The sequence below is a fragment of the Triturus cristatus genome, chromosome 7 (genome assembly GCF_964204655.1).
Source record: "Triturus cristatus chromosome 7, aTriCri1.1, whole genome shotgun sequence".
NCBI lineage: Eukaryota > Metazoa > Chordata > Amphibia > Caudata > Salamandridae > Triturus > Triturus cristatus.
Window position 1 is genome coordinate 1,726,574,517 of NC_140590.1, and position 144,179 is coordinate 1,726,718,695.

The 144,179-nt window shown below is 43.6% G+C and overlaps 1 protein-coding gene across 1 annotated transcript; it reads right to left on the reverse strand.

Moving 5' to 3' along the window:
* Nucleotides 1–50,016: 50,016 nt before the first annotated feature.
* Nucleotides 50,017–117,883, reverse strand: LOC146812907 (killer cell lectin-like receptor subfamily F member 1). The gene is made up of 4 exons (XM_085615224.1): nt 117,694–117,883; nt 107,988–108,127; nt 93,967–94,079; nt 50,017–58,959 (listed from the first exon to the last, which is right to left on the reverse strand). The coding sequence occupies exons 1-4, from the start codon at nt 117,881–117,883 to the stop codon at nt 58,914–58,916; spliced, it is 489 nt and encodes a 162-aa protein (XP_085471350.1). The 3' UTR covers nt 50,017–58,913.
* Nucleotides 117,884–144,179: the final 26,296 nt, after the last annotated feature.

Genomic DNA, 144,179 nt, shown 5'->3' on the forward strand with positions numbered 1-144,179 from the left:
GCCATTTTCGTTTCTCACTGCTTAGAGGCTATCTTGCCCATAGGACAGAATGGGGGAGGCTGTTTACATGCCTATCTTCCCCTAGAGGCAAGATAGAAAATCCAAGTTTGGTATCTCTGTGTTCAGAATTTAATTATACATCTTTTTAGCAAGATGTTTTTTAAATTCGCTGTGTGAGAATAGCACTTTTTAGAAAGTAGCTATTCTCCTGTTTAACCTTCCTGTGTGCCTATGTGCAGATTGGCTGACTGGTGTCGTGTGATGGGCTAGGTGGCTCCAGGAGTCTGGATGAGTCAGCAGCAGGGTGAATAGGGAGATCTGCCCTAGATGGGTGGGAGGAGTAGCCCCTGGGTTTGAGTAGGACTGCCTCTGCCAGCACAATGCCGGCTCCACCCCCTGCTGGCCAGGCTGAGGACTCTGCCAGCACAAAGAAGGCTCCACTTCCTGCTGAGCGTCTAACAACCCTGCCCCTCACTCTGAAAGGAACCAGGTGGTCCAGGGCAGAGCACACCCAGGAACCGGTTTGAGCAGGGGAATACCCCCACCGAAATAAAGAGAGACAAAGACATGGAGGGGTATAAGAAGAGGACCCCAGACACCTAAACTTTAGATCACTGTGGAACTAAGAAGGAACCTCTGCCAAGGAGAAAGCTGAAAAGGACTGAAGAGGAGAAGACTGCCTGCTTGCTGTTTTGCTTTGCTGCCAAGGAGAGGGGAAGGACTTTGCTGTGTCCCCTTCTTTTGATTCTGATCTCCAAGGGCCTGAGGAGAGCTGGCTTCCTGTTAAGAAGTCCCAGGAACAAAAGGACTTCACCACCAGCTCCCCTGGAACTCTGCTGAAGGAGTTCTGACCTGCCTTGGAGTGCTTGCCTAGTCTTGGGGCCTCAGGAGGTGGTTTTCCTGTGTTTGGGAGCTGGGAAATAGATGCGTGAACAAGCGTAACTGGTACCCATCGCATCATCCGTTTGAGGGTCGCATCATCCGATTGCGAGTCGCAGAGCCGAGAGTGCGAGGAGAATTTCATCGCGGCGTCATCGCAGCACCCGGAGTCCCCGCATCGCCAAGTGCGTCGAGCATCGTCCCGGTGCGTGAAGATTCCTGACTGCGAGGGTCATCGCGGAACCAGTTGAGGGCCGCACCACTGCCGGTGCGGGAAAGTATCCAGTCGCTGCGTGTGTCGACGCATCGAGGGTTGCGGCGCCCGAAGTCAATTCTGCGCCACGTACCGCTACGCATCGTGGGTTGCGGCGCCAGAAGTCAACGCCGCACCGAAGATCGTCGCATCGTACCTGTGTGTGAAGCTTCCCCCTAAGAAACCTACGCAACGAAAGCCAAACTCATCGCATCCTCCCCCTACAGATCGGAGCCGGTGCATCCACCTCTGCTGCGTGAAGCAGGGCTGCTGCAAAGCCTCCCCAAGGTCTCAGGAGTATCGCATCGCCTTTGCCATCTTCCTTGTTATAGCTTTTGGGAACCTTATCGCAACTACAGGTACTGTTGGGCACAAGAGTGTCGCATTTTGTGCATTGAGAGTCGCATTGTGCAGGACACTGATTTTTACATCCTGGAGTACTTTCTACAAACTCTTGAACTATCTTTAAAGTAACCTTTTTGATTGTATGTTGGTTTTTCTGTAGTATTTGGTCTTGTGAAGTTTTTAGTAAAGATACATTATTTTTCTAAAACTGGTGTGGAGTAAATCTGTGGTGTTTTCACTGTGTTACTGTGAGTGTTGGTACAAATACTTCACACATTGCCTTTGATAGCCTAGACTGCTCAGGCCAAGCTACCTAGAGGGTGAGCAGGGGTTATCTTAACAGTGTATCCCCCTTTCCCTGACTAGAAGCAAGGGTCCCTACTTGGACAGTGGTACCTACCCTGCCAACTAGAGACCCCCAGATCTAACAGAGACAAACCTCACTTGAGAGTCACAGCATGCTCTTGGCTGAGCCCAATGCTGTGTTACACCCACCAGTGCCCGCTGAGTGCCACACACCTCTGTGTTGTATTCCACCAGCTAGTGCGTATGCTATGACACTCTCTATACCATTTGCACTGTAACACCACCCCGTGAATGTGTCATGCCACACTTGCCTTCGCACGGGTTATATTGCCCCATCTAACATGCTTTCCTCGATGCCTATGTTATAACGCACAGCGCTATGCCATACATATTACAATCTGGGATCCATATCTTTGTCACAGTGCATATGCAACGTTACACTCCCCAGCACATATTTTATATTACAACTTTAGAGACTAGTTAGGTTACACAACACTGCCCTGTGCATATTACACTCCAAGGCGCATATCACATAGCAAGCGCTAGTGCCTGTGCTATCTCGTGCTCTCCAATGAATCTGTCATTGCGCACAATGTATTGCGTATTATATTTCACGCCCCGGTTCATCTTATATCACACTTTTTGGTGCATAGTTTATACCATATACTATATCTAGTTTTCATTTTCAATCGTGCTCCCAGGACTATGTTCTATATAACACTGCGTCCACCTACCCTTTTCACGGACATTACATTTTGCGATGGGGGGGTGGAGGGTCAGGGGTGTTTCTGCCAAGTGAGCCCGAAGTCACAGTCACAAACGTCCTCTTCTTCCTGAATAAAAGTGAGATTATACTGCATACATGTTCATATTTTAAGTAGTTCGCACAGACACACATTTTAAAAACAATAAAGTTCCTAATACCCACCTTCTCTGAACAGTTAGCTTGCTGCCCCATCCACCTCCTCCCTATCCTCTGTTGTCTGAATCCATGGACTAGCCTCCTCCCTCCTGCCATGCATGGTCTAATGTGCTGCCACTGCCCTCCATTTAGCATGATGTACCAGTTCACTCCTCCTGCCCTCCATTTCCCAATTCTATGGCCCATCAATGACCTCCTGCTTAGCCTCTGTGCTTAGCTTGCTGCCCCTATTCTCCTTCCCCCTGCCCTCCGATGTCTTTGTACATGCCTCTGCTCCATCATTTTTGCCCTACATGTTCCATGGACCTGCCACTCCTATCTACTCTGAGTGTTCTGTTGAACTGCCACTCCCCTCCCACCTGCCTAGCATTGTCAGATGTCTGTAACCTGTCCCTCTCCACCTCCACCCTGCCTGTCCACATGCCATACCCCTATCCCCTTCTTCCTGTTCTCCATGGTCCATTTTACTGCCACACCCTTCTGCCCTCCCTGGTCTGTTGTGCTGCAACTGCTCCTCCTGCCTGCCCCGAGCGGTCTGTTGTGAGGCCCCTTCCCCTGAACTCTCTTGTCTGTGCCCAGGTCCTGACCCTCCCTTCTATCCTCCATGGTCCTTTGTGCATGCACCTGCACCCTCCTTCTTGCTCATCATAGCCATTGTGCTGCCACTAACCCTCCCGCTTGCCATGCATGGTCCTCTGTCCTGCCATGGCGCCTCCCACCTTGCCTGTGTGGTCAGCTAGCTGCCCCTGACCCCCTCCCACCTTCCCTCCATGGTCTGTGTGTATGGCATCATAGTCATAGGAGGACTATGCTCAGGGTCGCATTTATACCTTTGCTAGAAAGTTCGATAATGGTAAAAGAAATAAATTTGCACAACAGGCACAACAGATAAAATCAACGAAGCCAGTTAACAATGCAGCAGCTTCAGCTGCTATGTTACCGAATGCAGAAAATAGCACCAATCAGGAAACAAGTGACATTGAATCACTGACAAGTGGGCCTTCGTCGGATGAGGAAGGATGTAGCACGTGGGACCCCAATACTATTGTTCTTGATTTGGGAGAAGAGGTTGATTTTTTAGTATCGGACAGGCTCCAAACACTACGGCCTCGGACCAAACCACCACAGAAAGTTCAACAGCAAAAAGAGCAAGATGTAACAATAGGAGGGGTGAACGTCGGAAAAAACACAAAATCGCCCAAAAAACAAAAAAAGCAATTTTGGCGAAAAAAGTATTAACAAGTAATGAAATTATAAATCTATCCACAATCACCCTAAGCGAAGCCGAGAAACAACTTTTAAGCCTTGGGCTGACATATTGTCCGGTTTCGGATTTCAACTATACAAAAACGAGAGTTGACATTTATTTGTACATCAGGAAACTGAAATTAAAAAAGTTTTTTTGTGTTAAGGATGGCCAAAATGAACATGAGAAGCATTCATCGATTAACACTGCTGCTGCTACAAGCCTTTTGAACTTACAAGCTAAAGACACTAAAACTTTATTGGCAATGCATCAACTGGCAACAAATGACACGATTGATCTTGACATGACATCCACACAGGAGGAATTGAGAATGGCCTCGGTTGAGCAGCTGGGAGCAAACCTAAGCCCATTCAAACCAAAATCAAAATTTATTCCTACAATGCCTAGGGATTCAATTGATGTTTTCCAAGACGTTGTTGTGGATGATCTTAAAAAACTTTATCACATGATAAAACATAAAAAAAGATACAAGAGTCAACATGAGAAGGACTATTTGTTGTTGACTAAAAAATTGGGTGATGATCATAGGATTATTGTGGCCACCGCGGATAAAGGAGGTAACGTGGTTATCTGGTCACAAGAAGCCTATATAAAGGAAGCAATGAATCAACTCAACAATCAATTATGCTATGCAAAGAGTACCATCAAAGAGTTTAATCATGCCAAAGAAACACTAAAAAAGCTACTCTGGAAATGGAAGAGAGAAGGCATGATCTCTAAACAGGAATTTGATTTTTTGCATGTTGAACATCCCCTATTACCCAAATTGTATCTTTTACCCAAGGTCCACAAGCAAGTTGTTCCAGTGCCTGGGAGACCAATTATTTCCGCCATTGCAGGAGTAGCGGTGCATGTGACTGAATATATTGACTACTTCCTGCAGGATTTGGTGAAAGATCTTCCCACTTACATTAGAGACACTGGGGATTTTATTGGTAAGATCAAAAATGCTGGATGGAGAGACGATATGCTATTTATCACCTTAGATATCGAGTCGCTTTATACAAGTATTGACCATGCATCTGGGCTCAGAGCTTTGAAATCTTTCCTGGGAAAAAGGCCCATTAATTGTTATAATCATAACAAATTATTGATTGAACTTACCAGTTGGTGTCTCAACAACAACTATTTTTTGTTTGGTAATGACATCTATATCCAACAACGTGGTGTTGTGATGGGGGCATGCTTCTCTCCTAGCTATGCATGTTTACATGTAGGCTGGTTGGAGGAGCATGTCCTCAGGCAAACACACTATGATATTTACAACAAACATGTGGCACTTTGGTTGCGTTTTATAGATGATGTTTTCATTTTATGGCGTGGAGGTCTTGCCAGTGCAACTGAATTTGTTACTTCCATCAATATCAATCAGGAGAATCTCAAGTTCACTTCATCTATTAGTGAGTGTGAAACTGAATTTTTAGATGTAAAAGTGTTTATACACCACAATCACTTGGCCACTAAACTCTTTCGGAAAAGCACTGCTGGAAATAATATTCTTCATGCCAGCAGTGCGCATCCTAGACACATCATTGACAATATTCCATTTGGGGAATTATTGAGACTCAAACGGATTTGTAGTGAAGCGAGTGATTTCGAAATTTGTACAAAGGAGGCATTGGAAAGGTTCCGACAGAGGGGGTATAGGGAATCAGTCTTGAGGGAAGCAGTTCTTAAAACAAACGCTAGAACTCGTGAATCACTATTTTCACCTACATCTAATATATCTTTAGATAGTGAGTCCACTAACACTAGCCAATCCCCCAGGCTCATTACAACCTATAGTAAACAGGCAAGACAAATCAGATCTATTATTCAAGAACGTTGGCCAATCTTGAAAACTGATTTAGTCTTAAAACCCAGATTACCGGATGAGCCAACGATAACTTACCGGAAGGGGCCCTCTTTAAGAACACATGTCTGTCATGATTTTCCTGAGCTTCAAAAACAAGAGGAGTGGTTGAAATCCCGGCCGGGATTCAAGCGCTGTACCACATGCAGAGCGTGCAAATATGGAAAAAACACCACCCAATATTGCACACCATTTAGCCCTGATCCGCTTAACATACATGGATCTTTTAATTGTAAAACTGAATTTGCTGTCTATATATTAATGTGTACTTGTGATCTCAGATATGTAGGGAGTACCCGGCAACCAGTACATGTTAGAATTCTTCAGCACTTACGTGTCATTGTAAACAATGATGCGTCTTATCCGGTGGCGAGGCATTTTAAAGTTTGCCATAACAATAATTTGCAATGCCTCAGTTATTTTGTTATCGCCTCGGTTCCAAAAACCAAGAGAGGGGGTGACCGTGATAAAATGCTAAGAAGATTAGAGTCTGAATTCATTTTAAAATTAGACAGCAGATTTCCCAATGGGCTAAACGCAACGGAGGATCTGCATGTGTTCCTTTAAGATATGTAAATTTTGGGTCAGATCTTTTTAGAGTGTATTGCCATGACTGCTTTCGCGTAAAAATCAATATATTATGAAAAAATCATATTATGAATTTGCATTTGTTCCTCTTTTTCTTTTATTTCATATTTTATTTTTCCCTATGTGTGCTTAATTGCACAAATTAGGGATACACAAACATTTTTTCACTTTACTTATTTGACATAGATTCAGTAATGTGTCTGTCCAGTTTTCCGATACCAACATTAAATTCAATTACAGTGTTTGCGTTTATAAGATTTTAAACTTCAAACAATTTAAGTGCTACATATATTAACATTTATGTTCATATTAGACAAAATTTAATTATAACATTTATGGTTAGACATAAAATTAGCATAATTTGCACAAGTTTTTTCCTGTGTTTACATATTTGCGTAACTTGCACATTTTGATATGATGAATTTTAATCTGACTTATTTGCACTTTATTGCGTTATTTGCACAGTCAATTGAACATTGATACCATCATGTTATAGATTTTTGGATTAATTGCATTATATGCAAAATAATTATGTTTTACACCAATTGAGCACTTGATAAATGTTTTGTGGTTTTTGGATTTAAACCCGTTATTTAATACATTTAAGTTCTAAATGTATATGTTTGGAAAACAGACTAATGTAATTCTGAATAGTGTGTCTTCACTTTTTAAAAGTCACATGGTGTAAAAAAATGGTGAAAAAAATGTAACCAATGGAATATCTTATAGTATTTAAGGGGCACATTTTATCCAACTGACTATCTGTGAGCAAGGGCGGATGCCCGAAACGCGTCAGATTGGTGAAACTCGGCTGATAATAAATTAAGAACAATTGTGCCTTACCTGGATTTGCGTGGTTTCCATTCTTCGTTACTACGGATTCTTTGGAGATTACAAGTGTGTGATATATATACACATATATATATATATTATCTACTTACTGGCGGTCGCCAGTAGATAGCTATAGTTAGGACCTAGTTTCCATAGGAAATGCGTTTTTTGTTTTCCCAATAACTTTGGCACCGGATGACGAATCTTCAAGACATTTTTAAAACTAGTGGGGCGCTCCGGTCAGCTCTTGTCTTGAAAGTTTCAGGGTGATTTGCCTAGCGGGGGCCAAGAAAAAAGGGGGGTCCCAAAACGTGTTTTCTCCATGTTATTTTCTATAGGAAACTTTAGACATGTTTACAGCTGGACCTGCTGAACGGAATTACACTAAATTTGCCAAAAAGGTAGTCCTTGGTTCAGAAAGAGACCTTTTTAGGTCTCGCCTGACCCAGCGCATGCGCTGGTCTGGCGAGACTTATTGAGAGGGCTCCAAAAAGTGCTACCAGGCCAGCCTAGGGCTACAGTGCATGTGCGCGGGCGCGCGCACTGCGTTTTACCGCGATTACTTTCACTTTCGCGGCCACAAGGCCGCTTTGCATAGCCAATAGGTCTCGCTTTTGGGACCTTATAAGTATTTAGTTATGCAACTGTTGCATGGCTAAACACTTATAAGGTCCCAAAGACGAGACCTATTGGCTATGCCAATGCTTGTTGTTAAATGGTGTAAATCCGTTCTGTAGTTCCTGAGAAATTGAAAAAAGAAAAGGTTTCGATATCTGGGCGGAGCCTAACCACACAAGCTTGCCTCTGATTGGCGGCCAACACTTCAAACCAGGAAGTGTTGGCAACCATCTTGTGCCTTGGGAGAGAAAAATAAAAAGGTGAGATAGATTAAAAAAAAACAAGAAAAAGGGGCAGGATAAAAACACCCTGACCCCCTAAACAAACATTACTTTTAAAAACAATTCAGGTGGGCTCACACCGGTATGTGAATCCATCAGAAGATCTTAGAAAACGATAGATGTGTGTATGTGCTCCAAAGGCCCACGCGTCTTGCGAGATTCCTCGCCCCGTATAATTTACATGTACTAGGCTCTGCTGCACATGCAGTTGTCAAGTTTTACAGGGCAGTCTTCAGGCTGCTGCTGTAATTGAGAATACTCCCGTATTTCACCGAGGCCCGCGCGTCTTCCACGCGTGTGTAATTATGCACGTCAGTCTCTGCACTTGCAGGCATGAACATACGCGAGCGTGTCTGCCTTTCTGCCAGTGTGTCTGTGCACACTCGTGTGTGCTATTTTCTGTGTCTGTTGCTCCGCATTTGTGCATGGGTGTGCGTGTATATGTCTATGTGTGCGCTGTGCTGTGAATACATACTGGGAACCTATTATTAATGCCGTCCGTCCATCCGATGCGAGAGAAGCGGCCTCCGACAATATCACAGCGGTCATTGTTCACCGCTCATATTCCGTGATACATTGAGACATTCTGTAAGTTTCACAGAGCCTGATTTTGCAAGGTCAAATCGCACAGACTTTTAAACCACCCTAGATTTCTACGGCATTTCATAAATATTTCGAGAGATTAGTTTAACATGCAATTCTTGTGTACATTAAGGCTGCATACGCCCCTCCATAAGGGATACAGACAGGCTGCAGAAGATATTAAACTCAGCATGAAGGTGAGGACAGTAGCTGTAAAGTTCTCCCACCAAAGGTCATCTCCAAGGTGACACCGCCGCAACCCCCTTCCAGAACACACATCGCGAGAAGGTGCAACGCTGAGATCCGCATGGTATGTCTATAAACACATGAATTTATGTGCTTCAATCTTTTGAGGTTTTGTCTTGTTTTCAAGTGCAGAAGCTTGCAGCTGCACGGGTGTAATGACTGCAGTATTCTATGAACAATAATCCCCAGAGAACTGTCACACATGTAAATCGCAGGCCGTCATTCATGGATATGACATCAATCCGTAGTTATACAACCAACTTGGAAGCTACACAATTGTTGCGTGAAATGTTAAAACTCTGCTAACAATCGTTCTAGGATCCTTTAATGCTGGGTAGGAAACATGAGCAGAAGAAACTATGGCACGTGCTGCAAATATGTGATACATTTTGTATTTTGAGGGACAGCTTAGCAAAACAGCCACAGAATTCCAGTGACAGAATGAGTGTGAGAGCCTCGGAATATGCTTCTTAGCACTAGATAGATTTGACAGAATGGTGAGCATTTTCAGAAGGATGCATATCTCGAGGGATTTTGTTATATATGTATCTGATATAGTCCGTAACACAGTGGACCTAATGAGGACCTGTCTAAAACACAGAGTTTGAGTCCTTTATCACACGGTCAGTGGACCTAATGAGGACCTGTCTAAAACACCGAGTTTGAGTCTTTTATCACACAGTCAGAAAATAATTCTGTCAACCGAGCACCTCTTTTCATAATGTAACTGCAAAGAGAGGCAGAAATGAAGGATGGGCAGAAAGGCGGATAGCTCCAATGTGCTGGTCGATGGGCAAACACAGGGCGAGAGGCAAACAAAGGGACAGACGAGCAAAGAAAGGAAAGGATATATATATATATATATATATATATATATATATATATATATATATATATATATATATATATATATATATATATATATATATATATATATATATATAATGTGCCTCTCAGGGAAATCTGCAAGGTGTCTGCTCGGTGGCATTATTTTAGATCCTAGATTAGTATAGTATTCCCTGTAGAGACTGAATGCGGTCCTCTGGGATAAAAAGAAGAGAAAATCTGAAAATATAAAAGATGATTCTTGGTATTGGGTGTGAAGGAGAATAATTGGGACAGGCACAAAATATTGTGAAAAGTGTGAAAAAGAGTTTTTTATTGTCAGTCAATGGCACACAAATAAATCAATTACTTTTTAAGATGAGTCATGGGTTTAAAAACTAGCCAAACTGGCAAAAAGAAACAGAACATGTGGATGAATATGTGTCAATCCATTGATGCTCTCTCCCTTGGCTAATCATAACTTTGGTTTGACCTTTAATTTGACTGATCATTTCTATGGTCTGATAGGTACTTCTAGTGGGCAAATGTGTTTGTCTAACTCGAGGCCGGGATGCAAAGGGGTCTATTAGGATGGTGATCAGAAAACCACCCCGACCGCCATGGTAGCGCAAATCAACCGTCCTCTGGTACCGTGGCAAAACTGGCAGTCCGATTAAGATCAACCGCCCAAAAATCCCAACCGCTGCGGAACGACGCCACGAAAGACCGCTGGTAGTGGGCGATGCAGGTAAAAACCCATCCGCGGCGGAAACACACTTAACTGCTGCCAGGCCAGAAGGCTGACCGCACGTAAAATTAGGATTTCCCCGATGTGACAGTGAGACGTTTGGCTGTTTCCGACCGTCGCAAACAGTTATGAAGGGGAGAGCCGGCTGAAGGGCTGTAGCATAGCCACCGCTGCAGACGCTCCGGGCCCGATTCACAGAATTAACTTAAGACAAAATCCTAAACTTACTACTTTTGGTATTCACAGAAGTTAGGATTTTGTCTTAAGTTTGTCTTAAGACAAACTTAAGACAGACTTAAGACAGTCTTAAGACAGACTTAAGACAGTCTTAAGACAGACTTAAGACAAACTTAAGACAGACTTAAGACAGACTTAAGACAGACTTAAGTTAGGATTTTGTCTTAAGTTTGTCTTACGTCTGTCTTAAGTCTGTCTTAACTCTGTCTTAAGTTTGTCTTAAGTTTGTCTTAAGACTGTCTTAAGTCTGTCTTAAGACTGTCTTAAGTCTGACTTAAGTTTGTCTTAAGACAAACCTAAGACAAAATCCTAACTTCTGTGAATACCAAAAGTAGTAAGTTTATGATTTTGTCTTAAGTTAGTTCTGTGAATCGGCCCCTCCGTGACAAATATGGTGGTCGACAAAAAAACACACAACAAGGCCACCAAACTAGCTCTGCCCCCCAAAACACCAATCACATCACAATGACACACCCCCATGTCAACTATAAAAATACAAATCCCAGGACAACCCACACAACACACCTGACAGCAATACCCCGTTTGGACACACCCACATACCTGAGTATAAAACCAACCCCTTCCCTGACCAGAATCCTTTGCACTACTCCACCACTGAAGGAACTAAACCCTGCAGCACATTGGATAGGCAAAACACCACACATTTCACCAGCACAACAACACACATACACATCCCCACACCACCCCCACCATCCTCACAACTACACCTCAAAACATTAGCACATCACACACCATGGCACCACAGAAAATGTCCAAATTCACAGAGAGTGAGTTGCAAGTCATGGTAGATGAGATAATCAGAGTAGAACCTCAATTGTTTGGTACCCTGGTCCAATAGACAAGAGTAGCCACCAGAGCTCAAACGTGGACAAGGATCGTCGACAAGGTCAATGCAGTAGGGACCACCCCGCGCTCCAAGCAGGAAATCATGAAGCGTGGCATGACCTGAAGAGGGTTGTGAAACAGAAGAACAAGAACCGTGGGATGGCCCAGAGGACTGGCGGTGGCCCTCCCATTCCACCAAGAACATTCACTGCATGGGAGGAGAAGGTGCTTGCCATACTGTATCCAGAGAGTCTCACAGGAATAGCAGGGGGAGTGCAGGCTGGTAAGGACAAACCAATGTATACCATTACACTGCTATGTACTGTCTCAAAGGTAGCCTGCAACATTCCCAGGGTTGCATGTGTACAGGCACCCAGCACTACAACTCCCACCAGGCAGCCCTGTCCCACCCCTGAGCAGGATGTAGCACTCCTCCCACCCACAAGCATGTGTCTGCCATTGCATTGTTCACCTTCACCCAACAGGTAGGTAGCCATCTTTCCAGGGAGGGCTGTTTGGGGTGGGATGCCTGCAACACAGCTCCCACCAGGCCCCCTGTCCTACCCCTGAGCAGGATGTAGTAGTCCTCCCTCTAAGCATGTGGCAGCCTATGTATTACAACAACCAAGCTTACAGAAAGGTAGCCATCTTCACAGTAAGGTGTGTTTGGTGGTGGGAGGCCTGCACTACAACTCCCAGCAGCCCCCGCTCACCCCTGAGCATTATGTAGCACTCCACCCCACCCACAAGCATGTGTCAGTCATTGCATTGTTCACCTTCTTCTAACAGGTATGTAGCCATCTTCCCAGGGAGAGCTGTTTGGGGGTGGGATGCCTGCACCACAACTCCCACCAGGCCCCCTTCCCCACCCCTGAGCAGTATGTAGCACTCCCCCCAAACATGTGACAGACATTGTTTTACAACAACCAAGCTTACAGGTAGGTAGCCATCTTCACAGTGAGGTGTGTTTGGTGGTGGGAGGCCTGCACTACAACTCCCACCAGGCACCCCTGTCCCAGCCCTGAGCAGGATGGGGCACTCCATCCCACCAACAAGCATGTGGCAGCCATTTTATTACAACGGCCAAGCTTACAGGTAGGTAGCCATCTTCACAATGAGGTGGTTTGGTGGTGGGAGGTCTGCACTACAACTCCCACCAGGACCCTTGTTCCACAGCTCAGCACGATGGAGCACTCCACCCCCAGCCAGAAGGATGTGTTAACCATTGCATTGTTCACCTTCAACCAACAGGTAGGTAGCCATCTTCCCAGTGAGGACTGTTTGGGGGTGGGAGGCCTGCACCACAACTCCTACCAGGCAGCCCTGTCCCACCCCTGAGCAGGATGGAGCACTCAAACACACACCCAGAGAGATATGCCATAAATTTAACCCCAATGTGACAACAGAGCATGTAGGTATACAGTGCATGCACCTCACCATTCCTCCTGAAAAGCATGGAGCTATATGCCAACACCAGCACTCACATCCCAAGAAAATGACACCGAAGTGTGACTCACAAAATCACAAGTTGAAGAACTTCAGGGCACAAACAGGCACAGCACTGAATGCTATCTGTAAGTTCCAGGGGGGCAGAGCATCAAGAGCCAAATGATAGAATAACAAGCATGGTCTGTGGAACAAATAAAGCAAAGCACAGGACATTACAAAGGTGTGCATGAGATGACAATGGCTAGTTCATGCGTATATGTACGCCTGCCAGGAAGAGCAATCAGTAAAAATGCTTCACATTAAGTCATAGTGCTGCTAGTCGTTATATGACAACATGTCCTCGTAATCACAAAATGTGCGCGTGGGGCATGGTATCCATTGACATGTCACACTATGGACAAGTAATGTATGTATCTCCACATCATGTCATGATACACATTACTGAGCAGTAATACAATGTGAGAACGAATAAACTGTGTGGTACATAACCTGCAAATTAGATACCTCGAACAACAAGCTTGAGTGGTGCACGTCAATGACCATTTCCCCTCTGTCCCACAGGTAACCAAGAACTGACTGCAGAGGATGACAACACCAACCTGCAGAGCCAGTCTCTACCCTCTGAACTTGGACTCTCTGATGCTGACTCCCTGGATTTCGAGGATATGGAGCCTCAAGCCGGCCCATCTGGCATGCCAGGGTGCAACAGGTCCCAGGACCCCACTGTCCCCCCACCACCACATCAGCAACAACAACAACTCCGCTGTAACTACCTATGCGGCCTCCACCACCACCATCAGTGCTGCCTGCTACACTCTCCCTGCCCCAGAGGACGACCGCCCCACCCCACCAACTGAGGAGGGCAGGGAGAGTAGGCAGGTGCATACAGTGGTGAGGCCACAGGTCGGTGACAGCAGGGCAGGTGGGAGGGCAAGGGGGAGTCAAAGTCAACCGGACAGTGGGACCGGAGCCCTGGCCAACATCACCAGAGTCCTTGGGGCCTATGAACGGGCCCAGGGACAAATGGGCGAGGCTCATGTAGATACCCGTGAGCTCTGTGTGCTGCTGAAGTCCATGAACACCTGCATGGGCCAAATTGTGGACCTCTTGGGCCAGCTAGTGGCGGTTCAGAGGGACAGGCCTGCGGCACAAACAACAACTCCACTTCCCTCTGGTGGACCGCAGGATGACAGTTCTACATCCTCCCCTGCGGCCACAGAGAGGAGGGACTCCTCAGACCCCACTGGTCCCGCAGCAGAGGGCTCCCCTGCCAAACGACCAAGGGGCCGTTCTAAGAAATCCAATGGAGGATCTCGTGGCAAGCACCTGCCAAACGCCAGTCAAGGAGCCAGTCATGAGGGCACCCCTCTTCACCATTGCATTGACTTTGTTGACTGTCCTTCCCCACACTGCCATGTGAATGGCATCCATCTGTTGGACTGGGACACCACATCAATGTGGTGACTGCTCTATTATCACATCTACCATCACTGACAACTTATTGATTCACTTTTCACCTTTTTGTAAATATTCACTTCCCTGTCACATGTACCCATTGTAAATAAACACTCATTACACACCTATGTAGTTGTGTCTGCTCCATGTTTATCACTGGATGCACAATTTTCACCATTATCACAATATACCAGGAACATGGATTGTTTGCAGGTAAGGAGAGGCTAAAGGGACCTAGGGAAACACAACAGAACAATATTCAGTAGTCAGGGGGTGGCATCACAGCCATCACACACCACTTGTCATCAAGGTAATCCAATCTGCACACATTGCAGTAAGCAACAGTACTGACATAGACCTCCTGTATCTGTGCAAAACTAAATCACTATAAGTACTTCCATGATGGTTCAACCAATAATAGCAGCATACTGCTAGTTCAAACGATGGTATGCCCTATCCGAAGTTTTAGACACCACCTAAGTGTGGGGAAGGAAGCAAGTCCTTTTGTTTTTATTTTCCCTCACACACCCTAGTGGTGTCATGCTTCATCATCGGGACACCCCGACGCCTAAAAGTCAGGGTGGGCTCAACCAGTATTTCAGGGAGCACTTGATGAGATGTTATTTGGCCAGGGGGTTTTAAAGATTAAAAATCGGTGTCAAACCCCAGTTTCCCTTTATTCTTGGGTTTGGCACTGATAATAAAAACAACATAAGTGGGTATCCAGAGATATTATGGTCCTAGGACCCTATTGCCAACATGTTTCTGTCCTCATAGCCCCATAAAGGGTGTGCGGACATTCTTCAGGGCGTGTGCCCCCTGTTTAAAATAGAAAGGGAACTTCCCTATACTAATACACAATGTAAGGGCAGGTAGCTGCTCCTTATTATAAATGTGTCGTTCTGTTAATAAATTCACTCCATCTGTGAAAAACAAACAAGAAAGACAAACAACAAATACAGCGCGTCAATTCCATTTTGTAACTCATCTTTTCAACATGAATAATGTGATTGTCTCTGTATTCTCCACATCATCATGCGTGAAAACTAAAAATAGAATGTGTGCATGATTGTAGCATAACCACTCGTGTAAGTGACACTCAACAATTATAGGTGTGTGTATTTGGTGGCGGTAATTTTCCGCATTCTATTCATACACATTCTTGTGACGTGTAACTGTTCAGGTAGCGGTATATATCCGCTTCCCATTTCCACACATTCATTTGCGTGTGATTATAGGACATCGGTCTTCACAGTCAGTCTTCCAATACGAGGCGTCGGGGTGTCCCGATGATGAAGCATGACACCACTAGGGTGTGTGAGGGAAAATAAAAACAAAAGGACTTGCTTCCTTCCCCACACTTAGGTGGTGTCTAAAACTTCGGATAGGGCATACCATCGTTTGAACTAGCAGTATACTGCTATTATTGGTTGAACCATCGTGGGAGTACTTATAGTGATTTAGTGTTACTCACGGGAGGGTGTACTCCCTCATTGAATTCCTCTCTGCCCCTTGCCTGACTAGGGAACCTCCCTACTATAGGTTTGTGTATTATGTTATGAGCAGCGGACAGCTGTGGGGTTTTCCCTGAATATTTAGGTAGCACATACAGAAAGAAACCCGTGGGTAATTCCTTTCGGGCTCACTACGTATAGGAGTGCACCTATAGTCCACGGTCTTTCATCACACCTTTTTCCCTGTATCTCACATTGAGAACTACAAATTTATCCTGTTCTTTCCTGTCACACCGACAACCTCTATTTATCTCATTACTATTAACATTTAAAGAAATATGGATTTGCCAGATCAGTTTCCCATGTCAGAAGCCTTGGGGTTAGGATACTCTGATGACATGGCAGCCTCAATTTTGGCGGGACCATCTCTATTACCAGACACGAACATAAATCAAAGTCTGACCCAAGCCCAAAACTGGGATGAACTGAAAGAACTTAAAAGAGCACAGATGAAGATCCTCCTGCATGGAGCAATCCTTACTGAATATCTGAGAGGCAATGCAGCACCCAGAGGACTTCTGGTAACTAATGCCCCTAGAATCTTTCTTGATGACCAACTATACAAGAAGGAGTGGTCTCTAATCGCGTGGCGGTGTACCCGCGATTGGCTTATACTAATCATCAGCACCGTGAAACGACTATCAGATGCCATCCTTGTTAAAATAAAAACAAGCGAGGATGCATTAATGACAGAAATAAAAATCACCCTTTATCGGAAAAAACTGGAAGAAGTCAACAAAGAAATTAATGAACACAAAGATTGCCTGATGCAGAGTGAGATCAGTAAATTACAGAAAGATCTAAAAAAATTTGCACACGAAAAACTATATCCCTATATTAGAGACGACTATGTACCCCAGGAGAAAACAGACTCCGGATCATCTTACCAAGGCGATTCGAGCCGTTCAGATACAGAACAAGATAGCTGGTCCAGTGACGGATCGGATAAGAGCTGGAGAGGGAAACCAAGAAGACCAAGAAGAGGGAACTTCAACCAAAACTTCCAACACCCACAGATGTATCCCTGGCCAGGACCCTCTGGACCGATGCCTTTTCACGGACCACCACCCCCATTTCTAGGACAACAACCGTTTCAACCCGGACCCTTCTTCCAGCCGAACTTTAACCAAAATCGTTTTTTAGGACAGGACGGAAGAAGAGGGAGACGAGGCAGGAGAAACAACACAATCAAACAAGTCCAATGGGAGGACAGCAATACACCAATCAACACTCGGAGTACGTCGAAGGGCCCCAATGCAGGGACAAGCAACCAACGGGACTAGTAGTCAATCTTACAGATATATCTTTGACAAAGGAGGAAATAGAAGTTCTCAACAAGGGCCTTGGATTTGTACCCACGACACATCTGGACAAGTTCCAGATAAGGTGCGAACTAAGTGAGTTCTTTCGGAAGATACGCGTAAAAACATTTTTCTTGGACAAAAAGGAACCTGATGAAGATCACGCGTATACACCACTCAGATTGAAATCAAATTTCTTCCCCCCAGCGTCACTTATGCCACCTGAAGTATTGGCCTTCTAGGAGAGTGTCACAATGGAGATTGAGGAGCTCCCCATCAGAAGAAACACATACAACAATCTGAGTAGGATGGAGAGAGAAGCAGTGAAGAGTCTGAGTCTGAGGAATGACATCATAATAAAACCAGCTGACAAAGGCGGGGCAACGGTTATCCAGAGCATTACAGCATACCGTAAGACATGTTTAAACCTCTTGGCAGACACCACATTTTATCAACCTCTCTCTAGAGATCCCACCACACAACTTGAAAAAACCATAAGCTCAATAACCACTGAAGCACTCAATGAAGGATGGATTAACAAGAAAGAACACTCTTTTCTAAACTGTGAGGACCCAAGGATACCTATTTTCTACACCATACCTAAGATACATAAGGACAAATTCCCTCCCCCGGGTAGACCGATTGTGTCGGGTATTGGGTCACTTTTGGAACCCCTCTCAAAATACACTGACTGGTTTCTCCGACCACTAGTCACACGCATCAGATCTTATATACAAGATACCAAACATCTCCTTAACACTCTCCAAGATGTACCATACAACCCCGAGAAGAACATACTGGTGTGCTTAGATGTTGAAGCACTTTACACAAGCATCCCTCAAGAGGAAAGTATTGAGGTGATTCAAACGATCTTGAACAAGGAGGACTGGACCTGGGAGGCCCCGGTGACCTGGATCATCACCCTATTGCGTCTGGCACTGAAAGAGAACTTCTTCAGATTTGATGACCAACTATATCTACAAATCCACGGAACTTCCATGGGGATACATTCGCGCCGAGCATAGCATGTCTGTACGTGGGACAGTTCGAAGATGAGTGTATATGGACCCCCAATCCATTCTCAAACAACATAAAAAAATGGTGGCGGTATATTGATGACGTCCTTGTTGTATGGGAAGGGGACATAACAACACTAGGACATTTCCATTCTTGGTTGAACAATCAGAACCCACATTTGAAATTCACAATGACTCACAATCAAGACCGTATATCCTTTCTTGATGTCACCATCAGTGCAAAAGACGATGGCATTGTTAGCTCTCTATATACCAAACCTACAGACAAAAATAGCCTGTTACATTTCAACAGTGCCCATCCACGTGCACTAAGAGAGAACCTACCAGTGGGGCAATTCCTACGGATACGGAGAAACTGTGCAGAGCTGACCGAATACAAGAATGAGGCAAAAATCCTGACTAGAAAACTGGAAGAAAGATCCTACCCTAGAAGAGTCATTGAGAAGGCACAAAAACGATCGCGCAACACCCCACGGGAAGTCCTCCTTGAAACTCACCAAAAGGCGGAAGTAAACACCCTCATCTGTGTCACTACGTTTAATGCATCCTCCAATGAATTTAAAAAAATCATCAACAAGAAATGGCCAATATTAACATCGAACAAGTTGGACTTTGAGAAACCCATGTTTTCCTTTAGAAGGAATAAGAGTTTGAGAGATACATTGATCCATACAGATTCACAAAAAACTAAAACGACACATCAGAGCACCCTTTGGAATCAACCACAAGTTATGGGCCACTATCCTTGTGGATCCTGTGTGGCATGTGCATTTACGGAACACACTAAAGAAATTGATCTGGGTATGCACCACAAGTGGGAACAAAGGTCCCACACCAATTGTAACTCAGAAAAGGTTACGTTTGTAATTAAATGCCCAAGCCAGCTGATGTACATAGGGATGACAGGAAGAAAAATTAAAGTACGGATTAATGAGCATAGGAGCACGATCAGGAGATCCATATCGGCAACCAGACTCACTGCCCATTACCTAGAAAAGAAACATTCGGACAGCGACTTATGGTGGTCCGTAATTGAGAGAGTTAAAGGGGATGGCAATACATCAAAAATACTGTTGGAACGAGAACAAAGATGGGTTTACAGATTGAAAACCCACGTGACTGGCCTAAATGACCACATTCCTTGGAACCAATTAAACAGGAATAAGTAGATAATGTAATAACCCACTCCTGAGGGAAACATATGAGGATATGAATTTCAACTTGTTTATATAAACCACATATTTTCAATTATGTATACCCTAGCATTACATCCAACTAGGTCCTTTTTCTTTCTTTTTTAAGCAAAACAGTTAATTCAAAAAGAATCCATCCATACCATATACTATGACCTTATGCTATGTATACTTCCTAATGGGATTGGGCCGTGCCATCGTTATTGAAGTATTAGGACTCCTTCACTAGTAACCACAATTTGTTATATGTGTCATATATATAAATAGAAGCCCGTAATAGCTGAGATTTATATGTACATTTAAATTTGGTTACCTTCCTTACATCGTGACACGAATAGAGTAGTAAACAACTCATTGATCGTCATTAAATAGATCAGGAGTCCTTTATTCATAACGATATCTGTGCATAACACTGTGAAATATGTATACATATATAGGTATTTGGTCAGCTTCCATATATTGTGACACCATTAGAAGTAAAACAACTCGTAGACGGTAATTTCACTACTTGGGAACTACCCATATTGTGCTAAAAAACTTCACCTCCCAGGATCCCCTAAGCGGGACATGCGCACAACGCACTTCCGGAAAGGGGCGGAGACTCGGAACTCCGGAAGTTGACGGGATCGTCCCTCGAGGTTCAAGTGGAAGCTTAAAACCATGGCCATGAGGACACGAGTGAGTCCGGATCGTGGGAACCCATACCGATTAGGTGTATATACGGGACAGGACTCTTGGTGACGTGAGTAACCTGGATGAGTGACCTGAGTGGATGAAACAACCATTTGAGACACAGAATGTTTGTTAGCAAGCATGAACACGTTTCATTTAAGTTTATTTGTTTCTTCATTTTCATATGTCGATAACCTGACATGGTTCTGGATTTCCTGATTGTGATCTGTTTTTTCAAATATCGCGATCGCTGGATCGGGAATGTACCGATCTGCACTATTGTCACATTACCAATCCACAGTGTGTGACTACAGGGCTACCCCACGTATAGAGGTCCCACATGATGCTTATCCTCTCCTAAATTGGGGTAAGCTGTACATTACGACATATGTGAGAATGACAACACGCATTTATTGTAGAGGAATAGAATAGGAGTGGATTTGTTTTTAAACTCGTGCTGATGTATTGGAAGGCTGACTGTGAAGACCGATGTCCTATAATCACACGCAAACGAATGTGTGGAAATGGGAAGCGGATATATACCGCTACCTGAACAGTTACACGTCACAAGAATGTGTATGAATAGAATGCGGAAAATTACCGCCACCAAATATACACACCTATAATTGTTGAGTGTCACTTACACGAGTGGTTATGCTACAACCACGCGCACATTCTATTTTTAGTTTTCACGCATGATGATGTGGAGAATACAGAGACAATCACATTATTCATGTTGAAAAGATGAGTTACAAAATGGAATTGACGCGCTGTATTTGTTGTTTGTCTTTCTTGTTTGTTTTTCACAGATGGAGTGAATTTATTAACAGAACGACACATTTATAATAAGGAGCAGCTACCTGCCCTTACATTGTGTATTAGTATAGGGAAGTTCCCTTTCTATTCTAAACAGGGGGCACACGCCCTGAAGAATGTCCGCGCACCCTTTATGGGGCTATGAGGACAGAAACATGTTGGCAATAGGGTCCTAGGACCATAATATCCCTGGATACCCACTTATGTTGTTTTTATTATCAGTGCCAAACCCAAGAATAAAGGGAAACTGGGGTTTGACACCGATTTTTAATCTTTAAAACCCCCTGGCCAAATAACATCTCATCAAGTGCTCCCTGAAATACTGGTTGAGCCCACTCTGACTTTTAGGCGTCGGGGTGTCCCGATGATGAAGCATGACACCACTAGGGTGTGTGAGGGAAAATAAAAACAAAAGGACGTGCTTCCTTCCCCACACTTAGGTGGTGTCTAAAACTTCGGATAGGGCATACCATCGTTTGAACTAGCAGTATACTGCTATTATTGGTTGAACCATCGTGGGAGTACTTATAGTGATTTAGTGTTACTCACGGGAGGGCATACTCCCTCATTGAATTCCTCTGTGCCCCTTGCCTGACTAGGGAACCTCCCTACTATAGGTTTGTGTATTATGTCTGTGCAAAACTACCCTGACCCAGAAACATTGGCATCCAGCACTGAGTCAACAGCAGGCTGCAGTCACAAAGCTCACATAGACCTTTTCACCAACAACAACATCAGCAGACAATGGCCCCATTGTACATTGTCACTCACCTTCAAGTGAAGTAGCGTTTGATGAGCTGTTGACGCAAGTCAACACCTTCCTCTTCTCCACTATCCTCGTAACTGGACATGGGTTGGATTGCAGGCAGGGGCCTCAGCTGCTCATCAGCGTCCAGGAGCAGGGGAATCTCCTTGCATAAGGCCAGGTTGTGGAGCATGCAGCATGCTACTACAATCTGACACACCTTTTTGGGCAAGTACATCAGTGCAACTCCGGTCTTGTCTAGGCAGCGAAACCGTGACTTCAGGAGACCAAAATGTATGCTTCACCACACAATGTGTCCTTCCATGGGCATCATTGTGGCGGACTTCAGCCGGGGACCTGGGATTCTGCAGTGGGCTCAGCAACCAAGGACGGTTGGGATATGCAGAGTCACCTAGGTGTGAGATACACAGAGCAACTTTGTAATCTAACTGTGGCAGAGGACAGCATGTCACACACACAGCAGGCTACTTGACTCTGTGTACTCACCTACAATCCATGCACGCTCCGGAAGCAGATTATCCATCAACTGTGGCACAATGCTGTTACGCATGATGTACGAGTCATGGGCCGAGCCAGGAAATTCAGCACAGATGTGTGAGATTATCATATCCGCCTGGCACACAACTTGCACATTGATGGAATGGAAATCTTTCCTGCCTGTGGTGGAACCAGGCCAACATGTGTGCAGTCAATGGCACCAACAACATTAGGGATATGACCAAGGGCATAAAAATCACCCTTCACATCCGCCAATTCATCCATTCTGGGGATATGGATATATCTGTCCTTGTAGGTCATCATAGCGCATAGGACATCACGTAGCACCATGCTGAACATAGGTTGCGACATCCCACCTGCGCTGGACACCAAGTATTGGAAAGATCCAGCAGCAAAAAAATGCAGTATCACCTTTGACATTGCTGTGAAAGCTGTGGGATATGTCCTGCGAGGCGGCAGGTGGGGCTCCAACATAGCACATAGGTTTTGTAGGGTGGGTTGATCCAGACGGAATTTCCGTATGAACTCCTCATCCTCCATGTCTGCCAGCACTGTGAAGGAACAATGCACATTTGGTCACCTCCTAGGTGAGATGAAAGGGGACACATGTCAATGCAATCCACCATGAGATGTGTCCAACATCTTACATTTTGACTGACACAATGCCAACAATGACTGTCATGACAGTGCAGCTTACTGCCCAACTTACATGTAGGGACACCTTCAGCTACACTAGTCGTACACTTGTTCACTTTTCACACAGCACATACCTCCAAAACAATATCTAACTATGTGAATGCCCAAAGGGTTATAGCCTCATCTTGCAAGAGTAGCCCTGAGAGTAGCTCAAATAGCTTATGTGTGAAACAGCAACTGTCTCCTACCTAGCAGCTCTACCTGCCACACCTACTAGCGTATTTCGAACAGGGCACACAACAACACAATGAGCAAAGTCTGTGCGCAAACAACAAGCATGTGCATGAGCCAAGCAAAGTAGATAGTGAAATATGGACATTGTGTAGTCAGACATTCATCACTGTGAGTAGCTCAGCCCTTTCACACATTGACATGTGTACCCATTGGAGAGTCCATCACAACACTGTGTACATGCCCAGCAATATCACAAGTTATATGCGAGGGAGTACATGCCAATGTGTTCAAACATATACACCAACATGGCATGTGTAGTCAGCAGTGGAGTACATTTTACATTGGCATTATGTGCACCATCTCGTGCCATGAATCATGTGTCTACTGTGCACTGTAGAGAAATGGCCATTGGCCATAGGCACAGCATAATGTGTCTATAGGTGCTGCCAAAGTGCTCCGCCACCCAAATCACGGTCCCTGGCTCCAATGTATGGCAGCCATGTCATGGTAGCGACTGCCTGGCCCCTGCGGTGTGTCACCACCAATGCCAAAGCCACACTCGCGGTAGGGATACATATATGTTGATAGTGCAATGGTGGTTGGCATGTCCCGCCACCCAAATCACAGTCACTGGCTCCAATGAATGGCAGCCATATCACGGTAGCGACTGCCTGGCCCCTGCAGTGTGTCACCACCAATCCCCAAGCCCTTGCAGCTAATGGGAACCGCAATCGCGGTAGCTTAATGCAATTTTGAAAATTGCGGTAAGCATGCTCCGCCACCACAGGGCCGGTCATTGGATGCAATTGAAAGATGAATGACCGTGGTAGTGACCGCCTGGCCCCTGCGGCGTGTCAACATCAATGCCCAAGCCCTTAACGCCAATGGGAACAGCAATCGCGGTAGCCTAATGCAATTTTGAAAATCGCGCTAGGTGTGCTCCGCCTCCGAGGGGCCGGTCATTGGATGCATTTGAAAAAAACAGACCTGAAACACCAATTGCAGCAGCTCAGAACCACTGCAACTACCCCAGTGGGCTATATATTTTTGGGAGAGAGCCTCACATTTCCACTGCTTTCAGACAGTGCTTCCTGACACCCCTTACCACCAACTTCTGCTGCTCCTGTCTCCATACACTGCTGCCTGACACCCCTCACCACCAACTGCTGCCGCTCCTGTCTCTAGACACTGCTGCCTGACATCCCTCACCACCAACTGCTGTTGCTCCTGTCTCCTGGACCCAATGATGGCTAGGACTGAGAAGATCAGGACCCGTCCCTTCACCAATGAGGAGCTGGAGGTCCTGGTGGATTAGGTGCTCATACAGTATCGGAGGCTATATGGTGCTCCAGATGTCATGGTAAGTGTTTCAGAGTGGAAGTGAGAGTGCAGGGAGTGCACACATGAAGTTGATCAGCTGCAGTATGTGCCTGAGAGTGTGGGGTTGTGTCATGCACTGCCTAGCATGCTGACTCCAGGGTAAATGGGTGTGTCGCCTATTTCACATGTTTCCCTGGCTGCACATCAGAATGAGAGCGACATGTATTGTTTTTTCAGCCATACAGTAACTCAGCAAGTAGGTTAAGCAGGAGTCAGGACAGAAATTGCCTGTGTGAATGGATGTGTGGGTTCATGATGTTCTTCACAGGCTCATCTGTGACATTACCAAGGGTTAACAACCAGAGGGTACTGATGAAAGTGTGTCTGACTCAAAATTGCTCATCATGTTTAGGTCAGCACTATGCTCAGGACTGAAATGCCAGAGGGTGTCACTCTTGGTTGTAATTCACCTATGACACAGCAGATTGTTGTACTCTTGTACAGAGCCCGTTCCATTTCCACCAGCATGTGTACTGACTCACATGTGTAGGCACTATTTACGCTCTCATATGGTCCCTTTGTGTAGCATTTGTGATGCCCCACATTGGACCTCAGTGTGAGCCCACCTGGCCTGCACAGTCACTGCCCAAACTGACAAGGACACATCACTGAATGTACAGAGTGAAACATATGGGTTGTCTGCCAGACTATCCATCAAAGAGCGATCGCAGGCCTGTAGATTGCACACAACAGACCTTGTGAGAAGGATGTGAGATTGTAAGATCATGTCGCTAAATATGACCTCCATGACAAGGTGAGCCATTCACAGGCCAAGGGCATTGAGGGCTGTGCAGTGTTGGACACAGTGAGTCTGCCCTGAAACATAATTTCCAATGCAATGTATGTCTTGCTCACCCACAAACTGGATAGCAGATGTGGGCCCCCTACACATAGCTTTCTGTGCTGGCATCTGGCATGTGTATGAGATGGGCAGGTACTGTGTCCAACCTCATACCTGTATGCACTGTTTGTAGGATTCTCCCATGCTAATGTACTATGTGAGATGCTGTTTTGTCTCTGCTAGACATATCTGTGAAGTGGTGCTGTGTTAGTATCATGCTCCTGCACTGAGAGATAGTGGGACATAACCATGTGTCACTGATTTTTCACCCTCTTGTCTCCCATGCCTGCAGCTCAAAGTCCACCAGCGTAAGGCCGTGTGGAGGGCCATTGCACACAAGATGCCGTCTCTGGGTGTCTCCAACCGACAGCTCACACACTGTCGCAAGAGGTCAGATGACATCTGCCGGATGAGCAAAAACGTGGCAGAGATGATGCTGGGGCTGCTCTGTCGGTCTGGAAGGTTGGCGCGCAGGAGCATGACACCGCTAACGGCCCGCATCTTAGCAGTGACACCGCCTGAGCAGGATGCACGTTTGAAGGACCATCAGCAGCAAGCTGGGAGTGAGTATTCTGGGGAGGGTGACTTTGGATGTGAGTGGCTGCATGTGTTCCAATCCTGGGCCAGTACTGAGCTCTGTGATGTTGCTAGTGTGATGCAATGGTTTGTAAGTGGTCTCTGTGTTGGGTGCAGCTGTTATGCATTTTCCCTACCTGTACTTTCTCATGTAATTGAAGTAATGGCCCTTGACATTGCATTCTGAGCTGTGGCCTTCTGGCATTGTCTGGATTGGGGAAGTCAGGGACATCCCATGGAAGGGAACGGCAGTGTGCCTCATCTGAGTGTGCTTTCATCAATGTGTGCATTGCCTGACGTCAGTATTGTGAGGACTACACAACAGACACCAATGTGCAACTGTAGTTGTGCCCCAAAGTACGACATGGTGGATGGCATGAGCTCATGGCCATTGTGGACTGATATGTTGGAGTCTGTATCTGTGTTGACCCCTTCTGCTACCTCCATATGTGACTGTGGCAACATGTTGGGAGGTACATCTTTTCCCCCCTCAGGGCCCTAGGTATGCTCAGAGGGATCTGTATGTCTGGTTACATGGAGCCATAGGCAGGCTATTTGGCTCTGTGGTCATCACATGGGTCACTTATGCCAAGTTTTCATGATGACATGCAAAATTTGAGTTTTGAATTGAGGTTGCACAAAGTTACTGCACAGGATGGTGTGCAACATGGGGATATCATCATCTTGTTTAGTGCTTTGCTTGCATATGATGTTTTTGTTAATGCCACTGAACTGACCCTACATCTCTGTCTCTTGCAGCATCCACCGTGGTCACAGAAGGACAGGGGACAGACACCAGTGGTGAGGCATTAAGCATGACTGCTACACACGAGCCCAGTGACACTGATGTGACCAGCGCCTTGGAGAGGGACAGGAGTCTGCTTGAGGAATCACAGCCAGAGACACCAACCTTAACGTCATCTGACGCCAGTGGTGACACATCTATGTTGGCAGGCACAGGGAGCGGGAACTCTGCCTCCTCTTCCATCACACAGCATCAAGTGCCCATCCTCCCACCTACTTCCACCAGTGCTGCACGTGCACGTGCTCGCATCAGTAAGAAGGGAAGAGTGTCCTTCACCGAAGGCACCGCTGCCCCTGCCCCTGTCTCCCCTGCTGCCCTCAGTGTTGAGTCTGTTGACCTTTCGTGCCAGCTGTGTGTGGGTCAGACATCTCTCTTCAATGCCTTCCTAGACCACCACAAAAAGTTGACACAGGTAGTTGCCTTCATGGAGGGCATTCATTCAGACGTGGGTGGGCTACACCGGACTGTCCAGTCTTTGTCCTCCACAGTGACAGCAGCCATTCAGTTGTCGCAGTCTCAGAGTCCAGGTCCAGTCCCTTTGGCCACCTCCCTGCCAGTGGCTGCTTCTGATGATAGTGACCACACACCGCAGACCTCAGGCTCAAGATACAGCACACAACAGCAGCAGCCCAAGCGGGCCAGAGGGCAGACACCATCCCCACAAAAAGCAAAGCCACCCCGGAGCGCAAAGGGAAAAGCCCTTCAGGCGACACTCAGGGGCATAAAGCCAAGAAGCAGGCCTCAGGCTCATATGCCTCAGAGGCATCCCCAGCCAAGGACTCTCCTGTCCCAAAAGCATCTCGCAAAGAAAACTAGTCAGTTTTTGTTCCTGCTGTGAATCTGGTGCCTGCTAAGGGTCCACAGAAGAAGCATGCTAAGACAGATTCACCCATAACCTCAACTCCCATCCAGACCCCTGTGGAGCAGGTGAAGGAGGTCAGTGTAGGGGGTTCACCTGGTCAACAGGTGATGGAGGAGAAAAGGCAAGGACAAGCCAAGAGTACCTACGGATCCAGCAGGTCCCCAGAGGGTGATCCATCGGCTGCACCTGGTGCAGCTTTGGTGGAGAGTGTGCCTGTTGTGGCCCCCTCACCTACCACTCCTCCCAAGACCAAACTTCCATTTCAACTCCCCAAGAAGTGGAAAGGCACCCCTCCACATTCTCCCTCACACACTGTGTCTCATGGCAGCATGACATCACCTCCACGTGCCACCACACCACCCGGTCCAAGCAGCCCTCCGGCTGCCAAAGCCGCTGATGCCTCTACCTCAGCTGGTCCTCTCTCTCCCGGGTCCAGTACTCCAACTGGCCCCAACACTCAGCCACCTCCCAGTCCGACTGACAGCCAAGTCTGAAGCAAAGTCCCCCTCCCACACCTGTCTCTCCCACAGTGGTGCCTGAACTGCCCATTGTTATCCCCCTGACTGTGTTGCTGGCCATGGCAGTCTACAGTCTCACCCATTCCCTGTGTAGCCTCTCATGCACACGTGTGCCTGCTCTGCACTGTGGACTGGCCACTGGCCTTGCTGTTCATTGCTGTGTTTGCCCCTTTCCTGTGCAGGATCTCATTTACCTAATCTGCACTTTGGACTGGCCACTGGCCTTCCTATTCATTGCTGTGTTTGCCCCTTCCCTGTGCAGGATCTCATGTACCTGCTCTGTAATTTGAACTGGCCACTGGCCTTGCTGTTCATTGCTGTGTTTGCCCCTTCCCCGTGAAGGATCTCATGTACCTACTCTGCACTTTGGACTGGCCACTGGTCTTGCGCTTATCCTATGGCCATGTTAGCTACATTGTATACATGTCATGTTTGGATGCACTGCCAGCACAGAGTGGGATTCTATCCACAGGATTGCAGGCAGGCTGGCCAGGGACCCACATGTCTGTGTGATCTTTCTTGATGTGTGCCCAGCAGTGTTGGTGTATGGCTATCTTGTGATGGCCAGTCATCCTAGTCACATGGGTAAATTTCAGTGTGTGCACTTGGGTGGTCATGAAGTGTGCAGTGTGGAGGGGGTGACTTTATCAGTAGTGTTGATGTGTGTGTGCCCCTGCAATGGCAACTGCAACTGCTCTGCTGTAATCAGGTGTCAAATCATACCTTGGAGGCACACAGCTCCCTAGGTGGGAACCCAATGATGAAGCATACCACCAACTAGGTTGGTGGGTGATGGTTCTTTTAAAAACCTAATGGTGTTTCTGTAAGGGAGACTACTTCTCTGACCAAGGATAAATTGGTCGTTCAAGACCACCATTAGCTCGTTCATACTGTTTACTCATTAACTTTTGGGGAGACAAACAAGCCCCTTTATTCCTTCCTCTCTATCTCTCACCCTTGTTTGATAGAAGTAATGGACACGTCATGGTAAAGGTGTTTGAAGATGTTGTGAGCTAAAAACATCAGAATCTTAAGGTCTTGATGGACTCCCTTTTTAGCTTGTCCCGTCCACACCATGGTAGATGTACACTTACAGCTTGTGTTTAGGGAACCACTGACTGAATGTCCTATGGCCTCAGTGGAAGTGCACAATCACTGAGAATGAAGGACTCCATATACAGGTCTCAAATAAGTTTGGTTATCTGTGGTGTTTAACACTCTAAAACAGCAGGGTCACAAAAAATCCTCTCCCCTGAATGACAGCTGAAAAAAACCTAGTCAAATAAAGACAAATAGTTGGGGAATTTACCAACTGCAAGAAACAAAAGGCAGGCCTCACTTGTGTAAAGTTCATAGGTAGGAGGAGTGAGCGAATACATCTATGCCTACGATGGGTAAAAATTGGACAAACCATGGTGAAATGAAATGTATCAGGAATGGAGATATCATCACAAATACAGGCCGAGAGGTCTGAAATTTTACACCAAGATCCTTTGGGCTGCAGGAGCTGATGAAAAAGATTAAATCTAAAAAAAATTAATAATCTGCAATGAAAGTTAGACATCTCCAATCCCAGATAAGGTTCCCCACCAGGAACTGATTTTAGCATTACAAAATGACAAACAAAATGCTTTAAGAGAGCCCTAGCCTCTCGGTCTGCAACAACCATGTCATGAAAAACCTGTTTAAGCCACTGTATGTCCCTCCTAAGTATAGTTTTCAGCTGCGTAAACATCTCAGGGTGACCAAAGGACGTAAAGATCCGCCTAATACAAACAAACCAGGGGATGCTAAACCTGCCATCCAGGGCCCAGCAGTCTCGTATAATGATCGTATTCAGAGATAGGCCCCTTGTGAGCCAAATAGACAGCCAAAGTACCACTTCCTCATGCAGAATCTCAAAAGCAGTGCCAGCTGGTATTTTGAGCAAGTTTCGCAAAAATGAATTTTCAACCACCTGAAGCTGGGATGAGGGAACATGGCCCCACATTTCGCAACCAGAACATGCCAGCGGCACACACTTGGCCCTAAAGACTTTAATCATACTCTCCATGTTAGTGTGGTCCAAATGTTTAGCCAAGAGAACAACCCAACTGACCGCTGCTTTAAATCGGAAAGAAATTTTATTTAAAGGATGTTACCAGGAAAGTTCGGGAAGCACAATGTATCCCGATATCGTGTGACTTGGCATAGGCAGTCGTGAGATCAAAGCCATCCTTCTACGTAATAAAATGATAAATGAATAGGCAGATGACGCCAATCCAAAATTGGCTCGTCAGCCCCAAATCCAACATGTCCAAATCCAAATCGTTACAAATGAAAGAGGAATAGGGTCAGAATGCATCCCTGACGCACCCCTCTCTTCACCTCCAGGGGAAGGTTACATTCCCCTTCTGACCCATATCTAATGGAGGCAGATAATTCATCATGGATAAAAACCAAGAAGGAAAGCAGTGTTGGATTGACCCCCATGGACCCAAGCACAGCCCTCTTGTACCATGGTGCAAGGGTGCCTCTAGGCAGCACACAGAATTTCTGTTCTGTCTCTTTCATGCAACTCAGTGCAGCAGATTGCCTTGCTGTGTTGTATTGGTTAAAAGAAAAGGAAATTTGACCCACAATGTCAGTGTAATATTTGTCAGCAAGTAAAACATCACTATTGCAGCCCACTGAAGGAAAATGAATTGAGACATCATAAAGAGCATCTCTCTCAATTGAAGCCAATCACCAATTATCTGTTGTAAAAGTTCACTGAACATAATGTGTGATAGGAGAATTTAGCAACAGAAATTATAATGCATGGCAATGTTCGGGTCAACTGTAATATGTTCACTGAAACTCTCTCTACTTTTAGGTTCAGGAGGTAGCCATTTCTTTGATCACTTTTCTTCATTTTGAATAAAATATCAATGTACTTTTAAGGAGATTTTATTTTCTGTGTGTGCCTATGTTTTCTAGAGCTCTCTCTGTTACTTGCTTTGTTTCACAATATTGCATTCAGGAATATTGACTAACAGAAATATTGAGTCTGAATTATTTCTTACAAAATTATTGTCCTATTGGATGGTGATATTCTTTTTGGTGCAGAGACAGAATATAGAGTACAAAATATTGAGTTGCACAAATATCAAGTCATTAATATCGTAGGTCAGAAATATCGACAGCAAGAATATCATGGTCAAGAATATCGATTTAAGGTAAGTAATATTGATTTTAAAAATATTGAAGCATTTAATATCGTTTGTAAAAATATAGTTATTAAAAATATAGTTTTTAATTATTGTTATGTATTTTAGTGTATATTTTATATGTATGTGATGTATGTTTTTTTGTATAAGAATTGTTTGTATTTTTAATATATGTGTTACATTTTTAGTAGTTATAAAAAAAATTATTCGAATTTTGCGTGTTTAGTTCTGTAGCGGTTTGTGGGTTTACAGGGGAATAGGATGGGAAGTAATTTAATTATATTAAGGGGTCGATTCCGATCCGGTTCGGACAGCTCTCCGAGAGCTGTTTGTAGCCTTACCTTTCGACCGACTCGTACCCGGAGCCGGTCCGTCCGGGCGATGAAGTACGATGCGCATAACTGACACAAATCCGACCGACACGTAGGCTGCGATTCAAGCTTCATTTTCCGTATGAGCCGTACCTCCGAATGCCGAACCAAGTCGCCCGGAAGCAGTACCCACAGCAGTTTCCGGCCGGACAAGTACTATGCGCAAATCATACGCACGGGACGGGTCGCCACGTACAGCACGTCACAGCATCCGGAAAAGAAGCATATCATACCCGCCAAATATCACACACACCCAGGAAATCCATATCCTGTCCACTAGCAACAGGCCACCATAGGGGTTGCATGGCCATCACCAGCCACACTCATAGGGGACCTGTTGCCCATCACTCCTGCCACCCCCACCCATAGGGGACCTGTTGCCTATCACTACTGCCACCCCCACCCATAGGGCTTATGCTGCCCATCACTCCTGACACCCCCAGCCATAGGGGACTTGTTGCCCATCACTACTGCCACCACCACCCATAGGGCTTATATTGCCCATCACTACTGCCACCCCCACCCATAGGGACTACGTTGCCCATCACTACTGCCACCCCCACTCATAGGGGACCTGCTGCCCATCACTACTGCCACCCCCACCCATAGGGCTTATATTGCATATTACTCCTGCCACCCCCACCCATAGGGGACCTGTTGCCCATCACTACTGCCACCCCCACCCATAGGGACTATGTTGCCCATCGCTACTGTCACCCCCACCCATAGGGCTTATGTTGCCCATCACTCCTGCCACCCCCACCCATAGGGACTATGTTGCACATCACTACCGCCACCCCCACTCATAGGGGACCTGTTGCCCATCACTACTGCCACCCCCACCCATAGGGCTTATGTTGCCCATCACTCCTGCCACCCCCACCCATAGGGACTATGTTGCCCATCACTACTGCCACCCCCACTCTTAGGAGACCTGTTGCCCATCACTACTGCCACCCCCACCCATAGGGCTTATGTTGCCCATCACTCCTGCCACCCCCACCCATAGGGGACCTTTTGCCCATCACTACTGCCACCCCCACCCACAGGGCTTATGTTGCCCATCACTCCTGCCACCCCCACCCATATGGACTATGTTGCCCATCACTACTGCCTCCCCCACTCATAGAGGACCTGTTGCCCATCACTACTGCCACCCCCACCCCTAGGGCTTATGTGGCCCATCACTTCTGCCACCCCCACCCATAGGAGACATGTTGTCCATCACTCATGCCACCCCCACCCATAGGGACTATGTTGCCCATCACTACTGCCACCCCCACTCATAGGGGACCTGTTGCCCATCACTACTGCCACCCCCACCGATAGGGCTTATGTTGCCCATCACTCCTGCCACCCCCACCCATAGGATGGGTGATGCGCCACACATCCATCATACACCAACATTAGGTATGTCAGCAAAATACATCCCCCTAACATCATGCCAACAGTGTGTAGTCTGTGACAAATGCCCACAACAGTGAATATGACTTCGAACATACAATGTAACTACCATCACATGTGTGGCCTACACAAGGCAAGCATCACAATAGCACTGTGTCAATGTGCACTAACACCCCATCACTGTGTAGAGCAGAAGTTAAGTGTGGGGTTCCAAACTGCAGCAAATGTTGAGCATTGTGGTGATGTGGTCTAAAACCCCCCTCATCACAGTGACCAAAAGGTAAGTGTCATCATGCTAAAAGCTGCAAATGCCAAACAGCATGTATGATTCCTGGTCCCAACACATGAAACACTTTTGTGGCAATGTAGTGGTTGTGTCCCATACCCACAGAGATGTGGTGAGGCTAACAGTGCTGTGAAAACCTAACATACTCTCCGCCATGTGAAGACAAGCACCACCCCTGGGGGCTAACATTGCATACAGTGTACAATGACACAAAAGCAGAAGTGACAATCACAAAGCATACACACATCTCAAAAATAGACACACAAATCAAAACGTCCTGTGTAGACTGTAGGTGACAGGTCACAAACTACCATTCCATGGCATCAATGGGACCTAACAACCAGGATGAATGTGCAGAATGATGTGATATGACTCACTGGGACAGCAGGGAAAATCACAAAAACAACATCCAGACAATGGCCCACAACAACAATACCTATGCACTGGTGCAGATGCACAAACACAAACACAAACAGACAACCTCACACTGCACATCTGATACAACATGTGTGTGTGTGTCTCAGTATCCCCAGGCAACTACACAACACATGAGGGGGACTGAACCACAGTGAGACAGATGTGGACACAGTGCCATACAAAAGTAACCCATTATTGGGTCCCCCTTAGTGGGCAATCAGGCATTGTGAGATGAGAGGGAGGACAACAGACACATGTGACACAAGCTGGAATGAACAGCAACTAACACAGCAAGAGACTGACACACAACATCACTACCCCCAGGGACCAGACATTGGGGTGACACAAGCATGCATGATACGTCCACTGTGATGACAAAGGTAGATGTCGTACAAACTGTGAAACCCAGACATGTGTCCTGTGCCACAAACGTACATCACACCTACACAAACACAAATCACTCAGCATGGCCTGTCATCTATGGACAAACGGGAGTTAGGGGCCCATCCATGCAAACATTCCCATCTGTCCACCCTCAACACAACACACCCTGAACTGCACCAATATGCATCTGTGAAGCCAACATGGACATGTGACATTGCACATGCACCCATGACAAACACAGTAATGTTGGGAGGAACTAAGGTGCACAGACTCATCACACAAGGACAGTCTACAACCCTGGTGAATGACAGACATACTGCATAGTATGTGGTACATGGCCATGACGTCAAAGCTCCTGTAACCTTCAGAATACCTGCCACAGTACCAGGACAATGCAGAAGCCAAGGAGAACCACAAGGAACACATGCTGACACCTGCCAACATTGCAACCCTGATCCTGACGAGTGGGAGCAGTCACACACACATACACATGTCTCAATCACCGAAAGGTACCACCTACGGACAACTGCATGATATTGCATACAAACAGGTGCCTTGGGGACCCCTGACTGTGTCCCATCTGCGCCTGACCACATCATCACCACTCAGAACTGACAAATCCCAATGATGAAACACCAATAAACAGTAGTGTGTCATGCACCCACACATCTGGTATCCCAGTACAAAGATGTGGGATGAACACAGTACAACTCAGCAAGCATCAACAACAGGAACATATCAAGGGAACAATGCCTGTGTATAAAATGGGATGGGGACACACACACACATGCTCACACAACACATACCATGGGCCCAGGCAATGTCATGGAACAACACACTTACTTGAGGGGACTCAACTCCTGTGGAAGCTCAGTTGTGTCAAACATAGTCCCAGCAGGTCTCAGTTATGTCAGCAGAACACTTGGTCAGTCAGCCATCAGTTACCACCCAATGAAGGCTCTGGTCACAACAGCCTGGGTATGGGAGTGTCCCTTAACTCATCTCCACATACTCAATACATATGTCCAGCAAGTCGCACAGAGGACCCAGTTGCTACTACACCAATGATGCCCACACCTGTAGGTCCAGTGGAGATGCACCCACAGTCAGGGAAATAGACAAATTGGACAATGGGAAGCACATCATATGTGCATGTGTGCAAGTCACAGATGTGACCATGCAAATGAAATGTTTACAGAGATGTGCAAAAATTGTTAATCATGACACACCCAGTTAGCTGCAAAGGATGACATGGATACTGACCAGAATAGGATACATATCTCATGGACCACATGGAGTACATCGCATCAACACCTCAGTATTCAAAATTGGAAATCCAGCATTATAACTGCAAGGTCATGGTAAACATCATCAACATAATGTACAGCTAAATCAAATGCACAAGGATAAATACAAATGATTTATTCAGCAAAATTGAAATGCAAATGCAAAGTCCTTTCAAAACAAAGGCCAATGGCCAGTCAATATCCAAATGTCAACAATGTGATTTGAGTGACCGCTGTCACACGTTACTTACCTGCACTGGGAAGGACAGGGGACATCCACTCGGAGGGGCATACATGGGGGCAGGCCAGGCACCGCAGGGACAGTATCAGGGCTCAGCAGAAGGAGGCAGTGAAGGGGTGGTGTATGCAGGAGAGTCACTGGCAACTGCAGTGGAGGTGTCTGACATAGTGGGTGCAGTCACAACTGTGAGGCTCAAGTCAGATGGCACAACTGCAGTGGGTAGGTCAGATGGAGTGGACTGGGTCCCCACTGCAGCGCCCAAGTCAGACGGGCTGGTCATGAACTCCACGGCAGTGCCCAACTCCATGGGAGCGGAATGGGGTTCAGGTGAGTTCAGCAGGACAGAGGGGGGGGCATGGTCCCCACACCAGTGGCGCAAACAGCCTGACCGGGGGGGTGGGGGTGGAAGAGCAGGTGGTAGGGGGGATGGTGTATCTGTGGGTGGGACAACCCCGGGGCAGGGTGTGGTGTGGGAACCTCTGGAGTGGTGGCCTGAGGGATGGAGGACGGAGACTGTGTCGTGCAGTTGCGGGGCGGGGTTGGGGTCTTGCTCTTCCAGCTCCGGGGGGACTTGCGGGTGGGGGCCTCAGCCTGACTGCACCTGGGGGAGGGTGTCTGGGTGTGAGGGGCACTCCCTTCTGTGTGTGGGGACTTCCTCTTCCCCTTGTAAGCTGGATCTGCTGGATCGGTGGGGAAGAGGCCAAGGTCACAGAGGAAGAGCTTCTTGGGAGATGGGGTTGCAGGTGAGGCAAGGGAAGGGGTCTTGGAGGGAGAGGTATCGGAGGACTGCAGAGTGGTTGTAGATGCCTGTGTGTGTGTTTGCAAACCATCCCCTGTGAGTGTGGTATCAGTCCCCTGAGGTTGCTTGTGTGCACGTCTAGACCTTGGTTTGGGTGATTGTGTGCTGCCCGTGTCTGTGGGTTTGGGTGAATGTGCTGGTGTGTGTGTGCTTGGGACAGGTAGGGTGCTAGGAATCGTGGATGGGGCAGAGGTAGGAGGGATGAGGGACTGTTGGAGGAGGTACACTGCTGCCGTCAGGGAGGAGGCCACGGACTGATTGGTCCTCTGTAGGGTAGACATGCCCGATGAAATGCCCTCCATAAACAACACCAGTTGTGTCAACAGACTGGTGTGTGCATGGAGGACACTCAGCATTGATGGATCTGTCAAAGCAAGTCCACAGACTCCACACTCAGGGCAGCAGGGGACAGAGGGGCAGGGGGTGCGGTGCCTGGCACAAAGGAGACATGCTCCCGAACACGACAGCATCCACGGACCTCTGGGTTGGGAGCCGATGGGAGGTGGTGATGGTGGCGGTGGCAGGGACAACCTCACTAGCTGGGGTTTGGTGGTTGCTGACACCCATCTCCACAAGGGAGTCATCCTCCGAGCTGCTGTGGCCCTCAGCTGGGGTTGATGGTGCTGAGGACTCCTCAGTGTGGCTCCACTCACCCTCCGTGCCACTGGCTCCCTCCAACTCCTCGCCTTCTGTCCCAGTCAGGCTCTGTGGCTCCACCTGGTCTGTGGAGCTGTCCCCTCCTGCGGCCGTGGATGTATCTGGATAGAATTAGGAAAAAAAGAACAACATCAGTCACCTGCACTGATCACACACACTACAGTGAGTACAGCACATCACAGGGCAAGCCCTGGCATCATCAGCTGAACACTGCTCAAAGTGCTCACACTGTTTAGAATAAACCAATTGTCAGTCTCACCATCAACCATGGCACTCATATCCCTCCTGGACTTGCACCCACATGTCTGTTGCATGTTGGATGCTAATATCCCAATGTGCAGACATGCACCACATACACATTTGTTGGACATGCAAGTGAACATGTAGGAGCATGTCACTATACACACATCACATCTCTTGCCACTGACTCAGTACAGGTGTCAGGAAGAAGGGATGGGCAGAGTCTCATTTCACTTGCTTGTGATGCATAGCAGCAACACACACTAAGATGTTCTCATGTCCTGATAGTCAATGCCACAATGGGGTGCATGGAGCACATTTGACCCCAATGCAGGATCACTCATAGCAAGTTAAATGCCATGGCACAGGCATGCCTGGGAAGTCAGTCATCACTGTCTCCTGTCACAGGGGCAGGGCAACCAGACAGCAACAGTCTGCACTGAGTCACAATCATAGGTCATGGGTAAACCAAACTCTGCAGCTGACAAGTGCACTTCTCCATCCCCTGCAAACAACATATCCCGGACCCAGATGACCTCACATCATACAAAACAGACATATAAGTCTCTGCGAACACAACTCCCTGTACATGAGCACATCACAGTCTGCTGTGCATGAAACACAGCTGCCTGAAGTTCACAGTTGCATACACCATTGTGCACTGTCAAGTGATCACACAGCTATATGTCACACAGGTCTTGTCTCTTCTAGTCACATCTCAGATGTCCTGCTGACCCTCAAACTCATGAACACCCCAGTTGTCCTGAAAAGGAAGCCACACCACAATGACACAAAGGCAGACACCTGAAGGCATTTGTCACTAAGCACAACCTGTAAGTTGATACACAGGAGTGGGATTACAGAGTGTTTCTAAATGCCCTTAAGTAGGCATGACTGCCCAGGTCTACGTGAAACAGTGTATAGCCCTGGACAAAAGTCAGGTGGCTAAGCAAGTGTGACACACTTGATATACATACTCCTGAGGCCCACAATTTGGAGTCCCCTGCTGCATGGGTGTGTTTGAAATACCCCAGGCACATGTGGCGAGTCAGACCAGCAATTGGAACACATATCAAGGGCACATACAGATCACACGTCAGATCTCAGGCATTGTGTAAACAATTGACCCACCCATGAACCACACAACAGAGTCACGGTAACAGATGCTGTCCGGAACCTGAAGCATAGCTGACTGCAGGGACACAGTGCCCTAGTGACACAAGCCACAGACTGTAGGGTCCACACCTGTGGATCAGATGAGGAGGGTGCATCACACAATTGAGGGACATGAGTCCTGGACTACAAGACCTACGTAATGTGGAAGTGTGACCAGGTCAAAAGACTGCAAAGAGCTTGTCAGACATAGTACATAGATTAGGCATGAACTTACCCCCTCCTTGCTGCTGTCTGGCCTTCAGCTGCCCATCCAGGTCCGGGAAGACCACCACCAGAATCCTGAGCATGTGGGGGGGTCAGGGTCCGGTGTCCGCCCCTCCTGCGAGGAGGCGACAGCTACAGCTGGACCCTTGCGATCCTCCGGGTCCAGCCCCGAAGGTCCTGCCACCTCTTCTGGCAGTTGCGGATCCGGTGCTTGTAGACCCCCACTGATCGAACTGCGTGGGTGATGGTCAGCCATATCTCCTGCTTCTGGTGGGCATCAACCTGTGAGGATGACAAAGTTAAAAGTCCATTAACACACATGCCCCATATTTGTGCTGCACACAGTTGGATATACATGTTGTCATCACAAAGGAAAATGAGTTACACAGGTAGTGCACCCATGGAAATGGACAAATGCCCTGCCTGTCTGACATGTTAACATTGCCTGGGAAGTTGAAGCTTGCACAAATGCACTTTTGCTGCAGAACTCCTGTTCAATACATGTACCTACACACTTTGGGAGATGAAAGTACTCAGTGAGTACGCTTGCCACTGGTGTATACACTGCTAGTCAGACAACATGCACAATTAGGAAGGCAGTGGACTGCACACTCACCTGCTCCCCTGGTTTCCCATACAGCTTGCTGTACTGTGGAAGGAGCCTGTCCAGCAGGGCCTGGTTCTCATTCTCAGTGAAGGCTGGAGCCCTCTCCAGAGTACGTGCCATAGCAGTAGCCAGAGGATGCAGAGACAGCAGCAGTGGTAGCATAGATGTGGTCCAGTAGCATGTAGTGCAGGCAAGTGAGCTCCCTGGGGGCCAGCCAGCCTTATATCTGTGCTGCAGAGGCAGAATCTGTGCCATGTGTCCCAAGTGATTGGTACAACACGGTTGCATTCTATGAATCTGGCCAATCCATGGAATTGTACGACTCATACACGTCTTCCGCATCGTTCAAATCTTTACCTTCATAAAACCCTAGAAATTGCAACATTGTTATAGGCATCCAACTGAATTTCCAGCGCACAACTCGTACAAGTTTTGAATCCTCATCCGTCTCCATGACAGTCCAGAGCCAATGGGTGCGCACGGCTCGGTCAACTGATTGTACAACAAGTAGTTTGAAAACACGGCTCGGTCAACTGACTGTACAACGAGTAGTTTGAAAATCCACATGCACTCGTCTCCATACGATTCAATGGCCAAGGCGTGCGCAGGGCTCGGTCCATGCCTGCACGACACGTATGCATGATAGTCACTCGCATCGGTTGTCATTGCAGTCAATGGCTAAACGTACGCACGGCTCGGTCCAGAACTGTGCAATGCATTCGCATGGTAGTCACCCGCATCGGTGCTCATTGCAGTCAATGGCTAAGCGTACGCACAGCTCGGTCCTGAACTGTGCAATGCGTATGCATGACAGTCACCCGCATCGGTTCTCATTGCAGTCAATGGCTAAGCATACGCACGGCTCAGTCCTGAACTGTGAAATGCGTACGCATGATAGTCACCTGCATCGGTTCTCATTGCAGTCAATGGCTAAGCGTATGCATGGCCCTGTCCTGAACTGTGCAATGCATATGCATGATAGTCACCCGTATCGGTTCTCATTGCAGTCAATGGCTAAGGGTACACACGGCTCGGTCCTGAACTGTGCAATGCGTCTCTGTAGAAGTCAGCCGCGTCGGTTTGACATTGGTGTGACTTTTTGATGGCTTCCACACACAATTACTTGCCAGGGACTCAGGTGCACATCTACCACACTACAGCATGTGCCACACTGTGTCCCATGGCATGTAAGGCTGCATGACCTGTGTGTTTTGAGGGGCAACATTTGGTTTGTTGTGTGGCACTTTTGTGCAGCCACTCCCAGGCTGTACACGTGTTCATCGGGACAGAATCCTAAGTGTGTTGTGCACATTACCACTGTGATGTGCAACTGTACAGTTATGGGCATGAGTCATGGACTCAGTTGCAGATTGGATATGTTTAGGACATGTCACATACACCCTGAGTCCTGGGTGTGATGGTATGTACATCACAGTGAGACCTATAGCCACAATTCTGATGTACACCCACAGTCTGTGTGCATGTTGTGTCTCAGATGTTTCTGATCAAGTGTGCCCAATAGGAGACAATCTCCACATCAATGTGGTTTGTGCATCAACATTGATGTTGTGTGTGTGTCTACGAGGCGTCCATGTAGGGCCTGCAGAGACAACAGTGGCCACTACCTGTGGGAATCACAGTTGTTTTGTTGTGTGTACATGATACGCCATGTCATGTCAGTGTTCATGTGGCAATACAGGGGCCCTGGGTATCTGCATGTCAAAGAGCCGTGATGCCTGGGAGACATCAGGCCTCACTTGTCACTGTGGTGTGTGTTTGTAACGTGACAACAGTACATAGGTACTGTGACACAGCCCAATGATTGGCCATTTCACTGCATGGAACTTATGTAGACATGTGGACTTGAGATGTGAGGTGATGGGCATGTAGGTGACATATGTGTCCATACCCAACAGCACACACTTCAGTACATTGTGTATTGTCATGATGTATCATGTGATATTTTGCTTGGTCATAGGCACATGGGTGGATGAATCGCCAATCTTCCTTTGTTCATCTTTGTACTGCAGGGCACCAGCTCTCCATAGACCGTTCCCAGACCTTGAAGCCATGCAGGAACGCGACTGCATCCAACGGTACCGCTTCACCAGGCTAGTGATTGAAGAGTTGGCGGAGCAGTTGGCGCCACATCTGCTACCTGGCCGGACATACCCTACAGCACTGACCCCAGAGGTGAAGGTGATGACAGCCCTGCACTTCTTTGCTACTGGTACCTTCCAGTACACTGTGGCTACTACTGGTGGTATGTCGCAAACTATGTTCAGTTGTGTGCTACGCGATGTCTTGGAGGGTATGTTGCATTTCCTTGACCTGTACATCAAGTTTCCTAGCCCAGGTCAACTCACTGACATAAAGGATGCTTTTTATACACTGGGGAGGATGCCGAACATCATTGGATCTGTTGATGGTACACATGTGGCCCTGGTACTACCACGGGCACATGAGCAGGCATACCGGAACAGGAAACATTTCCACTCCATCAATGCTCTGGTGTCTTGCAGACATGTGTATCACACATTTGTGTGCACATTTCCCCGGTTCTGCGCATGATGCCTACATCATGAGGAATAGTCGCACTGCAACGCTGATGTCACAGATGCCAAACCAGCATGCCTGGCTTGTCGGCGTGCACTGACTGTTTAGCATTATGTGTGTTTGGCAATGTTGTATTCCACCCTCTTTGTTAAATTGTTTGTATGTAGGTGACTCCGGATACCCCAACATGCCGTGGTTGCTGACACCCCTCAGGAACCCTGTGACACCAGCCGAGATGCGCTACAATGAGGCACATTGTCAGACCAGGAGGGTGATTGGGCGGACCTTTGGTCTCCTGAAAAGCCGCTTCCGCTGCCTGGACAAGACTGGAGGGGCCCTCCCATATGACCCTGCAAAGGTGTGCAAAATTATCCTTGTATGCTGCATGCTACACAACATGGCAGTGCGGAAGAAGTTACCTCTCATCCAGGATGATGATGACCTACATCCGCCACCTATGGAGGATCCAGGCCTGGGCCACGCTGCCAGTGATAATGATGATGAGGGCGACGTCCGCACACAGCTCATCAACAACTTCTTCACCTGAATGTGAGTTTACAGGGTTGTTATGTCAATGTATTGAGTTAGCCTGAAATGTGTTGGGGCTGCTCTGTTGCTGTTTGAGTGTGTCTGTGTGCTACTTGACTGGATGCGTGCAGTGATGTGTCCTTTCAGGTGATCTGTTCTCCACAATAGTGTTGAACTGCTAAATTGCTTCTGTGTAGGTTTCTTTTGACATGTTTTGTGCATGTGCATTGCATTTCTCTCCTGTTCTGCTGTGCTTGTGACTGTGTCTTTTGTCTGTGCTTCCCAGGGTACTTTGCCTGTTGTTTGGTCAACACTGTCCCCCAACACCCAGAATCCAACCCCAGGGTGGAAGTTGTCAATTCCCATCAAGTGATGTACCACACACCCCTGGACTTCAATTCTCCGTCACTTTGTGACCGTGTGTCCACTGTCACTTAGAATTACTTTGCAACTGTTGTGGAATAAACATGTTGCTGATGTGTAATGACCCAGTGCTACGCTTTGTTATGTGCATTGTCTGTCTTCCCACATCTGACTGACATTTGCTTACCTCACCTGTGGGATTGTTACCACTGACTGTGGATAGGTGTGGTGTATGTGCATTCCAATATATTTCAGGTCAACTTCATTGTGTGAGATGAGTTACATGACCACGGCGAGTATGTGTTTTGGTGCCATAGTGTTGTGTCTCCCTCACATGCGTCACATCACCATGACTCACATAACGGTGATCACATTGCTGTAGTATTTGGCATGCACTGTGTTCTTTAGCAGATCAACATCTCCATGACACATAACAAGTTGGAATCACAACAGAGGCAAGTATAGTGTACTGGTGAGTTTATTTACAAACATGTATGAGGATAGTGCACAGGATGGTGGGTGCTGTACATTGGGTTTTGAATCCAAAGTTCACAGTAGGATTGGAAATGTTGGTAGCTGAAATGTTCAGAGTAAAGTCCACAGTCATCTGCTACATTGGACCAACATGAACCCTCCATGTTATGTAGGCGAGTTGTGTTAGATACGACAAGGTGAACGGTTTGCGCACAAAGAACATTTTCCAGAACAGGTTTTGAGGCCCTGCGGGATGTGCATGGACATCTGCGTCTCACTTGAGAATAGTCATTTTTGCCCTCCGCTATCCAACACTTTTCCTACTGTTGCTCTCACTGGAGTGGGAATAGTAAATGTTACCCCTCTGCTATCTAACACTTTCCCTAATGTTGCACTCAATGGAGTTGGAATACTAATTTTTACCTTTTAGTTATCCAATCAATCAATCAATCAATCACTGAATTTGTAAAGCGCACTACCTACCCGTGAGGGTCTCAAGGCGCTGAGGGGGGGCCGCTACTGCTCGAAGAGCCAGGTCTTGAGGTGTCTTCTGAAGGTGAGCAGGTCCTGGGTCTGCCGTAGGTGGGTGGGGAGGGTGTTCCAAGTCTTGGCGGCGAGGTAGGAGAATGATCTTACACCGGTGGTCTTTCGTTGGATGTGGGGGACAGCCACGAGGGCGAGGTTTGCTGAGCGGAGCTGGCGTGTGGGGGTGTAGAAGTTGAGTCTGGCGTTCAGGTAGGCTGGTCCGGCGTTGTGGAGTGCTTTGTGTGCGTTGGTGAGGAGTTTGAAGGTGATCCTCTTTTCGACAGGGAGCCAGTGCAGGTCTTTCAAGGGGGGTGTGGTGTGGCTGCGGCGGGGTACGTCGAAGATCAGTCGTGCGGAGGCGTTTTGGATGCGCTGAAGTCGACGCAGGTGCTTGGCTTGGGATGCCTGCGTAGAGTGCGTTGCCGTAGTCCAGCCTGCTGCTGACGAGGGCCTGTGTAACAGTTCTCCTTGTTTCGGGAGGGATCCACTTGTAGATCCTTCGTAGCATGCGGTGGGTGTTGTAGCAGGAGGAGGAGACAGCGTTGATCTGCTTCGACATGGAGAGGGAGGAGTCGAGGACGAATCTGAGGTTGCGTGTGTGGTCGGTGGGGGCGGGTGTCGTTCCCAGCGTTGTCGGCCACCATGAGTCATCCCAGGCCGAGGGGGTGGGTCCGAGGATGAGGACCTCCAGCACTTTCCCTACTGTTGCACTCACTGGAGTGGGAATAGTAATGTTTCCCTCTCCGCTATCCAACACTTATCCTACTGTTGCACTCAGTGGAGTGGGAATATTAATATTTACCCCTTCGCTATCCAACACATTCCCTACTGTTACTCTTACTGGAGTGGGAATAGTAATTTTTATCCCTCCGCTATCCAACACTTTCCCTACTGTTACACTCTTTGGAGTGGTAATAGTATTTTTTACCCCTCTGCTATCCAACACTTTCCCTACTGTTGCACTCACTAGAGTTGAAATAGTATATTTAATTATTTTGCTAACCAACACTTTCCCTACTGCTGCACTTATTGTATCGGACAGTTTAAGTTCAATTTCTTTTTCATAGTTTCATGTTTTAATTTATTCTAGAATGTTTTTATTTATATTTTAAATTATTTAAACATTTATATTTTTTATTTTTATATAATTTTAAAGTTTTAAAATAAATTAAAGGTAATAGTTTTTTAATTATTTGAAAATAAATATATATGTAAGAAATTATTACGTTTGTGTGTTTATTTTAATTAGGTATATTTGCTATATTTTGAAAAAATTTATATTTAATTTAACTTATGTTGATAACATTAATATTAATATTTATCATATTAAATATATATATTATTTTATTTTATATATATATATATTTTTAAATCAATATTTTTTACATCTATATTTTTACATGTATATGTTTTATTCACAAGTTTTGTACTTACCTTTTTAAGTATAGGAGTCAATATTTTGTTGTCTATATTTTTTACATCGATATTTTGTACATTGATGTTATGTCAGTGAACCTTTCTGTTTTGAACTCTAATGTGGCAATATGTTTGTAAATGAGCATAGTCTGGCAGATTTTACCATTTTCTTCTTCTCTCTTTCGTTTATTATAATTTATAATCTGTTGCAGTCTTTAGTTGCAAGTACCTCTTTGATGAGTATTAAAGCTTTTGTGTTTTGTGGTAGTTCCTATTATTTTTGACACAGCTTCTGTTTAGATACAGAAAAAGAAGTGGTACAGACTTTGGGCTTGATTCACAAAGGTAAACTGAGACGAAAGTCTAACTTAAAAACGTTCAGTATTCACAAAGAGCATTTACGAGCAGTAAAGTTAGATTTCTGCCTCAGATTAACTCAAGTTTTGTCTCAGTTAGACTTAAGACCAAAACGTGAGTTAAACTGAGACAAAAGTCTAACTTTACTACTCGTAAATGCCCTTTGTGAATACTGACAGTTGTAAAGTTAGATTTTTGTCTCAATTTACCTTTGTGAATTAGGCCCATGGTTGGTAACAAGAAATCCCTCATGTTGTTATACCTGTGGATTATTACAGTATTGTAGCTGCCAACTGTGCGCCAAGCCACCATCCTGTCATTCAAGCCAACTACTTTTAAATTCCCATGTGTGGGTTGTGGTATGAAACAGCTCAAGAATGGCTCTTTTATAAATGGTACTCTTTCCTGTCCCATTTTGCACCATTATTACTCCTAGAACATGGTACAGCTGTTGTCAGTATGGCCTAAAAGTGGGAATGTGAGTGGCAGGTGCCATCTGTTTCAGGTCTCACCTACAAACACATGTATCTGTCTTTTGTTAAGTCTCAGCCTCAGATAGATTTAACTCTCAGTTGGGGACCTTTAGTTTTTAATATATGTATTAGAGTGGGTTTTAGTGAGCCCCTAGCAAGTGAATGGATGCCTTTGTTATCTATCACACACCCCTGCTGTTGGTTCAAAGGCTTTTATCCCTAGTCAGGCCTTAATTCTCTTTTTTTAGATAATTATAAATCACCCCAAAATTGGCCTTACTGCCCATAAGGCAGGGTGCATGGTATTTAAATTTAGGCAATAGAAAGGAATACTGTTAAACATGTCCTAGTGTGAAAAGTCTATTTTTACTGTATCAGTGTTTGCTGTGTCATAGGAAAGTATTGCAATATAATAATAAATCTAATATGTGCTATCTCATCTTAGGAAACTGCTACAGATTTCATAATTGGACATTTTTAATATTTATTTTAAGCTCAATTCATTAGTAAAGTTGGACTTTGAATACATATTTTAGAACAGGTACTATTAGGAATGTTACCTTTTTACCCACCTAAAACTTCTAAAGTCTGTCAGTGCCTTTCAACTGTCGCCTGACAGCTGAAGTCTCCCCTGTTGTGTGGTGTGAGCTGCTCCCAGCAGTAAACAATAGGCTGACATCGATGGGATGTGATGGCCCGTCTGATCCTGATAGAATCTGCAAGGGAGGTTGGAACGATCCTCTTAAAAAGTTAAGTCCTGCTTGAATGTCCCATTCTGCTTGACAGGGATGCTGAGCTTTTTCCTTACCATAGGCCAATTTTATCTGACACTTGGGCTTGGCCCTTCTATTGTCCTGCCAGCCAGTCAAGTCCCAATCACAGTGATTTTCTCTGTGACATTACAGGGTCGCAACTTGCTTGACAGATCTGCTGGGTTTCTATGTACCATTTTGGATGCACTTCAAAGAAGAGATAGAGAATGAAAAAACACTATGGGGTCCATTAGGATGGCGGGCGGACTCCAGTCTGCTCGCCACCTTAGCGGTGCTGGGTCCGGCCGCCTGTGGTGCGGCGGTCCCACACCTCCAATTAGGATGCGACCGCCACCCTGGCGGTCGCATCCTGTATATTTAACATTGTGGCAGGCGGTGCTGTATTCAGCACCCGCCACAATGTTAAAAGGGCATTTTGTGCATTTGCATGCACAACGTGACAGGCACTGCGTGGTGCCTGCACCCTGGTGTATGCAAATGTCGGGGGGTACCATGGGTACCTCCCAAGTGCAGCCACCCCCCCAACCCCCTGGGGGCCCGCAAGGGCCCTCAAAGGCATTCACAGCATGCCTTTCCATGGTGTAGTCTCCGCCATGGAAAGGCATGAGACATCCATCATCGTAGTATGGATGGCGGTGCCTTCCAGGCACTGCCACCATATTGCAGGGCAGATTGCCTACCGGCAGAAAACTGGCGTATGGTCTTCCCGTCCGCCTGGGTCCCCACCACCATCATAATATGGCGGTGGGGAAATGTTAGGCGGTGGACGGAAATGGCGGGCGGATCACCACCATCATACTGGTGCTGGCGATCCGCCCTCCATCATAATGACCGCCTTTGTGTGTACCACTGTCTGGTTGCTGACTGTCCCTGAGTTTGTTGGTGGTGCACAGATTGCCTAACATTTTTGTGTCAGATGTGGAAGTACACCCTTCCTAAGAGAATAAAAGCAGTACATACTAGCTATCTACATGCTATTTGAATTTTCTTACTACAAGCCCTACCCAACATCTCCACCCATTCACGACAACCCTATTGTGAGAAGGGTAAAAAAGCTTGTCATCAAAAGAGCCCCCTTTTATGAGGGGCCGCTGGGTATTGTAACACTTGCCCAGTGTGGAGCATGGCCCAATGATGAATCATGCCACCTAGGTGGGCGAGGGTCTGTGCACCCTAAAAAGGATACTCTTGGTGATATTTGTCGAACAAGAATAAATATCATTTTTTGTTCTATCTTTTTTATCCTCAATTTAGGGGGCTTCAGAAGTGTACTCCTGTGGTGGATTGGAAAAAAACAAACTAAAGTCAGAACGTAAAATCTTTTGCCCAAGACAGTGCATCTGAGCTGTGCTTCATCGCGGTCAGCGTCAAATTGTGCCAAGGTCCAGATTTACAGTGACGATTGGATATCATTGCCACTTTGTGCTTCTTGCTGCCATTTCTACTTAAGCTTTAAAAATTCATAGTTTCCAATTGCCGTTGTTGGCTTTGTTGTAATTTTGCCTATTTCATTTTACTCTATTTTTCTTATTCATTTTGGGATTGTTATTGTTTTGCATTTCAAGTTTATTACTGTTTTAATACTGCAAAATACTTTATATCATGTCAGGGTGTCATTACACTATTAACAGTAAGCCCTTGTTATACTTTAACAAAACAACCCATTGGGAATAATAGAAATGGCATCAGAAAGTAAAAGCATTCATTAAAAGCATTCGCATTGCCATGTTCAACAGTAGCAGTGACAGTAAAGCCTTATAAATAAAACATTTCAATTCAAATCAATCATAAGCCTTAATGTCAGACGGTTTCTTTACTATCAAGACTATATAATGTAGACATAGAACCAACCCCAAAAAGCCCCTGCACTCTTGAGCCCAATGGCAAAAAGCTCCAGCTCAGAATGCTTTAAAATTAATGATAAACCTCTCCTGGGTCAGGGATCTAATCCCCTGGGAGAGGTATATTAAGTTTTTATAAACATTTCAGAGGAGATACTCTATCCCCTGCAGCCTCTCACATTACTTTTACTGCATGTTGTTCTGGAGCACTACAGAATGCAAAAGAATACTGAAATTAGCCCTCAAAGGGCATTTATGTGTCACTCCAGGCCTAATTATGTGCATATGAGATGAGCGGCTTGCTCCTCTCTTTCTTTTTTTAGTGGCCACCTGCCACATGTTTCTTTTTAGCGATTACTTTTTTGCGTGTGTGATGCCCTGCTTCCACCCGGGGCACTAATGAACACTTTATTAATTGTCAGGGATACAGGGGGAGCCCAAGGCCCCAGCCAGGGCCGGACTGGGAACCACAACTGGCCCTGGCAAAGTGCTCGCCGCCCCCCAGCTATGCTGCAAAAACGGTCCTGTAACAAAAACGGCCCCCAGGGGCCCAAAACCGGCCCCCACCCGTGCGGCGCACCGGGGTATTGCCCGTTGCCCGCATCGGCCAGTCCGGCCATGGCCCCAGCTGATTCCCACTGCATGTGCACACCTCCCTGGCCTGTGCAGGAGCCTGCATTTTTTCATTCTGCTCCTGTGTGTTATATGCAAGTTCTTTTTGTGATCCTGTCTGTGGTAGTAGCACTATGCAAGTGCTGGATGTGTGTGCATCCCCAAGACATGGGCACAGTGGGAGGCAATGCACCGAGCCAAGTAGTCACCGGGTATGAGGTTCTAGGAAGAGTATCTGAAATGTGCTGACCTTTCTCTGACTCATCTTCCTCCGCAATGGGTCCAAGTCGCCAGTTGTACTGGACTGGCCCCTGGGGAGATGAGTGCTCCCAGGGACAGAACTTGCAATTGGAAGGTGGCCAAATACATGCCTCCTCACCAAAGAGTTGATTGAAATGCAGATGCACTGTGGGAAATTGAGATACTGGCTAGATGGGTGAAGCCCTACTCAAGCAGCAACCACAATTCTTGTTGGGCACAAACACAAGCAAACATCAAATTAACCTGTGCTCAACCCTCTTTTAGCTTGGCACAAAAGTAGTCAGACTTAACTTACAGGCAATGTGTAAATTAATTATGCAGCACTTCAAACAGTTGTACAGGACGTACAAACCACCAGATAAATCCCACACCAATTTAGACTAATTGTGTACATTTTAATACATAATTTGACACCAAAATAACAAAATTCCAATCATTAGAACCGGAGATATGCAATTTTGAAGACTTAGGTAAAAACTGTGTTTGGAAGCACAAAGTGCCAATTGTGGACATCTGGTCACACCAGAGCTGGACAAAGTCGCAAGTTCAGGCCGACCACCATAGAGCGCTGGCTGATAGAGAAACCAAGTGAGTTCGACTGAACAATGTACCTTAAGTCCTGGTTGCAGAGCATTGTGCAATACTGCGTTCAAATTGCATCATGCAGCAGCAGTTCAAAGGAGCTGTGGGCCTGATTTGGAAGATTCGGCATTGAGAATGCATCATGCAGTGGTGGTTTCAAGTAGTTGCGGGCCTGCAATGCGACATCGTGCATCACAGATGATTTGCGCAACAGCAATTACGAGGAGCTATGGGGTCCTGCGTCAGGGATGCGCCGTGTAGTGGTGGTTCTGATGGGAGGTTGCAAGGCAATGCAAGGTCAGCTGAACTCAAAATCTTTAGTTCATCCTTGCAGGGCATCGGGTAGCTTCTTCTTCCAGCTGGAAATCTTACTGCCATCATCGCCTCCCATGTCCAGAGTCTTCTGACTATTTTTCCCTTGTAAAGAGTTTTTTAAGAGGTGGTGGAAAGTTCTATATGCCAGGCACTTCTAGCAAATCCTAGGATTCCCAATCAAATATCAACCACTGTCACAACCCTTTTGCACATCATATGGGGACAATCCAACATGGCAACTTTAAGTTTACCCTAGTAAGAGCTCATCTAAGAGCCTCAGCTCCACCCTAGCTGCCTGATCCCTTCCCACAAAAGTTTAATGACACATAAGCGTTCCAGCTACTGAATATTGGTATAAAGTGCCTGTATGGCTATGGTCCCTAGTAGTTGTTTTCAATAGTTGTTTTTCTAATTAGAGACTCTCAACTTGCTCGATAAAATACATGTTGTTGTGTACAAATGAGCATGTGAAAGGGAGAAATGTTTTCCCAAATATATCTACGTATTGACAAAGGAGTTAAAAAATAGAACCACAATCCTATAGTACTGGTCAGCCGGAAGGGCTCATTTAATATTCATGAATTTTAGGACGTGTGTAGACCACTGGTGTTTGTGGATGTTCAGTGTTTAGAAAAGAGGGCCAAAGTGCAGCCATACTGATGCAACAGGAGTGGAAAAGGAATTATCACATGCTCAGTTTGTGGGCTATCAAGTGCTGTGTGGGCATTACTTTCAATTCAGTTTTTTCATTATGCTCTGTCTGGGTGTGTACACCAGCGCAACATGTTTTGTTCATGAGAATATGTTTGTTGTTGTAATCTAGTAGATCAAAAGTCATCATACTGTAAACTCTGCGGAGGACTTTGGGCATGGCGAGGCGAGGCCAGCCAGTTTTTAGGAGAACCTGCGGGGGAGTCTTTCTTGGAGTGAGTAAGGCGAGCTAACGCAGCAACTGTAGCCAGCCCTCACAGAGAGTGTGCCCCGGGGGTCTCTTCGGAAGCCTGTCTGGCTAGTGCTGGATGCAGTTTGCGGGTGCTCCCGGTGTGCCCCGCTCGCACCGGCTAACTGATACGTCCCCCCCTCCCATTTACTTCTGCAATTTGCCCTCTGGATATAAGTGGAGGGAATTGCACCGAAAAAACACACAAATAGTCCCTAATCTATACACAAATTAATATATGGATCATGTGTTGAGAGACAATATGAAAAATACAGTTGGAATGCAGTAGGCATCAATTAAATGCAAAAGGTAAACAAATTCAAATTTATGAAGGCAATATACAGACAGATATGTTAATATAAAAATGTATTAAAATAAAGACAAAATGATTACATATAGGTTTAAAACATCTTATTTTTGAAGAAAAATATTGTTGGTTCTAACAGATACAATTTATACAACGCTAGAAAACTATACAAAGGTCGATGCGGCATTTCGGTGTGATGTAACTTCTTCACCTTCTTCAGGACAGAGTTTTCTAAAAACAATCCAGATTAAAATTTCAAGATAACAAGGCTTCTTATGTCACTCGGAAGAAATGGAAGTAAAAATCTCATCCATGTAGTATACAAAAAGGAATGACGTTTGTAATGGTCAAAAAATCCTTAAAATTTGTGTTCGTTGGAGTCACCGATGGAGATAATGTAAGTGGTGTTAAAAAGGCCAATTAAAACTGGTCAGTGCGTAGCACAACCTGTGCGCCGTGATTTGACTATTTATTTGAGAATCGCCGTGTTCAATAATTGACGATACTGTACTGATCAAATTTCTTGACAGTAGTAGAGCGGTAAGTATAAAATCAGATATAAGTACAGCGGCCTCCCTGTTGAGAAGAGCGGGTGAAGCCGCGAGCCACAAGCCAGCGGGACCCTCCCTTTGGCTGGGGTCTGTTTGCTGGAGGAAAAGTTGGTAGGTAGAGAAGAGGAGAGCTGAGCGCGTTGCTCTTTCTGTGCATCACTCATCTCGTGAGGACAGCTGTTGGTGGAGGAGGTGCTGAGAACGTGAGTCACAGCTGCTGGCTGTGTGTGCCAGCTCTGTTGCGGCCATGGGCCATTTCGATTACTTTCCTTCACCGGCAGTATAAGGAGTAAGGAAAATAATATTGTAAGCAGATTTTGTATTCACGTTTTTTGCGACCTTGAGTCACCCGAGGAAGATCTCAGCATCAATTTGTAAGGAGACATTGCTAGAAAAAGGCAAAGTCCCTATTTTTGTGAAGTCCAGAAAGATTTCACAGTTGGGAATGGCTGCAAGAAAGCTAAGTCGGGCCACCTAATTTAGAGGAAGGCTTGTGCAAAGATAAAATTGAATCATCTCTGAAACAAAGGTGCTCCTGTAACGATGCTGAAAAGAAAGAACCAGATTTTCAGATTGTGGGATTAGGAAAAACCACCACATGAAGGCAATGGCATATGTAGAACCTAATGGGGAGCAAAAAATAACTGCTAAATTGATATTACTGGACCTGGGGTCTCTGATGATAAGGGGGAAGAGCTGCCTACTTTAAAAGTCACTAAACAGTGCGTGAGGATCTATCAGAGTTAACCCCCACTGATGTATCCTCCCGTTTGACCACCTCAGGTCCTTTCATATATGCTTCCGCGACGTAGCTGTGGACCCCCATGCAATCATCCAGAAGAAACCCTGTTCTCCAACTGGCAATTGCACAGGAAGAGGTTTTTACTTTATCAGACTTGGATATAGACTTGTATAGAAGGTATGGCCTGCATAATAATAGCAAGATTGTGGAGTCTGTATGTACTCCCTCCGTGGTGGGCCTCATGGGTCTGAAACTCTTTAGTAGTACTCATTCAAATAATTCCTCTTTGTTGTCCGATTTATCTGTAACCCCTGACCTTGATGTAAGTGGTACTCAATTTTGTCACCCTCCTAATGAAGAGGTAAAAGTATCTGCTTCTGAAGTGTTCTTAGGAAGGTTATTATTCTCTATTCTAAAACTGTTAGAAACATTTGTGGGTGGCTCTGATTAATGTAATAACAGTATTAACAGATTAACAGTATAAATTTGTGGGTGGCTCTGATTGAGTTCAATAACAATATAAAGGAAAAAGATACTGACTATGGATTTCTAGTAGAAAGAGAAGAGGTTTTGATGCCTAACAGGGCGAATGGCCAAATGATGGTTGATTGTCAAATTGATTTTCAGTCTCAGGCTGGAAAACCACAGTGAAAGAAGCTTACTGAAAAGGTTTTACTCCCCGAGTGCCCAGGTAAATCTGAAAAATTTATTTTTTCTAACACAAAGAATTGCGATGGAAATCCTCAGGGTGTTGAACAAGATGTATTTCCAATCTTTAAACCCCAGCCTAAGCAGAAAGTAAATGATGAGATCTTAATTATTTCGATAACAGTGGTAGAAAGGGAGGAAAAGAGAAGGGGAAAGAAAAAGAAACAACCTATCGGTAGATTTTCCAAAAGGAGTAGTAGAAGTTTATGCTTCAGAGAGGTAGTGGATATTGTGTCTAGTGTAGAGGGCCTAACTCGACCCTGACAAGTGTCTCATCAAGTTATGGTCCCGAATAGTGGATCCATAATTGAACTGGCTGAGGGACTTGTAGTAGCTATGGTAGAAGAACAACGATTAGACCCTTATTTTATTCCCTCACTGTTGAACCCAATGATTGTGCATTTATAAAATATTGGTATAAAAGGTGACCCCACTGTGTTAGAAGGGCCAGACCCACAATGGTGCAATGTGGATACTTATACACTAGATATTTTTACTTTATTTGAGGTAGATTTAATTTTAAATAGGTCCTTGTTGCTCAAAACTGTATCCGAGGTAGTGATATTGACTTGGTTTCCCTTCTACCCTTTGAAATTGAATTGAAATCAAGGGAAACTCACAGCAGATTTAATATTTTACTTGTCTGTAGGTCTGCAAAGTAGGGGGATTAATGTTATCCCAATCCAAGAAGAGGTGGGATTGTGTGAAGTGGATTAACGTTTTTGGCCTCACTCACCTCCCTCTGCTGGTCGGTGGTCTATGACTGACGTATAGGAGATTAAAAGCCATTTTGATTACTTGGCAGACAAGCATCAGTTAGAGAATCTTCCAATTACCCATCCCAAGGAACTTCTATAAGATTAGTCCTTTAAATGGAATTGGTTACCTGGTACTGTGGACAGTGTGTCTCAAAGTAGTAATCTGCAAAGTCCACTCTATTAGCAATGAGTTAAGAATGATATCTTGGAATGTCGCAGGAATAAAAAATGGCAGGGAGAAATTGCATTATTTAAGCTTCTTTGAAGCAGATATTGTTTGTTTCCAGGAGACTTGGTGTATAGAGGATTTGGTTTGCGATAATTATATCACCTTAAATTGTAAAGCAACATCATCAAGGCAAGGACCAGCGACGGGAGGGGTGGCATGTTTGCTTTCACATAAAATCCATTGGAGTTATGAATCTTACTAAGACCAAGGAACTATTTTCTAGCATTACTTGTTATAGCTATGGCAGTCCCAAGGAAACTCCATCACTAATTTTGATAATTATATACATTCCCCTCTTATATAAGATCTTCTCTTATGTTGGAAAAAGGTCTGCTGAGGAGGTCCCCCCATATATAATTCTGGTTGGGGACTTGAATTGCGAAATGTTTCATTTTTCCCTAGAACAGTCGCAGGCGAAGGAAAAAGAGGAAGCTATGCAGATATCCATAGCCATTTTCTCACCAAAAAAAGGCAAATAAGAGAGGGAGAATTTTAATGGCTCAGCTGAAAGAAGCTGCTGATGTTATAGCGAATTGGAGGTTACCTTCTGATTCCCCTGCAGCATATGCACATAAAGCTTCTAGGGGAGAATCAATCCTGGATAATGTGTTGCTAGATTGTGCTTCCTTCTTCTTACTAGGAGATCTAAAGTTTACAGATTCCCCTTTTAGTGATCATAATCTCTTGATTTTTTTAGTAGATTTTAATACTTCTTCTACTGATCCATTGAAGTTTGATGGTCAGTCTTCAAGGTTCAATAGGAAAACAGGATGAACCCATCGTATATGTGGAAATTTGAGTGAAAAAAGCCCATTTAGAAAATAATTGTCCAAAGCTACTTCCCAGGCTAAATGTTTAGGGTCCCACTATAGGGCCTCTGGGAGAAGGCATTTTGCACCATTACTGGAGGGCTATTGTGCAAACAATTCCAGACTTCCTATTATACAGCTCAGAATTGAAAGACATTTTGAAATATTTTTTTTAAAATACTATAGAAGGTCGGGTCCTCCGAAATTTGGTCTCAGTTAATCCATACCTGTCTGTGGCTGCTTTCAGGTTAGAATTTGGGCTGTGAAGCGCTTTTGTGCAGGGCCTTACAGGAGTAGTATATTGGGCCGTGTGTCTTAGCGATCATAACACACTTAGGTCCTGGTTAAAAAAGAAATATTAGATGGCCCAAAAGAGAATTCATCAATTGATAGGAATCTTGTTGTGGCTGTAGATTTACTGCAAATAGACCTTTTTTCAATCTTTTCTCTATCACCACAGCAATTAAAAGCTACCTTAAAACAAGCTTCTTGCTTCCTGAGTTCCCGTATGGACAGGGAGACCAGTATTTCAAAGAGAGCTTATCATCCTACTATCGATTCATGTTTGTTAAACAAAGCACAAGTCTATATAACTTGAATCATTCCACATGGAGTGCAGTGTTTTTGGTTATTCCAGGGTATGCTTCCTCGAAATACCCTTGTAGCCAAATGTTATGGTACTTCTGTGGTTTGGAATTTGAGTTTTATTTATTTGTCGTACTTTGCTACTATGTCGGCGGAAATGCTTGCAGTTGTCCATTCTCTCAACCTCTGCTTTTTTACAGTCAATTTATGTACCTCCGAATTAAATGTTTTGTAACATAATTTTAATGTATTTAAAGTTTTTTGTTAAAAACGTTTTAGGTATATTTATATTATGTTATAATTATTATATATTTTATGCTTAGATGGCACAAAAGACACTTCAAGCACTACAATAGGTTCATCTTTTTACTGCTGGTAGTTGGGAATCTGTTTGGCACCTTGGATTTTCTTAATGTTTGTCTGATCTTCTTAATGTGATGGATTGAATTTATGATATATATACAACTGTAAATCACAATCTATTTTTATTTATGTGTAATTAATCTTGAGTTTTTATGTGGACCTCTTCAGAGTTCTGTAACATAATTTAAAATAATCTTGAAACTAAAGTTGAGCTGTTCACAAATACATGCATGTGATGTGTTCGCAACACTGATGTTCTACCATAGTCACAGAAAATATAGGGGCTGATTACAATGTCGGTTGGATAGCCTCCGACCCCTAGTCGGACGCTTTCCAATTGTTTCAGAGGGTTTCCGACTGGTATTTTTAGAGCACGCTACTCACCCATGAGGGTCTCAAGGCACTGGGAGGGGGGGATCGAGCAGCTCCATGGTCATCCGAAGAGCCAAGTCTTGAGATCCCTTCTGAAAAGGTGCAGTGTCTGGCTTCATCTGATGCGGAGGTGGAGTTCATTCCAGGTCTTGGCCGTAATGTAGGAGAAGGATCTGCCACCCACTCTGGCCCTGTGGATGCGGGGGACAGTGGCTAGGGCTAGGTCGGCATACCGGAGGTTACTTTTGGGGGCATGGAAGGAGATTCTTTCATTGAGGTATTGGGGTCCTGTGTTATGGAAGGCATTGTAGGCATGTGTGAGCAGTTTGAAGGTTATTCTTCTTTCAACAGGGAGCCAGTCGATGTTAGCGGTTGTAACGTAAACTGCCTTGTCATTCTGACTCGGTTCCAACTGGCACTCGGAGTATTTGTGTTGGTCGGAACCACACCACAATCCCCTATGGATGCCGTCGGGATTACTATGTTGGTTTCTCACGGCCTTTCTGTGCAGGCCTTTCTGACACTGAAAGGCTATTGGAAAGCAGCTTTGGGGGCCCCTAGCAGGGCCCCTTGCCTCCATAGCCTACTGTTGGTGGCCTAGGGGGTACCTAGGGTATCCTCCTTTAAATTCCTGCACTGTTTGGCAGGCACCATGGGGTGCCAGCCACAGGGTGCAGGGTTTTACACACACACCCATTTCTCTATAGGAGTAAAACGGCCGTAACACAAGCTCCCATAGAGAACAGTGGGAATCTGACAAAACATGTGTGAGCAGTTTGAAGGTTATTCTTCTTTCAACAGGGAGCCAGTCGATGTTAGCGGTTGTAACGTAAACTGCCTTGTCATTCTGACTCGGTTCCAACTGGCACTCGGAGTATTTGGGTTGGTCGGAACCACACCACAATCCCCTATGGATGCCGTCGGGATTACTATGTTGGTTTCTCACGGCCTTTCTGTGCAGGCCTTTCTGACACTGAAAGGCTTTTGGAAAGCAGCTTTGGGGGCCCCTAGCAGGGCCCCCTTGCGTCCATAGCCTACTGTTGGTGGCCTAGGGGGTACCTATGGTATCCTCCTTTAAAATCCTGCACTGTTTGGCAGGCACCATGGGGTGCCAGCCACAGGGTGCAGTGTTTTACACACACACCCATTTCTCTATAGGAGTAAAACGTCCGTAACACAAGCTCCCATAGAGAGCAGTGGGAATCTGACAAAACAGTTTTTGTCGCATCGTAATTGGGCGGTTGGAACCGCTGACCTTAGGTCAGGTGGTCATGAGTCCAAGACGGTGTTGTCGTAGGTAACTCCGACCAACATCGTAATGAGCCCCTTGGTGCGCAAGTGCACTTTTCACATGGACTGCACATGCACTTTCATTTCAATAATTCTCTGCAGGCATTGTTTTGATTTTGGGTGCCTAATTAACCATGAAATAGCTATTTGCTCCATTTAACCCTCAACCCCCGATTTACATTTTGTAATCATTCCCGTGGTGGACTAGTGCAATCTAAAATGCACTACTCTAATTTTGGTTTACATGTTGTGCCGACTAGTAGAAATGTAAAGTGCATATGGCAGACACTTAAGCGCCTACATGGAGATAAAATGAATAAAATGAGTGATACTGCTATGTAGGATATTTTGTTACGGCAGGCAGTATGAGCGATTATGTTTCAAAAAGGAAATTTTACCCTGTAAAAGGCTCTTCTGATAGCCACACACACAACAATTAAGTTAACCATCAATTTGGTTATCAATTAATATGATTATAAAAGAGATTAGCTTTTTTGACAATCGCAAACACAAACTTGGCTCTATATCTTCAAGGCAGATTTCCTGCAAACAAAAAATACAATTGTATAAGTTTAATTTCAAAGAGAGACAGTCCAGATATAAACTCAATTCATGAGAACTTTCTGCTCTGGATTTGGATTACTAGTTGGTGACAAAACACTTCTTGTCCAACAGGATCGCCTCTTTCTGGCAGATCCACTTGGAGTTGTAGCTGCAGTTCAGAGGGGTGATCTCTTTGTGCCTTTAGAAACCACAGTTGTTTCCAGGTTCGTGGGTATTCACTGGAATGCTGTCAGAGAAAAAGAAAGAGATGAACTGGCGAGCAGGATTACCCCAATGTTGCAATTACTGTGCATCCATTTTAGATTTTGCTGAATGTATATTCATTATATATCCTTCCCCTAGATTGGGTTTAAGGTCACAGCAAATACTATTTCGTCTTAGAATATCATTGAAAATGAAATCTCACGGGGAATTAACCCAGGGGGCAAGATGGCGGTTTGTTCTAAACCGTAGTGCACACGACTGATCAGAGCTCCCCATGATGAACGGAATCGAAATGTTATTCAGAGCCTAAGAATACTAAGGATACTAAGGAATTTACCCTGAACTTACTTTGAACTAACGAGGGAAAAAAAAAAGAATTGCTGAGAGAAACGTCGGAAATGATAAGAGGTAGCAGTCCCAACTGGCGGGCAGTATTTAATCTTCCACAGAATCAACTAACCGCCTTGGGGACGGTGATCGGTCTGACCGTTTTTCGATTTTTGTGGAAAGCGCTGACAAAAGAAAGGAGCGTTCGAAATACTTACAGCTGTGACGGTGCAAGTGCAGACGAAGCTGGGGTCGATATGGCTCCCATGAATGCAGCGGCGGCAGCGGCTCGGGTCAGAGCCGCAAGAGTAGCTCAACGAAAAGCCATGGGGAAGCCAGGCGGGGTCGCGGTTGAGGCCGGAGAGAAAACCATGAGCGATGGTGGGACCGTCGTGACGCCGAAACGCCGAGGTGCAGCGACCCGGAAAGGAAACCCATCCGGCCCCTCGGTGTTCGATATGCTGCACAAGGCTGCGGTTGTACATCCGGTTCATACCGGGAAGAGTGGGCCCGGTTGTCCGGGAAGGTGGATGAGCCCCGCACTGCAGATCTTGAGGTGAATACTGGGGGGCAGGCGGAGAAGGACGTCCCGGCCGCAGATCTCAATCATGCAAGCCCTTCGGGTGCGGTGAATGTTGCGCTCCCATCTGCCTCGAGGGATGGCATTGGAGGAGCCCTGGGGAATAGAGGCAATGTCGGCGTTCCCCCTGAGACTACCGACAGGGCGAATGCAGGTATGCTCGCGCCTCCCTTAATCTTGACACTAAGCAGCAATGCTGATAGTTTAAATTTAAGTACAAGTCCTGAAAATAACGCCTTCATTTCCATTTCCAACGATACCGACATTAATATAAATATACAGGAACCTAAATAATCTCACCAGATCGAAGTAGAATCAAAACTGACCCCAGACTTTCAAACCCAGCACTTAAAACAAAAACATCAACCACAGGTGCAGAGCCCCGACCCGAATATAAATATGGAGAATATGGAGAATAATATTGCAACCAACCTGGAAAGGAGGGAGATCACGGAAATGAATGAAACGCCGGATAATGATGGTCATATAGATCCAGAAAAGGACCCCACTGATTTTATCTCCTTTTCAGACGAAGTAGACGAAGTAGAGTGGTCAGATAACTCTACATCATCTGAGACCGACAAGAGTGCCAGTGGTGAGACATCACAAACTGCTAGTGCTAGACCTAAAACAATGCGAAAGCGGGGGGGAAAAAAAACACGTTGATGAGACGGACCTGGCATGGGACTATACCCGCACAAACCAACTCACTAGTCCCTTCTGTGAAGCTGATCTAACACAGCAATTAAATCATGTAACATCAATAGATATACCACCCGTGACTCTCGACACTGTTCTGCAAGCAATAGCTTCACATCGTGAGGAGACCTCACAAGACGGTCGCAAGGCACAGGCTGCCCTTCGTAAAGTACAAGGGGTAGTCCGAAAATTGTCCAAGACTTGCAGCACATTTGGAGATCGCATAACCGACCTGGAATCTAGAATAGTCTCTAATGAAGCAGGAATTACTAAGAACCAAGAAATGGTCACATGAAGCCGAGCTTGCCGATGTTAGATGGAAGCTGGAAGAATTTGAAAATAGCCAACGTAGAAAAAACCTACGTATTTTGGGGGTTCCCGAGAAAATTGAAGGGGGAGATATCCATTCATTTGTTGTGAATCTTCTACGTGAATCATTGCCCGAACTTACGCACTGGAACTGGGAAACAGAGGTGCAATGCACCCATTGGGTACCTTTCAATTTGAAAGCAAACCCAGGAGTATACCCCCGTGCCATTCTTGTATTTCTTGGTAATTTTCTGCTTCGTCAGGCTGTCTTTGAAAAAGCGAGGCCTGAGTCGAAACGCTCTGCAAATGGGATTACATATTTTGTTCGCCCAGATTTTTGCCACACCACCGTCAAAAGACGGTGGCGATTGCGTCAGCTAATTAAACCATTTCGGGATATTCAAGCGGAAGCATTTCTGCATAATCCTGCACGGCTTAAAATAATCTATAATGGCCAAATCTATTTTTTTACCTCCGAAATAAAAGCAAAGAATACTTGGAGGGACTCAACAAAAAGCTTTAAATAAATATGAATTACAAGGATTAGTATGGTATGGGGCTGCTAGATTAAGGGCTATAGAATCTTAATTCGAGATTAAAAAAAAAAAGGGAAAAAAAAAATCTCTTAAATAAAACTGAAGTAGTCCGGAATCAGTATCATAAAAACGGAAATGGATTGAATAAATACAATGTAATGGGGGTTAGCCCTGACCAATTGGTGCATGCTCATCACAACCAGACTCTCATAGAGTCCGATTGCCTCACATTGGGTGTAGGGAGGGATTGGGGTAGGGAGGGGTGTTCTGGGATGGGAGGGCAGAGGGTCAAAACATATAAAAAAATAAACTCCTATATGATATTGAAATTGACATTTTTTTGTAATAACTAAATTAGTTATATTAAGAAAAATAGCACAAGAAAATAGAAATACCCTTAAAATACGAAAAAAAAATCAATAAAACTGTTGCGAAGACATGTATGTAAGAGACTGACTCGCAAACTACAATGGGGAAGATAACAATATGCACATGGAATGTAGCAGGGCTGAATGACAGGAATAAACGAGCTCGCCTAGCCGAGATTATTAAACAAAATTCTACTGATATTATTTGCTTTCAAGAGACCCACCTCCCTTGGGAGAAAAGAGATTTATTAAATATTTATGGTTATAACTTATTGGCCTGTACTTCCCAAACATCAAACATCCGTGGGGTAGCCATTATAGCTAAGAATCCTCTAGGAAAAGTCATACGAAAGGCTGTAGATACCCAAGGGAGATGGGTCATTGTGAAGATGGCACTGGGAATAACTATTTGCTTAGTGTATGGATCAAATCTAGACGATCCATTCATATTTGAAAATTTGAACTTGAACTAGCATCATGGCCTGGTCCACTCATATTCTGTGGTGATTTTAATATATAATTAGGGACTGCATTTAGGAAGCAAACACAACAAATATACACAGGACGTAAACCAAGAGTATTCAACACCATTTGCCAACTTAGGGACAGTTATGACCTATTGGATATATGGGATTTAAAAAACTATCCGGACCCAGGCTATACACATTTTTCAAACCCCCACAATAAATATGTTAAAAAAGACTATATATTAACTACAAGGGACCTGTCTAATCAAGCCACAATCTTCAAATATCCAAAAACAATTTCTGATCATAATGCCCTAACTCTTACAATTGACATAATGAGATTCACTAGACAACACACAAAATGGACTTTTGATAGGAAACTCCTCGTCAATAGAGATTATATAACTTACATCACCAAATGGGCTCAAGGATTTTTTTACATAAATAGATACAATGCCTCCAGAGGGATGGTCTGGGATTGTTTTAAAGCTACCTTGATGGGAGAAACAATCAGCGATGTTGCTAGAACTAAAACACAGGGAGATAATGAACATCGCCTGCTGATGATGAAGCTAGCTAGAGCAGAAGAGGAACACGTGGCATTATTAGCCCGCCGGGAGGAGGGGAAGACCTCACTTCGACAAATACTACTATTGAAAACTGACCTTAATAAGGGGCTTACACAGAAAGCTGCAGAAACATACCGAGTACATCAAAATAATACGTATGAAAATGGTGAAAGGATTGGGAAACATCTCGCTTTGCGGACGAGACAGCAGATTTCCCATAATACAATCACAACTATTAAAGCGGAAGGTCATAAATGTACCAAACCTGAAGAGATTGTTGAGATATTTCGACAATACTATCAAAAGCTGTATAAAAATGATAATATAATTGTCTCGGACGAAATAGAAACATTCTGGAGCAATCTTACAGCTAATACAGGACGGTATAGTGCTATTGATAGTATGACAAAGGAAGATCTTGATAAAGAAATTACCATTACAGAATTACAAACCGCCTTGACAACCCTAGCCTCAGGGAAGGCAGCGGGCCCTGACAGAATTCCATTAGAACTATATAAAATTCTAGGAGAACAAATATTACAATTTTTATTAGATGTCTTTGTTGGTATCCAATGGAGTGGGAGTCCACCAGATTCCTGGAAAGAGACAAATATAATAATTTTTCACATAAAAGGTAAACCCGCAGATTCACCCTCATCATACTGTCCAATTTCCTTGATTAATTCTGACTCAAAATTATACGCTAAGATCTTGGCTAATCGGCTCGGGAGGGTCATCGAACATCTAGTGTCCCCCTGGCAACACGGCTTTATCCCCGGTAGAGACACCACTGACCATACTCAAAGGGTTATCTCACTTTTTGAAATTCTGGCTGGCACAGGGGACAGGATGTCGATGATCCTTCTAGATGCTGAGAAAGCCTTGGATCGGGTGTCGTGGGAATAACTATGGGGGGTTCTAATCCAGAACAACTTCGGAACTTCGGGTCGACTCTATTAAAAGCTATTAATGCGATGTATATAAATCCAACTGTAACACTTCAAATAATGGGTATTGAATCTGGGGGCATTAATATAACAAGAGGAACTAGGCAAGGGTGCCCCTGCTCCCCCCTTTTATTTGCTATGTATATTAACCCCTTAATTGTGAAGCTCCTTCAGAGCCAAATAATTGAGCCAGTAATAGTGGGCCTATACGAAACAAAAATACTCGCCTATGCGGATGACATAGCTGTATTAACATCAGACCCGTGTATGGCTATAGCTGAAATAGAGGCAATTACGCTGCTATTCGGTAAATACTCTGGATATTCTCTCAATAAAGATAAGACGATTATTCTATGCACTGATAATATAAATTATGCTGACCCAAGAAAAGCAGAAACAGCAACATATTTAGGCGTACAAATAAGCACAACAATTCAAGATATCTGCAAATTAAACAATGACCCATTAATCAGTATCATCAGTAAAGACCTAATGCGTATAAATAGCCTACACTTGTCTATCATAGGCAGAGGAAATTTTATAAAAATGAATATACTTCCTCGGTATTATATCTATTTCGGGCTATTTCACTATTGGTTGATGATTATATTATTAGAACTTTAGAATCACAAATCGCCAAGTTTATCTGGCAATATGGGAAAATCAGGAGGTCCCTGAAATATTTGTCACTGCCCCAGGACAGAGGTGGGCTGGCGATCCCTAATATGATATTTTAGTTATGGGCTGCGGTTTTTCAACAAATGGCACCCCTCTTCAGTACCTCATCTGACTCTGATTATATAAGGAATATAGGAATACCATCTATATATGAACTCTTAATTGGAAGGACGGCTAGAGAATTACTATTGAGTCAACTAGAGCCTAGCTATTTCAAAAAAACTAAATTTAAAATTATCAGTAGTGCATGGAAGACATGGAACAAAATATGTAAACATATGGCAATCCCTAAAATCAGCAGATACTCGCCTTTATGGCACTCCTCAATATTACCAGCACAAGCCAATGATGCCCTAGGTAGAAAGTGGGAAAATAAAGGGATCATTACTGTAAGGGACTTCCAGGGTGAAGATTCATCTGCCAGCTTTATAAGACTACAGGAGAAATTTGGGGTCCCTAGAAATGATTATCTTAAGTTTATTCAAGTTAATACTATTTTGAAACTAAAAATTCCTATGATCACACTGGTAAAAATCCCCTTACTTGAGACTATAAATAAACAGAGAACAAAGATCGGTATTATATATAATCTCCTTCTTGAAAAGCTGCCAGACGACCTAGAACGAACGGAGGTGGCATGGGCCGGGAAACTAGCCAACCCAAATGTTGACATCGATAAATGTCTGTTATTAACATCGCAATTGCTCTTATCTTCGAATTTAAAGGCCCAGCTGTATAAAACAATTTATAATTTGTATTACACCCCCGCTAAACTATATGCCTGGGGCAAAAGAACAAATGACGAGTGCCCTAGATGTGGAAATGGCCCTGCCACCTTAATACATATGTTCTATGAGTGTGACAAGTTAACCCCACTAAAAAAAATGCTCTCAGAATTTTGGGAAGAGGTGTTCGGGCATAAAGTAGATGAATCATCCACTCTATATAATCTTGGCTTTGACAACACAATCAAACTTAGCAAAGAACAGGAGTCCTGTTTGTTTATTGGTACTGCAGTATATAGAATAATATTAGCGGCACACTGGAAAGATGTAGATCCACCGATCTTTCAAATGTGGTTAGCCCGTTTTTTGGGAATATATAATCAAGAAAAAGCTATTTATGCTACGAAAGGGAGACATTCCAGAGCACGGGGCATTAAGATCTGGGCCCCAATTGAAACCTGGAGTATAACCATTAGAATGATTTAAATCAAAAATGTACTAATTAAAATAGACGATCACTATAATTAAAATATTCGATTATAATCAATATAATTAATTGAACTACACAAGTAATGTAATCTGTATTTGTTAAATAATTTTTGTAACCCCCCCCTTTTTATGTTTAGTACTATCTTGTGTTCGATAACAGATGTATGCATGTATCTATTTTCTTTAAGTGCATCAACTGGAGTTGTAAATAAAAAAATAAAAAGAAAAAAGAAAATGAAATCTCACAGCAATATCACTAAGACTCGGAAAAAGAGGCGTATTTTGAGAAAGTGCTGGAAGGAAATGTGCATCTGCGTCTGATGGTGCAAGAGAGAACATTTCACAAAGCCTCAGAGTAGAAACTGAGAAGGGACTGACAGCTTGTTCTGATGCAGAAAGAAGGTAATCAAAATCCGTTTTGCAGATGACAAATTACTTATCAGTTTATAGGGTGAAAATCTGGGGCTGAGTAAAGAATGGATATGATTCTGAAATATTGTGTGCAAACTGGAAGCGGGACTAGCCTTGCCCATGGACATAGACAGTTGTTGCCATGAATACGGGCTGGCCACCGACATAAGTGGTATTGGAAGGCCCACCATTTCGATGAGATTTCTGATTCGCGCCTTCATGTTCTGAATGGGCTGAAAGGGAGGAATCAAATAAGAATCACATGCAAAGTGTGAAAACTCTCAGCATGCATTTTCTTTTTTTCTTAAAAGCCACAGATTTGGAGCTGCTTCTATAAAAGCAAAGCAGAGAATGCCGCCACAAGTGTTACTGTCACGTCAACATGTCAGCGGCAGTTCACTAAGTCAAAACCTCATGTCAGAGCAGTGGGGAGTTCTAAATTCAGCAGTTGTGCTGCTGCAGGGTTGGCAGGTTAAGCCCCCGATGCCCTGGCAGTTTGATGCACCCTCTGTCAAATTTTATAGATCCACTCATTTTGGTATTGAAGTCCAAATCTGCTGTAAAAGACAATCCTATCTGTAAATTATCTAAATAGTCCAATACAGAATAAATGACTCAGGGGCTCATTTACTGATTGGTGGATGGGCCAGGAGGGAACCAGCCTATTACCAGCATGCCCACCATGTCCTGGAAGCATGGTGAAGCAGTTGGCATTATTTTTCTTTTGAGAAACAAAAACAATCAATGTTCTTGATGAGGTGGGAGCTTTCTCATTGTGGAAAAACAAGGCTGACCTTCTCTGCAAAGAAGTGAGCTTTTAACACCATTTCCACCTGTGTTTGGCCAGCAGTCACACTTTGCAGGCAGAAGGGTCTGCCACATCTCCAAACTTATTTGAGCCTGTTCCACCGATCTTTTCACAGTGTTTCCATGAAGGAGGATTGATCCCCACTTTGCCAAAGCAAATGTTGTCATTTAGCCATGGTGCTGTGTTGGTAAATACCAACTTGGTCCTGACGATGAGCCTGTTATAGGATTTGAAACGTCGACTTTTACTACTGGAGTGATGTTGATGATACACTTTTTCACTCTATGAACTCTAATTTTGTGCCTTGTAATTTTAGAAGTCTAAAGCATCAGTCCCTAGAAAGTATACATTGTAACACAGCACGTGTGCACTTTATTCACGTATGGCACTTTGCACTGCACTCTTTTTGGAGGTCCTACAATATGAAGTTTCTACCAAGACTTTGACATACTGATTCATTGCATGATTAATATATTATATTTACATACTGTACCAATATTAATTATTGTACATTTCTCATTGGCCTACGGAGGACAGGCTCTCTCCTCTCTCCTACGGGATTGCAGTGTTGCACAATTAATTTGTCACTCAGATCCCCAGGACTACTGTCCCCTATTTGAGATATGACTACATTTCCTATGTCACAATATTGTTGTGATGATACTTTGGCATCACATTACTAAAAACTCAATATTTTGTCCAAGCATCCCTCCCACTGAAAGCCTTGCCAGCTCAACATCTTTACCCTTCGGAGGTCAAGTGTATAAAAAGAGTAACTTGGTTATCCATCCGGAGTGTAATAGTTCTTGGGACCCTGGCACACCAATAGATAATGGCAGTACCTGAAACAGGATGAATCAGTGCTGAACGAGCCTTCACTTGTGTTAATATTTTAGCCATGAAATATAATTCATCCCCAAATGCATTACATTACCCCATAGCCAACGATGTGGAGTGAAGTCATCAGCATATATACTAGAAATATTTAAATTTACGTAGGTAGATCTAGTACCCGCGACAGGCAACGGCCCAAAACGTAGTGATGCGACATCAACATTGCCTATCCAAAAAAATGTTTGGGCCCTTGCCTGTCGCGGGTACTTGGGCCTCCCACACAAGTGAGGCACCATTTTTACCGGGAGACCCAGGGGAACGCTGGGAGGTGGGAAATTTGAGTGAGCCCGGTGATGCCACAACTTTCCCACACAAAAATGTGTGAAAAAAGTGATTTTTTTCAGCTAAAATTGAGATTTGCAGGGGATTCTGGGTAAGGAAACGTTGGGGGATCCACGCAAACCATACCTCCCTGGAATCCCCCGGGTGTCTAGTTTTCAGAAATGTATGGGTTTGGTAGCTTTCCCTAGATGGCCGCCGAGCACCGGGCCAAAAACCCAGGTGACCCCCCTTGCAAAACCAGGTGGTTTTGAGATAGGCAATTTTGATGTTACCTCACTACGTTTTGCGCCGTTTCCTGTCACGGGCACTAGGCCGACCCACAAAAGTGAGATACCGTTTTTCTCGTAAGTCTTTGGGGAACGTGGGGTGGGTGGAAATTTGTGGATCCACGCAAATTCCGGAACTTTCCACCACAGAAATATGGGGAAAATGTGTTTTTTTGGACAATTTTTTAGGTTTGCAAGGGATTCTGGGTAACAGACCCTGGTGGGAGGCAGTCAAGTCACCCCATCCTGGATTTCCCTGGGTGTCTAGTTTTTAAAAATGTATAGGTTTACTAGGTTTCCCAAGGTGCCCGCAGAGCTAGGGTTCAAAAACTACAGCTAGACATTTTGCCAAAAAAGGGTCATTTGTCACTGCGAAATTGAGGTGGGAGCACGTTGCGTTCTGTCGCGGGCACTAGGCCGACCCACACAAGTGAGGTACCGTTTTTCTCGGAAGACTTTGGGGAACGTGGGGGGGGTGGAAATTTGTGGATCCACGCAGATTCCGGAACTTTCCACCACAGAAATGTGGGGAAAATGTGTTTTTTTTGACAATTTCTTAGGTTTGCAAGGAATTCTGGGTAACAGACCCTGGTGGGAGGCAGTCAAGTCACCCCATCCTGGATTCCCCTGGGTGTCTAGTTTTAAAAAATGTATAGGTTTGCTAGGTTTCCCAAGGTGCCCGCAGAGCTAGGGTTCAAAAACTACAGCTAGACATTTTGCCAAAAAATTTTCATTTTTCACTGCGAAATTGAGGTGTGACCACGTTGCGTATTGCGCCGTTTCCTGTCGCGGGCACTAGGCCGACCCACACAAGTGAGGTACCGTTTTTCTCGTAAGACTTTGGGGATCGAGGGGGGGTGGAAATTCGTAGATCCACGCAGATTCCGGAACTTTCCACGACAGAAATGTGGGGAAAATGTGTTCTTTTTGACAATTTTTTAGGTTTGCAAGGGATTCAGGGTAACAGACCCTGGTGGGAGGCAGTCAAGTCACCCCATCTTGGATTCCCCTGGGTGTCTAGTTTTCAAAAATGTATAGGTTTGCTAGGTTTCCCAAGGTGCCCGCAGAGCTAGGGTTCAAAAACTACAGCTAGACATTTTGCCAAAAAAGGGTCATTTTTCACTGCGAAATTGAGGTGTGACCACGTTGCATTTTGCGCCGTTTCCTGTCGCGGGCACTAGGCCGACCCACACAAGTGAGGTACCGTTTTTCTCGTAAGACTTTGGGGAACGCGGGGTGGGTGGAAATTTGTGGATCCACGCAGATTCCGGAACTTTCCACTACAGAAATGTGGGGGAAATGTGGTTTTTGTGACAATCTTTTAGGTTTGCAAGGGATTCTGGGTAACAGACCCTGGTGGGAGGCAGTCAAGTCACACCATCTTGGATTCCTCTGGGTGTCTAGTTTTCAAAAATATATAGGTTTGCTAGGTTTCCCAAGGTGCCCGCAGAGCTAGGGTTCAAAAACTACAGCTAGACATTTTGCCAAAAAAGGGTCATTTTTCACTGCGAAATTGAGGTGTGACCACGTTGCGTTTTGCACCATTTCCTGTCGCGGGCACTAGGCCGACCCACACAAGTGAGGTACCGTTTATCTTGTAAGACTTTGGGGAATGCGGGGTGGGTGGAAATTTGTGGATCCACGCAGATTCCGGAACTTTCCACTACAGAAATGTGGGGAAAATGTGGTTTTTGTGACAATTTTTTAGGTTTGCAAGGGATTCTGGGTAACAGACCCTGGTGGGAGGCAGTCAAGTCACCCCATCCTGGATTCCCCTGGGTGTCTAGTTTTCAAAAATGTATAGGTTTGCTAGGTTTCCCAAGGTGCCCGCAGAGCTAGGGTTCAAAAACTACAGCTAGACATTTTGCCAAAAAAGGGTCATTTTTCACTGCGAAATTGAGGTGTGACCACGTTGCGTTTTGCACCATTTCCTGTCGCGGGCACTAGGCCGACCCACACAAGTGAGGTACAGTTTTTCTTGTAAGACTTTGGGGAACACGGGGTGGGTGGAAATTTGTGGATCCACGCAGATTCCGGAACTTTCCACTACAGAAATGTGGGGAAAATGTTTGTTTTTTTGACAATTGTTTAGGTTTGCAAGGGATTCTGGGTAACAGACCCTGGTGGGAGGCAGTCAAGTCACCCCATCCTGGATTCCCCTCGGTGTCTAGTTTTCAAAAATGTATAGGTTTGCTAGGTTTCCCAAGGTGCCCGCAGAGCTCGGGTTCAAAAACTACAGCTAGACATTTTGCCAAAAAATTGTCATTTTTCACTGGGAAATTGAGGTGTGACCACGTTGCGTTTTGTGCCGTTTCCTGTCGTGGGCACTAGGCTGACCCACACAATTGAGGTACCGTTTTTCTCATAAGACTTTGGGGAACGCGGGGTGGGTGGAAATTTGTGGATCCACGCAGATTCCGGAACTTTCCACTACAGAAATGTGGGGAAAATGTGGTTTTTGTGACAATCTTTTAGGTTTGCAAGGGATTCTGGGTAACAGACCCTGGTGGGAGGCAGTCAAGTCACACCATCTTGGATTCCTCTGGGTGTCTAGTTTTCAAAAATATATAGGTTTGCTAGGTTTCCCAAGGTGCCCGCAGAGCTAGGGTTCAAAAACTACAGCTAGACATTTTGTCAAAAAAGGGTCATTTTTCACTGCGAAATTGAGGTGTGACCACGTTGCGTTTTGCACCATTTCCTGTCGCGGGCACTAGGCCGACCCACACAAGTGAGGTACCGTTTATCTTGTAAGACTTTGGGGAATGCGGGGTGGGTGGAAATTTGTGGATCCACGCAGATTCCGGAACTTTCCACTACAGAAATGTGGGGAAAATGTGGTTTTTGTGACAATTTTTTAGGTTTGCAAGGGATTCTGGGTAACAGACCCTGGTGGGAGGCAGTCAAGTCACCCCATCCTGGATTCCCCTGGGTGTCTAGTTTTCAAAAATGTATAGGTTTGCTAGGTTTCCCAAGGTGCCCGCAGAGCTAGGGTTCAAAAACTACAGCTAGACATTTTGCCAAAAAAGGGTCATTTTTCACTGCGAAATTGAGGTGTGACCACGTTGCGTTTTGCACCATTTCCTGTCGCGGGCACTAGGCCGACCCACACAAGTGAGGTACAGTTTTTCTTGTAAGACTTTGGGGAACACGGGGTGGGTGGAAATTTGTGGATCCACGCAGATTCCGGAACTTTCCACTACAGAAATGTGGGGAAAATGTGTGTTTTTTTGACAATTGTTTAGGTTTGCAAGGGATTCTGGGTAACAGACCCTGGTGGGAGGCAGTCAAGTCACCCCATCCTGGATTCCCCTCGGTGTCTAGTTTTCAAAAATGTATAGGTTTGCTAGGTTTCCCAAGGTGCCCGCAGAGCTCGGGTTCAAAAACTACAGCTAGACATTTTGCCAAAAAATTGTCATTTTTCACTGGGAAATTGAGGTGTGACCACGTTGCGTTTTGTGCCGTTTCCTGTCGTGGGCACTAGGCCGACCCCCACAATTGAGGTACCGTTTTTCTCATAAGACTTTGGGGAACGCGGGGTGGGTGGAAATTTGTGGATCCACGCAGATTCCGGAACTTTCCACTACAGAAATGTGGGGAAAATGTGGTTTTTGTGACAATCTTTTAGGTTTGCAAGGGATTCTGGGTAACAGACCCTGGTGGGAGGCAGTCAAGTCACACCATCTTGGATTCCTCTGGGTGTCTAGTTTTCAAAAATATATAGGTTTGCTAGGTTTCCCAAGGTGCCCGCAGAGCTAGGGTTCAAAAACTACAGCTAGACATTTTGTCAAAAAAGGGTCATTTTTCACTGCGAAATTGAGGTGTGACCACGTTGCGTTTTGCACCATTTCCTGTCGCGGGCACTAGGCCGACCCACACAAGTGAGGTACCGTTTATCTTGTAAGACTTTGGGGAATGCGGGGTGGGTGGAAATTTGTGGATCCACGCAGATTCCGGAACTTTCCACTACAGAAATGTGGGGAAAATGTGGTTTTTGTGACAATTTTTTAGGTTTGCAAGGGATTCTGGGTAACAGACCCTGGTGGGAGGCAGTCAAGTCACCCCATCTTGGATTCCCCTGGGTGTCTAGTTTTCAAAAATGTATAGGTTTGCTAGGTTTCCCAAGGTGCCCGCAGAGCTAGGGTTCAAAAACTACAGCTAGACATTTTGCCAAAAAAGGGTCATTTTTCACTGCGAAATTGAGGTGTGACCACGTTGCGTTTTGCACCATTTCCTGTCGCGGGCACTAGGCCGACCCACACAAGTGAGGTACAGTTTTTCTTGTAAGACTTTGGGGAACACGGGGTGGGTGGAAATTTGTGGATCCACGCAGATTCCGGAACTTTCCACTACAGAAATGTGGGGAAAATGTGTGTTTTTTTGACAATTGTTTAGGTTTGCAAGGGATTCTGGGTAACAGACCCTGGTGGGAGGCAGTCAAGTCACCCCATCCTGGATTCCCCTCGGTGTCTAGTTTTCAAAAATGTATAGGTTTGCTAGGTTTCCCAAGGTGCCCGCAGAGCTCGGGTTCAAAAACTACAGCTAGACATTTTGCCAAAAAATTGTCATTTTTCACTGGGAAATTGAGGTGTGACCACGTTGCGTTTTGTGCCGTTTCCTGTCGTGGGCACTAGGCCGACCCACACAATTGAGGTACCGTTTTTCTCATAAGACTTTGGGGAACACGGGGTGGGTGGAAATTTGTGGATCCACGCAGATTCCGGAACTTTCCACTACAGAAATGTGGGGAAAATGTTTTTTTGTTTGACAATTTTTTAGGTTTGCAAGGGATTCAGGGTAACAGACCCTGGTGGGAGGCAGTCAAGTCACCCCATCTTGGATTCCCCTGGGTGTCTAGTTTTCAAAAATGTATAGGTTTGCTAAGTTTCCCAAGGTGCCCGCAGAGCTAGGGTTCAAAAACTACAGCTAGACATTTTGCCAAAAAAGGGTCATTTTTCACTGGGAAATTGAGGTGTGACCACGTTGCGTTTTGTGCCGTTTCCTGTCGCGGGCACTAGGCCGACCCACACAATTGAGGTACCGTTTTTCTCATAAGACTTTGGGGAACGCGGGGTGGGTGGAAATTTGTGGATCCACGCAGATTCCGGAACTTTCCACTACAGAAATGTGGGGAAAATGTTTTTTTGTTTGACAATTTCTTAGGTTTGCAAGGGATTCAGGGTAACAGACCCTGGTGGGAGGCAGTCAAGTCACCCCATCTTGGATTCCCCTGGGTGTCTAGTTTTAAAAAATGTATAGGTTTGCTAGGTTTCCCAAGGTGCCCGCAGAGCTCGGGTTCAAAAACTACAGCTAGACATTTTGCCAAAAAATGGTAATTTTTCACTGTGAAATTGAGGTGTGACCACGTTGCGTTTTGCGCCATTTCCTGTCGCGGGCACTAGGCCGACCCACACAAGTGAGGTACCGTTTTTCTTGTAAGACTTTGGGAAATGCGGGGTGGGTGGAAATTTGTGGATCCACGCCGATTACGGAACTTTCCACTACAGAAATGTGGGGAAAATGTGTGTTTTTGTGACAATCTTTTAGGTTTGCAAGGGATTCTGGGTAACAGACCCTGGTGGGAGGCAGTCAAGTCACCCCATCTTGGATTCCCCTGGGTGTCTAGTTTTCAAAAATGTATAGGTTTGCTAGGTTTCCTAAGGTGCCCGCAGAGCTAGGGTTCAAAAACTACAGCTAGACATTTTGCCAAAAAAGGGTCATTTTTCACTGCGAAATTGAGGTGTGACCACGTTGCGTTTTGCGCCGTTTCCTTTCGCGGGCACTAGGACGACCCACACAAGTGAGGTACCGTTTTTCTTGTAAGACTTTGGGGAATACGGGGTGGGTGGAAATTTGTGGATCCATGCAGATTCCGGAACTTTCCACTACAGAAATGTGGGGAAAATGTGGTTTTTGTGACAATTTTTTAGGTAGGTTTGCAAGGGATTCTGGGTAACAGACCCTGGTGGGAGGCAGTCAAGTCACCCCATCTTGGATTCCCCGGGGTGTCTAGTTTTAAAAAATGTATAGGTTTGCTAGGTTTCCTAAGGTGCCCGCAGAGCTAGGGTTAAAAAACTAGAGCTAGGCACTTTGCCAAAAAATGGTAAATTTTCACTGCGAAATTGAGTTGTGACCACGTTGCGTTTTGCGCCGTTTCCTGTCGTGGGCACTATGCCTACCCACACAAGTGAGGTACCATTTTTATCGGGAGACTTAGGGTAATTCAGATTTGTAAAGGAACTGTTATTATCTATTGACTTTCGATGCATTTCTGCCTTCCAATTGAAAGACATTGTGTAAAAAATGAGTCATTCTAAAAAATGACTGATAATTCTCATGCTAGTATGAGTATTCCCAATTTCAGAAATGTGCAAATATCTACGGTTTCTAAACTCTATATTTTGTTCCCATTTCAGAAATACATAGGTGTCTTTCATACCGATTTTTCCATGTACACATTTTTACAGAATAATTACTATATACCCGGTACATAATAAAAAACCATTGCAAGTTGCTGCTCAGTTTTTGGCTCTGGGTTTGTCGAGTTCTTGGTGAACCTACAAGTCCTATATATCCCCACAACCAGTAATGTCCAGCGGATGCAATGGTATATTGCTTTCAAAGAGCTGTCATAATTAGAAGAAGTTACAGGTGAAAACGTTGACACAAAAGGCTGTTTTTTTCAGCTAATTTTCAATTTATCCTATATTTAACTGTTTGTTTCTATAAAAAAACCTTGATGGATCTACACAAATGACCCCTTGCTGAATTCAGAATTTTGTCTTCTTTTTGAAAATGTATAGCTTTCCAGGATCCATTATTGCTTTTGTACCCATTTCTGCCATTAACTGGAAGGAGGTCAAAAGCACAAAAAATAGCAAAAATAGGCTATGTCCCAGAAAAATGCCAAAACTGTGTAAAAAATGTTGGGTTTCTGACAAAAGGCTGGTATCCCCGAAAAGCTGGGAAAATGGTGATTTCAACCCCACAAACCCTTTTTTGATCACATTTGCAGGGAAAAACCCAGATGCTTTCATTTGCAGCCCGTTTTTCCAATTTTTCCAAAAAAAAACAAAATTTTGCTGTATTTTGGCTCATTTCTGTGACCCCTCCAGGGAACTCCACAAACCCTGAGTACCTTTAGAATCCCCATGATGTTGGAAGAAAAGGACGCAAATTTGGCGTGGATACCTAATGTGGTCAAAAAGTTACAGGGGCCTAAGCGCGCACTACCCCAAATAGCCAAAAAAAGGCTTGGCACAGGAGGGGGAAAGGGCCTGGCAGCGAAGGGGTTAAACAAAAAAGGAATTATTTAGACAATCAATGACAAATCACTCCTGCAGGATATAAAAAAACTGAAATACGCTTTTAATTTGTTGTCATTAAAAGAGCTTATATTGGTGTACATGCCCAAAAATCTTGTAACTTATCGTTTCGGAATAGAGCTGGTAAGCTTTTTGCTCCAATGCCAAAATATCAAAACACGAATGTCAATATGACTTGCATTTCTCATATTACTTATAGAAATGGTGACATGACTGAATTAGGGAAACCAATTGATATTAAGGCTACTCACTTGGGAAAAGCTCCAGGGCCAGATGGCTTTCCTATCGCCTTTTATAAAACTTTTGTTCCTTCAGTAATCAAATATCTTAAGATGATTTTTGATGATTATGTTGTTTCTGGTATGGTTGCTGGTTCGGCTGCTGAGGCTACTATTGTAGATATACCAAAGGATGGTAAGGATCATGCTGACCCTAAACATTCAGACCTTTTGTCATATATTGGAAAATGCTATGGCAGTGATAGCCCTTGACGCTGAAAAGACTTTTGATAAAGTCTCTTGGCCATTTTTACAAGCGTTATTAGAATAACAAACCCTTGGTTATTCCTTTATTAATATGGTCATATCTCTTTATGCGCAGCCAGAAGCTAATATTAGAATGAATGGCACTACATCTTCCTTTTTTAGTCTTCGTCAGGGCACTAGACAAGGGTGCCTTCTTTCACCCCTTCTTTTTCTCCTAACTATAGATCCACTTCTTCGTCTACTTAATATGAAGCAGGGTATTAAGGGATTTCAATTTGGTTTGTGAACGCTTAAAACCGCTGCGTACACTGATGACGTCCTTATTTTTTCAGAAGATATTGCAACAGCAATCCCCGTCATCTCTAATATCGTAAATGATTTTTCGCTCGTCTCTGGGTACACTCTTAACAAAGAGAAGACGGAATTGTTCCCCCTAATTGCATTGTGTTTTCCTGTTCACATAAGTGATTCAGGGTTTAAATGGCAATCAACTTGTATCAAATACTTAGGGATTTGGTTCTGTAAGAACCTGTCGGACACTATCACCTATAATGAATCTCATATCATATCCAAGGCTAAGAACCTATTATCTTCCTGGTCTCCTAAATATATTTCTTGGTGGGGAAGATTACAAACTCTGAAAATGATGATAACCCTGATTATTAAATTTTATCTTCCATGTTACCTATAAAACCTTCTTCAGCCTTCTTCCGTGAGCTTGATTCCATCTCTTCAAAATTCTTGTGGAGTGATAAGAGAGCTAGAATTGCGTCCAAATACATCAGGAAACCTTCTGAGTTGGGAGGTTGTAATCTTCTTCTGGACTGGAATCTATATCAGATTTCCTTCCTAGCATCTAAAGGTGCTCTTTGGCTCTTACCGGATTCACAACGGGTACCCCCTTGGATTTACATTGAACGGGAACTTTGCACTCCTTTTTCCACCCCTTCTATTCTCATAGCTTCTAAGCTTATTTTAGATCAATCTCAACGGATTATATGAGACACGACTAATGCATTAAAATATGTTGATAAAAAAGTATCTAAACCTATACATAATTCAAAATGGTCTTCTTTATGTCATAACCCTAAACTTTCTACTGACATTGATCCTAGCATAGCCTCTTTTTGCACTGCCAAAGGTATTAGATTGGTGAAGGACCTATATGATTCTAATCATGATCTGCTTCCCTTTTCTTTTTTAGCCAAGAAATATAATCTTTGCAATATGGACTTTTATTCTTTTTTTAAACTAAAGGTTAAAATTGCTAAAATACCCCTGTCTACGGATTCGGGTATTAGCTCACTCCTTTCTATGTGGTTACGTTTAGGCCATACTGCGTCTAAAATTTATAAATTCTTATCCGCTGCATTCCCTTCACAGTCTACAATTACTTCTGTTAAATGGTCTCATCATTTTGCAGATGAGATTTTGAAACATATTTCACAAGATACTTAGAGGCCCATTAGAATATCGGGTGGATTGCCACCGCCCGCATGGCGGTGGCGATCTGCCCGACATTCTTTCCCGCCCGCATGCCAATTACCCCCCACCATATTACTATGGCGGGGCCGGGAGGCAATCCGCCCGATTGCCTACCGGGCGGAAAATCTGTTAACATGGTGGCGTTGTCTGGTAGACACCGCCATCCATATTAATATGCAGGCGGGGACATGCCTTTCCGTGGCATGAAAGGCATGCAGTCTTCGACATTGGGGGCCCGTAGCAGGGGTGCACCTATGGTACCCCCCTGCATTTCAATGTACAATGTGGCAAGCACTGAAAGGCACAACTTGCTTTTGTGGCATTGCGGCGGGCGGTGCTGAAAGCACCGCCCGCTGCAAATGTCATGAATGCAGGATGCGCCCACCAGTGTGGTGGGCGCATCCTAATTGTAGTTGCGGGACCGCCGCATGCATTGCGGGTGGTCCCGTTTCCCGGGGGTATAGGGGGCGGACAAAGTCCGCCCGCCATACTGATGACCCCCTTGGTATTTGATTGGGAAATTATCCCTTCGTAATAATATTGCTCCTTCACTTAGCCAATCTGAATTCTTCACATTAAATCTTCTACATTGGACCCCGGCTCGTTTACATAAATTGAAACTACAAGATAGTGATATATGTTGTAATTGTAATCTTGTACCAGGCACCCATTCACACATGTTCTTTGAATGTACATTATAAAATTTCTTTTGGTGCCCGATACAGAAACACTTATCATTAATTTTTAATACACCTATAGAACTTTCTTTGCCTATGATTTTACCTGGTCCATGAGCTGCAGTTCCTCCTCCACCCCTCGACAATACAGATCTGGCGCTGTTAGATCTACTTTTATCCATAGCTGTTAAAATTATACTAACAGAATGGAAATCTTTTCACTCTCTATCTTATCATGCCTGGTGGGCATGGGTCTCATACCTACGTGGAGCTTATATTTTTGTTGAGAAAAAGCATTACTCACCTGCCATCTCTAGTAATGTTTTGCGGTCTCTGGAAAACTATATGAATTTGTCTTCTCAGGGGTTGGTAGCTCAGTATCCTTTTGATTCAATTTCTTAATTTATTTTTTTCCATCGGAGCAGATGTCCCCTCCCACCTTCTTTAAATCCTATCTTTTCTTTTGTCTGTCTTTTCCTCAGTATTCTTTTTCTTCTTCTTTTCCACTTACCCCCGGCTGATCATTTTTATTTGTTAAACAATACAACTAGTACATGTTTTTGCAATGATATATGCAGTTGCTTTGCCTGATTCATATATCTTGGATTTATAATATTACTTGGTGAATTTGTAACATCTACTATATGTCATGATATTTAATTGCTCACCTCCTTAAAATAATGACACATTTACCATTCTTTTTATCCCAGTCCACTGACTCTTGCCATGAAATCTTTTTATTCTTAACATTTTTCAGAATGAATTTGTTTATATTTCACTCTATTCTGTTGTATTGTTCGTATATTGCAAATGTATTTCTCTTTTAATATGAAAAAAGATATTAGAACAAAACAAAAAAAGACTTTCTACGTTAAAGTTGGGCTTTTTAATTGAAAAGCACTTTAAAGAAGCATAGTATTTAATTTTGCTGAGAACGCAACCTAGAGGGAAGGAAAACAAATGTACATTTACAATTATTTAAAAATTGAAAGTAGTTGTGATAATAGTGTGAATTTACACTGCAATCCTGGAACAGGACTGACAAGATAAGGCCCATGTACTATGATTGCATGAATATAAATGGCAGGATTGGCAAGTAGGGTACATAATTCCGATGGATTATGCGGCTGGCAGGCAGCAGCTTGACTGTAAGGTTAGTTCTAATGTACCATAAAGGGCCCGCAAGAAGATTTTGCCCCAGACTTTGCAAACATTTCTGATGGATTGATAGTTTTTTTTTTTTTTTTAGTATAAAAAAAACGGTCTTTATTTCAAATTCACAAATCAGTTCAAAAATACGAAAAGCTCAGCCAACGCGTTTCATTCCCTCAAGGGGAACTTCATCAGGGCTGAAAAAATAATACACAAACCAACATAAGTACACGGCATAAACATATATAAAAGACAACTACAAACGGATATTAAAACCAATGCACAGGACTTCAGTGAAAAAACTACACTCATTGACACATTAAAATTTACACAACATAGCACATAAAAAAAAAATCATTAAATGCAGTTTAGCCATTTCAACCTCAAAGAGAAAGGGTTTTCAAAATAAAAAAAGAAGAAAAAACTATTTTATACAGATTGAATATACATTGAATGGATTGCACGAGGGGTGTGCAGAGGGTCTAATGCAACCCTGCAGAGGGTCTACTACAACAGCATTTTTCATGGGTTTCAAGCTGCTATATGCTTCGGCTGCCCTAACATGCCAAGAAGTGTCTCCAATGTGCCAATACCAGCCTTTTGCAACCGGTTCTTGCTATGCCAACAAGATTCTCCTGTATGCAAGCATCAGCATTTTTTCAATGGGTACCCCATGCCAAAAATTAGCTCCAGTATGTCAGTGCCAGCATTCTGCTATGGATTTCCCATATACCAAGTATTACTTCTGGTATGCAGGTACTAAGTGATACTTGTAGTATGTCAGTGTCCAGTATTACCTCTAGTATGCATGTGTCAATATTTGGTCACAGGTGCGTATCATGCGAAGAATTGCCCCCAAAATGCCAGCACAAGCATTTGCCACAGGTCTCTCAGGAAGCCAAGAATTATGTTCAGTACGCCAGGTCTCATTATTCTTCCTCATTTGCTCTCATTTATTCATTGTCAGTCACTTGCACTAACTCACTCCTTCACACTCATTTGCATGCACTCTTACTCTATCAATAATCCTCTCTCACTCACACTCATTCTCACTCTGGCGCACTCATAGTTTCTCACTCACACTCAATTGAATTCACTCTTTTCTAAGTGACTCTTTCTCGCTCGTTCTCACTCACACCCCTCACACTCTCTAACACTTACATTCATTATTTCTCATTCATTCTCACTCACTCTTATTCACTTGCTTTCATTCACAAGCACATATGCTCATACATACGAAAACGGATTCTGACACATGCATGCTCTCAGATACAAATACAATATCACCGTCGTACATGCACACAACATACACTTAAATGCAAGTTGTGCTATTATATCAAACATGCAGTTATATGAAACTTAATTGATGTCAATTATGTTGATGTCATCAGAGTTAAGGTCCTGTGACATCATTTCCTGGGAAGACTTGCGGATCAAGGTCATATGATGTCACTTCCAGTGATGTATTTAAAAGCAAAGAGTCTGTGATGTCACTTTCAGTTCCCATAGCATTTTGTTCAATCAATACCCATGCAGATGAACTTTCACAGCTTCTTAATTTAGCAGCAAAGACAATAATTCTGGCTGATCATTGATCACTCAAAGTACCTCTTCATCAGTTTATAGTTTTATGCTGGTGTGGTGTTGTGGATGGACAAGAAGCGACATGCACAAATAAGTCAATGGGCAGATGATGATAGATGCATGAGGGAATGGATGAAAGATTTAACACATGGATGAGTGGTTAGTGCATGGGCAGATGGTTGGGTGACTGGATAAACGCATCCAAGCACGCTCCGCAATAAAGAGGGCCATTGGAATTATGCGACTGTGCAGCGATTTTCCTGCGACTATAGATTTGAGGCATTTGCCACCTAATCCATCATCTGCCGCATAATCTGCAGATTTTAACCCAAAAGAAATATTTTGTTGGATTGATAGTTTTTGTATCTTTTATACCCAAAACATGCATCTTTGTTGGTGGGTATGTCATTTTCTTCAACAGATTCAGGTTAGAGATTGGAAAATTGTTCAGCACTCAAGGAATTTAACATGGGGTGTGCGAAGTTGTAATGTGCACTAACTTGCTACACATTTCTGTAAACTCTTCAAAGTGCACAGCCTGCACAGTGTAAATAAAACAATGGACAGGTATTGTAACTATTTCAGCAATGTGAAACAGTTCCTGCCTCCACATGGGGCTTTGGATGAACACCCCCTGCTCAACTACATTCCCCTTTCAGTGACCCGAGCCCCACAAGTGCCCTGCCCCTCCTTTTCCTCCTAGCATTGTCCCAAGTCGCATTGTCCCATATCTCCTGTGATTGTACTACTCAACATCGGTCACCAGACTATCGTGGTACAAGAATATCGAGGACAGAATATCGAAGGACAAAATATAAAAAGGTAAGTGCACATAGGAAAGTATAGATTTGATGTTCACCGTGAAGATATATGTACTGCACAGATACATATATGTTGAGTTAGATATAGAAAATCTAGACTTATCTGTCGATTTTGCTTTGATATTTTGGCCTTGATATTCTGTCCCATTGATATTCTGGGGTCGATATTTAGGGTGCACACCCATCCAGCGAAGGTTACTCTGAGTCTTTACATCTCCTCATACCCTTCACAAGCCCCTGTGCTCCAGCCATCCTCTGCGCACAAGCCTGAGCACTCCTTGTCTTTTACTCCATCATGGGGGTCAACAACTGTTTTCCAGTTGCAGGATTCTTATTCTTCACGGGCGGTGATGTCGGTTGGTAAAACTCCACATTCCCAATTCACAAAATTTGATAAGCTTTGTGAAATAACGCAGCGGACTCCGTCACTGTAAGTACAGCTATCTTTATTCAATCTGCTGGTACCGATATCCATAGCCCAGAATGACCGTTACCGCTGGGCGCCTGCAATAGAATCCTACCAACATTCTAAACGGTCAAAACGGGAGAGGACAATGGGGAAGGGGAGGACGGGAAAGACCAATGAGAAAGATTAAACATTACAACACATCTCCTTCCTATAGGACATTTGAAGTACAATAAATGTGGCGTGGAAACAACGATATAGTCAGCAAGGAAACTTTGTCACAATGGCTACATACATTACAATATCACAAATTGTCAGAACCAGAAGGAAACAAATTATGCGGAACAACCATTATGTCATACTGTAGTCTCTATGCCATATGGGCTTCTTGCATTGGTTTCTTAAATCCCTCCCTCCGGAACTGGAAGTAGATTGTTCCATGGCTCTTTGAGCTTGCTCTCGAAGAGGGTCACACACATTGATGCTGTTATCTCTGACAATTCTGTCCTGGCTCCAAATTTGCCCATCTTCAAGACAAACCACATTTTTGAACACTTTAGTAATTCTTTTCCTTTCAGAATACTTGGAACTACCTGAAAGTGTGTGTCTGGGAAGTTTCACCCTTACCCATTCCCCCACTTCCCAGCTAGTCTTCTTCTCTGGTACTTTTGAGTTGTACCTATCCATATAACGCCCTTGATGGCGCTGTACTCTTTCCATTATCTCGTCTCTATTGACTGCCCCTAAGTCATTTCCCACCAGCCATAAAGGACTTAATCTGGTGCCAGGTTCCCTTCCTTTAAGGGCCTTAAAAGGTGTAACCTTGGTTATGGAATGGGGTGTTATCAAATATGACCAAATCATATTGTCTAATTCAGTCTTTATGTCAACTCCTTTTATAGTGTTTAATTGAATGCAATCCTTGATCATTCTGTTCACCCGTTCCACAAGGCCATTAGCCCTGGGACAATACAGTGCAGAATATTGATGCTTCACGGAAAAGGTGTGCAAAAACTCTTTCATCAACACAGACGTGAATTGGACACCATTGTCCGTAATCAGAACTTTAGGTATACCTTCCTTTCTAAATACCTCTTGAAGGAATTTGATGACAATACTGGTAACTACACTCTCGACAATTTTGATCTCAACCCATTTTGAGTGGTAATCTACTAACGTTAGTATAAATTTACCATTTAATCCCTTGACATCAATGGGCCCAATAATATCCAAAGCCAATTTATTCCAAGGTGCATCAGGAACTTCTACAGCTGAAATCTTCCCCTGTTGTATATGTTTACTTTTATCACTATAAGCACAACTAACACATTGTCTTATATTCCTCTCCACCATGGAATCCATGCCTGGCCACCAGTAATGTAATCTGATCTTGTTTTTTGTGAGACTACAACCTAGGTGTCCTTCATGAGCTAACACTACAATTTTCTCACGTAAGTTTTCTGGAGGTACAAGTTTACTACCTCTATACACATTATCATCCTGTATAAAGAGCTCATCTCTCACATCCCAATATCCTCTTATACTGTTATCTACTCCTGAACATCCACTGGGCCACCCTTTAGTTACAAATTCCTTCACACTCCTAAGAGCAGGATCACCGCCAACACTCACCTTCCACTCATCTTCCTGAATGCCGTCCATTACCCTTGCCACCACAAATTCATCCACTCCATAAAAATCTTCTCCAGAAGCTTGTAGGGGTAATCTAGACAAAAAATCCGCTGCATGATTGCTGGGTCCTGGAATGTAAACAATTCTAAAGTTATACCCTTCCAACCCTAGGAACCATCTTGAAATTCTAGGTGTGGTCCTTTCAATATTTTTGACAGAAAAAGCATTCACCAAAGGCTTGTGGTCCGTTTTTATAACAAATGGGATACCCCATAAGAACACCCTGAAATGTTTAACGGCCCAAAAGCATGCCAATGCCTCCCTTTCAACTACTGAGTAACGTGCCTCCGCCTCAGACAGTGACCTGGAAGCAAAAGCCACAATTCTTTCTACCCCATTGACCAACTGGCTCAAAGTTGCCCCTAACCCCTTGGTACTGGCATCAGTGGTGAGTATGGTGGATTTGCATGTATCAAAATGCCCCAGGAAAGGTGCGTTACTGATACCTTCTTTAAGGTCATGGAATGCCTTCTCGCAGTCCTTGTCCCATGCAAATTTGACATCTTTCTTTAACAATAGTCTCAAAGGATGCGTAATGCCCGCAAAATTTTTTACAAATTTGGAATAATATTCCGACAACCCTAGAAAGGATTTTACTTCATCTTTAGTAGTAGGTGTAGGTGCTGACTTGATCGCATTTATCAGGTTGATTTTGGGTTTTATTCCCTCACGCGATATTACATGTCCTAAATAGGTCACAGATCTTACACCAATCTGGCATTTCTCTTTCCTCAAAGTCAGGCCCGCACCCTTTAGTCTACTTAACACTTTCCTGAAGTTCTCATTATGTTCCTTTTCATCTTTCCCAAAAATTAATAGGTCATCTTGGAAGCACAACACAGAGTCTATACCTTTGAGAATACCCTGCATCGCTCTCTGGAAAACTGCAGCCGCAGAAGCCAGACCAAACGGCATCCTACGAAACCTGAACGCCCCAAGGGGTGTTATAAATGATGTTAAAGGTTTACTATCGGGATGCAACTCAATCTGATGGTATGCTGATGACAAATCAATTACAGAAAAAAACTCAGCCTCACCTATTTGACTTAACATCTCATTGATGTTGGGTAGGGGATGTCTATCAATCCATATATTGTTATTCAATTCCCTCAAATCAATGCATAATCTTATAGCTTTGTTGTCGGCCTTAGAAGTAATAACAATGGGAGCAACCCACTCCGCATTCTCAATAGGTTCAATGACATTCTGTCTGACTAACTTCTCTAATTCTTGTTTGAGGGGTTCCTTAAGTAAAATAGGCACATTTCTACATTTATATGCTACAGGTTTAGCATTTTCCTTTAAAATTATTTTGTGTTGGTACTCCTTTAGGCATCCTAATTTCTCTGTAAACACCTCAGGGAATTCCTTAATTAATTCAGTGCCACAAACGGATCTATCCACTAGAAGAACAGGACTTTCAGCACTGGGATCAAGTTTGATACCAAGATCTTTTTGGTGGGCCCACCCTAAAAGATTCGAACCTTTCTTGGCTACATACACCTTACCTACTGTGCTGCGTCCTTTGAACATAATCCTCATAACAGCCATACCTACTAATGGTATAGGATCCTTGTTGTATCCCACAGGAACCACGTCAGGCTCAATGAGCGACACAACTTTCTCATCAAATTTAGATAGAAATGTTTCACTATTGATAAATGTAAAAGGGGAACATGAATCAACATAGACTTCTACTTTCCTCCCTTCTAATTCTATTTCACATTTAGGTAAGTCTACATTATTCACACTCATATTCCTTTCAACTTTGACCTGTAATACAAATCTACTATTACTCTCATCTTGCTGATCAATGGTGTTTACATTTTTCTCTGTCATGTCTTTACACATACGCGCAAAATGTCCCTTGCGGTTACATTTTCTGCATAATGCCGATCTTGCCCAACATCCCAAACTATTGGCTAAATGACTGGTGCTGCCGCACCTAAAACATTTCAACTTGTTATCCATTGTCAATGTTTTCTTCTGGTGCTCATTAAAATTTTCAAACTTCTTCTTACTGTTTACAGCATAAACCTGTTTCAGTTCCTCACTTATTCTATTCACGTCCTTGTCACTAGAGACAGACATTTCTTTTATACAAACAACCGTGTGCTCAATACTCTTGGCAATTTCTATAGCCTTCCTTAAATCTGGATTCCCAACTAACAATTTTTCCTGTATTTTCTTATTGTTAGTGCATCTCACTAACTGATCTCTTATGAGCGAATCCGTCAACTCATTGAACTCACACGTATTGGCCAACCCTCTCAGGATGGCAATATAATTGCTCACACTTTCGTTTTTTCCTTGAATTCTTCCATAGAACTTGTGTCTTTCCAGAACTACATTTATCTCATCCGCAAACTGTAATTCCAACTTTCTCAGAGTGACATTATACACATCTCTTTCCTCTATTTCCTCGTCATCTTCCTCAATATCTGGCAGACTATCAAAAACTTTTCTTCCCTCCGCTCCCAGATTATGAAGCAAAATATGCTGTCTACGTAGTGCTGAAAACCCACTTGCGCCAATAGCTATTAGATAAGTCTCAAAACCTTGTTTCCAGTTTTTCCATGTCATACTGGGTTCCCCGGCTTCTGACAGAAATGGAGGCGGTTGGCTCATACTTGCTGCCGCCATGTTGCTCAATACAATACTTAATGTGCTTAATAAATAGAATAGCAGTGGACTATAACTATGCTCTTTCTGTGGGATTTCCACTGTTTACTATTCCACTACGCAGCTTCCGACAGCACTGGAATTTCCTGTCACTTCACCTCATAAACATAGTACATGGTGCAAGGATTCACCGCTACACATTGAAGGGATAGTATTGCCCCCTAGTATAATTTGCCAGAATTATCAATGCGGCACCAAAACTGCAGACTCGCCGATATTTCTCTTACTTCACTTAGAACGCTGAATCCACCACAACGTTAGACGAGACACCCGGAACTGACAACTTCCTCACAGCCAGTTATGACCCGGATGATTTCTTCTTCCTCACAGCTACACGGCATGAATCTCGTTCAAGTCACGCTGTGGCGACGCCCCTCACCGCGCTGCTCCTCAGGTTACTCACAACCCGGATGTATTCAACACGCTCCTCCCCTGGGTTGTGCTCGCTGGTTCACAGAGGAAGCGGCGCCGATGATCCTGAAAACTTCGCGTCGACAGCACTCCTTGTACCTTAAATCCAAACTGAAACCGTGAACATCAACAGTGCCTCTGGGCCACACACGAAGGGGATATCGATGGTTGCCCTTCACGCAACACTCGTCGCCAGTGAAATAACGCAGCGGACTCCGTCACTGTAAGTACAGCTATCTTTATTCAATCTGCTGGTACCGATATCCATAGCCCAGAATGACCGTTACCGCTGGACGCCTGCAATAGAATCCTACCAACATTCTAAACGGTCAAAACGGGAGAGGACAATGGGGAAGGGGAGGACGGGAAAGACCAATGAGAAAGATTAAACATTACAACACTTTGCCCAGATTTGCCAATGCAAAGATCCCAAATTAGAACAACTTCACAGGGGAAGGAAAAACCCTTCCCTACCCCTAGATTTAGAGTAAGCACTCTAACATTGTTGACGTCAATTGCAAGTGCTTTTCTACATACATGCAGGAGACTGGACATGGTTCTAATGCTAAGGCTGAGCCTTTATTTTTGGTTTTGGGATGGGATAACCTTGTAATGTCCTTTGCTTCTAGGGGTATGAATAAAGTGAAGGAAGAGTCATCTGTAAACCGTAGTTTCCACCAATAAAAAACAAAGTTGCAAACGTCTACAAAATATTACTTTAACTATAACTCCAATGAGGTCAATAGTTTAAACAAAATAATTTCCTCATTAAATTAATTGCAGTTTGTCAGGGTTATGGTAACATTGCATACAAATATGAAATTTATGATTAGAGCTTAGCAGCAGGTACTCCTGCGCAGTCCATCCACGATTTCTGCACACAACGTGAAGAGATATTTGTAATTGTTGCCCGTTGAAATATTCTGAGCCTGCCAAAATATATGTATCAATCAGGAATATGTATCAGATCATTAACTTTGGCTAGCAATCGCATCTGAACTTTTGATATTAAAAAACGAACACCTAGCATGGCCTGGAGGAAATGTTCTATTTATATTGAGACATAACCATCCTTCCCCCATCCGTTCTGTAAACATCTACGGGGCTGTGGTAGGAGACTGTTACACAGCTTATCCCGTAGTCTATATACAACACTGCAATGCTTGTAATCCACCAATGCTCAACAGGGGCCAGGTCAGAAACTCTCCTTCTCTCGACATTTCAGCTCCCTTCTATTACCCTGAAAGCCATTGCCAATAGCAGTCTTCCTTGTTTCCCCAGATCTCCTTCTGTTGATCTCCGATAACTCCAGCCTCTTGCTGAGGTAAATTTCTGCAGTTCTAATCTTGTCTTTCTTCTCACTTTGGAATCATACACTAAAAGGCTGCTTCTTCCTTAGAACCCCCCCCCCTATAATGCAAGAGACAGACAAGCAACCTGTTGTGATCTTTTGAGTTGTGCTGCATGCGCTTGCTATTCTATCTCCATGGCAGCATTCTGGTTTAGACAGTTGACTCCTGGAGTAACAGCAGGCTGGCAGCAGGAGTTGGTGGTTTATGCCTCATGACAGAATAAAGCTTTAAAACCTACCTGAACGTGTCTTCGTAATACTGGTGACGAGGGAAAACTTGCAGGGGACATGTTACCACCAGCTCTCCCCATCTTTGACGAACCCACGGATGTCTTCTCTTCAGAGCAAGTTGCTGTGAAACCCGTGAAGCAGTGTTCTTCTGCCGTCTTCAAGGAACTTCCTCCTGTGACTCCCGTTTCTGTCCGACGCTTTCTGCCAATTTCGGACTTTTTTCAAGGTTTTCTCTGTTTGACGGTGAGTAACTCGAGACGGAGCTCGAGACTTCCCCACCATCTGCCCATCATCACACACGTCATCGTGCACGTCGCGCACATTAAATTACGCGCGTGCGTGCGGCCATCTTGTTGAGCTGTACCTTAGCAACTCACACGGAGCCTCACCGATCCGGAATTAACCGCGTCTGGATTCATGATCATACACTGATGGAATGAACAATTTCAGGTATGATTCTGCCGTTTAAACAATAAAGCTGTTTTTGCCTGCACTTGGATTTCCCCTACTATTTGAAAACATCGCAACTATTTTATATTGTTTCACAAGGTTCTACAATTAAACTTTTTACCTTTCTGCCAGCACTTCTATTATTCTAGAATCTTTTGAATTACCACACAGTTATCTCTTTGACAAGATTGAAGTATTTATTATCTGTTTATTTTTCAACTTTTACAAAATGACAATTCTGCAATCTGTTTTTCTATGCTGGTAGTAGTCCAATTTTTAACTACACATTATTTGACGGTGCAAAATGTATTTATTTATTTATTTCACCTTACAATCCATTTGAACTTCACCATGTCTGCAACTAACATGAGTCAAACACCTCCATTTCTCTGCGAAAAAGTGAACCGCTTTTACCCTGGAAGCAATGGAAGTTATTATTTGACTCTTACCTAGTTGCGATTGGTGGTGAAAAATTCTCAGCTCACAGAAAACAAGCAATTATTCTCCATAACCTAGGGATTGAAGGACGCAATATTTACGAGAGCATTGACGCAATTCCTATTGGTGAAGGGAGTGGAGATGCTTCAGATGTTTTTGGTATGTCCATGAAAATGTTGGAAAAGTATTTCGAACCTCGCATTAACATCGTTTTAGAAAGACATAAGTTCTTCATGAGAGTCCAAGAACACAATGAAAAAGTGGGCAACTATGTAGCATCACTCAAAACCCTTGCTCGCACTTGCAAATTTGGTGATTTAACGGATTCACTAATTCATGACCAACTTGTTAGATGCACTAACAGCTCCAGAGTGCAAGAAAAGCTTCTTTCAAAAAATCCTTCACTCAAAGAAGCTGTAGCCATTGTCGAAGGAATGGAAAATACGTCTGGTTGGGTCAAAGAAATGAAAACCCAAAAATCTACTCCTGATGACACTCCGACACTGAGTAGTATTCACAGAGTAACCCAAAAAGAATCTTGTCCTTGCCCTAGTCATCCTCATGAATTAGTTGATAATGTGTCCAAAATTGTCCGAGGTCCTAAACCAAAGACATTTTCAGACTCTTCGAGAATGAAATGTTACAGATGTGGTAGTAACAATCATTCTTCCAATTATCCCCAATGTTACGCTAAGAATACCACTTGCCTTAAATGTGGAATCAAAGGTCATTATGCAAGAGTATGTAAGTCTGGAGGAAGTGTACGCACTAGCGATGTCACACATGAGAATGTTAGCTCAAATGTCTCAACCAAAACCACAATGTTAAGTGTAAGAAATGATGGTGCAGTAGATGCTGAACATATTCACATGCAGGAATGTGACGTGGTGATTGGGGATAAATTGTTTGTTGTTTTAGCTGACTCGGGTTCCCCATTTACTATGATTGGGAATGAAATTTGGGACAAGAAGCTTCCTGATCTTGAACTGTTTCCCCCTGATATAAATCCTGTGAGTTATGGAGGTTCACATATAGATGTAACAGGTTATGTCATTTTGAAAATCCATTTTAAAGGTAGAGAGACAATTGGGAAAATGTATGTGGCCAAACGTGGTGACAACCTCCTAGGATGGAGGCACCAAAGGGACTTGGGCATAATTTTGAACCCTAATGCTAGATGTCCTTCAGAACAAGTCATGTTAGTGGACCACAATTTATCATTTAGTAAGTTTTTGATGAATTTCCCCAGGTTTTCTCTGATAATTTAGGTCTACTTAAAAATTTTGAGCACCGAATTATACTCAAGGAAAGAGCCTTACCAGTAGTACATAAAGTCAGAAAGGTTCCCAATATGATGTTGATACCTCTTGAGTGTGAACTCAAAAGACTAGTTTCCCACAATATTATTGAGGAAATTGAATCCTCAGAATGGTTGACCCCAGTGGTTTTGGCCCCGAAGGATGGAGGGAAGAGTATTCGGATGTGTGCTGACTTGAGAAGCCTAAATAAATGTATATGGGTAGATCGTCAACCACTTCCCAATATCTCTGAATCGATTACCATACTTGATGGTGCAAAAGTTTTTAGCGTTTTGGATTTATCTTCAGCGTACCATCAAGTTCCCGACCATCCGGATTCCAGACACCTCATATCGTTCGTCATACCACTCGGGGCCTTCCGATTTAACAGAATGCCATTTGGATTAGCCTCTGCGGCTGCTTGTTTTCAACGAATAATGAAATTGGTTTTGAAAGGAGTTCCCAATGTCATGTTTTTTCAGGATGACATTTTAATTTATGGCAAAGATGACCTTGAATACGATACAACTCTGAGAAGCACTCTTCATAGACTGGCCAACAGTGGTTTAACTGTCAATCTCATGAAATCTAAAATTGCCGTGTCTTCTGTAACATATTTGGGTCATGTGATATCAGGGGAGGGCATTCAACCTAAATTAGATCTAGCAAAAAGTATTCTTGATGCTCCTGCCCCAACTGACAAAGAGCAAGTTTGGTCCTTTCGGGGACTTGCAGAATTTTATTCCAAATTCATTTAAGGTTTTGCCTCCATTGTAGAGCCTATCAGAGTTTTACTAAAAAAGGGTGTACATTTTGATTGGTCCCCTGAGTGTGCTTCTGCTTTCAGTCTTGTCAAAGAAACTATTGGTAAAATGCCTACTGTGGGTCATTTCGACTCCAAGAAGAAAACAATTCTCACTACTGATACAAGTTTGAGTGGTCTTGGGGCTGTACTTTCACAATTGGAGTGTGGAGAAGAAAGGGTTGTGGTGTTTGCCTCCAGGGCATTAAAGAAATCAGAACAACAATACTCCTGCATTGAAAGGGAAGCTTTAGCCATAGCGTGGGGGATTCAAACACTTTAAATTTTATTTATGGGGTATTCCCTTTGTAGTCAGATCTGATCATTGGCCCCTTGTGCAAGTGTTCTCCTCTACGGAAAGTGAAAGACTCACTCCAAGACTAAAGCGTTGGAGTGAAGGTCTTGAAGAGTACAACTTTTCTGTGGAATATCTTCCGGGCAAGGCTAACAAGGTGGCAGATTGTTTGTCACGATTACCTGTTGAGTACACTGAGAATTCCCTTGACAATGATACCTTCAGTGTTGCTTGGGTTAAGGAGTCACCATTCCTGAGTGTGAATGGGAGAGTTCCAGACTAGAAGATACTTTGTTTCCAACATTAACACGTTTTGTTGTAGAAGGTTGGCCTAATAGCAAAAGTGTGGATTCTGATGTATTTCCTTTTTGGGCAGTCAGGTGTGAACTCACTCTTTCTCATGGACAACTCATGCGCTGTGAAAGAGTAATTCCTCCTGATGGACTTAGATCTAAGCTAATTAATTTAGCCCATGAAGGACACCTGGGAAGAGGTCTTACTAAGTCTCGTTTGTGTGAAAGGTATCGGTGGCCGAAAATGGATGGACAAGTTGAGAAAGTAGTTAAGGAATGCAACAAGTGTAGTTCTTGTGATAAGTCCCGGATTGTCAACAATACTCCACTTTCTCCTGTTGATGTTCCCAAGGAACCATGCATGAAATAGGGTTTAGATCTGATGGGTCCTTTTGAGCTATTAAATCCTGGAGATAGGTTTGTGATTCTTTTAGTGGATTATTCATCTAAATGTGTCTCTACCAGGTGTGTCAGTTCAGTAAGTAAAAGAACTGTGATTGATTTTCTTAAAGATGAATTTGCTACTGAAGGCGTTCCAAAGCACATTGTCACTGACAATGGGCTCCAGTTTGTTTCGCAGGAAATGCATGAATTTTTGAATGAGTATGGCATAGTGCATCAGAGAACTGCTTTGCATTTGCCTCAAGCAAATGGATTGGCAGAACGCAACAACAGGGTAGTCAAAGCGTGTGTGCAAAGAGCTGTGGTATCGAGACTTCCTCTGAAAGTAATTTTAAGAGACACATGCTGGGCTCATCGCACTGCTGTTAACTGTGTTTTGCAGAGGTCCCTATTTCAGATATTACATGGCAGAGTTGCTTCTTCTAAATTCAATCCAACCTAGTTACCTCCAATCGAAGGTCCTATTTTAAGTGAGGAAGAGGTGAGTGGTAAAATCAAAATGTATCAATACTCGTACAAACAAAGATTTGATGAGAAAAAATCCACCAAAATTGTAAAATGGGTGGTTGGCGAATGGGTTTGGGTCAAGAGACCACGCTGGCACCAAAAAGGGGTCACTGATTACATGGGACCTTTTGTTATTATTGCTGTTTACAGAAATGTGGTCACTGTACATAATGGTGGTAAGTGGAGTATGTCTCGGTTGGCAAAGTTCCATGGTGATAAATCTATATTTCCATCATGCCCAGATGTTTCACCAACCTTTGATGCACTTTCCAATAGAGACTCTCCATCTCACCCTTCTAGAACTCATCGACTTCCGTTAAGGTATGAGGATTATGAAATGTCCTAATTTCTCAATTTTACTTATTTTTGCAGGAAATTGTATTTGAATTTATATTGTTGTTGATATTGTACAAGATTTACTTACATTATTGTTTTTGTCAATTTGTTCTTTCTTTTCCTTTTTGTTTCCTCTGTAAGGGGGATGTGTTGTGATCTTTTGAGTTGTGCTGCATGTGCTTGCTATTCTATCTCCATGGCAGCACTCTGATTTAGACAGTTGACTTCTGGAGTAACAGCAGGCTGGCAGCAGGAGTTGGTGGTTTATGCCTCATGACAGAAGAAAGCTTCAAAACCTACCTGAACGTATCTTCGTAATACAACCTCCCTGGAAGAAAGACCATTGTTCAGGCTTGTCTCTTTCGGAGCCTTCATAAAAGTTAGGCTGCACCAACCCACACCTTACCATACAGGTGATTTTTTGCATCTAACACTTCTCTCCCTACCTCACCTAGAGCAAGATTTTCCTCTTCCAATTTAAATTCATGTGCAGTTCCAACCAAAATTCAGAGTACATCCAGGGTAGAAATAATTAGATTTGATTTGCCACGTACCTTCCTTTTCGCAGTGTGGAGCCATTGATCCATGTCCATTCAGAAGTGATGTCATTGTACTGGAGGCCGATCCAATAGGAGCGTCTACTCATTTCTATGTCCTCTAAGAAATCCTGGAAAGAAACATCTGTTAAGTTAAGTTTTAGGATTTCCAAATGCTGCCTGGTACACTCAACAAAAGGGTCTTTTTATATCACATACACAGAAACACACACACGCAAACACACATACACACACATATACATACACACACACTATTAATTGAAACAGCTAAAGTTATAGCTGGGAAGCAGTGGTTAGCAGTTGCAATCGTAGCTAGGGCATAACATTTAAAAACTCTATGAAATTCAAAAATTCAACCCAACATTAAGCTTATCTCCCACCCCCACCATACCAAACTAACCTTATTTCTCACCCTTCCCATTACTTAGAAAAACTGAACATGAGATGAAATAGAGAGGCTGCGTGAGTATTTTCAAAAATGTGCAGATTAGTGTGTCAGAGATGGTATGATTGAATGGAGAAGTTATTTGAAATAAGAATTGCCAAAAAAAATTGGCGTGGGAGGGTTTTGCTACTTTGTGAAAACGTCTGACATTGATTAGTCACTTTGTTGCAATGGATGTGAGGCCTGTTAGTACATCATAGTGTGCATTTTATATCTCCAATATCTCAGAGTATCATAGTGCCCATGTATGCTTTCGTTGTCTTACACATTTTTCGCATAGCAAATATGGAGCCCATCTATACGTGATCATTTTAAGTCATCCCTGATATTGTAGATTGTGTAATGTGGTACAACATGAGTGAAATTTTAACTAGGTAAAAATGCACGGCGGGGTTTTGAGACTGGGTTAATGTGGCTAACAAATTTGGAAATTCACACCTTTTTAGGTTTTGTTCAGTAGCCACTTTTGACTTTGTTTTTTCAGGACATGAATGTAATAATGTGAACTTCAAATCACATGGTACATATTTTATGAGCCAGTGCACACATTCTGGAAGTGGTTTATTTGAAGTTGTGGTAAATCACACCTGCTCCAGCAAATGCTAGAGGTGTTGCTAACAACCTGCTGGGATAGCTGTCACTTGTGCTGGGCCCCTTGACCCTTTTTTATTTAAGGTTGAAGGAGGCAGTGGCGGCTTCTCAGCTAAGGGGAAGGAGCGTCACCCCACTGTTTTTAAGCAGTGTAAATAAAGGCAACATAAAATGATAATAACAAAGTTATTATGATTTTTTTTTTCCGTGCTGCTCTGCAGGTGGGTGGGGCTGCTGTGCTTTCAGAGCAGGACAGGGCAGGGGAGCAGTGGTTTGCCCACTCCAAGTGCACAATTACTGTTTGGCCGGCCCTCTTGGGCTATCCAAACAGTCATGCGCACTTTGCATGTTCTCCATAGAAGGCTGCATTACAGCCTGCATGGAGAACATGTTCAGGCCCCCAGTCCCCGTCTGAGCAACAAACGTTGGCGCTCAGACCAATCAAAATGCTGCATTGCAGCATTGTGATTGGTCAGGGAGCTTGGGTGCTTAGCAATCACAACACTGCATTGCAGTGTTGTGATTGGTCAGGAGAGCCTGGGTGCTTCCTGGTTCCTGTTCAGCAGAGTCCTGATGTGGAGGAGAGACCCGGCAGTGATAAGGTAAGTTATTTATTTACTTATCTTTTACAGCCCCCCTCGCATCTGCCCCAGCCTCACCACCCCAGATTGGTGCCGGCCGACACAGAAGGAGGCTTGGCACAGCTGACACTTGACCCGTCCAAGTCTCAAATAGCAGCATGCCTTTGTGGTACAAAAAACAGATACCAAATTCAGTGATCAATCACCCACTCACAGACCTTACATCCTCAGCGAACTAATGACCATCACTCTGTTGGCGTGGAAACCAGGGTCAAGACACGCTGCTGAGCACCAAGTCAGCAGCTACCATTTTGCTATTCATTCAAAAGTTATTTCAAGTCCAATCACTTATTATTCACTTGCAGTCAGTAATGCTGGATCAATTTTCATAGTGGGGTAGCTGCCATCAATTTTGTATCACAGCTGGTATATGGATTGTGAAAAATGCACGCAAAAAATGGGTGTAGCAAATTTGCAGCACCCATTCAGCAGGAGAATGGTAAAGGGGTAGCATGTGTCCAGTGGTGCATTTTGGAGCAAACTGTTGCCAATATATCGCTAAAGCATGGTGTCGTAACACACTGTCCTTTACATACAGCACATTTTCGAATGAAATGGCCACTAATTGTGCACAGATATATCATTTTACTGATAAAACTACATAGCGCACAAATGATAACTTGTGGAATATGGTTTTCAGTGACAATTTATCATTTGCGCATCACCAAGTATGGTATCTTGATTATTTGGATCCTATTATAAACTCACACTCCAGAATAAAATAGATGTCTCACTATTGTTTTTTTTTGCTGCTGATATATTTTGAAATATACTTAGAAATATTTGTACCCTTCATTTACAGGTATTTAAATTTTGTCTACTCATTTCTATGTCCTCTAAGAAATCCTGGAAAGAAACATCTGTTAAGTTTTAGGGTTTCCAAATGCTGCCTGGTGCACTCATCAAAAGGGTCTTTTTATATCACATACACAGAAACACACACACGCAAACACACATACACACACATATACATACACACACACTATTAATTGAAACAGCTAAAGTTAAAGCTGGGAAGCAGTGGTTAGCAGTTGCAATCGTAGGTAGGGCATAACATTTAAAAACTCTATGAAATTCAAAAATTCAGCCCAACATTAAGCTTATCTCCCACCCCCACCATACCAAACTAACGTTATCTCTCACCCTTCTCATTACTTAGAAAAACTGAACATGAGATGAAATTGAGAGGCTGCGTGAGTATTTTCATAAATGTGCAGATTAGTGTGTCAGAGATGGTATGATTGAATGGCGAAGTTATTTGAAATAAGAATTGCAAAAAAAAATTGGCGTGGGAGGGTTTTGCTACTTTGTGAAAATGTCTGACATTGATTAGTCACTTTGTTGCAATGGACGTGAGGCCTGTTAGTACATCATAGTGTGCATTTTATATCTCCAATATCTCAGAGTATCATAGTGCCCATGTATGCTTTCGTTGTCTTACACATTTTTCGCATAGCAAATATGGAGCCCATCTATACGTGATCATTTTAAGTCTTCCCTGATATTGTAGATTGTGTAATGTGGTACAACATGAGTGAAATTGTAACTAGGTAAAAATGCATGGCGGGGTTTTGAGACTGTGTTAATGTGGCTAACAAATTTGGAATTTCACACCTTTTTAGGTTTTGTTCAGTAGCCACTTTTGACTTTGTTTTTTCGGGACATGGATGTAATAATGTGAACTTCAAATCACATGGTACATATTTTATGAGCCAGTGCACACATTCTGGAAGTGGTTTATTTGAAGTTGGGGTAAATCACACCTACCCCAGCAAATGTTAGAGGTGTTGCTGAAAACCTGCTAGGATAGCTGTCACTTGTGCTGGGCCCCTTGACCCTTTTTTATTTAAGGTTGAAGGAGGCAGTGGCGGCTTCTCAGCTAAGGGGACGGAGCGTCACCGCACTGCTTTTAAGCAGTGTAAATAAAGGCAACATAAAATGATAATAACAAAGTTATTATCATTTTATGTTTCCGTGCTGCTCTGCGGGTGGGCGGGGCTGCTGTGCTTTCAGAGCAGGACAGGGCAGGGGAGGAGTGGTTTGCCCACTCCAAGTGCACAATTACTGTTTGGCCTGCCCTCTTGGGCTATCCAAACAGTCATGCGCACTTTGCATGTTCTCCATAGAAGGCTGCATTACAGCCTGCATGGAGAACATGTTCAGGCCCCCAGTCCCCGTCTGAGCAACAAACGTTGGCGCTCAGACCAATCAAAATGCTGCATTGCAGCATTGTGATTGGTCAGGGAGCTTGGGTGCTTAGCAATCACAACCCTGCATTGCAGTGTTGTGATTGGTCAGGAGAGCCTGGGTGCTTCCTGGTTCCTGTTCAGCAGAGTCCTGATGTGGAGGAGAGACCCGGCAGTGATAAGGTAAGTTATTTATTTACTTATCTTTTACAGCCCCCCTCGCATCTGCCCCAGCCTCACCACCCCAGATTGGTGCCGGCCGACACAGAAGGAGGCTTGGCACAGCTGACACTTGACCCGTCCAAGTCTCAAATAGCAGCATGCCTTTGTGGTACAAAAAACAGATACCAAATTCAGTGATCAATCACCCACTCACAGACCTTACATCCTCAGCGAACTAATGACCATCACTCTGTTGGCGTGGAAACCAGGGTCAAGACACGCTGCTGAGCACCAAGTCAGCAGCTACCATTTTGCTATTCATTCAAAAGTTATTTCAAGTCCAATCACTTATTATTCACTTGCAGTCAGTAATGCTGGATCAATTTTCATAGTGGGGTAGCTGCCATCAATTTTGTATCACAGCTGGTATATGGATTGTGAAAAATGCACGCAAAAAATGGGTGTAGCAAATTTGCAGCACCCATTCAGCAGGAGAATGGTAAAGGGGTAGCATGTGTCCAGTGGTGCATTTTGGAGCAAACTGTTGCCAATATATCGCTAAAGCATGGTGTCGTAACACACTGTCCTTTACATACAGCACATTTTCGAATGAAATGGCCACTAATTGTGCACAGATATATCATTTTACTGATAAAACTACATAGCGCACAAATGATAACTTGTGGAATATGGTTTTCAGTGACAATTTATCATTTGCGCATCACCAAGTATGGTATCTTGATTATTTGGATCCTATTATAAACTCACACTCCAGAATAAAATAGAGGTCTCACTATTGTTTTTTTTTGCTGCTGATATATTTTGAAATATACTTAGAAATATTTGTACCCTTCATTTACAGGTATTTAAATTTTGTCTACTCATTTCTATGTCCTCTAAGAAATCCTGGAAAGAAACATCTGTTAAGTTTTAGGGTTTCCAAATGCTGCCTGGTGCACTCATCAAAAGGGTCTTTTTATATCACATACACAGAAACACACACACGCAAACACACATACACACACATATACATACACACACACTATTAATTGAAACAGCTAAAGTTAAAGCTGGGAAGCAGTGGTTAGCAGTTGCAATCGTAGGTAGGGCATAACATTTAAAAACTCTATGAAATACAAAAATTCAGCCCAACATTAAGCTTTTCTCCCACCCCCACCATACCAAACTAACGTTATCTCTCACCCTTCTCATTACTTAGAAAAACTGAACATGAGATGAAATTGAGAGGCTGCGTGAGTATTTTCATAAATGTGCAGATTAGTGTGTCAGAGATGGTATGATTGAATGGCGAAGTTATTTGAAATAAGAATTGCAAAAAAAAATTGGCGTGGGAGGGTTTTGCTACTTTGTGAAAATGTCTGACATTGATTAGTCACTTTGTTGCAATGGACGTGAGGCCTGTTAGTACATCATAGTGTGCATTTTATATCTCCAATATCTCAGAGTATCATAGTGCCCATGTATGCTTTCGTTGTCTTACACCTTTTTCGCATAGCAAATATGGAGCCCATCTATACGTGATCATTTTAAGTCTTCCCTGATATTGTAGATTGTGTAATGTGGTACAACATGAGTGAAATTGTAACTAGGTAAAAATGCATGGCGGGGTTTTGAGACTGTGTTAATGTGGCTAACAAATTTGGAATTTCACACCTTTTTAGGTTTTGTTCAGTAGCCACTTTTGACTTTGTTTTTTCGGGACATGGATGTAATAATGTGAACTTCAAATCACATGGTACATATTTTATGAGCCAGTGCACACATTCTGGAAGTGGTTTATTTGAAGTTGGGGTAAATCACACCTACCCCAGCAAATGTTAGAGGTGTTGCTGAAAACCTGCTAGGATAGCTGTCACTTGTGCTGGGCCCCTTGACCCTTTTTTATTTAAGGTTGAAGGAGGCAGTGGCGGCTTCTCAGCTAAGGGGACGGAGCGTCACCGCACTGCTTTTAAGCAGTGTAAATAAAGGCAACATAAAATGATAATAACAAAGTTATTATCATTTTATGTTTCCGTGCTGCTCTGCGGGTGGGCGGGGCTGCTGTGCTTTCAGAGCAGGACAGGGCAGGGGAGGAGTGGTTTGCCCACTCCAAGTGCACAATTACTGTTTGGCCTGCCCTCTTGGGCTATCCAAACAGTCATGCGCACTTTGCATGTTCTCCATAGAAGGCTGCATTACAGCCTGCATGGAGAACATGTTCAGGCCCCCAGTCCCCGTCTGAGCAACAAACGTTGGCGCTCAGACCAATCAAAATGCTGCATTGCAGCGTTGTGATTGGTCAGGGAGCCTGGGTGCTTAGCAATCACAACCCTGCATTGCAGTGTTGTGATTGGTCAGGAGAGCCTGGGTGCTTCCTGGTTCCTGTTCAGCGGAGTCCTGATGTGGAGGAGAGACCCGGCAGTGATAAGGTAAGTTATTTATTTACTTAACTTTTACAATCCCCCTCGCATTTGCCCCGCCTCACCACCCCAGATTGGTGCTGGCCGACACAGAAGGAGGCTTGGCACAGCTGACACGACCCGTCCAAGTCTCAAATAGCAGCATGCCTTTGAGGTACAAATAACAGATACCAAATTCAGTGAGCAATCACCCACTCACAGACCTTACAACCTCAGCGAACTAATGACCATCACTCTGTTGGCTACGCCTGCTGTAGCATTGTGGAAACCAGGGTCAAGGCACGCTGCTGAGCACCAAGTCAGCAGCAACCATTTTGCTATGCATACAAAAGCTATTTCAAGTCCAATCACTTATTATTCACTTGCAGTCAGTAGTGCTGGATCAATTTTCAGAGTGGGGAGCTGCCATCAATTTTGTATCACAGCTGGTATGTGGATTGTGAAAAATGCATGCAAAAAATGGTTGTAGCAAATTTGCAGCACCCATTCAGCAGGAGAATGGTAAAGGGGTAGCATGTGTCCAGTGGTGCATTTTGGAGCAAACTGTTGCCAATACATCGCTAAAGCATGGTGTCGTAACAAACTGTCCTTTACATACAGCACATTTTCGAATGAAATGGCCACTAATTGTGCACAGATATATCATTTTACTGATAAAACTACATAGCGCTGCTGCTGATATATTTTGAAATATATTTAGAAATATGTGTACCCTTCATTTACAGGTATTTAAATGTTGTTGTTTGTTAGAAAATGCTATCCTACACTCTCCTTGTACCCCAACAAGATTATTACATAAATCACTTTACAAAACCCTCTCACTTTGCAGTCAGAGAAAGCAAGGCAAACGCCAGTATCACCTTTGAAGAAAATGCAGTCATTTCTCAGGAGACATAGCCTGACATTTGACTTCTATATTTCAAAGAATTACAAATACGACAAGGTATAAAGAAACTTTAAACACAATTGTATTGCTCATTCACCTTTTAAACTACAGCGTAGGTATTTTTGGGGTGCTGCAGCAACAGCTGAGCCCCTACTTCCAGTGCCTATGCATGCAGTCTCTCAAGCACTGACAGGCAACCCTAGTGTGCATGAGGAGCATCATGTTGGGTGATGTTATGAGCTCTCAGAATACAAATGCAGTGCTAAATCAAAGCAGGTGGATAAAAGTGGGGCACATCGTCTGAAAGATAGAAAACAGTGAAAAAGATAGAAAGCATGGGTGATAAACAACGAGGCAAAGTGAGATTAAGAGGCAGAGAATGTTTGGTGGTGGATGAAAGAAGCAAGAGGTGGAATTAAAAATACACAATCTTAGTATTCGGAGTCCCAACCTTGGAACTTCTGTTTACAGCCTTCTGAGCAAAACATTGCGTCACAGAAAGTTTATGTAAGGAAACAGGCCATTACGTGTGTGCCCTGTACAAGTAATGGGTCCACATTTGCCCTCCCCTGGGAACCAAACACCATATTTTAGAGCTCGCCTCTCTCAGGTTAGCGGAGCAGAGCAGCCCAAGGCTTACTGAAGGGAGGTGGTGTGGGCTTGTAATCACCATTTACTGGCACACAATAATAACACTCAGTAAATGATTGTGTAGTCTGTGCTTTTTCTTTTATAAAAGGAAACGGGTATTTTCAAATATACCTAAAGGGGATGGAAATACCTTTTGATGACATTGTGGAATCACCTCTGACTCCCTAAAGGTGTCAAGTTCAACAAACCACATGCAAAAACTATCCTCTTAGGAGTAAAAGCAATTATCAACCATGTGTGAAAGCACTTAGTAATAACAATAAAGCTTATGAACTTTGATCACTGGTTACTATCAACATCATTATTGCAATAAAGCATTTACAGAAAATGATCTTCTCATGGGTCTGTGTGCTTTTTACATATTTACGTCATTGAAAACGCAATTATAAAAATAGCCCCCAAAGGGCACAACAATATGATCACGCACAACACTGTAATTATTGACTTTGTATATTTTTTTTAGACACATTTAGGCAACAATAACTGTGATCACAAACTAAGCCCCTAGAGGGTGTTGCACTCTTAGGTGAAGTTCACATGCTCCAGCCAAGGGAGTGCTTAAAACTTTGAAGAAAATCCTTGGTTGGTCCTTCTTTTTGGGTCCCTGTAAACCTAGGGTCAGTACTTCTTTGGTGCTCTTTGTGTGAGCTGTGGGGTATCTGCAGAGCCCCTGTGCTCTTTTTTCGGATATTGGTGGTGGCTTCTGTCTGCCCCGGGGGCCCCAAAAGCAGTAAGACTGGCAACTGGGAAGGCCTCACAGAGCATTATGGGCATTCCCTCCTGGGAGAGTATATCTTTTATAAGCATCTTTTCCACTTCGCTTTGTTCTCTTTTCTTTTTCTCAGTGGTGTCCTCTCCCACTTGGGAACCTCTGTGTGCTCTTCACAATGTGAGCAGCTTAAGGGGCCCATCCCTGGCTACTCCGCCGGCTCCCCACATGAGCCGCACTCATCTGTGTTGCTGCGGTAGCCAGCAGGTCTCTTCTGCCCTGCCTGCTCCTGTGGTAGGGTGTGGCTTTTCAAGACTACCACACACTCCCCCCTGATACGGGTGCTGGTACTCTCCCTGCACCTGCTAGATTCTGGGGCCCAGGGATGTGGTGCTTGGCCCCTCCTTCTCTAGTCATGGGGCACCAAGCAGTTTCCCGATTCCTCCTGGAGACAGGGGTCTGTGGATGGGGTCCTAGCCCCCATTTTATTGCATGGTCTGGGTGTATGGGATCCCAAGTCTCCAGGTAGAGGGGGCTCCACTCACACCCCCTTCCAGGGCAAAAACTTTAAGCAATCTTTGCAGTGACCTTGGGCCCTGGCCCACCCCTGGGCATTTGCAACAGCCAGCAGCAGAGGTCCATGCACTTCGATCGCTGAAGGTTCAAGGACCAAGTCCTTCACCTGCAGATATCTCGACCCTCTTTTGGGACAATTTACAAATTTCTGAACTCATTCTGCTCCTGATGGTGAACCTTAGCCCCCTGTGGAATTTTCCTTATGTCTCCTTGCCTCTAAAGTGACAACCTTTGCAGGGGGCTGATTCCATTGTCTCCCTATGCCAGCCTTTGTTTCCTCTGGGCTTCTCTCCTCTTGTTGTAGACGTCTTTGTCTTTCCCCCATTTAGTCCTTAGGAGGTATATGGGGGCCAGCTTCTCTGATCCTGGGGAGAACCTCACTTGTCCTGGGCTCAACAGAAGATAGAGTCCTTAGTCCAGATGGCATCAGGGGATTTTCCTTCCAATTGTCCATGGCTGCTGCCTCCAGCCCCAGTGTTCAGAAGAAAATCACAACCAATAAAGAGCTCTCCCCTTTGCTCTTGACCTTTTAAGTGGGGGCTGATATTTCCAGAACTGATGCACCTCAGACCTATCCTGGGGACCTCTCTTCCCCTGTCCCAACCCTGCTGCAGAGTCTGCTGGGACATTTCAAAATGGCGTTACCCATGAGTCACGTCACATTTGCTTTGGGGGCCTCAGCTCCACCAGTCACTGACATCAATGCTAGGGTCTTTCCCACCAAATCTTCAAAGGCAGCCCCTCCTGTGCTGACTCTAGAGGTCCGGGCTCCTTCGTTTGTTCAGGGTACTTGGGCAGGTGCGTCCCTGGAACAGTGTGACATCTGATTGATTGATGCAGATCATTCTGCCCCACACTTTTCCTCGTCAGGAGCTGAGTGAAACACTGTTAATTGCTCCCTTTTTGTGGGAAGATCTTTGTCCCTGCCACTGGAGAGAAACGTAATTAACTTGGCACAGCAGAGTGACAAAAGGCCTGGGCACTAAATTCTAGACTAGCCAAAGAAATATGACCAATTTGGGCCATCGGATATATTTTTGAAACTTGCAGAATTGAATTTCCCACAAAGGTTACTCCCCAATTCGATGTGTCACTTGTCTCTGCAGGCCCAAAATGAAGCGAAGCCAACTCTAAGGCAGCCCTCCCCATAGATGTATAATGCAGTGTTACTGCAGACAACACAGTAAAACATACTGACTTTCCACATGAGTGTACACTAACATTATGAAGCCTGCCACATGTCAATATTCTGCAGGGTCCTCTTTGTGCAGTTTCTGGGGTCTGCATGACAGGAGTCTCCCACGCATAGCCCTTACATGTGTGCACACATGTGTGAACACATGCATAACCAGTCAGGTGCCCCTTACCCTTGCTGCACCACAGGGGCCTTATCTAAAAGGTGGACACTGATGATAACCAAGCACAGTCAACTTACCCTAAGTTTACTATGGGTGAGTCGCCAGTTATGATGCTCCCCCACAGTAAAAGAGCAGAAACCAGCTGATCAAAAAGGAAACACATGTGAGTGGATTAGATGGGCAGAACTCTTCATCTCACATCATTTTAAGCACTGCATCAGTGGCATCATCTGTGGTTCCATGAATGAGGGGATGTCTCTGTGTGAACTTGCTATAGTGTTGCCGAGACTCCAAGCAATTGCATGTGTCATGAGTTCATGGAATACATTTTCACAACATGCGGAGGCAACTAGGATGCCTGGTAATTGGGTATAGTACAGCAATTATTTGTTCACTCACACTCTCTCAATACATTTGGATGTAGTTAAGGACACTCTTGGCAAAGAAAATGCTTAACACGGTTCTTTAACAGGGGCCCAAGTGGCCCAGTCTGTCCCATTCAAGTCCCCAGTTCCAAATACTGTTTTCTGGTGGTCCAATTGCCAGAAAATCTAATGTGCATCTATTTACTCAGCTATCAGGGCAGAGATCATATACCGCAGGTCATGCTAGGTCCACTGGGATAATGTCTTGGTCAGTCAGCAGCAGTCTGTGCACACCAGGAGCTTGAAGGAGCTCAATCATTTTGCCGGGAGTCTGCACACACCAGGAGCTAAATGGAGCTCATTCAGTTTGCTGACTATCCTGTATGCACACATGCATGTCACAGGTTTATCAACAAGAGCCGATTCATTGACTCTGGTTAACCCTGAAAGGCTCCTGGTTCAGCTCAACAAGTACTGGTGGTCTACTTGCTCTTGGGAAACATCCTTTATTACAAATCCAGAAACACGCTGTGCTTTTACAGCTCCAGCAATATAACAAACACTCTGTTATCACGTATTTGTTTCACACGCAAGTTGTTACAATTACTTGATTTAGGGGGACGCTTTGGTGGAGTGGTGTTGGATTTTAAACCCAACACCTTACAATTGTTGCGCAGACTGGAGTTGGAATAGTAAATGATACTATTCCAAAGGCGAGTACCCCACTGAGGCAAGTCATTGTAACGACTTGCTTGCTAAAGGAATGTGTCACAATGAAGCATTTGTTCTAATTGCAGCGTTGTAAAATCATGCATGCTAAATGCATGCAGGATTCCATTATACAACCTTTGGTCTATGATAGTTGGCTCAGTGTGCAGTGTGATTGTGGTGTTGCAGTTTGAAATTGTGCATCATAGAATTGCTGCACCCACACTATGATGTGTGAACACTCAGATGTTTTCATAGAAGAGAAGTCTGAATCATGTGTTCTGAGAGCCAACAAACACTGAATTTAGGCATTTTCAGCATTCACCATGAGGTTTAAATTTGCATCTACCACAATGCATCTCTCCCACTAGGACATCAGCACTCATTAGGGACAGAAAACTAGTATCGGGTGCAGCACCCACCTGGGATAAGAGATTAGGAGCCTGCCTCATGGCACAATCTACTAATCTGGTGTGCGCTAACTTACACAAACACGTTTAACAATCTACTAGCCACAGCCACGGTGACTATAGTAGTAACCTACATGTCTGACACACATACTGCCTTATTGCCTGCAATTCTTTCCTTGACAATGGCTCATGAGTATAATGCAACTCCTGGGGCCGTATCACGAAGGACTGTGCTGACACAGGTAAGAATGTTGATGGGAAACGTCACTGCAAATTATGCAACGTCTTTTAACAAATCCATTTTGTTTTTGTGAATCTACCTATGTACTAATAAGTCAGGTCGCAAAAATCAGATTGAGGGGGAGTTACAATTTGACCTCTTTCATCAATATTAATAGGTTGGTTGCAAATTGCAACCCACTCTAAAATGCAGCAATCACAGAGATGGTGACCGGCTGAGGTAAACAGAACACCATGTCTGTTGCTGCTCTTAAATAAAGCATTTTTCAAAAAAACAATGCAACCCATTTTTGTTTAAAAAAAGGATGTCTTTACGAGCAATGAAAAGTTTAAGTAACATTTTTTGAGAGTAAACAGTGTTCCAATTTGAAAATACCTTTAAAATCATAAATGTATACATTAAATGTAAAACAAATACATTAAATTAATTAAGTACAAATGTTATAGTACAAATACAAAAAATCTAGCTCTCCTGCTTGACCTACAGATGGGATCGGGCAGGGGGGAAAAATTTACAGCTCAGACTATCTCCTCTGAATTCTTGCGGCATATCCTTAGCTGTTTGAAGGAGCGATTACTAACTTGAATCACTCTGTCTCACACCCAGGGCCTGTATTTGCCTGTACCATACAGTGGGTTTAGGGTTGCTTTCATCCAGTTAGATGTGAGTCCCTAATGGTGTCCGAAGTTATTCATCAATTGGATCACTACCAGGCTTAATCCAGTTGGGTTACCTAAGTATATTACAAGTTGCCACAAAGAGAGATTTTTTGTCTTCCAGGTTCTCTGAACACCTAAAGCCGATAATCTTTCAAACCAATTATACGGAGCCCAATTTTCCTTAATAAAATGAGGGAAAGTAGTACTTAAAGTAACAAAAGTCATTCAAACAGAAAGTAGTACTTGTCAGGAAACATAATCAATGTGTGTGGTAAATGCTTATTAGATGCTTAGTAGTTCTGCTGTGATGCAACCTACTGGGATTCACACAGGCAATGTACCCGTGAATTGAAAACACTAAAAGACATGACACAGGGAACCAAATTTATAAAAATCTCATCACACACTTTCTTGCTCCCTACTAATATATAGAATTATAGATGTTTAACTGCAAATTAAGGGGATGTTTTACCCCGAGGGGTTCTAAGTGACATCAAATACACAATGAGAGTGAGGCTCACATTTTCTATGATGTCACTCAAAACGCCAAGGGGAAAACCATCCTCAAAATTCCATTTTTACCCATCTATAATTTTATGTCAAGTATGGTCACAAAATCATCTTCCCTGTTTTCAACTGCTACGCAGGGGCAGAGGAGTAATGGGGGAGCCATACATAACACAGCCTTTCCTCCCTGCCCCAAATAAAAGAAGATGTACCTGCAATCCCTAACCAACCCCAACCACCTTCCTTGCCATCCTTCCCCTTTTGCAACTTTCAGTAAAAGCAGACAAGCAGAGCTGTGCTGACAAGTTGTGAAAGATACCTGTCATCCTGGCCTGGAAAGCATTTATGATGTACAACAGGTTTTGTTATCAAATGTTTCTACTTCATAGAAGTGGGTAATAACATTTAAAAACTTACACAATAGAGGCTCTCGGTGAGAGACATATGCAAAAGCGTTTTTAAATGCCTATGCATATGCACAATATTTATCAATTTTTACTTACATCGTCAATGATTGCGAGATGGGACTGGTGGGAAATGCAGTAGTCCACACTGGAGGTCCAGGATTTAAATTCCTCAGAAATTAAATAACATCTTCCTCTGAACCTCAGCCAGTTGTAAGGGCATATCACGCACATAGTTTCTAATAGGAGGAAACCACAGCATTATTACATATGAAATCCTTTGTTGACCAGTGTATAAAAGATTACTGTATGCTTTGTAAACTCAGTTGATATGGAAGAGCAGAGATGGCATTGCACTGGAGAGGGTGAGACACTCTACAGACACTGGCAGAGTACCTATTGCTCTTAGGTCCCATCTCACCAAAACACCACTTCAAAATTCAACCCATTCACTGTACTTTACCCCTTCACCCACAATCGATCATTCCTCTAAGTACAAAGCCAAATAAAATACCATTCCAGCATATGCATGGTAGTGACATGATAGTAGCAACTGAAATCTGCTAGCACAAAATTCCTAGAGGAGAACATAATAATGATGGTTATCAAAAACAAACAAGACTTAGTGACCTGTGGCTCATCCAAAATTCTCTGTGTTGTTAACCCTTTGTGGTACTGAGGCAGAGTGACTAAGTTAAAGTGAGTGCTGCATAAAACAACAGAATAAAACACAGTAAATGTGAGTGAGTGCTGCACTTCATATCTACCCTTTGAAAATGAACTTCCTCTAAGCACAGGTAAACCCACGCATGGTAATATTGCAACATATTTCAACAGAGGATCTTGATGTTGTATTTTCTGACCTACTGATCATCAAAGAGGAGCAGCATAAGGCCTTTTCAGAGACAGGGCAGATAAAGGGTTATCTTAAGTGAAAGGGCATCCCGTTTTATGCCTTCAGACTTCAAAATGCTCCCATTCGAAATGCTAGAATTGCACTATGGATCATCATTTTTGGATAACCTGATACCATGTTATACCACCTAATTTATCTAATGGTTGAGTTCTCTCCATAGAGTTCATTTGTGATGCAGACTGTTCACCAGGAATGAGGGGAATCCTACCACTTTGTTTTTTTCGGTGAAGCTTCTGGCACTCATAGTAATGACTTTAGCAGCCTTAGGTTTATTCAAGTGAAACAAGCTTCCTTAATTAAATTAGTGATACCTCAGTTTATGCAATTGATGCTTCTTTGTAGTCACTGATAAATGCAGTGACATGTAAATGGAACCGAACTAAAGACAAAAGCCAAAGGTTCAGTTCACGAGGATCTTGTAGATCTTGTAGATGTTAAAAATGTTGTGGTCCAATGATAATCCTTTTTGATTATCAGTCCACGATCTTTATCCTGGTTTTGGGTAGTCCCAAAAGAACCTGAAACAATCTGAGGTCAAATGCTCAAAATGAACAAACCTTTTGCCAATGATGTCCAATACTGCAGACGAATCTGGCAAAAGAGTCAAGGTTTTGTGGTCCCTGAGCTATCCCCTGAGCACGTCCTCCTGGAACTTAAACTTGCCAGTTTCTGTGCCTTGTTTTGATATGATCCAGGCAGTCTGAGATGTAGAAGCATACTGACATTGTTAACAAGATTTTATTTATTAGAACATAATGCTTGCTAGATTTAAATGTGTTTTAGACAGCATAACCTGGCTTAAACTGAGATGGCTATGCGGCATTCTGCAGTATTCAACCTGCATTGACATACATTTACCAGAACTAGCTTTCTACATGCATTTTTATCTTCTGCGTATTTTAATTAAAACAAGCATTTGCAATGCAATAGGTCTCGCATTTCTGAGAGTTTGAGCATTTGGCATTGTGAATGACAATGCCTTTTATTTATGTGTTGTTTTCAAAACAGATAAATAAAAGGTATTGTCAATTACAATGCCAATAGATTAAACTCTCGCAAATGCAAGACCTATTTCATTGCAAATGCGTGCTATAAAAATAAAAAAAGCGTGTAGAGAGAGTCTGTCCTGCCTACAAAAGCAGGCAGGATAAAGCTATTTGAGAAAATGGTGGTCGGAGGCTGTAATTAAGCCTACCGAGCAACAACACATGTAACAGAGGGTGTCGCCATGGGAGATTGCAAAATGAGACAAAGCAGTACTGAGAAGGGATTACTAACAGCCACAGTTTACAGTGGACAATGACACAAGACAATGACAAATGTGGGCGTAGAGTGGGTGGAGCTTCAAGTCCCTATGTCAATACAGCATGCCTCGCAGAGCAGCGCATGCGCTGCCCAGGCTTAACCTAAAAATATAAGGGTGTAAACCCTAGGTGCTGTTCCACCAAGACTAACATATTTACTGCCAATGTCTAAAGGAAAAGCTTCATGATGCTGAATGAATGACATCGAAAATTACTTAAGGCCCTTGCCTCCAAGACATAGCGCCTAACTTAAAATTGGTGATGAAAAGGTTATTAATCTGATCACATTAGCCTCCACAATACATTTTTGGGAACGGTAAATAAAATTCACTTGCAACTGTCTAATTGTCCTACTGATGGATTCTGGTAAATAGAGTGGTTTGTAAATGAAAATAGAACTCACGAGATGCTACTATTTGTGGCTGACCGAGGCAGGGCTGGGCCACTTCTCTTAGTCCTGTTAATTGTGACTGAACGGACAAAGCTCCCTCAAGGTACTGCATTTATCGATTTTGTTAACTTTTAGTTGTATTGTATTATACTGGTGGTTTTTATCCATATGTACTGCACTAATTTGCACTTTACAGGTTGGCTTAACATTTCTTGTATTGGTGCTTCCTGAGCCATATACCCTCCGATTGTTTGTATGAATTATTAGTCTGGGCGTTTTATAATAAATTGTATTGATCAGTTCTGGTATTTTTTTCTTAATTGTGTGTTTATCTGCTTTTATGGCCTATGTTGGCCACATAAAGTTTCCTTGACTTGACTTGACTTGATTGTTTATGTTCAGGAAGGTTAGTGCTTAGGTAGTAATTCTGATTTGTTGAAAATGTATTTCCTTGCTCACACCACGATTCTGCAGTTTTCATACTGTTCTATGGGGAGATTTCCTATAGAATTGCCCGATTTTGGAAGTGAGCCAGAAGATCTTTCCTATGCTACTAGTGATGCTGTCTGAGTTATTGCATATTTGGAACTTGGTCTTTTACTGATTTTTCCTATTGCTCTGTATTCTTCTATTAAAGAGAGCCTTCACTACAATGACTTTATGCACATAAATGAGATTAGTTGCATTTCCACTTTAATATTTCATGTTTAGTAGATTTTACATTTTTGTAATAAATGTTCATAAAACGTCTAATTCTGCCCTTTAGCTCACTTATTGAGTTAGTCTTTTCCTATTTGACTGTATTTTGATATCCCCATTTGTACATTATTTTGGGACATATGGCCACATGAAATTGAGGTTAACACGATTCCCGATCCACAGTGGGTGTGTTTTTGTAGTGTAAGGTGTTAAGACCACAGCACACTCACAGAACACAGGCTCATAGACTGGAGGAATGTAGAACACCCAGTTGAACGCTGTCCAGTACACTTAGAACTATTGCATACATTCACACCACTGTGGGTTCGGTCTAGAGACACTACTACAGTGCAGTACATTTCCAAAGTATCCTAATGATATCGCACTTACATGATTGGAAAGGTTCACATGTCTGCCTTGAGGATTTAACTGAGATAAAGTAGCTGCAGAGTGGCGAGGTACCTGGGCCTAAAGGGATATCAATTAAATGTTATGAAGCTTATGATGATTTAATAAGCCCCCACCTACTTAAGGAGTGTGAAGAAGCCATTCTGGAATGGGAACTTCCCACAATGACATGAAAGGACATGTGGATAGCACTTCTCAAACCAGACAGATCAGAAGGCCACTGTGCATCATATAGACCACTGTAATTGCTTTACATTAACATTACGATATTTGAAAAAGTCCTAGTTATCAGATTAAAACCACTTATGTCAGGTCTGGTACTTCCAGACCAGACTGATTTTATACCCAGCCGGCCAACATTGTTAAATTTGAGTACTCTCCCAGCAGTGATACATCATTTAGACCTTCAATTACAAGCAGTGTTGTTTTTCTTGACACTAAAAAAGTATTTGACTCTCTGGAATAGCCATATCTGTTTCAGGTATTAACTGAAATGGGCCTGGTTAGGTGTTTTATTAAAATTATCTTGTTCTGTAAGAAACCCTTGGCCAGAGTATTTCTCAATGTGCAGTTGCACCAGACAGCGTTGCCTCCTGTCATCACTCCTATTTGCCATTTCTGTGGAACCCATTGGCCTTGTGTACAGGCTGCTGGAAGCACATTGAGGAATTTATATAGGTGGCAGCCCATTGGTTGTATACCTGTACATGGACGATGTCATTCTGCATATACAGTACACAACCGGAAACATAAATCCAATTGTTCAAGAAATCGTCTGATTCAGTGTTATCTCAGGACTAAAAATCAATTGTGCAAATCAAAGTAGCCAGAGGGGCAAGTTTTATTAATTTAGCATCAACATGTTCATACATAGCTACATTTTGGGGGGGAGTCATGACAGCACTATACAGGATGAGATAAATCCTTTCCCTGTTGTTCCCATTTTTGGTACTATTGGGCTTGAGAATTTATAGCTGTGGCTCTACTCTTGGCAAAGTGTGGAATTGTATTGTATGAAAGGTCCAACACCTACATCTCAAAAATAGACACATGACTTAAGGTATTGAAGTGATTTGATGGACACTCATTCAGGACTGGTCCACCCAGTGGCAAGAACATGGGACTACAGGGACCCAATGAGAACATACCTTTTTGTTTTTCAAATTTCTTTATTGGTATTAGCACAAGTAGAAAAAGAAACAAAAAACCATTATAGTGACAATTCCTATGCGTCACTCACAAACGATATCACATCAAACAGAATAACAAACATGGACAGCAGAGCCACAATAGCCGAGACCTGTCATACCACCACCCTCAGGTGTGGCAGCATGTCATAATGAAGAAGGCCCCTGCACGGACATTGGTCGCACTATGGTGTATCGTAGCAATCGTCCCTGTGGAAATAATATGATTAGGAAGGGCACCCAGGAACGTGCACACACCAGTACAGGCTAATTCACACGTAGAGATATAGGAAGATCCTACAGGCCAGTGCGAGTGGTCACTCCGGTTCAGGACACCAATTCTGGGGTACCCTTCAGGACTCCCTTCTAGTCCTAAACCCCACAGTCATTAGGGGCAATGATGGTGTGGCTGTATTACCTAACTATCTGTGGAGTCTGCAGAGGGGCATGGTCTCGCTATCTCATGTGCTGGGATGGCTCATCGTATGAGTTGTAGGATGAGACAGAAGGACCTAGGATGGTGTTCAGGATGGACATGCATAATTTTTTGCCTCTACGTTTCTGATGTAGGTATCCCAGCACCCACCTACAGCATTCCCCGTCCCATTTATACCTGACACTGTGAGGACGTTTATCTCAGTAACTGCTCTTTTCAGCAATGTGGAGAGCCAACAGTGTTTATTGGGGGCTGTATGAGCCTTCCAGGACATCGTGATTTGCCGTTTGAAGAGTATGATGGCTAGATCAAGGAATCTATTAAAGTACTTATCTCCCTTAGTCTTGGGTCTAAGACAGAGTAGGCATAATTGCAACGAGGGATCAAGTGCTCCACCAAAGCAGCGGTAATTCTGTGACTTCCCCCAAGGCCTGCTGCATCACCAGGCACTCCCAGACAATATTGTAAAAAACCTGCCTCAGTTGCTCTACATCTGGGGCATGCAGAGGATGCTGTAGAAAACATGCAATTGATGCATTTCCATGTGAGGTGTGCCTGATGCCAATAGTTAAATTGTGTGTAACCAAAGTGTGGATTATGTGAAACCTCCTTTGCCTGTTGTAACGCCCGGGTCCAGAGACTGTATTGCTCATATGCATCTTCATCTAATGCGTGTTATGCGATGGTTGAGCCCTGGGGTCCAACAACCAAATATATATGTATGTCCACCTGAGGAGCCTGTGGATGGTTGCTCTCTTAGGTCAAGGGGCTGTGCCCCGCCAACGCATCGGCCACTGCAGCTGAGCTGCTGCATAGTACAACACACAATTGGGGGTACCAAGACCTCCCCCAAGAAGCAGGCGCTGGAGTATGAAGAGCGCCACTGCCTCCTGCCTGAGCCCCATATCAGCTCCAGCAAGTGACCACAGAGGTCCCGAAAGAAGCGCTTGGTAAGGGAAAGTAGTAACGCTGCTAAGAAGTACAGGTGCCGTGGCAGGATAAGCATCTTGGAGAGCACCACACAGCCCAGCAGGGACAGCGGCAAGGACAAACAGGAAGGAAGGGACTTACAGATCGAGTCCAGGGCTCGACCCATGTTAATGTTGCCCTCCACAAGGTACTTGTCCGAGAGGTAAATCTATACACCCAAGTATGTGAGTGTGTCAAGACCCCTTTCCAGCCAAAAATGCAACGGGGCCCTCCTGTAATGCTCAGGAACTCTATAGAGGGGGGAACAGGCAAGACTTAGGCCAATGTACTCTGTGGCCTGACAACATCTTAAATCCCTCTAGTGTCTCCATCAGGCCTGGAAGTGTGACAGTGGTATCATACAGATACATTAGGGCAGCATTTGCTAATAAAGAGAAGATATGCTATTCATCATGCTCCAGGAGACTCCAAAGCTGCCCATGCAAGTGCAGGCAGCAGGGCAATGGCTGTCAGATATCCACTGTCTCATCCTGACTCTTGCTGTTGGGTTCTTATAGAGTGTGTATTTAACTAAGGTAGCCCAGCCCAATGCCTATTTCCTCCAGCGTTGCAGTAGGTAATCCCACCCCAGTATGTCAAATGCCTTTTCTATGTCAAGCGACACCACTAACTGTTGCTTCATCTCACTCGAGGCAGCTCTCATCAGATAAAGTAGTCGTAGCTTGTTGAGGAAGTATTGCATTCTGGAATAAACCCACATTGATCTACGTGCACTAGGGCGTTAGCAACAGGGACCAGCCTATTGGCCAGGGTCTTCCCTAATATCTTATATTCTTTGTTTTAGAGGGAGTGCGGCCAATATGAGAGGACTTCAGGGGGATCCAGGCCCAGATTTGACAGAACCTCTATCTGCGCCTCACGGAACGAGTCTGGGAGCTGAGCCTTCCTTCCTTGCTTAGTTAAAAACTTCCAAGAGATTCTCAGAAAGGTATGAACTGAAGGTGGCATTATAGTCTATATTATTATATACCCAGGGTTTTATTTCAGCCAGTGTGGGTGATAGCCACCCCTATCACATTCATTTAAAGGGGCTCATTCAGTTCCACTCATTGGAGAGGAATCAATCAGGGTAACGGTAGCCCATGAATAAACCCCTTGATCCTGTCAACTGGGGGCTGTCTATTATCATGTACAGAGAGCGATAGTACTCTGCAAATGGTCACTTGCATATTAACCACTGTGCCACCCCCCCAACTTGATTGCTCCTATCGATGGGCTTGCCTGGTCCTCCTAACCCAGCCATGACAATAGCCTGCCCAAGCGATCTCCCTCCGCATGGAGAAGGGCAAGACAGTGCCAATTCTCATGTTTCCCCAACAATGCCTCTAAATCCCTGTGACTCTCTCTCAGCTGCTTGTGTCTTTCTGTCCTGTCAGTCCACCATGACACCTCAGTCTCAAGTAGTCTTAACTCCCGCTCAGTGTCTTACGGACCCCCACACACAGTGGCAATGCATTTCCCTCTGATGACTACCTTGTGGGCATCCCAGTCCAGCGCTCTGCAGGGAGTGGCGCCCATGTTAAATTCAGAATATTGGGCAATATATGTTAAAAGGGCCTCCCTGAAAGGGGGGGGGGGGGGTCTGAAGTGCCTCGGTCTGGAACCTCAAAGGTCCATAACATCATCAGCAGTGGGCAGGGATCTGAGAGGATACGCTCCAAGGACTCCGTGATCCGTATCTGCATGCCAAATGGTTCATTGCAGAGAAAAAGATCAAGCTTGGTGTGGAGGTCATGGACCAGGCAATAAAACAAGATGTCACTGGTGTCTGGATGGTGCAAGCGCCACATATCGAATACACTCTTGTTAACCATCCAGGCCCGAAAGTATTGTGACACCCTGAAACACATAGCTTCATTCAGCAGAGGGGTGGAGCAGTCCCGGGCAACATCCGGAACACAATTAAAGTTGCTGCCCGATATGCTGGTACTGTGTGTACCCCAGAAAAGAGCTGGGGTTAGGAGAACTAAAAAAAGATGAGTGATTAGCGTTGGAGGCAAAAACAACCACCAGCATGAGGGGGCACCGTCCATATGTCCTTTCACCACCATTTACCTACCCTCAGTGTCAACTCTATGTATGTCTTTCACAAATGGGACCCCCGGGGAAATCTATATCAGGACCAACTTGCATGCCCCGATGTTGTAGTGCCATACACCTGTCCCCTCCATTTTTCATGTACATGTACTGCCTATGTCAAATGCATCTCTTGCAAAAAAGTTATGCGTACCTCTTTGTGGCCCTTCACATTCCACGTCAGCAAGTTAGAGTGTGGGCTATTGTGGCCTGTAGGTGTGCCCATTGGGTATGGTGGTAAGTAGTGATGCATTGCGTTCCTCGATTCACATTCCCCACAACTACAGTGTACGTGTCCCCCCAAACACCCCGTTGACTATCAAGAGACTAGTGCAATACAGGGCCATGCCAAAGAATTATATGTAGATAACTTCATCTGTGGGTCAAAAGAAAACACAAGATTTGCAACCCCTCCTCCCTGACCAGGGCTCCTCTGAGTGCCTAGCCATAACCATCCCATGAATTAACAACCAAAGAGAAATGTGTAATAAAATAAATTTTATGTTGGAGAGGTCAGGTCTCATTGAACACATGGGCCTTCTCCAATGATCTGGACAACCTACCCTCTCTCATGAGGCCCCAAGGTGTCTCCAATGGGCACCAGTAAGACGTCCACACCATTTATCACACAGCAAAGAACAAACCCCTACCCCTCATAGTAGATCATCCACCAGCCATGGTGTCAACTCCGGCCCCCAGGAGTCCTCCCCAGCAGAGGCCATGGAGCTATTAGTATCTGACTTTCAGAGGCACAGTCTGACTGCAACATCAAAAGAGTTCTGGCCATTTTGCAGAACCATTTCCCCTGACTGTGCTCGCTCCCTAGCCTCCTGTGCCATAAAGGGGCGGCTCTGGGTCCCCCGCTCCTCCTGTACTTCAGTTGCGACGTCAGCCATTTTCCAGCGTTTCAGTCATCTTCGCGATTCCCTTGGCAAGTAACCAGGTTTATGCCCCTCCAGGAGACAGGAAAGAACAGGTTCACTCCTCATTCATCATTTTAAGTTTAGCAGGATAAAGAAGATCATACTCTAGGCCTAGCTCCCGGAGGTGTTGCGTGACCATTGTATGTGAGTTGCAAAGATGCTGCACCTCCATAGTAAAATCTGGGTAAGCAGTGATGCTGCTGCCCTGGAAATGCCGGGGACCTTTTATCCAAAATAACTTCAGAATCAAGTCTCTGTCAGTCACTATAATTAAGTAGTTTTGCAATTACAGGACTTAGCTGGGCCCTCGGTGGAGGCTGCCTCAGTCCCAGGTAGACAATGTACTCTCTTCACAGAGAAGAATTTGGGTTCATTGCAAGACCGAATTGTGGTCATCAACCACTGTTCAAGAAAGAGTTCCATACTCAGGCCTTTCAAGCACTCGAGAAAGCCCAAGAAGTGGACAGTATTATACCTCGAGAAGCCCACAGCATCCTCTGATGTAGAGGGGTTACTTCTACCCTCATGTCCTTCAGTTGGGTTTGGAGTTCCTGCAATGTGGATCGCCTTTTGGACAATGTGAATTCAGCATCATCCAGTTTCCTGTGATCTGTACAGAGCAGTTTCACTTCCAAGGAGACTGCATCAATCTTGGACTTCAGCATGTCTTTTGTGTCCAGAATTGCATGCAATATCTTTTCAAACTGGACATAGTGACTGTGCAGAGTGGCCCAGAGTGCCAACTCCCTAATCAGGAGGGGAGGAAGGGGCCGCTGCATCCCCTATGCTTGGGGTGGGGTTATTAGCAGATTTCAGCTTTACCATCATGCCCCCATTGTTATCAACCCCAAGTGGATGCACCACCAGGTTCTAGACAGTGCGCCATCATCCCCAACTCTCTGCCAGGTCCGGGCCGCAGGTGAGCGCAGTGCAATGCTGGAGCTGCGTGTGATGTCCACCAGGCCCCCTCAAAGGAACTGAATGTGAAAGCTTGTGGAATGTTATCAAAAATGTGAAGAAATACTATGATCTGCTATCAAATAAAAGGCAACTTTAGTTGGTCAATGGCTAAAGGGTAACACATGAAAAGTAGAGGATATGAGATATTACAGCCTATGCACAAGCCGTAATATTTGATATTGTGTTAGTAAAAGATGTTAGAAAACTTGAGGAAGGGTCCCAGTTGGCAGAAAAGTATTGTGCTCACCAACCTAAGATAAGACCATGTCAAATTGAGTACTGGTAAATTATAACCCGAGAATCCGATGGGATGGCAAATATTATAGGCCATATGGGACATTATATTTGGCATCCCCAAAGGAAATAGATGTGAAAGTTAGTGGAATTAAATCAAAAACGTGAAAAGAGACTACAATCTGGTATCATACTAAACGGCAACTGCAGTTGGTCAATGGCTAAAAGGTAACTCTTGAAAAGTAGGGGATACAAGATATTACCGCAACGCTTGAGCCGTAATATGTGGTATCCCCATAGTAATAGGTGTTGGAAAACGCAAGGAAGGGCGCCAGTTGGCAGAACAATACTATGCTCACCCAGCCAACATAAGACCATGTCAAATTGAACACTGGTAAGTTCTAACCCGAGAAATATAGGGAATACCAAATATCATGTCCTACATAGGATATTATATCTGGTATCCCCAAAGGAACCTGATATGAACGTTTGTGGAATAAATAAAAAATGGTAAAGAGACTGCAATCTGGTATCAAATAAAATGCAACTCCAGTTGGTCAATGGCTAAAAGATAGCCCTTGAAAAGTAGGGGATACGAAATATTACAGCACCGCATGAGCCATAATATGTGGTATCCCCATAATAAAAGGTGCTGGAAAACTAAAGGAAGGGTACCAGTTGGCAGAAAAATACTGGACCCAGCCAGACCTTGTCAATTTGAATCCTGGCAAGTTCTAACCCGTGAAACATAGGGTATACTAAATATTATAGCCCTATGGGCCATGATATTTGGTATACCCCAAAGGAACCGTATGTGAATGTTTGTGGAGTTAAATAAAAAATGCAAAAAGAGACTGTAATTGGCTATCAAATACAAGGCAATTTTAGTTGGTCAATAGCTAAAGGGTAACAGTAGGGGATACACGATATTACAGTCTTGCATATGCCCTAATCTTTGGTTTCCCAGTAGTAAGAGATGTTAGAAAACTCATGGAAGGGTTCCAGTTGCCAGAAAAATACTGTGCTCACCAAGTCAACATAAGAGCATGTCCACTTGAATCCTGGTCATTTATAGCCCTAGAAACCTAGGGGCTACCACAAATTATAGTTTGTATCGGCCACTATATTGGGTATCGCCCAAAAGAACCGTATGTAAAGGAATGCAGAATTAAATCAAGACTGCAAAAAGAAATTGCAATCTGTTATCAAATAAAAGGCAACTCCAGTTGTTCGGTGGCTAAAAATTAACCCTTGAAAAGAGGGAATACAATGATTACAGCAACGCATGAGCCATAATATATGGTATCCCCATAGTAAAAGGTGTTAGAAACCTCAAGGAAAGGTGCCAGTTGGCAGTACAATACTGTGCTCATCCAGTCAACATAAGACCATATCATATTGAATACTGGTCATTCTATCCCGAGAAAACATAGGTGATACAAAATATTACAGTCCGTATGGGCCTCTGTATTTGATATCCCCCAAAGGAACCAAATGTGAAAGCTTGTAGAATTGTTACAAAAATGCGAACACCCATTGTAATCTGCTGTCAAATAAAATGCAACTTCAACTTGTCAATGGCTAACGGGTAACCCATGAAACGTGGGGATACAAGATATTACAGCAATGTATGAGCCGTAATATTTGGTATCCCCATAGTAAAAGATGTTGGAAAGCAAAAGGAAGGGTGCCATTTTGCAAAGAAATATTGTCCTCACCCATCCAACATAATATCAGGTCAAATTAAACCCATGAAACACAGGGGATTCTAAATATTATAAGCGAAACTGGACATTATATATGGTATTTCCTGAAGGAACCGGATGTGCATTCTTTTGTAATGATGTAAAAAATATGAAAGTATACTGTTGTCCGCAATGAAATAAAAGGCAACTTCAATTGGTCAATGGCTTTAGGGTAATCCATGAAACATAGGGGAAACGTGATATTGCAGCAATACATTACCCACAATATTTGGTGTCCCCAAAGAAAACAATGTTAGAAAGGAAAAGGAAGGGTGCTGTTTGGCATAGAAAAACTGTGCTCATCCATCCAACATAAGACCATGTCAAATTGAAACCTGGTAATTTCTCACCCGAGAAACACAGGGGATACCAAATATTATAGCTAGTATAGGCCATTATATTTGGTATCCCCTAAAGGAACTGGATGTAAAATCTTGTGGATTGATATGAAATATGTGAAAATATACTGTGGTCTGCTATCAAATAAAAGACAACTTCAAGTGGCCAATGGCTCAAGGGTAACCAATGAAACGTAGGGGATACGAGATATCACAGCAATGTGTGAGCCATAATATTTAGTACCCCCATAGTAACGATGTTGGAAAGCAAAATGAAGGGTGTAATTTGGCATAGACCATGTCAAATTGAATCCTCGTACGTTCTATACCGAGAATCACAGGGGATAACAAATATTACAGTTGGTATAGACCATTATATTTGGTAACCCCTAAGGAAACTGGATGTAAAATCTTGTGGAATGATATTAAAAGTGGCAAAAGATACTGAAGTCTGCTATCAAATAAAAAGGCAACTTCAAGTGGTCAATGGCTAAAGGGTGACTAATATAGGTTATACGAGATATTACAACAATGCGTGAGTCACAATATTTGGTATCCCCATGGTAAACTACGTTGGAAAGCAAAAGGAAGGGTGCTTTTTGGCATAGAAACACTGTGCTCACCTATCCAACATAAGACCATGTCATATTGAATACTGGTAAGATCTTTTTTAGTAATCAATTTTATTGTTTTTTAAACAGGGAAAGCCAGCAGTAGATAAGTAAAGTATGGTATAGCAATTGTGCAAGGTCACCATATTACCCATACAGACAAGGCACCTGGTGTAGATAATCACAAAGCGAAAAACAACATGCAATCTCACATTTGGCGCATAGATCATCAAGGAGATATTACCAATGTAACAGTCCCAACCACATGCCCCATACTTTGCAATACTTCGTCGGGCACCCCCTAGCCGCATATATAGGTTTCTCCTACATTGCGCACCAGTCCACCCCCTACGCCACTTCACCATGGTAGGTGACCCCATTTAGCCAGGTAGCAGCTATATCCCTCTTGGCCACCATCAGGTCTGTGTTTAGAAATAATTTGTCAGTTCTGGACCCACCCAACCCATCTCTAACTCCCAGGAGCATGGTTAGCGGCCTGGGTGGGATCTCCCAGCCCATAACCTCTGTAAGTTCACTCTCTCTATTAAGTTCTAGTAGCGTGTAATAACGTGGCAGGACCATACCATGTGGAAGAAGTCTGCTCGTTCTTGGCTGCAATGTGTGCATGATGCATTTGGTTGTAGCCACGCGCTATGAAGGCGCTTTGGTGTAAGGTATGTGGCGTGTAAGTAATACAGTTGAACCAGGCGGAGCCTGGCAGAAGTGGTATACTGGTAAGTTCTAACCCCAGAAACCCCAGAAACTCAGGGGATACCAGATATTATAGCTATTATACGCCATTATATCTGGTATCCCCTAAGGGAACCAAATCTCAAATCTTGTGGAATGATGTAAAAATGTGAAACAATACTGTAGTATGCTATCAAATACCAGGCAACTTCAACTGGTGAATGGCTAAAGGGTAACCTATGAAACGTAAGGGATACGAGATATTACAGCAATGCGCAAGATATAACATTTGGTATCCCCATAGTAAACGATGTTGGAAAGCAAAAGGAAGGGTCCTGTGTGGTATAAAAATACTGTACTCCTACATCCAACATAAGGTCATGTGAAATTAAATCCTTGTAACTTCCAACCCGAGGAATGCTGGGGATACCAAATATTATAGGCCATATAGGCTATTATATTTGGTACCCCCCAAGGGTACCGGATCCAAAATCTTGTGCAATGATGTACAAAATATGACAACATACTGTAGTCTGCTATCAAATAAAATGCAAATTCAACTGGTCAATGGCTGAAAATTAACCCATGAAACATAGGGGATACGAGATATTATGGCAATGTGTGAGCCATAATATTTAGTATCCCCATAGCAAATGATGTAGGAAGGCAAAAGGAAGGGTGCTATTTGGTATAGAAATACTGTGCTCCCGCATCCAACATAATGTGAAGTCAAATTGAATCCTGGCAACTTCTAACCAGAGAAACACTGGGGATATCAAATATTAGAGGCAGTATAGCCTTTAATATTAGGTATCCCCTAAGGGTACCGGATGCAAAATCTTCTTGAATGATGTACAAAATGTGAAAATATACTGTAGTCTCCTTTCAAATAAAAGGCAATTTCAACTGGTCAATGGTAAAAGGGTAACCCATGAAACATAGGGGATATGAGATATTACAACAATGCATGCACCATAATATTTGGTATCCCCATAGTAAATGATGTTGGAAAGCAAAAGGAAGGATGCTATTCGGTATAGAAATACTGTACTCCTCCATTCAATCTAAGGCGATGTCAAATTGAATCCTGGTAACTACGAACCTGAGAAACGCTGGGAATACCAAACAGTATAGGCCGGAGAGGCTATTATATTTATTTCCTAAGGGTACTGGATGCGAAATCTTGTGGCATGATGTACAAAATGTGAACAAAATGACAATTAACCCATGTACCATAGGGGATACGAAATATTATGACAATGTGTGAGCCATAATATTTGGTATCCCCTTAGTAAATGATGTTGGAAAGCAAAAGGAAGGGTGCTATTTGCTATAGAAATACTGTGCTCCCGCATCCAACATAAGAAAAAGTCAAATTGAATTCCGGTATCTTCTAACCAGAGAAATGCTGGGGATACTAAATATTATCGGCCTTATAGGCTATTATAATTGGTATCCCCTAAGGGTACCAGAGGCATAATCTTGTGGAATGATGTACAAAATGTGAAAACATACTGTAGTCTGCTATCAAACAAAAGGCAATTTCAACTATTCAATGGCTCAAGGGTAACCCATGAAACATAGGGGATACAAGATATTACAGCAATGCGTGAGCCATAATATTTAGTATCCTAACGATGTGGAAAGAAAAAGGAAGGGTGCTATTGGTATAGAAATACCTTGCTCTCACATCCAACATAAGGAGAAGTCAAATTGAATACTGGTAACTTCTAACCCGAGAAACACTGGGGATACCAACTATTATAGGACGTATAAACTATTATAGTTGGTATCCCCTGAGGGTACGGATGCAAAATCTTGTGGAATTATGTACAAAATTTGAAAAGATACTGTAGTCTGCTATCAAACAAAAGGCATTTTCAACTAGTCAATTGCTAAAGTGTAACCTATGAAACATAGGGGATTCAAGATATTACAGCAAGGCGCGAGCCATATTTGGTATCCCCACAGTAAATTATGTTGGAAAGCAAAAAAAAAGGTGAGATTTGGTATAAAAATACTGTGGTCCTCCATCCAACATAAGGCAATGTCAAATTGAATCCTGGTAACTTCTAATCCGAGAAACGCGGGGGGATACTAAATATCATAGGCCGTATAGGCTATTATATTTGGTATCCCCTAAGGTTACCGGATGCAAAATCTTGTGGAATGTTGTTCAAAATGTGAAAAGATACTGTAGTCTGCTATTGAATAAAAGACAAATTTAACTGGTCAATGGCTAAAGGGTAACCCATGAAAAATAAGGGATACGAGATATTGTGGCAGTATGTGAGCCATAATATTTGGTATCCCCTTAGTAAATGATGTTGGAAATCAAAAGGAAGGGTTCTATTTGGCATAGATATACTGTGCTCCCGCATCCAACATCAGGCACAGTCAAACTGAATCCTGGTAAGCTCTAACCCAAGAATAACTGTGGATACCAAATATTAATGGCCGTATAGGCTATTACAGTTGGAATCCCCTAAGGTTACGGAAGCTAAATCTTGTGGAATGATGTACAAAATGTGAAAAGATACTGTTGTCTGTCATCAAACAAAAAGCAATTTCAACTATTCGTTGGCTCAAAAGGTAACCAATGAAACACAGGGGAAAAGAGATATTACAAAACTACGTGAGCCATAATATTTGGTATCCCTTTAGTAAATGATGTTGGAAAGCAGAAGGAAGGGTGCTATTTGGTACAGAAATACTCTGCCCCTCCATCCAACATAAGTTTATGTCAAATTGAATCCTGGTATCTTCTAAGCCGAGAAACGCTGGGGATACCAAATATTATAGGCCGTTTAGGCTATTATATTTCGTATCCCCTAAGGGCACCAGATGCAAAATCTTGTGAAATGATGTAGAAAATGTAAAAAGATAGTGTAGTCTGCTATCAAATAAAAGGCAAATTCAATTGGTCAATGGCTTAGGGATAACCCATGAAACAGAGGGGATACGAGATATTATGGCAATGTGTGAGCCATAATATTTGGTATCCCCTTAGTAAATGACGTTGGAAAGCAAAAGGAAGAGTGCTCTTTGCTATAGAAATACTGTGCACCCGCATCCAACATAAGGCAATGTCAAATTGAATTCTGAAAACTTCTAACCCAAGAAACACTGGGGATACCAAATATTATAGGCCATATAGGCAATTATAGTTGGTATCCCCTAAGGGTACGGATGCAAAATCTTGTGGAATGATGTTCAAAATGTGAAAACATACTGTAGTCTGCTATCAAACAAAAGGCAATTTCAACTATTCAATAGCTCAAGGGTAACCCATGAAACATAGGGGATATAAGATATTACAGCAATACATGAGCCATAATATTTGCTATCCCCTTAGTAAATGATATTGGAAAGCAAAAGGAAGGGTGCTCTTTGCTATAGAAATACTGTGCACCCGCATCCAACATAAGGCGATGTCAAATTGAATTCCGGTAACTTCTAACCCGAGAAACACTGGGGATACTAAATATTATAGGCCATGTAGGCTATTAAATATGGTGTCCCCTTAGGGCACGTATGCAAAATCTTGTGGAATGATATACAAAATTTGAAAAGATACTAAAGTCTGCTATAAAAAAAAAGGCAAATTCAATTGGTCAATGGCTAAAGGGTAACCTATGAAACATAGGGGATAAGAGATATTACGGCAATGTGTGAGACATAATATTTGGTATCCCCACAGTAAATGATGTTGGAAAGCAAAAGGAAGGGGGTTGTTTGGTATAGAAATACTGTGCTCTTCCATCCAACATGAGGCAATGTCACATTGAACCCTGGTAACTTTTAACCCGAGAAACGCTGCGGATACCAAATATTAAAGGCCGTATTGGCAATTATATTTGGTGTCCCCTAAGTGTACCAGATAAAGAATCTTGTGGAATGAAGTACAAAATGTGAAAAGATACTGTAGTCTGCTATCAAATAAAAGACAAACTCAATTGGTCAAAGGCTAAAGGGTATCCCATGAAAAATAGGGGATACAATATATTATGGCAATGTGTGAGCCATAATATTTGGTATCCCCTTAGTAAATGATGTTGGAAATCAAAATCAAGGGTGCTATTTGGTATAGAAATACTGTGCTCCCGCATTCAACATAAGAAAAAGTCAAATTGAATTCCGGTAACTTTTAACCCGAGAAACACTGGGGATACTAAATAGTATAGGCCGTATCGGCTATTATAATTGGTATCCCCTAAGGGTACCGAAGCTAAATCTTGTGGAATGATGTACAAAATGTGAAAAGATACTGTAGTCTGCTATCAAACAAAAGGCAATTTCAACTATTCAATGGCTCAAGGGTAACCCATGAAACATAGGGGATACAAGATATTACAGCAATGCACGAGCCATAATATTTGGTATCCTCTTAGTAAATGACGATGGAAAGCAAAAGGAAGGGTGCTATTTGGTATAGGGATACTGTGTTCCCCCATCCAACATAAGGCAAAGTCAAATTGAATCCTGGTAACTTCTAACCCAAGAAATACTGGGGATACCAAATATTATAGGCCGTATGGGCAATTATAGTTGGTATCCTCTAAGGGTACGGATGCAAAATCTTCTGGAATGATGTACAAAATGTGAAAACATACCGTAGTCTGCTATCAAACAAAAGGCAATTTCAACTATTCAGTGGCTCAAGGGTAACCCATGAAACATAGGGGATACAAGATATTACAGCAATGCATGAGCCACAATATTTGGAATTCCCTTAGTAAATGATGTTGGAAAGCAAATGGAAGGGTGCTCTTTGGTATAGGAATACTGTGCTCCCCATCCAACATAAGGCGATGTCAAATTGAATCCTGGTAACTTCTAACTCAAGAAACACTGGGGATACCAAATATTATAGACCATGTAGGCTATTAAATTTGGCATCCCCTTAGGGCACAGATGCAAAATCTTGTGGAATGATATACAAAATTTTAAAAGATACTGTAGTCTGCTATCAAATAAAAAGCAAATTTAATTGGTCGGTGGCTTAAGGGTAGCCCATGAATCATAGGGGATACTAAATATTACGGCAATGCGTGTGACATAATATTTGGTATCCCCACAGTAAATGATGTTGGAAAGCAAAAGGAAGGGGTTGTTTTGGAATAGAAAAACTGTGCTTTTCCATCCAACATAAGGCGATGTCAAATTGAATCCTGGTAACTTCTAGCCCAAGAATCGATGGGGTTACCAAATAATATAGACCATATAGGATATTATATTTGGTGTTCCCTAATTATACCGGATGTAAAATCTAGTGGAATGAAGTACAAAATGTGAAAAGATACTGTAGTCTGCTATCAAATAAAAGGCAAACTGATTTGGTCAACGGCTAATGGGTAACCCATGAAACATAGGGGATACAAGATATTATGGCAATGCGTGAGCCATAATATTTGGTATCCCCTTAGTAAATGATGTTGGACAGCAAAAAGAAGGGTGCTATTTGCTATAGAAATACTGTGTTCCCACATTCAACATAAGGCAAATTCAAATTGACTACTGTTAACTTCTAACCCCAGAAACACTGGGGATACCAAATATTATAGGCCGTATTGAGTATTATAGTTGGTATCCCCTAAGGGTACGGATGCAAAATCTTGTGGACTGATGTAGAAAATGTGAAAAGATACTGTAGTCTGCTATCAAACAAAAGGCAATTTCAACTATTCAATGGCTTAAGGGTAACCCATGAAACATAGGGGATACAACATATGACAGCAATGCATGAGCCATAATATTTGGTATCCCCTTAGTAAATGATGTTGGAAATCAAAATCAAGGGTGCTATTTGGTATAGAAATACTGTGCTCCCGCATCCACCATAAGGAAAAGTCAAATTGAACTCCGGTATCTTCTAAACCGAGAAACACTGGGGATAATAAATATTATAGGCCGTATAGGCTATTATGATTGGTATCCCCTAAGGGTACGGAAGCTAAATCTTGTGGAATGATGTACAAAATGTGAAAAGATACTGTAGTCTGCTATCAAACAAAAGGCAATTTAAACTATTCAATGGCTCAAGGGTAACCCATGAAACATAGGGGATACAAGATATTACAGCATTGCATGAGCCACACTATTTGGTATCACCTTAGTAAATGATGTTGGAAAGCAAAAGGAAGGGTGCTATTTGGTATAGGAATACTGTGTTCCCCCATCCAACATAAGGCAAAGTCAAATTGAATCCTGGTAACTTCGAACCCAAGAAACACTGGGGATACCAAATATTATAGGCCGTATAGGCAATTATAGTTGGTATCACCTAAGGGTACGGATGCAAAATCTTGTGGAATGATGTACAAAATGTGAAAACATACTGTAGTCTGCTATCAAACAAAAGGCAATTTCAACTATTCAATGGCTTAAGGGTAACCCATGAAACATAGGGGATACAAGATATTACAGCAATGCATGAGCCATAATATTTGGTATCCCCTTAGTAAATGATGTTGAAAAGCAAAAGGAAGGGTGCGCTGTGCTATAGAAATACTGTGCTCCCGCATCCAACATAAGAAAATGTCCAATTGAATTCCAGTAACTTCTAACCCGAGAAACACTGGGGATACTAAATAATATAGGCCATGTAGACTATTAAATTTGGTATCCCCTTAGGGCACGGATGCAAAGTCTTGTGGAATGATATACAAAATTTGAAAAGATACTGTAGTCTGCTATCAAATAAAAGGCAAATTCAATTGGTCAATGGCTAAAGGGTAACCCATGAAACATAGGGGATAAGAGATATTACGGCAATGTGTGAGACATAATATTTGGTATCCCCACAGTAAATGATGTTGGAAAGCAAAAGGAAGGGGGTTGTTTGGTATAGGAATACTGTGCTCCCCCATCCAACATAAGGCGATGTCAAATTGAATCTTATCACATAAAGAGGGGGGGACCGGGAGCGTAATTAGAGAATAGGTCCAGTACCCGTGCTCCCTCAGAATCACTTAAATATTATGAGAGGGTAACTGTTCCTAAGAAAAAATGATTGTGTGTGCTCTCACGATGTGGTGTGGGGAATTTCTCCTTTTGTATATAGTGCCCTCACACACCCTTTCGGGTGTCTTGCTTCATCATAGGGCGTTGCTCCTCGTGGGGGTGGCGCTGCAGTCCCCCACGGGCCCCGCAAGAGGGCTCTTTGGCGGAGATCTTTTGGTTGGAGACGCCGCAGTTGTGCATGGGGGTGTGTGGGCCTATAGGAAGAAAAGTGGGTGGTGCGTTTAAAAATTGCTGGGTAGAGTTCAAGACCTTTATTCACGGCTCTACCTGGCAAAAGGTTAAAATTAATAATCCTGGAGCTACTCTTAGAAAAAGAAATAAAAGAGGGCAGATTCTGGAAAGTAACTGCTGCTCTCAGGAAAGTGAGTGGGGAACCTACTGGTGGGGGGTCAACATGTTTCGCGCTTACGCGTGGGTCCTTAAGGGATCCCAAATGCGCTTCGTCAGGACCTAAAACAATTAAAAAGTGAGTGAAAGTGTTTGTGGATAATCAAAAGAACAGGTTTCTGTAAAGTGTGGTTCTGTAAACCTGTTGTACCTCAATAGTAAGGTTGAACAGCGTCCTTGCGCTGATAGGTTTTCCCTTCTTTTCTGGAAACCTTTACCCAACCTGGTAAGGTAGAGGAAAAATGGAGAGACACACACATGGACAGGGGAGAGGGAGAAAAATGCAAAGAAAAATAACATCAAAGTAATCATTTGTACATTGTATGTCAAAAACGCAATATAGGCAGCACAAGATAGTTAAAATGCAAGCCATGCTTCTAAAAATAACATAACATGCGCGTGTGACGAACTCGTTTGTGAGGAGTATCACAACAATGTGCCTCGAATCCGTTAATGTGCAGTGAGAGTGTCGTCGTATTCGAGTGCCTCACTTGTCCAGCTGTTCATGTGAGGTAAACAACACCAGTTGCACTGTGGGAACTGCTGCTGTCATTATCGTGGCTATAACAAGAGACGAGCAGTATCTCTACAGTGGTGTATTTGTTTTTGTGAAGAAAACACAAATACTCGTATTCGTGAAAAAATAATAAATAAAAGGAAAACACTAGATTTCTAGTTCAAGCCTACCCTCAAGTTGTAGGGATTAGGGCTCCATCAGCAGTGTGGAGTCGGCATAAGGAGAGACTGACAGAGGGGGAAACAGAGCGGAATGTCATGGTCATCGGTATCTATATCGGACTTTAAAATAGAGCGTCTCGGCTCACCTCTTTGGTCTGGAAATACTCACACGTGCTCCTTTGCCCGGGACGTAGTAACCTACCCCTCCTCCGTCTATCGCTGGAATGGATAGCGATAGTGCAAAGACGTTCTGCTTAAATGCGATCTCTTGTGCTGCAGTGTTCTGATTGGGGGTAGTCCCTGGGTGCAGACAGATGACGTCACGACGTTGCGTGATTAGGTATTACGGTAACTATGTCAACAACTAGGACGCTATTCGAAGACGTAGTAGCGTCTAGGGAGTGACTGTCAATCTATTCGTTATGTGGTTGGTTGTCATGGTGACTCTGGCGAAACTGAGACGCTTCTTGATAAAAGAGGAGCGTCGTGTAAGTTTTGGTCTATGTCATCATAGAGTGTGGTTCCTGCCGGAATCTGAGCTCCGTTATTTGTGGGAATCGGTAGTGTTATTTACGTTGGGGTAACTTAATGCGTTCATGAAAAAATCGCTTGTGTGTTTTCATTGAAAGTCAATAAAGTTTTCAATGTTGAAAGACAATGTTCGTGATAAAGGGAACACATTGGGGGCTTCTATGGAGAGCTAGTAACAGATGGTTACTCTGTGGAAATTGAAGCCGTTGTCGTGTCCCATCATTCAAAAAATTGCGTAAATACACTACGTGTTTCTTTCAAAATAAAAGGGGTTTCAGACCGTTTTGAGAGTATTATAATGCCCTTCTTTATCCGCTAGTTGATCGCATTGAAGAGTGTATCACGTGTATGACAGAGAAGGACTTATCAGTAAAATCCCTAGCTGGGGGTATGCAATAACAATAGTCAGATTCCTTGTTGAACATAGTCTGAGTTGGTATGTAGATGTTATATCAACTCAAACCATGGAATTTCATCGTTCAGACCTATTGTGTCGCATCTCAGTCTATGGACCCATCGTTGTTCCTGTTTGAACAAAGTCTGTTTTGTCCAGTGAGGATTGGAGACAATGATGGTCCATCTTAGATTATTCGCTGTGTGTCCTTCCTCTGCAAAGTGTGTCAACAGTTTGGTGTTGGTCTTGCCTCGTCTGATGGTACTTTTATGTTCCCCCACGCGGATCTTGACTGCTCTAGTGGTCATTCCTACATACCTTTTGTTACATGGGCAGACTATGGTGTAGACACAATTAGTTGTGTTACAATTAGTGTGTCTTATTTGACGCCACGGTGTACTGAGGCCCAAATCGATTTCCTTTGAAACCGTAGTTTCCGCACAGCTCGAACATGAGCCGAAGGAAGCAGCACCAGATCCAGTAGGACAGGATCATTCGGCAGTGATTCAAGTTATGAAGGACAGCGGTACACACAGTACGCCAGAGGGACTCCTCAACAGATACGCCCTCCCTTATTCCAGAATCCTCCACCACCACCTCATTTCTCACACCCTTCTTTCCAACCGCCGAACTACCCGGGACAATGGATGGGCCCTCCACCCATGTGGCATGTACCTCCAACTCATCATCTTCTGCCTACACAATTCCAGCAATTCCCGAACCCACCTTTTCACAACAGAGGGAGGGGCAAAGGAAGAGGCAGAAGAAGAGGAAACTACAAGAAAGTACAGTGGCAAGATCAGGAACTGATGACACACTTTGCAGAGGAAGGACACACAGCGAATAGTCTAAGATGGACCATCATTGTCTCCAATCCTCACTGGACAAAACAGACTTTGTTCAAACAGGAACAACGATGGGTCCATAGACTGAGATGCGACACAATAGGTCTGAACGATGAAATTCCATGGGTTGAGTTGATATAACATCTACATACCAACTCAGACTATGTTCAACAAGGAATCTGACTATTGTTATTGCATACCCCCAGCTAGGGATTTTACTGATAAGTCCTTCTCTGTCATACACGTGATACACTCTTCAATGCGATCAACTAGCGGATAAAGAAGGGCATTATAATACTCTCAAAACGGTCTGAAACCCCTTTTATTTTGAAAGAAACACGTAGTGTACGCAATTTTTTGAATGATGGGACACGACAACGGCTTCAATTTCCACAGAGTAACCATCTGTTACTAGCTCTCCATAGAAGCCCCCAATGTGTTCCCTTTATCACGAACATTGTCTTTCAACATTGAAAACTTTATTGACTTTCAATGAAAACACACGAGCGATTTTTTCATGAACGCATTAAGTTACCCCAACGTAAATAACACTACCGATTCCCACAAATAACGGAGCTCAGATTCCGGCAGGAACCACACTCTATGATGACATAGACCAAAACTTACACGACGCTCCTCTTTTATCAAGAAGCGTCTCAGTTTCGCCAGAGTCACCATGACAACCAACCACATAACGAATAGATTGACAGTCACTCCCTAGACGCTACTACGTCTTCGAATAGCGTCCTAGTTGTTGACATAGTTACCGTAATACCTAATCACGCAACGTCGTGACGTCATCTGTCTGCACCCAGGGACTACCCCCAATCAGAACACTGCAGCACAAGAGATCGCATTTAAGCAGAACGTCTTTGCACTATCGCTATCCATTCCAGCGATAGACGGAGGAGGGGTAGGTTACTACGTCCCGGGCAAAGGAGCACGTGTGAGTATTTCCAGACCAAAGAGGTGAGCCGAGACGCTCTATTTTAAAGTCCGATATAGATACCGATGACCATGACATTCCGCTCTGTTTCCCCCTCTGTCAGTCTCTCCTTATGCCGACTCCACACTGCTGATGGAGCCCTAATCCCTACAACTTGAGGGTAGGCTTCAACTAGAAATCTAGTGTTTTCCTTTTATTTATTATTTTTTCACGAATACGAGTATTTGTGTTTTCTTCACAAAAACAAATACACCACTGTAGAGATACTGCTCGTCTCTTGTTATAGCCACGATAATGACAGCAGCAGTTCCCACGGTGCAACTGGTGTTGTTTACCTCACATGAACAGCTGGACAAGTGAGGCACTCGAATACGACGACACTCTCACTGCACATTAACGGATTCGAGGCACATTGTTGTGATACTCCTCACAAACGAGTTCGTCACACGCGCATGTTATGTTATTTTTAGAAGCATGGCTTGCATTTTAACTATCTTGTGCTGCCTATATTGCGTTTTTGACATACAATGTACAAATGATTACTTTGATGTTATTTTTCTTTGCATTTTTCTCCCTCTCCCCTGTCCATGTGTGTGTCTCTCCATTTTTCCTCTACCTTACCAGGTTGGGTAAAGGTTTCCAGAAAAGAAGGGAAAACCTATCAGCGCAAGGACGCTGTTCAACCTTACTATTGAGGTACAACAGGTTTACAGAACCACACTTTACAGAAACCTGTTCTTTTGATTATCCACAAACACTTTCACTCACTTTTTAATTGTTTTAGGTCCTGACGAAGCGCATTTGGGATCCCTTAAGGACCCACCCGTAAGCGCGAAACATGTTGACCCCCCACCAGTAGGTTCCCCACTCACTTTCCTGAGAGCAGCAGTTACTTTCCAGAATCTGCCCTCTTTTATTTCTTTTTCTAAGAGTAGCTCCAGGATTATTAATTTTAACCTTTTGCCAGGTAGAGCCGTGAATAAAGGTCTTGAACTCTACCCAGCAATTTTTAAACGCACCACCCACTTTTCTTCCTATAGGCCCACACACCCCCATGCACAACTGCGGCGTCTCCAACCAAAAGATCTCCGCCAAAGAGCCCTCTTGCGGGGCCCGTGGGGGACTGCAGCGCCACCCCCACGAGGAGCAACGCCCTATGATGAAGCAAGACACCCGAAAGGGTGTGTGAGGGCACTATATACAAAAGGAGAAATTCCCCACACCACATCGTGAGAGCACACACAATCATTTTTTCTTAGGAACAGTTACCCTCTCATAATATTTAAGTGATGTCAAATTGAATCCTGGTAACTTCTAACTCAAGAAACACTGGGGATACCAAATATTATAGGACATGTAGGCTATTAAATTTGGCATCCCCTTAGGGCACAGATGCAAAATCTTGTGGAATGATATACAAAATTTGAAAAGATACTGCAGTCTGCTATTAAATAAAAGGCAAATTCAATTGGTCAGTGGCTTAAGGGTAGCCCATGAAACATAGGGGATACGAAATATTACGGGAATGCGTGTGACATAATATTTGGTATCCCCACAGTAAATGATGTTGGAAAGCAAAAGGAAGGGGTTGTTTTGGAATAGAAAAACTGTGCTCTTCCATCCAACATAAGGCGATGTCAAATTGAATCCTGGTAACTTCTAGCCCGAGAAGTGCTGGGGTTACCAAATATTATAGGCCATATAGGCTATTATATTTGGTGTCCCCTAATTATACCGGATGTAAAATCTTGTGGAATGAAGTACAAAATGTGAAAAGATACTGTAGTCTGCTATCAAATAAAAGGCAAACTCATTTGGTCAACGGCTAAAGGGTAACCCATGAAACATAGGGGATACAAGATATTATGGCAATGCGTGAGCCATAATATTTGGTATCCCCTTAGTAAATGATGTTGAACAGCAAAAAGAAGGGTGCTATTTGCTATAGAAATATTCTGTTCCCCCCATCCAACATAAGGCAAATTCAAATTGACTACTGTTAACTTCTAACCCGAGAAACACTGGGGATACCAAATATTATAGGTCGTATTGAGTATTATAGTTGGTATCCCCTAAGGGATGCAAAATCTTGTGGACTGATGTAGAAAATGTGAAAAGAGACTGTAGTCTGCTATCAAACAAAAGGCAATTTCAACTATTCAATGGCTTAAGGGTAACCCATGAAACATAGGGGATACAAGATATTACAGCAATGCATGAGCCATAATATTTGGTATCCCCTTAGTAAATGATGTTGAAAAGCAAAAGGAAGGGTGCGCTGTGCTATAGAAATACTGTGCTCCCGCATCCAACATAAAAAAATGTCAAAGGGGTTCTTTTGGTATAGAAAAACTGTGCTCTTCCATCTAATATAAGGCAATGTCACATTGAATCCTGGTAACTTCTAACCCGAGAAACGCTGGGGATACCAAATATTAAAGGCTGTATCGGCTACTATATTTGGTGTCTCCTAAGTGTACTGGATGCAGAATCTTGTGGAATGAAGTACAAAATGTGAAAAGATACTGTAGTCTGTTATCAAATAAAAGACAAACTCAATTGGTCAAAGGCTAAACGGTAACCCATGAAAAATAGGGGATACAATATATTATGGCAATGTGTGAGCCATAATAATTGGTATCCCCTTAGTGAATGAGGTTGGAAATCTAAATCAAGGGTGCTATTTGGTATAGGAGTAGTGTTCCCCCATCCAACTTTAGGCAAAGTCAAATTGAATCCTGGTAACTTCTAACTCAAGAAACACTGGGGATACCAAATATTATAGGCCGTGTAGGCAATTATAGTTGGTATCCCCTAAGGGTACTGAAGCTAAATCTTGTGGAATGATGTACAAAATGTGAAAACATACTGTAGTCTGCTATCAAACAAAAGGCAATTTCAACTATTCAATGGCTCAAGGGTAACCCATGAAACATAGGGGATACAAGATATTACAGCAATGCATGAGCCATAATATTTGGTATCCCCTTAGTAAATGATGTTGGAAAGCAAAGGGAAGGGTGCTCTTTGGTATAGGGATACTGTGCTCCCCAATCCAACATAAGGCGATGTAAAATTGAATCGTGGTAACTTCTAACCCAAGAAACACTGGGGATACCAAGTATTATAGGCTGTATGGGCTATTATAAGTGGTATCCCCTAAGGGTACAGGAGGCAAAATCTTGTGGAATGATGTACAAAATGTGAAAAGATACTGTAGTCTGCTATCAAATAAAAGGCAAATTCAATTGGTCAATGGCTAAAGGGTAACCCATGAAACATAGGGGATACAAGATATTATGGCAATGTGTGAGCCATAATATTTGGTATCCCCTTAATAAATGATGTTGGAAAGCAAAAGGAAGGCTATTATTTGGTATAGAAATTCTGTGCTCTCCCAGCCAACATAAGGCGATGTCAAACTGAATCCTGGTAACTTCTATCTTGAGAAACACTGGGGATACCAAATAATATAGGCGGTGTAGGCTATTATATTTGGTATCCCCTAAGACTACCGGATGCAAAATCTTGTGGAATGATGTACAAAATGTGAAAATATACTGTAGTCTGCTATCAAACAAAAGGCAATTTCAACTTTTCAGTGGCTCATGTTTAACCCATGAAACATAGGGGATACAAGATATTACAGCAATGAGTGAGCCATAATATTTGGTATCCTCATAATAAATGATGTTGGAATGCAAAAGGAAGGGTGATATTTGGTATAGAAATACTGTGCTCCCCCATGCAACATAAGGTGATGTCATATTGAATCCTGGTAACTTCTAATCCGAGAAGCACTGGGGATACCAAATATTGTAGCCAGAAAAGGCCATTATATTTGGTATCCCCTAAGGGAACCGGATGTAAAATCTTGTGGAATGGTGTAAACATGTGAGAAGGTATTGTAGTCTGTTATCAAACAAAAGGCAACTTCAACTGGTCAATGGCTAAAGGGTAACCCATGAAACATAGGGGATACAAGATATTACAGCAATAAAAGTGTCATAATATTTGGTATCCTCACAGTAAACGATGTTTGAAAGCAAAAAAAGGGTGCTACTTGGCATAGCAACACTGTGCTCACCCATCCAACATAAGGCTATATCAAATTAAACCCCGATAATTTCCAACTCGAGAAACACAGGAGATATCAAATATTTTAGGCCCTATAGGCTATTATATTTGGTATCCCCTAAGCGTACTGGATGTAAATTCCTATGGAATGATGTACAAGATGTGATAAGATACTGTAATCTGCTATCAAATAAAAGGCAACTTCAAGTGGTCAGTGGCTAAAGGCTAACCAATTGAAAGTAGTGGATACGACATATTACAGCAATGCGTGAGCCCAAATATTTGGGATCCCTATAGTAAATGATGTTGGAAAGCAAAAGGAAGGGTGCCTATTGGCAAACGAATAATGTGCTAAGCCATCCATCATTAGACCATGTCAAATTGAATCTTTGTAAGTTCTTACCCGAGAAACACAAGGGATACCACATTTTATAGGCAGTAGAGTCTATTATATATGGTACCAGATATTACAGCAATGCAGAAGCTGTAATATGTGGTATCCCCATAGTACAATATTATGGAAAACAGAGGGAAGGAGGCCATTTGGCAGGAAAATACTTTGTTCACCCAGTCAACAGAATGTCATGTCCAATTGAATCCTAGTAAGGTTTTGCCCGAGAAACATAGGGGATACCAAATATTATAGCCCTTATTAGACATTATATTTGGTATCCTCCAAAGGAACTAGATGTGAAAGCTTGCGCAACAAAATCAAAAATGTGAAAAGATATAGCAGTCTGCTAGCAAATAAAAAGCAACTTAAGTTGATATGTGGCTAAAACGTAACGCTTGAAAAAGTTAGGGATTCTAGATATGACAGCACTGCACAAGCCGTAAAATGTGGTATCCCCACAGTAAAATATTATGGAAAACATAGGGAAGGGTGCTATTCTGCAGGAAAATACTTTGTCCACAGAATGACATGTCAAATTGAATCCTGGTAAGGTTTTGCCCGAGAAACATAGGGGATACCAAATATTATAGCCCTTATTAGACATTATATTTGGTATCCTCCAAAGGAACTAGATGTGAAAGCTTGCGCAACAAAATCAAAAATGTGAAAAGATATAGCAGTCTGCTAGCAAATAAAAAGCAACTTAAGTTGATATGTGGCTAAAAGGTAACGCTTGAAAAACTTAGGGATTCTAGATATGACAGCACTGCACAAGCCGTAATATGTGGTATCCCCACAGTAAAATATTATGGAAAACATAGGGAAGGGTGCTATTCTGCAGGAAAATACTTTGTCCACAGAATGACATGTCAAATTGAATCCTGGTAAGCTCTAACCCAAGAAATATAAGGATTACCAAATATTAGAGCCCAAACAAGGCTATATATTTGGTATCCCCGAAAGGAACCAGATGTGAAAGCTTGCGGAATCAAATGCAAAATTCAAAGAATAATTGTAATCTACTATCATATAAAAGGTAACTTGAATTGGTCAGTGGCTAAGAGCTAACCGTTGACAAGTAGGGGATATCAGAAATTACAGCACTGCAGGAGCAGTAATATGTGATATCCACAAAGTAAAATATGTTGGAAAACACAGTAAAGGGTGCTATTTGGCAGGAATATACTGTGTTCATCTAGCCCAAAGTATGCCTTGTCAAATTGAATCCTGGTAAGCCTTAACCCGAGAAACATAGGGAACACCAAATATTACAGCCCTTGTTAAGCATTATATTTAATATCCCCAGGAGGACCCCGATGTGAATGCTTGTGGAATGAAATCACAAATATGAAAAAGCACAGCAGTCTGCTATCAAATAAAAGGCAACTTGAGTCAAAAAGTAGAGGAAATTAGGTTTTACAGAAACGCATGAGCTGTAATATGTGGTATCACTTTAGGAAAAGATGTTGGAAAACTCAAACGAGGATTCTATCTGGTAGAAAAAGTAATGTGTTCGTAGAGCCAACATAAGGCCATGTCAAATTGTATCCTGGCAAGTTCATTCTTTAGAAAAATAGGGGCTACCAAATATTATAGGCTGTACAGGCCGTTATATTTGGTATACTCCAAAGGAACCAGATGTGAAAGCTGTGAAATTATATCAAAAATGCAAAACAAGACTGTAGGCGTCTAACAAATAAAAGGCCATTTAAATTGGTCAATGGCTGAAAAGAAACCTTTGAAAAGTGGAGACAAAGATATATTAATGCATGAGCAATTTTGTTTGCTACCCCCATACAAAAAGATATTGGAAAACACAAAGATCGGTACACATTGTTAGAAAAAAATATTGTGTTCACTTAACCAATATGGAAATGTCTTGTTACTTACCCATTTCAAATGTTTTCTAAATGTGAAATACAAAATGCTATAGAGCAAAGGGAGAATGTGCTGTAACCATTAGCACCCAAGATTAGCTGCTAGTCACTAACCAGACCAAGTAGAGGGTGTATCCACCACCTAAAACCAAATAACATATTGAGGCTAAGGATATTTTTTAGCTTTCAGTTTTTAAAAAAAAATTGCAATGTTTCCCCTTGAATCTGGCATGCCCTTTATTTTGCACCTGAAGCAACTGCCTAGTACACCTATAAACTCTGACCGTAACTTTTATTTGTTAAAGTGAAGCTTGCGCTGCAGGTATTTGAATGTCTGAATTCTCTTCGGGTTGTTGACCATTACTCTGCTCATTGCCACACAGCACTTTTAGTGTTCCCAAGCCAGTCAGTCTTCTCTTTTAAACTACAAGAGCGCTTTGCATGCTGCAATTTTTCAGCCATACTGTCAATCCTTAAAGAGATACTAAAAGTACCAGAATGCTCAATGTAGACTAAAAAGCGAAGATTTACATTTCTCATAATAAAGAGAGACTTGACACTGGGGCTGCACCAGAAACAAATATCATTTGGTTCTGTTTACTATTCTGAAACAGCCAAGTGTTGGCACATAAAAAGGTGTTTGTGTAAAATGCCCTATATATTCATTTGTAACAATTATGCTTCCTTTTAATAATCATTGTAGGAAATGACCATATTTTGGGTGGCATTCCTCCAGATTTTTTCCATAGCTGCTTTGCTGGCTTTACAACTATTTGCAATTTACCCCTGCTAGTAGAGTATGGTATGGTTAATTTGGCTTATTCCTCATTGGAATATTTAACTTGCTTGTATGTCCCTACTATCTGATGTAGAAAGTGAACACAGGGTCCGGAAATGTAATGGCACTAGAGGACTGCAGTGCCTATAGTGCCATCAACTACAGCGGTAGGGCAAACCTGGCTTCAGGCCTACCCTGTGTATTCCTGACTGCTGCACTGTAAAAATCTACTGTGCATTCATTCAACAAAACGTTTTTTGTTAGGTAAAAACATTTCTTTTAAATATCAAAAAGTCACTCCTGTGTAGGCCGTATAGCCCACAAGGCAGTGTGCATGGTCTATGAATGTAGAACAGTAGAAATTTACAGTTATAAGCCTGGGCAAAGCACTACGCTATGCTTGCGTAGTTTGCGAAGTTTGCGCCACTTCGCACTATGCAAATTGCATGTAGCACGGTGCAAACACGCGTAGCGTAGTGCAGCGGTCATGGTTTGCTTGCTCGTGGTCCTCAACTTCAAGTTGGCGACCGCGAGCCAGCAAAATTACATCCCGGTGAGACTTTTTCCTCGTTCGCGATCAGCAACATCAAGTTGCCGATCGCGAGTGTGGAAAATAAACCTCCCGGTGAGCTTCTCAACGCGGGGAGGTCAGGTTTCTCATTGCGAGTGGTCGCGTATGCTCGCGACCGCTTCTAATGAGAAACTACCAGTCCGCGTTGAGAAAGCTGCCGCTCGAGTAGAAATCTACTCGGGCGGCAGAAAACGACCGCTTGCACTGTGCAAGATGCAGTTTGCACTGATTGCACAGTGCGGACAAGCATCCGGCACTGTGCAATCAGTGCAAACAGCATCTTGCACAGAGCACTAAGCAGTTTGCGAAGCTACGCGTAGTACGAAGTTCACTTCGCGTAGCGCTACTTCGCAATCTACGCCCAGGGTTATACAGTTAACAGTGGAAATATACAGTTAACATGCCCTTATAGTGACTAGCACCCAAAAGCTATTTTTGCTGTGAGAAGGCTCTTGCTATCCAAAAGGGAATCACTGGGAAGCGATTGTAAAAATAAATGTTGGTATCTCCAGTTAGGGTCCAGCTACAAAAATTATGAAACAACTATTTTCTATTAGTTATAAAAATTCCAACTCAATAGTGTGAAGTCGTATTTTTAATGAATATTAGGGAAAGGTATATTTTAGAAAGTAACATTTTCCCTGCTTGAAGCTGCTCAGGCTAAATTGAATTCTCTCATAAGCAGTGGCACAGCCAGGAATACGCCGTGATGAATGGTATAAAAAATGATCATGGGCAAGGTACAATGGCTTGGGAATCAGGAGTTGTTTTTCTCTTCCCCTGGCAGAAAGACCAGTGGGGTTGGCCCAGGAACTTAATATGCTTTGAAGGGGTGTCCCCTGTAACAGGCAAATGTTTGGTAATACCTGGAGAGGTCCGGGCTTATGTCCTTCTTATTAGGCTGGCCCCAAATGCTACCTCCAGCACTGGTGTAGGGTGACCTCAGAGAAGGAGAGTGTTGATTTCCCTGGTCATACATCTGGGAGGGCAGTGCACACAGGCTCTGCATAAAGAGAAAAGTATTTCTCCATCTTGGATTTTGAGAGTGAGGGGGCATTGTGGGATTGTTTACAGAAGGGCAAACAGGAACAGTTTCAAAAGCGGGTGGGTTAACCCTAGAAACTTTTACCCATTTGCTTTGGGCGCCATTAGGAGCAATACACTACTTGGTACCAGGCATTAATATGGAACCTCAAGACACCCTTTTTAATTACACTTCATGGACCTGTGGAAGAAGAGAACAGGACTGGACCTGATTTCTGTAACTAGAGCAGAGCCTTGAAGGATTGGACTTGCTTTCCCTTGTAACCGGGACAAAAAAGTAGATGCCTATTGACCTGTGTAGCTATAGAGCCACAACAAGCTGCAAGATTACTTTTCCTTGAAGTGCCCAGCTGACCAATAACAACTGGACCTGACTTGGATCCTGCTGATGGCCTCTCCTGGAGTGGGTCTTGAATCCCAACTGTTGTTTCTTTGGTCCTGGAAACCTGAGCTGTATCTCTCTGCACTTGTCATACCACCTCTGAAAAGTTGGGACCTACAAGGTTTTAGATTTCCAGTTCTCAGGAGGAACAGAACACACAAACCCATTCTACCCACCCAAGGCATAGCCACGCTGGTTTGAAAAAAGTGGTTTCTCCCACTCGGAGCTTCGCCGCAGCAGCAAATCATTGGGCCCTGATCGATAAGGTACTGGGCATCATGGAACCCGCCGTCGGATACAGCCTGGCGGCTTGACCCAATGAAGGATTTTGACTTCAATTTCAGAGAAAAACTCTACTGTGGCCATTGACTATCAATGGTGTGTAATCCTTTTCAGTGCTATTATCACTATCACTGATAGTAGTTTCGAATCCGGTCCAGGCTTTCCAGGGAACCCACTGAGAGCCGATCGCCATTGTTTGCTAGAACCGCCACGGAGCCGGAGCTGCGGAGATAGGAGGATGGACGGAACCTGCCGTTTTTTTTCTTCCGCACCCTACCCGCCTCTACAGCCCCTACGGCCCACTTCGATGGCTTCAGCGGCCTCTACGGTCTCTACGGCCTGCACAGTTCTTTACTTCTCAGCGCGAGGCACTAGCTCGCACCCCCCTCGTGCTGACCTCACCGCCGACTCAGCGGCCTGGCTTTCCTGCTATCAGCCGGTGCGTCCCTGCCCCTCTCGCCAGTCAGAGCTGGGAGCAGGGCGCTGGCAGCCGAGGGCTGGGACCCAGGTGGCGGCAGAGGCGGCAGTGGCAGCAGTGCAGCGGGAGGACTCACCAGGATCACCAGGTTCAATCAATCAGGCCACAGTGAAAGCGGGACGGAGAGTGCGGTGAGAAGAAGTGCAGTGCGGCTCTATGCCAGACACAGCCCTCCCCAGCCATGTCCTGCTCGCCCTTCCAGGTGACCACTACTATCACCGGACAGCCAGATAGTCAGACTGCCACCAGATCACCAGGATGCCCATCAGGACACCCAAGAACTGAGTTGAGCTGAGACGAGAGGTGGGTAAATAAAACTGTTGTGGATTGTGAGTGCAATGGAAGAGCATTTGGAGAGCCCGCTCACCTGCCCAGACCCAGTCCCGCAACTTAAAAGAAACTCCAACAGCCAAGGCCGGCCATCTAGCTGGGGGAGCTGGTGAGCGGGCCCACAGTCGCTGAGGCTGCTGGAGGCTGCTGGGGGATAGTCCTGCAGCCTAGCAGGTGGCATTACATCAGCTCTCCACCGCAAGAGCCCCGTGCAAAGATCAACCATGTGGACCAGAAACTCAAACCTGGTCCAGCACCAAGAAAACCATCTCCCTCACAAAACCGCAAGGTGGCAAAAGTCCAAGATTCTGTATCCACTAGGCAGAGGGTGTGAAAAAACCCAGATTATTCCCAAGGGAGGGGCCGCAGATGGGCGAGTCGGTAACTGCAACTGCAACCTCATTGGAAAAGACCATGCATACAAGAGAAACTACGGCAACCGGTAATAGCAACAGTATTAAAAAGAGCACGACAACCACCAACGGTAACAGCGACATAAGAGTACCTTTACTACACAACTTCAGAAGATAAATTTGGTGAATCTGGCAAAGCAGCCCACACACCCCGTGCTGAAGCACTGTTAGGACATCGGCATACACCTACAAATATGTGGACAAATATGCAGACCCAAGTTTAGGACTTCAACCAGATGTTCCACTTTCTCCAGAAATAACTATGGTTACGGGAAAAAGAGCTCCAGAAACTACAATGGATCTAGGCTCATCCAGCTCCAACAACCCAGCACGTCAAACTTTAGGGACTGCAAAAATGGACCACATGGTCAAGGGAGACAACTTTCTTTTTACAAACGAACTACCAGAGGGTACCACCCACTACCAAAATCAATACCAACAGCTAAACTTGGCTCCCCCGATATTCCAAGGGGGCACATTAACAAGTAGTCCGTCAATTGACCAGCCGACTGCGTCGTCCCCAAAGGACTCAAACAATGCCTCATTACCTTGTCAAATGACCACGTCAACATAGTCCAACAACAATGACAGGACTAAAAAAGAAACAAGTGTAGCATCAAAGGCAGCCCACATGGCTACACATCCCAACAGCTCCAGCCCAGTGTTTCACAGCCCAAATCACCAGTCAACCTTGAGAACATCTCCCACATTATCCATAAACCCTTCCATTTTCTGAATAGCCCACAGTGCCAATAATCACACAGAAAACAGTGGAGCACTTTTTAACAAATCACATTCGTCTCCCGATCTCTTAATTTCAGAATTGAGTGTAGGCTTTCCTTCAGAACCAAGAAATAAACACAGGCACACACAGAACTCCTTTAAAGCTTCAATTGGAGCCTTATGATTCTTCTTCTGTGCCGACTAAGTCCACAAGTCAACAACTCTCACCA

Coding starts and splice junctions, on each gene's coding strand:
- LOC146812907 (XM_085615224.1), bottom strand. CDS start 117,883: ATGCTGAAGTCCAAGATTGATGCAGTCTCCTTGGAAGTGAAACTGCTC. Junction 108,128..117,693: donor GATGCTGTGGGCTTCTCGAG/GTATAATACTGT, acceptor TCCTCCTATTAG/AAACTATGTGCGTGATATGC. Junction 58,960..93,966: donor TCCACACTGCGAAAAGGAAG/GTACGTGGCAAA, acceptor TTTCTCTGACAG/CATTCCAGTGAATACCCACG.